A 144,179-nucleotide genomic window follows, 5' to 3' on the forward strand; every position below is an offset into this window, starting at 1 on the left:
AGGAGATGCGGTTGGGAGTGACGGTTTCAGTATCAACAAAATAGGAAGAGAAATAGAGTTCTTATTGCCTCCAAGGTGAAGGTAAAGGTTTACCCCTGACATTAAGTCCAGTCATGTCTGACTCTGGGGGTTGGTGCTCATCTTCATTTCTAAGTTGAAGAACCAGTGTTGTCTGTAGACACCTCCAAGGTCATGTGGCCAGCATGACTGCATGGAGCGCCATTACCTTCCTGCAGGAGCGGTGTCTATTGATCTACTCACATTTGCATGTTTTCAAACTGCTATGTTGGCAGAAGCTGGGGCTAACAGAGGAAGATTCTGGAAAAAATCATTAAGGATGGGATCTGCAAACACTTAGAAACAAATTATTTTTGGTTCCAGGTCAAGGCATAGCTTTTTTATTATTATTAAACTCTTTGGGGCATATACATTATTATACTCCTTTAGACTTTTTCAAGTGAAACTTGTTTCCGTTGTTTAATATTTTCATCTTCGTTAAATGATTTATTAATTTTAATTTGTTTTATGCTTTTTTGTTGATTGACCACCACAAGACCTCAAGATAAAAGAATAGTGAGTAAATCAGTTATTCTTAATTTTATTGAGGTCTTGTAGATCCTCTGAGTATTTGGCCCTACTTGAGGGACTGCATCTCCTCCTCCTAGCCCACACAAGCCCTGAGATCATCAAGAGGGGCTCCTCTCTTGGTCCCACCACCATCACAAGTGCAATTGGTGGGAACGAGAGAGAGGGCCTTTTCGGTGGTGGCCCCGTGACTCTGGAACTCCCTTCCTAAAGAGGTGCAATTGAACTCCTCCTTGTTGACCCTTCGTTCACAAATTAAAACCTTTTTGTGGAACCAGGCCTTTCCTGATCAGTTATATAAGGCCAGGCTGTGGCACAGGCTGGTTAGCAGCCAGCTGCAACAAATCACTCTGACCAAGAGGTCATGAGTTCAAGGCCAGCCCGCGTCTGCGTCTGTCTCTGTCTCTGTTCTGTGTTATGGCATTGAATGTTTGCCTTATATGTATGCAATGTGATCCGCCCTGAGTCCCCTTCCGGGTGAGAAGGGTGGAATATAAATACTGTAAATAAATAAATAGTCTAAAATATTTGATTAAAAGAATGAAAAGAGGATACTTAAAGGTTGTTTATCACTTACTCCATAAGGAAGCAAAAGGAAAGGGGGGAAAGTGTCTCATTCTGTATGTAAGGTTTGTATTTTGCCTTGTCATAAACTGCCATTTTGTAATCCAGCTGTGCCAAGTGAGAAAAAAGATATGAGCCATCCAATCTTAGAGTTCTTCTCACTATATGGCCCATACCAAAACACCTGTGAAATGGGAGTGCAGGCTACAGCTCGCTCATCTCCTCTGATCCAAAAGTTTATATAAAAACCAAAATCTCCAACAAACACACACCCTGGACAAAATATGAAATAAATTTGAAAACAACAACAACAGGATTTGAGTTTGTTATTTCAGAGCTGTTATTTCTGAGTTTACTGCTAGAAGCAGCTGTGGGCACAATCACAAAGATCTGGTTCTATCCAGTTGACGTCGGCTCCCGATTTATGTGCCATATGCATGTTTGTGCTCTTTTAGCTGCCGAAGGGAAGCGAGAGGACTCTGCTTTTAATCCTGATCAAACTCATGTTTATAAACCTGTAAAACTCTGCATCCACAAACTAATCAAATGACATGAATAATGTTTATGAGATGCAGTGCCAAACATGCACCAAGTTATCAAGGAGGCTGGAATCTAATGGCTCTCAAAAATTATTTGTGGAATAATAGAATTGGAAGGGATCTTCACAATCATTGGGTGCCACTCCCTATTGATCCAGAATATCCACTTTTATTATATTGGGAGCTATCCAGTCTCTGCTGAAAGACCTCTGAAAAAATCCTTCATCTTCTCAGGAATTCTGTTCCATTGGTAGCATTCTTGCCATCAGCAAAACTTCTTAATATTGAGGGGAAAATCTCCTCTTTTGTCATTTTAGTCCATGTTTTATAATCTAAACTTAGGAGCAGTAGAAACCATATTTGATCCATCGTTCATGTTATGGCTTTTAAAACATATGAAGATTGCTCTCATGTTGCCTCATCCTCCCATTAGAGGTAATCCATTCTTCATACGAATTGGTCTCCAGGCCCCATACTGTTTGTCACCCCCCCTTTTGATATTTTAATACAGTAGAGTCTCGCTTATCCAACGTAAACAGGCCGGCAGAACGTTGGATAGGCGAATATGTTGGATAATAAAGAGAGATTAAGGAAAAGCCTATTAAACATCAAATTAGGTTATGATTTTACAAATTAAGCACCAAAACATCATGTTATACAACAAATTTGACAGAAAAAGTAGTTCAATATGCAGTAATGCTATGTAGTAATTACTGTATTTACGAATTTAGCACCAAAATATCACGATATATTGAAAACATTGACTACAAAAATGCGTTGGATAATCCAGAACGTTGGATAAGCGAGTGTTGGATAAGTGAGACTCTACTGTGTCATGGAACCAAGTCCCAGGGCTGAATTTCCAAGCCCTGGACTTGGAGTCATAACATAAATAATCCTGGAAGCACCTGGCAGAAGAAGATAGAATGAGCCTGGGAACTCGGGGTTGAAAGTATAAACAATTATAATTGGTATAGTGTGTGGGAATAGTAGAAATGTGATACAAGGGGTGGGGTTTGATGATGATATTTGCGTGTGGTGTTACGTTGCATCAGAGGTGATAAAAATGATTGTATGTAAACATTAGGTCATTCTCGACTTTTCCAAAGTCATGTATTCTTCAATAAAGATTGGATTTGAGAGCAGCTATCTTTGATCTGCGTTCAGACTGGTCCTTTGAAGTGAGCCTGACATTTAAGTCGAGAATCCCGTTCTCACCCTCCTGCGGATTCGCAGTGAAGTGATAATGAATGAAGAAGGAGATCAAAGCCCAAATGGAGCAGGGAGGCCTTTGCCAGGGGCCCGGCCGTTGGGGGAAGAGACGCTGCAAGCCATAGCTTCCTCTACGGGGTACCCCAGGCCGAACGGCGTGACCCAGAGGATTCCCAGAGGAGGAAGAGGCGTCCCTGCGGCTGCAGAAACCAGTTGGGGATCTGGAGGAAGCATGCCGGAGACCGTGGCCCTGCGGTTATCCATCCTGGAAACTAATTTATCCAGGCTGTCGGAAACCGTGGGGAGGTTGGTGCCACTATTGGAAGAGAATCTCCAAAAGGAGCCCACCCGATATGGCGCCGAGAGAGAGCCAAGTAAAGAAGGAGATTGGAGCCAGAGGGGCCAGCGCGCCTCAACGCAGAGCCCCGTGGCGGCGAGGGGCGAGGGGGATGAGGAATACTGGCAGGAACTGGAGTTCCGAGACAGAATGGCGCGCGAAGTGGAGCGCCAGCAAGCTCTGGGAACTCTGAGGCCGCCAACTCCAACAGAACTTCCAACCCCCCGAATGGGCGTCGGGGTGGAAAGACCACTGGGGCCAGGGATCGGGTCCAGTGGATTAGCGGACAAAGGCGGAGAGGAGCCGGAGATCCAGGAAGAGGAGGAGGATGTGCCGTACGACGAGGGAAGGCGAGGTGCGGGGGCTACAGCGAGGCCCGCATTCGGATGGGTGGAAGGGCCGACAGCAGCGGCAGAATTTCGGGAGCCGCGCAGAACGACCGCCGGAGTGGGGCGCGGCGTGTTCAAAGGGGCCGTCCAAGGAAACCCGATGCAACCCTTCCCCATGCCTCCCAGACAGCATCAACGGGCCGCAGAATGGATGCAAAGGAGGGAAGATCTCAAACTGGAATACGGAGGGGAATCATCTGAACTGAACTTTTTCCTCATTAGCATCAGAGGATATATGGAAGACAATGCACACACATTCCCCTCCGAAGCAAGTATGGTTCGGGCCATCGGCAACACACTAAAGAGAGGAGCGGCCAGCTGGTATGTGCAACTACATGCCAGACGCGACCCATGCCTGAGGTCAGTGCCCCGCTTCCTCGCCGCACTGGAAAACCGGTTCAGAGACCGGCTAGAGCAATTGAGGGCTCGAGACCAGCTTAAAGGAATAAAGCAGAGGGACAAAACGGTGCCCGAGTACGCAGAGGAATTCCTCCATCTCGCGGAAAGGGTACCAGAGTGGTCTGAAGTGACCAAAGTGGAGATATTTAAAGAGGGACTACGCCCCGAGGTTTTTAGTTGGGCAGCGCACAGAGACGACCCAGAAACACTCCAGGGCTGGATACAACTAGCGGGGCGCGTCGAATCCACCCTGGCCCAAGTAAAGCGTTTCAGGGGCGGCGGCGGCCAGCAAAGACCGGTGGCGAGAGGTCGAGGAGAAACGAGGAAGCAGGAAAGGCCCGGAGGGAGGCCGGAGATCCTCTTCAAAGGAGATGACAACAAACCCAAGCCGGGATGCTTTGTATGTGGGAAGACGGGCCATCGAGCAGCAGAATGTTGGGCCCGGAAGGGGGAGCCGCCAAAACCCTCCAAGCCCAAGCCAGCAACCGGGAGGCGAGCGGAGGAGGAGGTGCGAGCCCCAGAATCTCCGGAAAGGCTGGTGAGTCGAGACAAACGCATGCTAGTAGTGCCAATCTGCCTATCGGGGCTAGAGAATCGGGCCACCTGCAGGGCATTCGTGGATTGCGGTTGTTCTAGGAACATTATAACTCCGGAACTAGCAGGAGCGCTGAAATGCCAGCAGACGTTGCTTGACTCCCCAATTGCATTTTCGCAGCTAGATGGATCAGTTGCTGCTGGGGAAGTATCTACAAAGGAAATACGGGGGGTCCCATGTAAAATAGGCAAATGGGAAGGAAGAATATCCTTTGTGATAGCCCCTATTGCCACATACCACGTAATACTAGGGATCCCATGGCTCGAACAGGCAAATCCTGAAGTAGATTGGAGAGGAAAGAGCCTAGCATTTAAAGAACAACAGACGCAATGGGAGATAAGCAAAATAGCAGGAGAGGAGGACGAGGGAGATGAAGCAGGTGAAATAGACTTACAGCTATTGCCACCTGAATACAGAGACTTTGTGGATGTTTTCAATCAGAAAGAGGCAAGTAAATTACCTCCCAAGAGGAATATAGAAGTAGGAATTGAAATAACCCCAGGAGCAAACTTACCAAAACCAAAAGTGTATCCCATGTCTGTTCAGGAGAAGGAGGAATTGAGGAAATATATTGATAAGAACCTGGCGCGAGGCTTCATTAAGCCATCCAATTCTCCTCTCGGAGCCCCAGTGTTATTTAGGAGAAAGAAAGACAACTCCCTAAGATTGTGCATTGACTATCGAAATTTAAATGCAATTACTAAGGACAATAAATACCCTATGCCCTTAGTAAAGGATTTAATTACCGTATTGAAGAAAGGGAGCATATTTACTAAACTTGATTTAATTGAAGCATATCATAAATTAAGAATCAAACCTGAGGATACTTGGAAAACTGCATTTTCCTGCGCATTCGGCCATTTTGAATATAAAATTTTGCCATTTAGGTTAAAAAATGGCGGCAGTTGCTTTATGCAGCTTATAAATGAAATACTGCACCCATTGTTGTACCGAGGGGTATTCATATTCCTTGATGATATCTTGATCGTGAGCGAAGATAAAGAAAAGCACGTGGAATTGGTCCGGGAAGTTTTGCAGAGACTAAGGGAAGCAAAGCTGTATGCAAAACTGTCCAAATGTGAATTTAATAAAACTCAAATTGACTTTCTGGGGTATCGGATATCTCCAGAAGGGTTAGCTATGGACCCGTCTAAAGTATCGGACGTAAAAGAATGGGGAGTACCCCAAACAAGGAGGCAATTGCAATCATTTCTGGGGTTTGCAAATTTTTATAGATCGTTCATAAAAGGCTTTGCACAAATAACCGCACCCCTTACTGAACTTTTAAAAACAAAAGGGAAAGGGGAGACAGCAAAAGTGAAAGCTCCTGGCGCCAAACTGAGTTGGACGCCAGAATGCCAAAAGGCATTTGAAACCCTAAAAGGATGCTTCACAGAAGAACCCGTCCTAAAACACCCCGATATCCGGAGCCCTTTCATAATCCATTGCGATGCTTCAGACTGTGCATACGGAGCAGTACTATTGCAAAAGGATCAAAATGGGAACTTAAAACCTTGTGGATATTTGTCCCGGAAGTTCAGTGAAACTGAAAAATGTTGGCCCATATGGGAAAAAGAGGCATTAGCCATATTAAAAGCCTTAGAATGCTGGCGACACTTCCTCGAAGGGAGCGGAATCCCATTTGAAATTTGGTCTGACCATAAGAACCTCCAGTATTTAAAATCTCCTCGAAAATTGTCCCCCAAACAAATTAGATGGGCACAATACTTCAGCAGGTTCGATTTCCAATTAAAGTTTTTCCAAGGGAAACAGAATGTCTTGGCAGATGCTCTTTCACGCATGCCTCAACACGAAGGCATAACCACAGCAAAAGAGGGAACAATATTCTCTGATAAACAATGGGGCTTAGCTGTCAGGACAAGAGTGCAAACCCAAAGAGAGAACACTGCTATTATTGAATTCGACGGGGAAAATAGTTGGGGAAAAGAACTGAAACAGTCATACGAAGGAGATCAGTGGATCGCATCCAACGCAGAAAAGGGGGAGCAGAACAAGGACAGACTGGTCCTTTGAAGTGAGCCTGACACTACTGTACCACCATATCACCCTGAATATGCCTATGTTGTTTGATTATGGAAATTAAACAAAAACCAGTTGATATTTGGATTAGAGGCTACCAAACAATGCCAATTACATTACCAGGTAAGACTAGTAAGAAAACCTGCCTGAAATCATACCTTGATAACCATTGCTGGCAGTCAGAGTTGACATCTTTCCTGCCTAAAATGTATCTCAGTTGCTGATCATTGTGTTCATTTTGGCTCAGTTCTTCAATCTGGTAACATCGTTTTAAATTTTGATTCTGGCCTTGGGGGTATTAACTACTTCCTTGATTTCGTATCATTAACAAATCTGATAAATACTGGTATGTCCCGTATTCAGTCATCCAAGTCATTCACAAAGATGTTGAAATATGCTGGACTCAGAATAAAACCCCGCGGCCTTCACTCCCCTCTTGGATGGAGAAGAGCCATTGCTGAGTACTCTGAATTTTGTCAATCTGTTATTGATTCACCTGACAAGTAGTACTTTCTAGCTCATATTTTATTCACTTGTCTGCAATAATGTAATAGGCAAGCACTGTTCTCCTTTTGAGGGAAGATTCAAGCAAAGAAGGTGTTAAGCAACTTGCCCTCCCTTTGTTCCCTGTTAGCAATGGGCCACCTTATTCATGCAATGGCTTTCCCATTTACTTGTTATTTCCTTTTTATTTTTCTAACCCCACTATTATGTTCCAGTTTACCTGATATATTCCTCAAAGAAAATGCAAACTAATTCAAGGAGCACATAAGTGGGAGCACGAAAGCCTAAGGAAGAAAGGCCTCAATATTGGTGTCCTATTGTTTCATTTGCTGACTTCCTAGAATATGAAAGTTTTCAAATTATCTGTTCCACTTGCTTTATAGCAGCATTTCCAGTTTCACAAACCTGATGCAAATAGGTTTAAAAACAAAACACTCCAGAGCAAAGAATTTGAGGGCTCCAGTGTTTGTATGGAAAGAAAACCAGGTACTTGAGTTTCATTCTTAAGATGCACCGTTGAGGAGCTGTTTTCAGTTGCTATGTCAAATGTCAGCCATAGGCCAAAAATACACAACTAAAACCATGCAAATGAATGGTATCTCTTTGACCTGTGATATATTCCTCATGAAGCCTAAGTTGTTAAGTTCCTAGCATTATATGTATTCAGTTCTGAACTGAATTAGAGAAAAATTGGTCTGGCTATATAAGCATAGCCATTGATGGCTCAGGGAGATATATTTGGTCCCAGATTAGGAAGTTATCATTTAATCTATTAGAGGTAGAAGAGGTACAATTTCTTCATTAATGCTGGTGTTTGGATGGATGGGACTGACAAAATACTGCTTGAGACCCTACCGTAATGGAAGTGCATCTGCCCCATTTTTCATTCCTGGTTTAGACTTTTGTGACCCACATTTATAGGTTTTGATAAATGCAAGGTCACTTCTGGTTTCATTTTGGGAGATTTGGGGACAAGACCATGGTGGAAAGAAAAGATGTATATTCCTTAAAGGCTTCTGGAAAGAAGATTTTCCATTTTTAGTGGAGAGAGTTTGAGATGGAAGGTTCAGTCTCTGGAGGATTCAAATCCGGAGACCTTTCCACAACTTTCCACAAGTATAAAAGTAGCCTTAGTGACCTAGATAGCTGATGCCAGTCAATTTAGAAAATATATAATAGACTAAATATCACAGGGCTATGTTTATTTATAAGATACACAAAACTATAGCTTCTCTTTCTAAGTGTGTATGTGTACATATATGCAAGCAGGTAAAAAAAAAGAGAGACGGGCCATCCTATTTTTTTTCCTCCCAGCGTAGAAGCGTTTGATAGGTAGGGCGTCCTGGATTTCCTATATTACTTTTCAGACCCATACATGGTGCATCTGGTGGTAAAAGATGGCTGAACTGAAACATCAATAAGGATTAGTGTCAGGTGGCTTGGATAAAGAACAGAGCTCTCTGACTTGTGAAGAAAATATTTCAGCCTTCAGTCAATGTAAAATGTCTCTCTCATGAGCAAAGCAGCTCCGTTTCTTCTTGCCGTTCTCTCTGGGAGATGAGCTGTTAAGTATGTAGATCTGAAACTGACTTTAAAAGAAAATAAAAAAGGGGGAGTGGAAGCAGAGTAGAGAGGTCAAAACTCTCTTCTCTTTTGGAATGTTTATGCATCACTAGCTAAGCCGGGCAGACCCATACCAAATAATTAATCGTGGCTTTGTTTAACCTCATAACATCTGCACTATTTTACAGTGAAATTGTTTGGGATTCCATTCTAGCAAGAGATCCTTGACTTTTGAGAACCAGAGCAGGTCTGTGTAGGTTCTGCTCTTGGCTGTTTTTCATCCCTGAATGGAAAATAAAAGAGAGCAAAGTAGAAATCTGGACTAGCTGTTTAGGAAATTTTATGAGAGGATTTGTAGAGAGGGAAGGAAAAGCATGCTATTATCATCACTATCTTATTAAGCAGATGTAGCATGCAAAAGAAAATTGTGTGTGTGTGTGTGTTTTGTTTTGGATTTCCCCCCATTATTGTTATTTTGAGATCATGAAGACTAATAGCAAAGTTACATTAAACTATTTTGAAAGTCTTAATTTGATACTGGAATTATTCAGTATTTCTAAAAGGTTCCTCTGTGTTTCCCATGTTGCACTCCAAGCAGTTAAACCTCTTATTCAAACAAATTGAGTGAATTCCATGTTTTCCATAAGACACATATGGAAATCCACATTCTTAAATGTGTATTTTTGCTGGAGGAAGAAGAGCCTGAACTTTAGAAACCTAAAATGAATTAACTGTAAACTGCCATTTTTGATTAGTCTAATAAAGGTATTGCCACAATATGGAATCTTAGACCCCATCTACACTGAGCATTCAATGCAAATCAAACTGCACTATATGGTCAATGTAGACTTATTATATATACTCAAGTATAAGCCTAGTTTTTCAGCCCTTTTTTAGGGCTGAAAAAGCTCCCCTCAGCTTATACTCGAGTGAGGGTCCTGGCCAGCTTCTATTCAGGTCAGCTTATACTTGAATATATAGGTATTCAGAGTTGGACAGTCTTATCTTATTAAAGTCTTATTATTATCTTAAATTACAGTTTTATATGAATATTCAAAAACATTTAACCTACTGATGCCTTAAATAATGCAGTTTTATTAATATCTATTTTTATTTTTGAAATTGATCCATAGCTGCTGCATTTCCCACCCTCGTCTTATACTCAAGTCAATACGTTTTCCCAGTTTTTGTGGTAAAATTAGGTGCCTTGGCTTACTTTCGGGTAGGCTTATACTCGAGTATATAAGTATATAATGCAGCTTAATGCAGTTAAACCACATTATATGGGTAAAATTAATGAAGCCTGACCTCACTTTAATTGCCATGGCTGAACGCTATAGAATCCTGGAATTTGTAGTTTGGTGAAGCATCAGCACTCTTTGGCAGAGAAGGCTAAAGAATTTGTAAAACTACAGCTCCCATGACTCCACAGCATTAACCATGGCAGTTAAAGTGATGTCAAACTGTATTAATTCTATACTCAAGAGTCTAGACTCATTGTCAATTCTAGCATTTATGTTCAATGTTCAATTGGTTGTCTATTGCCATTTGTGTTATAGATGCACCAGCTGTAGACCTGAATAATTAAAACTTCTGTGAAATACCATAGTGGCTTCCTTGACTTGAGAAGTTGTAATGTTTGTGTCCCACTCCATTTAGGTGTAAAGCACCACAGACGGCATACATTCAAGGCATTCTCTTTTCCATACAATGTAACTTATTGGGCCATTGTGAGCATTTCATGGTGTTTTGAGCTCCTCAAGGAAAGGATTATACATACCCCCATATCATCCTGAACACATCACATCTTGTCTGGTTTTGGAAGCTAAGCAAGGTCAGACCTGGTTAATATTTGGATGGAAACCAGAGAATACCAGTGATCATTGGTAGTATATCCTGCCTCAAAATCTGGAAAATCATTGCTCCCCCCACAGCAGCTTTCTATGGTCATAAGGACTGGATACAAATAACACTGTTTGAAAAACTTTTGGCAAATAAATCCTTCAGGGCTGTCTCAGAAATAGCATTGTATCCAGACAACTGGTGTAGGATATTAGCTAAGACTTCAATCCAAAATCAGTAATTGAAAAACCTACCCATTGGAAATCCACTTGCTAACACCATCACGGGGCATATTGGTTGAGAGATTCTTGAAGTTGTAGTTTAAAAAAAAAAACCTTTCCTAAGATGTGTCCAAAACCCATTCACTGCTAAAGAATGAATGGGAATGTCTGTCAAATAAATATACTCTGGATTGACCTTGAAAAAAAAAGATAGTGGTTGCTCTCTGATTCAAATCTTACCTCTTACATGTTTGGGCGTTTTCCTGTTTCCTCAGTCTCCGCTCTGCATCTGGAATCTGACCTATTTTACAGAGGCATTGTAGAAATTACTGAATCTATGTGAAGTAGTTTGAACAGTCAGCATGTGCTGTACATATGGCATGAATTGCAACACGTAAGCTGAGAGAAAGCTCATTCTTTTCACATATCCATGTCTGCATATACCATCATTATGAAGATGTATATAGACTGAACATATGTACATGTTACCTTTATTTGAATAGAGCATAATCAGAGGTAGTTGGTAGCTTTGTTTCTTTGGGGCAGTGAAGCCACATTGGGTTTTACATGGTTTTATAGAAGTTATCCAAGATGTTGAATCTACTTTGAGAATAGGATTCAGCATCTTGGATAACTCCAGTATTGATTCACCACATAAAAATAAAGGAGCCATTTTCTGCCTCTAGTATATACTCAGTAACTTCCCTCTATCCCAATCCAAGCCAGCACTTAAGCTGCTCTTCTCCTCTTTCACCTCATTCAGTTGTATATGCAGATCCAAAGTGACTACACTCTACTATCTCTGTAGGAGAACATTCGTTTTGTTATTTGCAAACATGATGGAAAGTCAGGACTCACAAGAACTGCTCTAATGTCTGTGTCTGCAATATCAGAAACATGTATGTGATCTTTAGATAGCATCGTGTAGACTAAGTAAACCCTCATTATTAATAAATAACAATTAGCATTTTTTACCATTTCAGCTGTCAGGAGTTTGGATGCAGTTGCAAAATATCTTGGGAATGTTGAACACTCTAGCTTTAGTTGCTTTATTATTCACCTGGAATGGGAAAGACTGCACATATACAAAATACTTCTTGTTACAATGGGCTTGGTGCAGCATTATTCTGCATTGAGTGCTCCGTCCTGTAATCTAGTGAAAACAATACACTGCCAGCAGCAGACACACAGAGGTGGTGGCTAAGTGACCTAGAAAATCTGTGATTTGAGTATAATCTGAATATGAAGTTGACAGGTACTCTTAGATCAATTGTGATGAACTTATTCGCCTCACCCAGATCCTGCTGAACTGTAACTTCCATAATTTCTAACTATTGACCATGCTGTCTGGATCTACTAAAAGCTGGAATCCAACATCTGAAGGTAGCAACTTCCCAATTTCTGTTAAGCAATACACTGTTTCCTCTTTCTCCCTTCCCTCCCTCTCTCCTTCGACTCCATCCCATTTTCCTCCCTTCCCCCTTTCAAAGATGTTTCTAAAGGTGTTTATCAAATTGACACAGAATTTGCACCATTGTGTACGGCAAGTGAGGCCTATAGACGGTTGTTATCCACTTGCATATTCTAATCCCTGCTTCCCCTATTTTCACCTTGCCACAAAAAGATGTTGGCAATGATGGAATGGCTGCCCAGTATCTTTTGACCAGTAGCACTGGGAGCTATCCCTATAGAAGCAACCTTAAGAGCTTGGACAAAGTTGCAGCATTTATGAGATGTCATTTGATTGATAGTGCTAGTAGCTATTTGGAAACTTTGTCTTTCTCCAATGCCATTTCACTCTTGGACAGACCACTGCATCCTTTAGAATCATAGAGTTGGAAGAGACCTTGTGGGTCATCTAGTCCAACCCCCTGCCAAGAAGCAGGAAAATTGTATTCAAAACACCCCTGACAGATGGCCATCCAGCCTCAAAAAATGGAGCCTCACTCCACCACACTCCGGGGCAGAGAGTTCCACTGCTGAACAGCTCACACAGTTAGGAAGTTCTTCCTATGAGAGTTGTTCAGTAGTGCAACTCGCTGCTCCAGAATGTGGTGGAGGTTCTTTCTTTGGAGGCTTTTAAACAGAGGCCACTGCTTCTCATGTAACTTTTAGATAGCAAGGTTTGGAAGCATGGCGACCTCCAAAGGTCTGGATCTTAGTTGGGTTCACTGCAGTACTTCCTTCCTCTTTATCCAAATAATTATACTCATAATTGTCTTTTAAGGAAGAGTTATGCATATAATTAGACCCTGATTAGTTTGCAAGTGAGAATTTAATGATGATCACTATCTCTGGGCACGCATGTGGAACTTTGCAGGATCGTACCATTAATAATTGCAGAGTGGTTCCTTAGAGAAATGCTTCAAAAGATGAACTGGTGAGTGGTTAAAACAACACCGCAGCTCGGTTTTTGTAATCAGACTATCTATGCATCCATGCTGAGCCTCTGAATCCATTGAGGTTTTGTTCTTTCCCTCACCCACCCCCCTTTATGTGTGGCTCAGAAGAATAATATTTTCTTTCTGAGAGAAAAAAAAGAGATTAAACCGGGAGCGAGCCTAGCCTGATGAATAGTGTGTTGGAGTTGGGAAGCATTAATTCAAATCACGCCAAAGCCAACAACTAATTGGGTGGCCCTGGGCAATTCACTGTCTGGGCAATCCCAATTCCCCTTTCTGTCAACTGGGAATAATGGGAATCTACCTCACACAGTTATTGAAAATGCTGAACATGAAGATTACAGAGGATTCTGCAGGCAAGAGCTGGAAAAACCCTTTAAATTATGATCAGGAGATGAAAATCGGTAGAACTGGATGCGTGTGCCCAGCTAGAGAGCTTTGGAATTGTGATTCTTGAACTGAAGCTCCATGTGTCTAATGAAAGGCAAATGATGCTCAGAACTGAGTAGGTATAAAAGCTGTGTGTAATGCTTCACAGCAGTGCCATTTAAAGCACCACAAAAAAGCCCTGAATGGTGAGAAAATTTCAGCCTTTAAGCATATCCAAAACCTGTCGGAAATAGACTGTATGAACACCAGTGTACAGACTAAGGTTATGTTGTCTTGCCTGGTATCTATCTTCCTTATCTAGATTGATGTCCTCAGTGTGATTTCACGTCCCCCATTGCTTCCATTTACATTCCTCATATCTTTCTTGTGTGACTATTTGCAAGCTTCCATGTCAAGGGAAGTGATAAATCCATTTCAGGTTTTAATGTTCAAGATTCACCACTCTACTGGCCCTGAAGGCTGCCACAATTATGTAGGGATTGAGTTTGCCCTCCAATATGAACAGAAGAAAAGGATTGCCATGCAGATGCAGGTGAGCTTAAAACAATAGAAAACCAACAATAAACTATTGCCACAAACAATAGAAAAAAAGATGTACCTTCAGCCATTTTGGGTTCCGATGACTTTGCAGGATACATTGGCTTTCCATATACACATATTCTATGTACCCATAGATTCTACCATCCAGAGCTTGATTTTTTTAAAAATCCAAAATGGAAACCTTGAATTTGCCATTTCATAGAAGGGACACCATTTTATAATGGCATTTGGAATTTTGGTATCCTCGATCCAAATCTCAATGGATACTAAGTACCCACAGTACTTGAAAAGAAGTACCCTTTTCTTACCTTTGGTGGAGATCTGCTATCTTATTACTCACCTCAGTTATTCTCTTGATTAGATGCACACATTGGAGGGATGGCAGAAGGATCTCCTCCGCACTACACCAACAGGTCTAGATCACAACCAGCACTTGGATACTTACAGCATGAGCAAGGAGAACTGGGAGAGCTCCACAGCAATGGTCACTCATTTTTTACTGTGATATGAAAAAAGCAGTATAAGCCAGCATGGTTTGAGTGTTGGACTAAGTGCTGAAGACCAGAATTCAATTCATCAGGCCTTTAGTTAAAGATTGCTCATCCCCATAGCAATCTGTATCTGTGACCATTCCTGTACCATTCCTTGATAAAGACACAGGGTCTATTCCCATCCCAATTTGCACTTCCAAGAATTTGCAGCACTTTATCAGTCACCTCATGTTTACAATATTTATATGGTGCACCTTACCCAGTCTACTTTTACAACCTCTCCATTTTAATCCATGTTTTTATTAGCTCTTGTCATTTGTTTTTACTGGCTAATGTTTAAATTTTTATAATTGTGCATGTTTTTTGTCTATTGTTGTGTTTTATATTGTTATTGTTTTTATTCGGGCTTGGCCCCATGTAAGCCGCCCTGAGTCCCCTTTGCAGAGATAGAGGCGGGGTATAAAAATAAAGTTATTATTATTATTATTATTATTATTATTATTATTATTATTATTATTATTATTATTATCATCACCCTGCCATGGAAACCCACTGGGTAACCTTGGAGTAAGTCCCACTCTCTCAAATGCATAAAATTCCATGATAGAAATAAAACACACAACAGCAAAACAACAGCCAGGATTTGGAGGGGAAGATTCTGTTTGGAGTGACCAGCAAGTCTTGGCAGCCCAGTAAGGAAAATCGAGAGAACTATGTAGTTAGACAGAAAGGATGAGAGGAGCAAATTTGAATTCTGGATCACACAGGACCACAGATTAAACATGAAACTGTTACACTGGGACATTACTGAGATGTTTATTCATTGCATGACCTCCATTGTGTATGAGGTGGTACAAGCTGCAGCCAAGAGTTTAAAAGAGGGGACATTTCGGATATCAAATCTAAGTTGTTTGGATCTCACAGGATTACTCCTTTGTTCTAAATTGATGTCATGGTGTGATGGAAGAAAATGCTAAGAAATTGCATAGCATCCATCATAACTCTGCTTCTGTGAGTTGACATTGCAACAGTTACATTGTAAAGTAGGAGATCTGGACCTTTACTATTGGTAGCATAAACTGCTGTAGATCCACTTAACTCGTTCAACTGTAGATTTGGTTGGTGTGTTATAGCTGGGATGACCAAAAACCCTGAATTTCAGTCTTGGTGCCCTGCTGCCCGCCCGCACCCCCCTCCTCCAAGACCCTGCAGTTGTTAGAAACGCAATTAAACAGACATCTTCCCTCCATCATTCTCATTCTGGGATCAGGATAGCTTGGCCTGTGAATTTCCTAGGACTGTTTCTCCCAAAACTCAGAAAACTTATTTTTGTACTCCAACCCCCAGAGCCCCAGTTGACCTAGATTCTACTCTTTCTCATGCAGTTGCCCTTCCCACTTGCAACATTAATTTTATCAGTGGGACAGGGGTTTGAACATTTGGGAAGGCATTGTTGTCTTCTTCCTGACTCCCTAGTTATGTTGGTGTATGAATGGTGTGCAGTGTACTGAGTTGTGTGATGTTGTGGGGTCATTTCATCATCATGCTACACAAAATTTCCAAAATTCAAAATAGTGTATTTCTAGTCCCAAGAATTTTAAGTAAAGTATACTTGACCTGTATCATTAAATAAGTAGCTTAACAAGAATCTTGGCTAAAATGTCCAGTTCAAAAGCTACTAGAATTTAAATGGGGAGGAGACAAATTAACATCATATTTTTTTAGACCTTCAACAATTAGCATTCCAGGCAGAAATTTACTTCTTTTGGTTTCCTAATAATATAAAGGATTTTTTTTTCAATTACAACATCAACTAATACATGTGCTGTTACTGGATTCTGTATTCAACAGTCACAATTCAACACAAAGTAAAGAATGTGCAAATTCACTGGCCTCAATAAGCTAAAGTGAAGATAGTGCTGTGTTGGATTATAGCCAAAAACCTGAAGCTGTGTGAAGTCATTCTAGGTGTTAGTAACGACAATATAGATTTACAAGAGGAAGGAACCTGTTTTTCTTAAAGCTTGGGAATTTACAAGGCATCTAGCAAGTAGGACTTTGTACGAAGGTGTTACAACTTGTACTGAAACAACTTCATGTTTCTAGCTTTTTAAAAAATTAGAAGAATGATCATTTCTTTCACAGACTGGTATCACTAGATCAGTGGTTCTCAACTTTTGGTCCTCCAGGTGTTTTGGACTTCAATCCCACAATTCTGATCTGGTATGATCTGGTAAGTTGACGGGGACTTCTGGGAGTTGAAGTCCAAGACAACAGGAGGACCAAAGGTTGGGAACCACTGCACTAGCTCTTCTAGCTATAGAAAATGAAATGAAAGCTTTCTATACATTTTTTCCATAAAGATCTCTGTCACGTGAATGGACCAAGTAAATATTGTGGAAATTACTTTCATTCTAGTTCTAGCATGTCTGCTACTTGAACACAAAGTTTATTATCTGAAGAATTCTATCATATCATCAATTTTTTTTGTAATCAAAATGAATCCAACGAAGTTCAAAGCTCATTAAACATCAGTCAAATGTTAATAAAAACCAAAAACATTCTCCATACATTGTACCAAAATCACATTGACTTTATTAAAGTATTAATTAAGAATTTGAACCTTTTTGGTTATTTTGCATGAGTTGTTATCAAGGATAATAACTTTATTATTTAAGATCCCTCAAATGAAATCTCTTCATGTTCATGGAAAAAGGGACATCTGTAGAGTACTAAATTCCTTTATTCAACAACACAGAAATATCACAAAAACAACTTTACTGGGCAAACTGAATGGTTTTTTATACAGTTTTGTACATGCCCCATAAGTGATTTGAAATAAACACACCATTTTCCAAAACTGCTTTTCCCCTCATAATTGCACAAGCATACATACATTTTACACAAAAAAATCTATTAGAAAATGTAATAGATAACTGCACAGTTCAGAAATAGAACAGTGTGAAAAGAGTACATTGCTGTGGCCCATATTTTGGGATGGAGAAGAGGTAATCCCAACTCCCTGCAACTGTGAAAATGGAATGTTTTCTCATATTTGAGCTGTCTCTTTCATGCCAGGAATCAGCAGATCCCAGTGTGAAACTGCCAAATTTAATAAAAACAAAATCTGAAACATTTAGCTGTTACATGGGAACCAACCGTTTGATATCACTATGCAACCAACCATGATCAAAGACCTACCACTGCTTTTTGCTGGATGTAGTCGACCCTGAATGGTGTGTTCATTTAATTACTTTCTTCTTCGTCTTTTCCTCCCATTATTTGATTACAGACATAGCCAGTTTAAAGGCTTCATATGCTTTACTGTTAATTGTATGACTTTACATACCAGGGGATTCTGAACAAAAGGGAATATTTCTTTTTCTCTTGCAGAGTTTACTATTATTAATCTCTACATGTGCTTCACTTGCAGCTTTATAATTGAACAGGTTTATCTGGGGTATGGTATATATACTCACATTGTATTTGGTTTGACATATGAAGTGCTCGGTTTTTTTAAAAAAAAAACATTAAAATTACACTCCTTTGTCCTAACTCTGAGTCTTGTGTTTAATATGAGGCAGGCACAAAGTGGGTGTTACTTCTCCATTCAAGGAATTCTCTGGCAAGAAACTACTAGATCAGAGAGTGCGGATATGTGCGTGGTTCATATTATGAAACTTTTCTTATTTCCAGCACAAACCTATATAAGTCTACTTGAAAATAAGCTCCCCTGGCTGGTCTATAGTTTGCTTCAAGAAGCGTGCCCAGGGCTGCAGTCTTGAAGGAGGAAATACAAATTAGATTTAAGTTCCTAACAATATTCTATATTACAAATAATTTTGATAGAACATCAGGGAGAAAAGAGGATAAAAAAGCAGAAAACAAATTTCTTTCTTCAAAACACGAATAACTAAAACACTCTAAATATAGCAATACAACGTACAAATATTGGGTCCATGAAATGAAAATGCTTCATGATGTTGTAGAATTATACTTCAAACCATTTTAAAATAATTTCAGGAATCAAAATAATATATATTCATGTTTTCCTTCTTAAAAAACTAAGCGTTATCATGTGTGTTATTTTTTTTTAACAAAAATTGAGACTGACATGTAAAACATCACAATTACAATATACAAATTTGTTAGGTCTCTTAAAATCAAACAAACAAACCAGAACAAAACTCCAGAAATGAACCGACATTGACATGTGCAACATCAGGGTATTAGACAGGAAGTATATTACTGTGAATAATTGTACACCTAAAGTAAATTCTTCTGTGCCTGCTTTCGTTAAGAGTGATCACAAAAGTTCCTTCCAAACAAGGCAAGCTCAACAGCCAGGTGGACAAATAAGGCTTCAAAAATTTGCTTATGAGGATAATGGGTAAATAACCATTTGTTATTTAAACATTATGCTATGTACAAATTAATTGCTCAACAATTAAGGTACAGAATATGAAAGGAACTTATCCAGGATGGCACAGAACCAGGACTGCAGGGAGAGTTCTCCAGCAAGGATCAAGCCTTTGGAAAGCCAGCCCGATTTCATTGCATAGCCTGCTTTCCTGTGCTGACCACATGCCATCCATTAAGAGCTAGCAGAAAGAAGTGCTACATATAGTCCAAGAGTAATGGCTTTTCCAAAAATAAAAGCCCACAAAGACCTCCCGTGATGTTACAGGAGATGTTGGATGTGCCTCTTGGGATCCTTCCAGACTGCCATATAACCCAGAATATCAAGGCAGAAAATCCCACAATATCTGCTTTGAACTGGGTTATCTGAGCCCACACTGCCATGTATTCCAATACAAAGTAGAAAATGTGGGGTTGTTGTGTGTTTTTCGGGCTGTATGGCCATGTTATAGAAGTATTCTCTCCTGACATTTCGCTCACATCTATGGCAGGCATCCTCAGAGGTTGTGAGGTATATATACCTCACAAACATCAGGAGAAAATACTTCTGGAACATGGCCATACAGCCCGGAAAACACACAACAACCCTGTGATCCCGGCCATGAAAGTCTTTGACAACACAGAAAATGTGGGATTTTATTCAGCTATGTGGAAGGGGCCTTAGATGTCAGCTTCTTTGGACAGTAAAATTTTGGATTGTGTTCCTGGACCATCAGCATAGGTTAAGAAAGAGACAACACAGCCAAAACACTATCAACATGCCTGTATAAGTGGGGCTTGTATGTGTCTATGCTTTCTGAATGAAGTGCAAGATGCTGTTCTATGGGCCCTTGTTCTGTCTTGTGGCTGCCTGCTGCTTACAGGTGAGAAAAGAAACCAGGGTTGCGGGAGCCAGTTCAGACAACGTAGCTCTATGGGAAATGCAAGTGCACTCACAAGCTGAGGCAAGCCTTTATGTTCCTTCACCATTAGTAAGAGCAATGTCCCTTTTTAGGGTTTTCCAGCTGCAGTGAGTGAAATGGACACAAAGAAATAGAGTATAACCTTTTGTGCACAGAAAAGGGCATATGTGGAGGTAGACATGGAATTGCTGTATATACTGCCTGCTTGATGTAGGGCCTCAGATCATGGATCTAGATTCTAGATTAGGAGATTATCACATAGCAACTCTTTGCTATTCTACTTTAAATTCTCCTCTGGAATCCTGGCATTTGTAGTTTAGGGAGGGGACTTGAACATTTTCAGTCCTGGAACTCACTAAGCTACAAACTCCGGAATTACACAGGAAGCAGCCATAACATTTAAAGTCAGATAGCAGAGCTTCAAAGTATCTTGTGATAATTTCCTAGGAGTTTACATATTGAAACTCATTTTTAGTCCCTGTGAATTGATTGATCTACTTCCTATTGATTTGATGGACTTATTCTTGTTGAAATTAATATCTGAATTTTGGCCACAGTGTTTACCTTTAAACCTGTCTCAAAAAACCATGAATAAAACAATACAGAAATGTTGCTTTACTTCCTACAGCTATGGATGCACATGTAGGTCAGGACTATGTATCAGTAGAAAAGACCGGCAGCCTATTGTCATAAAACTTGGTACTATATCTGCTGTCACATGTTCCTCCTAACTATTCTGGCTCAAACAGATCAAAATGATTGATTATCTCCTGTCTGCTTGTTTCGTGGTTCTTTACACAGTTCTTTACATATTGGAGCATGTACTGTACATATGAAAAAAAAATACAAGGTGCAGCTCACATGAGAGGTAGAAATCTGCAATTAGGACATGGGAACATTCATTCACTTTTCATAAGACCTTGCTTTGAATTGCTACTATCTTTCATCCCTCCATAAATAGACTGTAGATTTTCTCTGCAGGATTTCCATTAGAAACACACAGAGAATGTCCCAAATATTTACAAAACTGATCAGTTAATCTAGAATGGCCTAAACTCGGTCCTCATAAAGTTAAGACCACAAATCTCATAGAAACCAATGTCTTTTAAAAGCAACCTTTAGACTGCAATGCTATAGTCCAAGGAATATATCCCTGGGACCACAGCATATCAGAATGGCAGGCTAGATATGTTAACAAATATACTTATTCCCATGCTGATAAGAAAAGCATATTGAGAAAATGCTTTTCGGCTTTTTAAAAAAGTTTGGACAAAATTCCTACTGTTGAGGGGAAAATGTGTGTGTGGGGGGGGGGGGGGGGGAGCTCCAAAATCCAGTTTGGCTACAAAAAGACAGGGCTTTTTTGGTTTGTTTTTTAACCAAAATACTTTTCTGAAGGAAAAGCCACCCACTAATTTCTACTTTTTGGCACAAATTAATATTTCACAAGTGTGAAGAAATTATTCAACATGCAGAAAATGTCTTGTAATCTGGTCCAGAAGGGAGAATACTTTTGCAATTTTTTGTACATGCAAAAATAAAATAAGCAAAACTTTGCATTCTTAGTCTCTCTTTACACTGTATCTTAACTCCTTTCCAGATTTACTGGGGTTGCTTAAAACCTAAGATCCAGGAAAGGATTGAATTAGTTCTACCTATTCTTCTGTCTATCTTGTAATAACCCAATGGGGATATGCTTCATCTATGGTGTCCTTACCCTTAGGATTGCTGTTTTAATCACTTTAACATTCTCCGGTGGCGAAGTGTGTTAAAGCGCTGAACTGCTGAACTTGCAGACCGAAAGGTCCCAGGTTCAAATCTGGGGAGCGGAGTGAGTGCCCGCAGTTAGCTCCAGCTTTTGCCAACCTGGCAGTTCAAAAACATGCAAATGTGAGTAGATCAATAGGTACCACTCCGGTGGGAAGGTAACGGTGTTCCATGCAGTCATGCCGGCCACATGACCTTGGAGATGTCTACGGATAACGCTGGCTCTTCGGCTTAGAAATGGAGATGAGCACCAACCCCCAGTCAGACACGACTGGACTTAATGTCAGGGGAAACATTTACCTTACCTAACATTCTCTTGATTTCAGTAAGACATGCCCTATAGCCTCATGTATAAGTCTATAAATCTTAGTTAAAAAGCCAACTCAAAAAACTTGGGTTGATGTACTTGGGTTAATGAGAATACCCTTATCAAAAAAGAAACCACCTCCTTCTCTGAGTACAATGGTGAAAAGTCAGAAACTTAGTCCATCTGACCTAAAAGAACCATCAACTTCCCCGTCTACTTTCTCCACTGTGATACCACTTCTGGACGTTTTGAATAACTGGATGGGGAAATGGCATGTCTGGCCCCCCGAGGTGGCATTTGTGCTTTCTTCTCTCCTTTGAATGACCCACACAACTTATCCATGGGTCAAACAGCAATCCCTAATTTTGGCCCCCAAACATGTCCTCAACTGATAGATGAAGTCAACTTATACATGAGCATATACGGCAAGTAGGTTTCATTTTCTTTGCATTATCTATCATATCCTTGCTGAGTGGTGTGCGAGAACTGATTTACTTTGTTGTTGTTACCTTGCAAATGTTACTTGAAGAGCTTATGTTGCCATAAAATTGATAGAAACCAACAATTAAAATCCAGGAACAAAACATTTGCTTTTAAAGGCAGCCGGAAACAGGTTAGAGAAAGGAAATGATTCATATTGATGGCCTTTTCTCCTTATCTTAAATCATAACACTTTGCTACTGTCCAAAACACCTAATACTCTTCAGGCTTATGAATTTTCTCGCTGATAGAATGAAAAGAAAGGAAACAAAACAAATTGAGATAACATTCCGGAGAAAATGCTCTGACTAGTTTTCCTATTATTGTGCCTGTCCGGGCATTAGAATTCTGCACATGAAATCCCCATTTTTGTGGCAACGTCTTCTGCTATATAGGAATAAACAATGTGAAATCAGTCTATTTCACATATATTTGAATGCCTATCTTCCTAAAGTGGAACGGCCAGTATGTTTTGGCTGTTTTGAAATTTGGGTAGAGGAGGTTAAGATGAGGAAAGAATTTTATAAAATGCAAAATTCAGCAATTAATATATGCAAAATAGCATATATTGGTACTTTAAACAAGTTAGCCAGAAATATGTATCTCTCATACAAATTCTGCATGTAATGAAATGTAGGTGGGAATCTTCACCTCAAGACATGAATCTCAGAGGCAGAAAACTAACTCTTTTTAGCATAACAGGACAATTGTGAGGATATCAAGCCAAAATATAAGTCATCCATCTATGTTATGGGATCTCAAATATGCATCTTTGGTTATGGAATGTATGCTGGAGTATAAGATTTGCCAAAATATAAAAATTAGACTATCCATTCATACTAGAAGAACTAGAAGCCCATACAACCAGCCTCTGGCTTACAAAGCTTTACAAACTTCCAGCATGTTTTCAGTGGTCACCCAGACACTTTGTGCACTAAGGAAAGCTATTTTTAATTACAATATGCAAGCATGATGATTTGGCTGAAGTTTGCAGGATGCCAAGATGGCTCTCTCACATTCCACATCCATGCTGTCTTTAGCACAATTGGGGCTGTGCACATCCCTAAACACCTTCCCCACCCCACATATTTTTCTTCTCCATCTATTTTTTTTGTTATCTTCTTTGAAGTGCACAATGTTCTGCTTTCTAACAAGATGGCTACAGATATGTTACCTTGATATGGTTTGAAATGTACTATCCTACCTTGTTTCATTTCTGATTGGTTTTAAGAACAGCCTGAGCAGGAAAGTGAATGAATTGGAGAATTCCACCTATTGTGAATGGGACCAGTATAAGGAAACCAAGCAGGGTAAATCATAATACATTAGGCCCTCCATTTTGGCGAGGGTTAGGGATGCAGGACCTTATGAAAGTGGAAAAACTATAATTTAAAAAACCACCATTAAAAAATTTTGAAACAACATCTCAGGTCTTTCACAGCCACTATGTGGTCAATTTCCATGGGAAATTGCCTATAGGATCACTCTGCAGGATGTAAAGATCCAAGAGACAGCTTCTTTCTAGAAATCTCTAACCAGTCGTTCTCAACCTGACATCCCAAGATGTTTTTGGCCTTCAACTCCCAGAAATCCCAACAGCTGGTAAACTGGCTGGGATTTCTGGGAGTTGTAGGCCAAAAACATCTGGGGACACCAGGTTGAGAACCTCTGCTCTAGACCTTCCAGCATGACTCTGTGGTCAATTTCGAGCTGAAATTGATCATAGAGTTGTCCTGAAGGGCCCTGAGATGTCTGGAGAAGAGCATATAAATCAAATCTGCCAATAATCGGATTTACAAAAGTTAAACCTGCAAATGTGGAGGACCAACTGTAGTAATAACTCATTTTCTATCTTTCATTTTTTATTAAAAGTGCTAACATTTGTGAAAATCTTACAAGAGATCAGAATCTTGTGATGTAGGAGAGAAGATTGCAGAGATTATGAAATTTCATCTAAATTTGCAAAATAGTCTAAGAACTAAAATTGCACATGGAGCAAAATAGTTTTGAGATACTGTGTAAAGCATTCTCACTCTCCCAGTAAAGCAACTTTTCACTGGAAGGTAAATATATGGAGTGATATATTCCTGCTCCTTTCAAGACATTGCCTGTTTTGACTTAATATCTTAAAACAATTTGGAAATAACTCTGTGTAACATTAATTTTGGATATCAATTGATAATGTAAACTCAATTTTGTGGTGGAATACAAAACCAATTAACTGACAAGTGGATGTTGCAGTAAAGCTCTTTCAGAAGCAATGCAAGTGTAGCATCTCTGCTCTAATATAGTGCTCATGAAGATTAATTCTTACATCATGTGTCTTTCCTTCTATACAACAGTATGGTCTGAAGATATCAGGTGGATTCATCATTATCTTTACTCCATTCCAATTTTGCATTAGGAATCAATGGAGAAGCACATGGTTTATTAAAAAAACACAACCCAACAACAATAGTGCTGCCTCTGCTACTGCCGTTATTGGACAACTGGCAAAAATAATACTTAAAGCTTGGATTTATTGCTCCGGGTTGAATTTGCAGAACCACATGGTTGTGTACAAACAGTTAATCTCCATAGATGCTCAGATGTGATTGTCTCTTTGTGTCTAAACACATAAAATACAAGCTGCTATCTGTACAGTTTACAGTACTGAAACACATATATTGGCAAATGAAGTATAGATATGGTACTTTGTAAAGATACATTATTTTATAGCAGGGGTTTACCCAAACTTTTTTTACAGCCACTTTAAAAATAGACAACAACTTCACTAGTATAGCTAAATTACATCAAAAAAGAATTTGGGTGTACTGAATGTGAGTAAATTGGCCAATTTCCCAGGGTCCCAGATATGGTGGTCTCCTGATAAGAGAGTGGCCCTCACAAAGCTGGTGAATGTTCTCTTCTGTGGAGTGTTTTCTTATTAAGAGGGCCTTTAGAGAGGAAAGCAATGGGCAACAGTTAACACTGGAACCAAATGCAAATAATGCAGTTGAGTCATTTGAGAGAGGAAGGGTGAAATGACTGCAAGAGGGTTCTCTGAACAGCATGACAACATAAGAAAACAAAAACTAATGCATGGAAGGGACACAGCATTCATATAAAAGTGAAGACAGTAAACATGATGGAAAAAGAGGTAAAACAGTACTATCTTATGTTCAGGCATTTCTGCAGGGAAGGGAATGTTCTTTTGTATCTCATATTCTGTTCTCCAAAGCTTCCAAAGCTCCTTTTCCCCATCTTACCTGGAGACCACTCTACTTCATAATTTGTTGTCTGTTTGGGTTTTTTTCTTTTTTGAGGAAACCCCTATACATAAATGAAAATAGGATCTGAATATATTCTCCAGTGGTGGACTAAGCAGTTTCTTAAAACAAGACTTCAGGCTGCCTTGAAAATAAGATATACTACTGCTTAAAAGAACCATCGGAATGCTTCGGCGCTGGGAACAGGTGTTCTCTATAAAAAAAAGCAAGAAAACAAGTTAAGCTTTCTTTCCATTGTACTGAAAGATTTCTTTTTCTTTATTAATGTTTTAATTCTGCTACTCCTTTATATATCAGTTGTACTTTTATAGTGCAAGTGCCAATCTACTCAGAAGCAAGTACTACTGAGTTCAATGGAGCTTACTCCCAGACAAGTATTTGTAGGATTGCAACCTTAAGTTAACATAGCAGTATTGCAGCACCTTTTGGAACTTTAAAGGAAAATGTCTTCAGCATAGAAACTGTGCTTTTTGCAATCAAAAGTCCTGATTTAGATTTTAAAACAGTCCTTAAGTGAATCACTAACAATCAGAGCAAATGTTCCACCAACGGATATCACCTGCCTATCAACCACTTAGTAAATGTGTATGGCGCTTACTCGCATTTATTTTTAGTCAAGAAGCACACATTTGGCATTAAAAAACAAAGCAAAGAAAATATTTCTAACAAAAAACAAAGTGGTAATTAAAACAACAAAGAATTTTGTGGCACCTTGAGAACTAACAATTGAAGCCTGCACATGTCCACTCATGAGTTAAAATCACTATGTTCAACTGGATTTGCTTCCAGGCAAGTGTGTCCATAGAACTGTTGCTAAAATTATTTTGGCAGGAAATAAGAATTAAAGATTCAACTGTATGCTAATCTGTTTTAGTGAGTCTGATCAACTTCATTTTGACAATAGCTGGTGTTTCCCCATGGTATTGAGTTCTTCTATTGTTGTTCTATTATATTTTGTTATATTGTATTGTTCTGGGCATGGCCCCATGTAAGCCACCCCGAGTCCCCATTGGGGAGGTGGTGGCGGGGTATAAATAAAGTTTATTAATATTATTATTATTATTCTATATATGCTATGCTTAAAATGCTATAGTTGCAATATTACATGTCCAGGGCCAACAACCAGACATTAAAGTTACATACAGTGCCAGACACTGAGAACATCCTCTTAAACAACTAACAAGCTCTAACTACATGCTGTCCTGGTCACATAGATCTCAGATAACTCTAGAATTCCATAAAGTGATGATGCTCCAAATAAACTTTATCAACCTTAACCAGTGCTGTGAGTAGGTTGGTCTGAAAGCAGTGCGGAGTTCTGTTGGATCCTTGGGCCAAATATACTGTTTGTTCTCTGTTTGCCTTCCTGCTCAGTTTCAGGGCTCATCCAAGTTCGGTATCTCATTACAGTACGGCTGATATTTTAGTCCTACCCCATAATTGCATTATGTGCTTCCATGGGTACAGTAGGATAGTTAGACTTTCAAGCTTAAGAGGTTCACTTTGATTTCTTTTTAAAAAAACTAGTTTTGGATGTGACACAGTTTTGAGGAGACAATGACAGTGGGAAAAACAGAGCTTTTTAAAAGTGACTAACAAGGTGTTTAGGCTGATATGTAAATTACTCAGAGATATTTTCTGGCTGCAGGTGTGTGTGCGTGCGGGGGAGGGGGGGATTGTTTCAATGAAGGGTGGAAAAATCAGGACCAGATTGGGCCCAAGTCTGTTTTTTTTTTTTCCATTATGTTTGGTTTGGTTTTGTATCCCACTCCCCCCCCCCCCCCAATGCTTGTGTTCTGTACATTTTTTGTCAGAAAATGTATAGAAGAGTGAGCAGGCAGTAATGTAAAACAACTTTGGGGTCAGTTTTCCCTCTTGGAGTCTTCCAAGTTTTTGTGATAAACTATTTTAATCTCCTGAATGGAACATTACATTAATAGCCATTTTCCAACTCCAGAAGTAAATTTTCAACAACTTTAAGAGTTCTTTAACTTTTTTTGGTATTTTTGGAAGCTTGTGTGTGCCCACGATAGGCCCATAAGCCGAAAATTAGCCTCCATACATACTGAAGATTTACATCCTTCTTTTAAATAATACAAATGCTAAGTCAGTGGTGAGTGTCTATTCCTTTTGCTGTCATTGTGTTTTCAAATCTCAAACTCAGTTTCTGGGGAATGCTTCTAAAAGCTGGCTATAGGAAAGAGAAATGATATACCGCTGGAAGGCATCCAGAGGAGGGCAGCTAAACTGATCAAATGTCTGGAGACCATGTCTGGAGATGAGTCTTATAGAACTGGGTGTGTTTAGTCTGAGAAGAGAAGGCTGAGATGAGATATGATAGCCATGTATAAATATGTAAAAGGATGCCAAGAGGAAAAGGGAGCAGGCTTGTTTTCTGCAGCCCTGGAAACTAGGACTTAGAGCAATGGTTTCAAATTACAGAAAAGGAATTCCACCTCAACATTAGGATGAAGTTCCTGACTGTAAGAGCTATTCAGCAGTGGAACTCTCTGCCTTGGGGTGTGGTGGAAGCTCCTTCCTTGAAAGCTTTTAAACAGAGGTTGGATAGCCATCTGTCAGGGGTACTTTCATTGTGCTTGAGACCATGTGGTCTCTTCCAACTCTATTATTCTAGGATTCTAGTGTATAGGAACATTTTAGAGGCTAGTATAAGGAACCCCCGTGTTCTAGTCATTCCCATTTCCTCTAGCCAGGGAAGTCATATATGCAAGCTTTCTGACCTGCACATCCACAAGAAATAATACTGTTGTCAAGCAACAGCAGAAAGAGTAGTCCTTCCCAATTTCTGAACCTTCTCCCCTTTATTCTTGATGATCAGGTAGTGTCCAAACATCTGTTGACATCTGTTGACACCTTAGGTGTCCTAGAAAAAGGGCAAACAACATTGCCAAGGGAATGTGAAAGATTTCTCAGTTTCTATAATGCTAGAAAATTTGGAAACTGGGTGATAATTTCATTTTGGGAGGCGGAATTTTCTCAGTTGGAGCCTCCTGCCTCTTGTTAGGTGAACAAGAGCCAGGAGTTTCTCCCAAAGTCAACATGGATAAAAAAAGTTAGTCTGGTTCACTGAGTTATATTTGGAGATAGTTAATTCCTCAAACAAAACGTTACTAGGAAAATTGGTCTGGGAAATGATTGTTTAGCATTTTTCTTTCTTTTGCTGCTTCTTAATTCTCTCATTCTGTTTTATTTGATTTTAGATAAACCTTTATTTGGAAGGAGCACAACAGAAAACATGATTTAAAAAAGATAAGGGTGATTTTATTGTCTTAAATACAATGGAGATGGTACCCGCCCCTCTTCTCTACACCCCCTTCTCTCCCAGCCTTAATTTTCATAAGTAGTCAAATTTATTTTATCATCCTGAGGCAGAGCATTACATATGTTTTTATATTGCATGTATAGCACTTGAAAATACACACATTTCCCCATGTACAATTGTGAGTAACATGTATCCTATATCTAATATCTGTGTGGAAGAAAGCATTTTGGCAGGATGGTGCTTCTGCTACATAAAAAAATGTATCTGGACAAAAGAAATCATTCTTCTACAAATCCTTTAAATGAAACAAACCATTGCAACTTATTGGGCTCAACATGAGATTCAGTAGTAGTACAATGAGACAATTATAGTCCTATGGTTCCACTTTAACTGCCATGGCAACAGACTATGTTTGTAATTCAGTGAAGAATGACAGGACTCCAACTGAGAATTCTTGGTACCTTTCCCTAAACTGTAGATCCCAGAATTCAATGAAGTTTTGCTACAGCAGTTAAAGTGAAGCCATAGTACTAAAATTGTGTGATGTAAAAGGCCCTCAGGCATAGTCTACTACTTGAACTTTGCATTGCAGAGGGATGTGTATGTATCACCTCTTTTGGTCTAATATCCATCTCCATTTACAAAATCATCATCATTATCACTATCGCCCTTATCTGCCAAGAGAACATCAGGAAACTATTTGAACTAGATTTCTCCATGATGGTATTCTTGTTTGTAGGAATTTAAAGGTTATAGTCAAAAGTGTTGTCTTCCACTAGAATTGGTTTCAAGATAATTCTATACTCTCATTCTTCTATATGCATAAATACCTAGCTTTACATACCCTCTAAGTATCTCAATACAGTAGGGACAGTCCCAATTATCTCTCTTGAACCATGTACTTTTAAAATGTTCTAGTTTCTTTCTCCTCCTCTCATTTTTCTCCTTTGTCGTAATCTAATTTCAGTTGCTGCCAAGTCCAGAATCCAAAAGCACTTTGCATGCAGTTAACTCACCAGTGGGGAGCGGAGAAATTGAATTTTGCCCTTCGTAATAGCATCAGGTAAAAGCAAACTACTACAACCTCTCCTAGCTCATCTGTTTGTCCTCATTTAATAAGGTTTGCCATTTTGATCACAGTCTAATGTTACTTGGACATGCAGCTCCCAATTTTCATCTTTGAAATGTTGGGACGTTTGGATTTATCTGAGACTGTGAAAAGTAAGGATTTCAGCCATGCCATTATACATACACACATTATACAGCCAACACATAACTTACTTCTGCTCATTACTCACAGCAACCCTGAATTTGCATACATTTACATCATGCTTTACATTAAGTTTTTTTCTTTGTAAGTATTCAAGGATTTCTGCTACTTTGTATGCAATGCCACGAAGGAAAACTTCTAGTTCCATTTAACACAATGGTTCTCAACCTGTGGGTTCTCAGATGTTTTGGCCTTCACCTCCCAAAAATCCTAACAGCTGGTAAACTGGCTGGAATTTCTGGGAGTTGTAGACCAAAACACCTGGAGACCCACACATTGAAACCCACTGATTTAACATAAGATGATGTGTGAAACTAGTCCAAATAACTAGAGGGAGGAAAACTATTCCTTTAACTCTATTCCTTGAACTCTAACTCTGTAGTCTTTTGATGGTGCCAAGGCCAAACTATATAAATTGGCCCAAACTAGGCTGCAATCCTGTACACACTTACCTGGGAGCAACTCCCAATGAACTCATTATTTATTGAGTACAGCTGCTTTTGTAGGAGAAGCTGCTTTGTACTTACATTGCTCCTAGATAAAATAAGCACACAATGCCAAATTGTGATTGGTGTTTTAAAGAGTGTTGGAGAAAGTTTGGAGTAGTACACTGCTGTGCAGCAATTCCTTGCTCCCCAGCCCTGCTGCTCACTCCAATCAGATTGGTAGTTTTTGCAGAACTACAAATGAGGACTAAGAGGCATGAAATCACTGCAGGGGAAGGGAGAGCAGGTGGCAGGGAGAGAAATGTGCACATCTCAAGGCATCTCTAAGTACAATAACATAATGCCACCAAACCTTCATTTGTAATTATGTCTGAATACATCTAGAGTGTTATCAGAAACACAGATTGCCCACTTTGCTCTGAAATACATATATCATGGATTTTATAAGTAGGATATTAGGACAGAAAACCTTTAATATAATGTCCCTCAAACTGGTGACCTCCAGATGTGTCAGACTGCAATTTTTACAATAATCACATGTGGTGAATGGCTGTGATGGATGAGAATTATGGCAGTCGTAGTTTAACAAATCTAGAGGTCATCAAGTTGGAGGAGAGTGCTTTAATAAATCCTTGCATTTCCACTTTCATGGTTGGTATGCATACATAGAAAATGAATCAATGGTCCAAAAAAGCAATAACATCAATAATATAAGCAATATTTAATAGCTGTGGATTAAACCATTTTTTGTGGAAAATAAAGACATAAAAAGCATCAATAAAGCAAATACATTAAAACATGTTGAAAAAAATATCCCCCAATCTTCAACGGCCCTGGGAACAGATAAAAAAAAACTTTCTGGAGTAGGGAGTTCCATATTCTGAGTGCCACCAACAGGTAAGGCCCTTTTGTATATCCCAATAATATTACAGAGGAAAGAACAGAGGGGCCTATCAGATTACCTTAACAGGTAACAGGTGTGTGTATGTGTATGAGAGAGTTCGTGGGGATCCATTGGCTATTCTACTCATAATACTCTAAAGACTTTACAATGGATTGCCAGCACTTGCAGCTGAAACAAATTTGTAGCCAGTGTGGATGGTAAAACAATGGAGTAACATGCTTCAAAAAATTGACTTCAATCAGGGTTCTTAGAGCAACACTTCTTTACTAGATGAAATTTTCAGTCTTCAAAGAGAGCTCCACACACAACATGTTACAGCAATTTAGTTTCAGTCTAAGCCATACATGCGTATGACCAGGTCTGCTCTTCACAGAAACTGACACAGTAGGCAGGCACATCAACCTATGCTGGGAAAAATAACTCTGAGGTGGAGCCAACATGTGGCTATCCAGGGATAATGCCAGATTCAGGAGCATTTCTAAGCTGAGGGGAGTGCAACCCCTTCCAGATAAGATATCCTGTGTAGACATCTTAACTAAGAGCTGCTCTATTTTACTAGGACCAAATTAATAATGTTCTCCCACATCCAGCCCATCACTGACCTCTAAAAAGTGATTCATAACCTGGACTGAGATAGGGAGGAGATGTAGAGTTGAGTGGCATTTGCATATTTATTATAGTCTGTACAGTTTCTCCAAATAGAACCCTTTCAGGCGCCAAAGCAATGGGCTGTTGTTCTCCTTCTGGACACTCTTCAACAGCAAAGACTACTGTCACTGGAATATGGTCTCCCCAAATTTAGCGAAACAATCCAGGAGGATATCATGGTTGATGGTATCAAAGCACAGCCGAGAAGGTGCAGCAGAAGTAATGCAGAAGTAATAGAGAAGCTCTCCATCTGTCCAGCTCCCAATGCAGATCATCCAACAGCATGAACAAGGCCATTTCATGAGATGAAAGCCAGATTGAAATCTGTCTGGCATGCCTTATCCAGGGAATTCTGGGATTACAGCAAAGCAACTCATCCAAGAATACTGGACAATGAACAATAATTACCAAGGATAGTAGAATCTAGTGTGAACTAATCACTGTGACTTTGAAATAGGTGGCACAGCTCTGTCTCTCAGGGAAGCATTAATCACCTGCTCCATCCACTCAGCCTGTCCTCCTCTGTCCTCCTCCTTAACTAGCCAAGATGAGTAAGGATCAAGTGCACAGATCGCCGGCCTCACACTTCCAAGAATCCTGCCCACATCCTCAGGCTGCACAAGCTGAAAAGAATTCACAACAGAAGAAGCAGCTGCTGAAGATATACCAATGGATATTGTCAATGATTTAAAAAATGGTGACATAGTGGGCTACCAAGGACTCCGCCCCACCTCCCCTCTGAAGGGCCTGATTTAAAAGCCCCTTAATTCAGAAAAGATACACTTCCATACATCCTACCTATATATTCTCAGATGTAAGCCCATGACTTTAGTGCAGTGGTTCTCAACCTGGGGTCCCCAGATGTTTTTGGCCCACAACTCCAAGAAATCCAGTCTCTTTACCAGCTGTTAGGATTTCTGGGAGGGGAAGGCCAAAAATATCTGGGGACCCACAGGTTGGGAACCATTGATTTAGTGACGCCTCCTCCAAGACAAGGTTAAAGGGTATGCAACTTTGGTTTACTAAATGCTATGAGCAAGGAGATGGCCAGAGTCCTTTTTTTGCCTTCATTATTCATAGATTAACAATATGGGCACTGTTACAAGGAAAACTGACATATCATAGGGTAAAGATGATGGACACAATCATAATGTTTTTTATGGATTTTAACTGAAATTTTTAATGTTTTAATGTTTGTATATTTGTAGATTTTAAATTGTATTGAAATGCTTTTAATATAAGCCGCTTTGAGTCTCCTTGTGGAGAGAAAAGGCAGGGTATAAATAAACATAAATAAATAAAATAAACACAATTCATTGGTAACTTACTAAAACCCATTGACATGAATTGAAATTATACAAGATTATGACACACAAAAAACAAAGTAGGGATTTTTGGAACCTCCCCCACCTTGAATGAGTAGTATTAAAACACATATTAGAGTAATGTGCTTACTAGCAGTTACTATTCATTAAGACGGGATTCTCAACCTGTGGGTACCCTGATGTTTTGGCCTTCAATTCCTAGAAATCGTAACAGCTGGTAAACCAGCTGGGATTTCTGGGAGTTGTAGGCCAAAACACCTGGGGACCCACAGGTTGAGAACCACTGCATTAAGATAAAACTGCCATAATGTTTTATGTTCATCACCCACTCTAAACCTATAGCATAAGAATCAATTATGTTATACTATAAATGACTACTGGAATTAAAAACAGGGGAGAAACATCTTAATAATACAATTTCCATACAGAACCTGAACATACACCCAGAACTTCAGGACTGTATTTGGTATTTCCACATTTCAGGACAGAAATTTATTTTTTCTAAGTACCCTTGTTCTGTGCTGATGCACAGAGATGTCACATGTGCACTTCTTGTCCTAAAGCAAAGTAAACATTTTTTTCAAAGCAACCAAGAAATAGCACATATTTCTGCCAGACGTTCCAGGCAGCCCTGTGCAGGCTATAAGATGGCTGCTGATAGTAAACAAGGTACACAGATGTATAATTTATAAAGAAGTTGAGTATAAAAGGAGATGGAGTTCCAAATGACGCCAAGCAACTTATGGGTGTCCAAATGTAATTCAAAGGTGCATAAAAGGGCCTACATGTAAATGGCACTCTTGTTTGAGCAAGGTATTGAAAAAAAAACATTTAAAAAAATCCTTCCCCACACAACAAAGAAATGAAAGGCTTGAAGACAGTTTCCCTCCCACCTCTGTTTTCTCAGCATTTTTAGTCAGACATGGCATATCAAATGGCAGAAAGGAAAGGTCAATCAAACCTGGTCTCTAAATATGCATAATACTAATTGGAAGAATGAAGGTGTGCTCAATGTTTGTACTTTTTGACACCAGATTTTGAAGCAGTTTGGAACACGTTTCCCCTATTTATTTCACCAAGGAGCTTCATAGGAAAGGCACCTTCTTACTTGAGCCCATGCATTATAAGATATGAACTAGTCTCTTCTTCATTTCTCTTCCAAACTTCAGTCATGTATAGTGGGCACCCTGGAAGTAACATATCACTTGTAATGTGTGATTTTGGTAGCTGATTATTGTTTGAGCATCACGCTGGAATTTTACCATTTGCCTGTCACACCTGGGGCTGTGATTCAGTAATAGGTTTTCTGTTCCTTGGATGTGTTCTAACACAGTCTGAGCAATGGAATAGGGAAAAGGAAGGGTAACACAAGGAGCTATCCATGTGAATTTTCTTGGTGGGATGTTGTGCAGATAAGTAGAATGGCAAGAAAAAAAGGAGACATGGGAGAGATGAGACGTATTACATATGTGTTGCACTAGAAAGGCAGTTGTCAAAGTGCAGTCCATGAATTGCATGCAATGTCCCAATGACCATTCCACAGCTCCTCAGCAAAATTATTTATAACCGAATATCTTCTAGGCAATATGGGAGCATTTCCCCCATGTTTTTGTATCTATTAATGTATTTTTGGACCTTTAAAAAAACCCTATCCTGGACCTAAATTGGTGAAAATGCAGCCATTCTCCTGCAGGAGTTTGGGAGAAAAGCACCTCTTAGACATTAACTGGTAAATTGAAAAACAAACTTTAAAAAGATTAAGTTGCCTTTTTTGCCTTCTACTGTTGCCAGAAAACAGAGTCAGAGTAAATGCATGATATGTGGGGATTGAGGACTGCTCCAGACAGTAGCACTGGGGTTGATTGACCTAGGATGAGTTGCTGCATAATAATTGTAGCCAACCAATTCTTATTTTTAAAACGTGGCCATGTTGCACTTCTAACGTATAGACATAATAATAATAATAATAATAATAATAATAATAATAATAATACTTTATTTATACCCCGCCACCGTCTCCCCAACGGGGACTCGGGGCGGCTTACATGGGGCCATGCCCAGAACAGTACAATATAGCAAAATATAAAAACAACATATCATAATACAATGGGTCTAATTGATTCTTTCTTGGCCAGAGTTCCTCAATTTCAAATTCTGTCAGAGTATTTTGCCTCACAAGTTTGGTGTTGGAAGGAATAGATAGTGAAAGGTAAAACTTGGATTTCTGGGGATGCTTCATGATTTCCTTGGAATAAAGGAGGCATTTTCAAGTAAAGATGGATAAGGACCATTTCACTTTCCAAGGTGAAATCCCCACAGTCACCTAAATGCACAGGTATCTCATGTACAGGCTAAGCTCAACTTAAATTAAGGCTGCATTTCTCGACTCATGATATAAAATGCAATCAATGTAACTGTGTGGAGCCAGTTCCACAGAGAACCACTGGGAACCAGAGAGAGACATTGCGGGGAGATTTTACTATAGAAACATTGTACACCTGTAATGCTGTAAATAGATGCATCACAAATTATGACTTGCCTGTACAGCAGGCCCTTAATATCTGCTGTGGTTTTGTTCCAGAATTTCCCATGAATACCAAAATAAATAATACAATAACATAATAAAATGGTGTTCTATATATAAAATGGCAAAAATAAGGGGTTTTTTTTGAGATATATATATATATATATATATACACACACACACACCCTGTTTCCCTGAAAATAAGACATCCCCAGAAAATAAGACCTAGTAGAGGTTCTGCTGAATAGCTAAATATAAGGCCTCCCCTGAAAGTAAGGCCTAGCAAAGCTTTTGTTTTGCTAGGCCCCCCGAACAGAACACCTGAGCCCCCCGAACAGAACACCCGAACATGCGGGATCGGTAAATGTACGTACCATAGATTGTTGTACATGGAAACAATGGTTGTAACAAGAAATTCTTGATAGGATTCACAGTTTGGTTATGCTGGTTTGTGATGACAACTACTTGCAGTATATAATAAATGTTCATTTTTTGTTGAACAATAAATGTGAATTCTTTTTCATGGAAAAGTAAGACATCCCCTGGAAATAAGACCTAGTGCATCTTTGGGAGCAAAAATCAATATAAGACACTGTCTTATTTTTAGGGAAACACAGTATATGTATGTGTGTGTGTGTGTGTGTGTATCCAGCTGTAGATGGTTTAATCTATGAATGCAGAATCCATGGGTGCAGAGGACAGACAGTATTTCAGCTGGAGTTGCACACAATTTGCAATACTGTTTTAGTAATTTCCAGATTCTATAGAAATTACTAAAAACAGAATTCTGATTCTGAGACCAGGCTTTATCTATTAATTGATTGTGAAAGGAAGGAAAGAAGGAATACAGAAAGAGAGAAAGGAGGGAAGAAAGGAAGGAAGAAAATTTTAAATTCACAGGCAAAACTAACCACAAAAGCAGAGGATAGAAGAAATAGACGAAAGTCATTTAAATGCAATCTGCGAAGTGAAAACCCCTGGTTTTCCCTCTGCAAATGGACCGTGTTTAAAAGCCAGAAGGAAATCGGCCCATTTTGGTGGGCTGAGCACACCGACATGGGAAGCTAAAGTGCTTCAACCTCCTGGCTGTATAAATTCAGCAGTCCCTGCTGGGGAATCAAAGTCTTGATGAGATTACAGTGAGTTTCTGGATTCTCAGCTCTGCTTGCAGGGGGATCATTATCCTGAGTGACAGGGAAGACAGATTCCTCTGGAAGCTGGGGGGATGGGGAGCCAGGAATAAAATTGGAATTGATCAGCATTGTTTAAGTCAGCCGTGGCTGTTCAGGCAGGTGCAAATTCTGACAAACAGAGGCCTGGCTCCCTGGAGAATCCTTTTAAAAAAAAAATCTGCTGCTTTGGCTTCTGGGAACAGGTAATGCTAGAAAGGCACTGGAATTCTAGAAATTTTACCACCACATAAGTCAGTTAACCTGCAAGCCTTCAACTCTGCATTCTCTCTTTCTTATGTCAATTTAAATGGAAAGGAGCATATTTAAAAATGCTAAAAATGAAAGGACGGCATAGGAAGAAAAACACCCAATGCTTTAATTCTAATAATTTTGTCTAGGCTGGTCACTGGATGACCTTGGGGCTTTGAGTTAGACTCAAAGCCCCAAACCAGCTTACCAGCTGTTAGGAACTGTGGGAGATGAAGACCAAAACACCTGGAGGCCCAAAGGTTGGGAACCACTGGTCTAACCCAATTCTCTAAATTATTCTGAGTACATAATAGAAAATGTCTGCAGTGCACCACATTGCAATAATGATAATAAAGCCAACACAACACATCATATTTTATCCCTGTTTCGCTGTGCTTAAAATCCTTAACATTTTAGGTAGGAACATGCACCACTCCAAATGTTGTTGGATTGCAACTTCCAACACCAGTTGCCATTGGCTATGATAGTAGGGGCTGCTAGGAGATGCAGGCCAACAATACCTGGAATATTACATGATCCCCAACTCTGCACTTTGGGAATTAGATTGGTTTTAACCATTCAAATTATAGAGAGCACAGAAGCTGGGTTCCTGTCAACTAATTTTAATTGGAGCAGATCCACTGAATCAATTGTTGGATGGTGAAGCAAAATGTAGGTAAGCCAGCTGTGTGAATGGTGAAGAGCTTCTGATCGGGATACAAGGAGGACTATGATTCCATCCCTTCCTGCCAACATTGTCACAGGTTCACTTGCTGGTAGGAGTGGGGTGGAAACGTTATCTTTCCTTCCCCAAATTTGAAACTGAATGGACCGACTGAATGGACCTCTTTCCCCAATCTGGCTGGCTGTTAAGAAAGACAAGGAAGGAATTTACTGTCTACTGCTAAAAAGACAAACAAGTGAGTACTACAGCAAGTCAAGCCAAAACTCTCCCCAGAAGCCAAGATTATTAAATTGAGACTGTTGTATTTTGGCCATATTATGAGAAGGCATGACTCATGAGAAAAAACAACAAAGCTAGTAGAAGGCAGTAGATAAAGAGGAAGACTGAATTCTAAATAAATTCAATCACGGGAGACATAGCCCTGAATCTGCAAGACCAGAGAATGGCTGTTGATGATAGAGTAACTTGTAAGTCTCTCATTCATGGGGTCACCCAAAGCCAAAGTCGACTTCCCAGCAATTAGCAACAATTAAAAAAATGTATAGAGTTATTGAATATAGGCCAGTTTGAGATCAGTTACTTTGTGTTATTTATCTGTAAGTGAAATACATTATTTACTAGGATAAATACTGCTTCTTAAAAACAAAAAAACTCCTGCTTATGAGGACCAATATCAAAAAGAGAAGACTTCTGGATGTGTCCTGGGTTAATCTATTACTGACAGCTCTTTGGACGTTGACAGCACTTTTTGGGATTTACCAAATGTGACATGATCCTTGTATAGAACTATGTAGTTACTTCCCTCCATCTGTTATCAAAGCCAAGCTCTTTTCTCCACCATATGTAGTTATGCTTAAGGTTGAAAGCTGTTCTGTAACTAAAACACCCTGCCCTGTCTCATATATAATGCAAATGATCTACCATCATGATTCTTCTTCTTCTTCCTTGAGTTTCCTTAAAACTATGCCATCATTTTGCTGTAAGAATGTAGTTTTTTAAAGTGCCTATTCTGTGCTGGAAGCAGCTAAAAAAAGCAGAGTTGCTGTCTAAGCCTGTGGCAACTGCTAATTGCCTTTTTAGAAATAATTATCCATAGCACGAGGGCAAGAAGTTCTACATTTCAAAGGGCTTATAATGGCATTGGGGGTGGGGGCGGCTATGTACCCAAAAGGGAAAAATACATTATGGTGAGATTATTATTGTTTTCCTATAAAGCTTACACTATATTGTACTACAAGGGTTCATTTCCATAAATCTACATGGGATAAAATATAAAGTTCTTGCTTGTTCAGAGACACCTTGTTTTGAGCCAAATACTGCTACACAACATTCTTCAGAATCTATGCAATCAGAAATATATTCTCCCTTCTAGCACAGAAGAGCATTAAAATGTGTGTATATCATGAGATGTAGCAATTATACACATTTCCATGGTAAGTCCAAGGATGTATACCCCTGTGAAAATGGGGATTGTGATGTGTGGAAACTTCTGTCTGCCATAGAAAAACATGACAAGTACATTAATCAATACCGTCCCATTGATAAGGTCCTCCAAGCTGCAGTATAGCTCCTCAAAAGATGCAAGAACGTAAGAAAAGCTGTGCTTGATTGAATCACAGGACTATTTAGTCCACCATTCTACTCACAATTACTCAATAAGTTGCAGACATGAAAAACCAACAAACAAGGCATGAATCAGTGAAACTCTTTAGCATAAACTTCCTTCTCTTTGAAAACAGGAAATATTATTTCTTTTTCCATTAGTTTATTTGTATATTCTATATATTTCGGGCTACTAAATAAAATTTGGTTTATTAACCAGTGATATTAAGAGCATGGGAACATGATATTCTATAGACCACTGGTTTCCAACCTTTTTTTTGACCAGGGACCACTTTGACCAGGGACCAATATTACTCTCCAATATTATTACCAAAAGTAAGTAAAGTAAGTAAAAGTTTATTTGTATACCGCCCTCTCTCCCAAGAGGGACTCAGGGCAGTTTCCAATATAAAATCAGCATAAAAGGCTTACAAATCGGGTTTTGGTCAACTTTAGATTTGGTTTGGTTATTTGGGATGCTGATTCAGAAAATTGCATTGGATAGGCCAATAAAATAAACTAAAATAAAGAGGAGGGAGGTTCATGGACCAGATTTTCCTTCTCAAAGCCCACTGCTGGGCCACAGGCTAGGAACCACTGCCATAGACTAATTTGGGATGGGCAAAGTGCAGCCCACAGACTACATAGCTCCCTGTCATCCTTGAGTGTCTACAAATATTTTGCTCCAAAATGCCCTCTTAATGGTGTAAGCGACATTTCCACCACAGGAGTCAAACCTAAGTTTTACATCCCCCCAATAAAAGGTATTTGCTTCATAATGACTCAAAATGCTTTCTAGAAGGTCCCAAACATGGTGACAATGCCCCTTTTCCCCAAGAGTGGAAACAATGATCAGGTACAGTGGGGATGTGGTCCTCCAAGGTCTCCTTGGAGTCTAATGTGCCCCCTTGACCTACCACAATTGCTCAATCCTGACATAAGCCACGGACAAACACATTCTAAGGAAAGTACTAACAAATCAATGCAAGACTAGTCTTTCATAGTACACTGTAACACCCTTACTTTAATACAGCCTACCCAGTGGCACAATGTGTTAAAGCGCTGAGCTGCTGAACATGTGGACCGAAAGGTCCCAGGTTCGAATCCGGGGAGCGGAGTGAGTGCCCGCTGTTAGCTCCAGCTTCTGCCAATCTAGCAGTTCAAAAACATGCGGGAAGCAGTTCGAAAACGGCGGGAAGGTAACAGCGCTCCATGCAGTCATGCCGGCCACATGACCTTGGAGGTGTCTACGGACAACGCCGGCTCTTTGGCTTAGAAATGGAGATGAGCACCAACCCCCACAATTGGACACGACTGGACTTAATGTCAGGGGAAACCTTTGCCTTTACCTACCCTTGCGATTAGGCAAGGGGAGGCAACTGCATCAAACAGTATATTTTGGGTGTCACAAAGGGACTATGAGTTGTTTTTTAATTGGTGTTGCTGCATTTTTACTAACAGGGATAAGAAAGTTACTTACATGATTTTGTACTCCATGAGCCAGAATAACTTGGCTGGCTTTCAATACGTTATTCCTTGATATGGGTGAGTAGAGGAAACTGTTTGCTGCTCTATCTCAGGGAGCCAAAATGTCTTGGATTGGTCCTGAATGTGCAGTTACTGAGCAGTTAAGATAACAGCCTGTTTATATTTTTCCAAATAACGTCTAAATGTTGGGGTGGTAATTTTGATTTGCATTAGTAGCTGTGAAGAGACACTTCTAGTCTGATATGGAAAAGAGATTAACAGGGGATTATGCAGCCACACGTCCAAAGGGAAAGGAAACTTCAATCTACAAAAATGCAAGGAGAGCAGAAAGCTATGCATTCACTATTGTGCATTTAGCATCCGTCTTCTCCTCTTTCCCACTGCTGAACAGATGGTCAATCTGTTGATCTCATGTGGTGAGGGAGGGTAAGGAGGTGCCTGCAGCTGGGGAAATAAGAGACCATCACAGCAAAACGGTGGTGATCATCTATGGGGCATTGCTCTTGCAATTATAAACTTGAATGAAGGATATTCGACACAAACACACAAAACAACTTTGGTTATGTGCAGTTTTGAGGAAAACACATGCAAAGAAATGCTCGCTTATAGCTACAGTGTTTAAGAATCCTTGGCTTGTGAAAACAGAAAAATGTTTAATGCATCTTTAAAGGCAATTGCTTTGGAAAAGATGGTGCAAAAATGCATCCTAAATCATGGCAAGATTCTTATTCATGATGAACAAGCACTTCCAACTGGTGTTAGTAATTGTGTTAGCAGAGCTGTGTCTTTTCATGAATCTACTTTAATATCTTCTGGGTGCTACTATGAATAGGGTGGTACATTGATTATCAAGCCAGTTCAGCATCCTTCATATCTTAGTTTCCCCTGCCTTTCCACCCATTAAAAATGAAAACCACATGTTTCCAGTCCTTCCAGTTACTAATATAAGCACTGTGGTATATGGGCATTACAAAGTGAAATGCACTAGGGTTTCTAGGAACAGGGGCTTGTTTACTCCTTATTTTAACTTGTTGGAGAAATATGCATTGTACAAAACAGGCAAAATGTGTGATCTGATCTGTGTAATTTCTACAAATCACATTCAGGTTTTGTGGTGCAAAATGTGAGTTATTTTAGTGAGGAAGCAGCAAAGTACACACATTAGACACTATTCGTGTATGCTTTAAATCAGAGTGGCACTCCATTGCTTTTCATTTTTTAAAAAAGGTTTTCTTTCTGACATTGTATTGTCCTGTGAGCTTATATTTCACAAACCCACTGGGCAAATCTGCATTGGAACTAAATAATACTGGTCTCCGGACACATTACATCCACTGCTTGTATGGCATCACAATATTGATATGCCATGCATCTTTTAAAGATGAAAATTAAATCTGCATCAGCAATAATAAACATTTATACAATTTTCTCTCTGTTGTAAGAAAGTCCTCAAAAACTTTGCAATTTTTAAAATGTATTCTATGCAAGTCATCCAACTTTTTTTCTGCACAGAAGAAACTTCCTTGTGTAAAAAACATGACTTTCTATGCAGGAACGAGCTCCCATGCAGAGAAGAACACATTTTCTGTGTAACCCCACTCTCATATTATAATTTGGTCCAGTTATCCACAGAAAATAGTCCCAAATACTTATGAATCTTGCTAGAAACAGCTTTGCTTGGCAGGGCAATCCTGAGAGGCAGGAAACTCCTTTTCCATTGATTGAGGAATTGTTGAATATTCTTTGTGTCGCTGTATGTGTCTTCAAGTTGCCTACTGACTTATGGCAACCCCATGATTTTCACAGGTTTCTCTTAGGCAAGGAATACCCAGAAGCATTTTCCAGTTACTTCTTCTGACATGTAACACACAGCCCTTTTCTCCCATTTAACTACTAGCCAAAGAAGACCCAGCTTGAATTCTAAGCTCAGATAAGATATGGTGCCACCTAATCAATATGGGAACAGATCTTGATCCACATACAGCTGTGTTACAGGGAACAACTTATTTGTCTCTACCTTTCAGTTTGCAGCAATTCAGCTTTCCTTTATTTGCTTTGAGAAATCTATAAAGGAAATGGTAAAATTTTGCACCCCCGTTCCCGTATTGCTGTTATTACTCTGTGCATTCAAGTCATTTCTAACGTACAGAGACCCTAAGGTGAATCTATCATGGGAAATTTTGGCAAGATTTGAAAACAACAACAAAACCTCCATTTTTTTTTTTCAAAAAGAGATTTGACCAGAATGAAAGCCTTGACATTAGATGCCAAGGATTTCCTTCCAAACAACTTTTTGAAATGATGCAAATGAATGTGGGCAATTTTGTTGTTCAGCTCAGCCCCATCTACAATGCTGAAAAATGATTCCCTTACCAATTCCACTGCTTTGTCCCTGTGAGCAATACCCAGCAACTGCATGATAGATTCAAGGTTATCTTGCAGACCCATCAGCACAGATGAGCGTAACAGATGACTGAAATTGGATGAGATCTGTGGCAACTATCCAGCACAGTTCTGGAGATCAAACAGGACAGCCTTTACCATGCTGAGTAAAACATATTCTTCATGGTACAAGACCTGAGAAGCCTGCATGCAAGAATTGGTATTGCATTGTCATCAGTTCATCTGACCACAATAGGGGGACAAGAGAGAAAATTTCATTTTTTATTAAGGATAAATGAAAGAAAGGGGGGACACACCCAAAATCAATAAATATTTGTCTTAATTGAAATGCTGGAAACTGCTGTTTAAACATCTAAAGCTGTAAACTCTTATTATACATTTGTTTTCATTGTTGTGAACTTATTTATGCCTTCAGGTTAGATCCAACTTATTGCAAAACTTTATTTACAATAAGAATTCAGGGGAAATTTACCATAGCCTTTGGTTGAAAGAGTGACTTGTCCAAACTCAACAACTGGGTTTCCTTGGCAGGATTTCCTGGGATTTGATCCCAGTCTTCTAGAGTCCTATCTAACATTTCAAACCACTACATCACACTGTCCCTATAGCACAGGCAAGTGCACAGTACACTGAGCCCCAAGTCTGCCCCAACCCCACACAAATTTCCAAATGTCTCAGGATGTGATAAATTTATATTCCAAAAGTTTCACTTCTGAATTCACAAAATTAGTTATTCTTCATGAATGAAAACTGTGGTGCTCTTGAAGTGTGAATAATAGCTACCAGTGTGGCAAAAAACCCCTACATTTTAACCAATTAATTAATTTGCAGAGTCCTCTTTGGAGGATTTTTTTTTACTATTACTCTATTTGCCGGCCAATGATGTTTCACCTCCCATCAATGATAAGAAAAATAAAGTAGTAATATAACAAATAGATAGCAATGAAAGGGCTTTTTGCCCTGTTAACAAAGATAGATTACTCTGGGAAGCTTTATAATTAGTTACATTGCAAGTTACTTTTAAAAATCAACTTTTTAAAAGGATACTCTTTCTCTTAGCCAATGTTTGCATTTCCTATTTCTTTCCAGACTAGGCTAAAGTTTGCTTCAGACAGGTCATATGGGGGAAATTACTGCACAAAATAATACTCTATATAAGACAGGTATACTGCCCTTTTGTTCAACTAAAGCAATGGCAACTCGTGAGAAGGGCAAGAACAATGAATCAAGTGTTGCCAGGTCAATAATTTCAAAATAAAGTACACCTCAACAAAATTATTAATGTTCTACCAAATATTCTATGACATTATGAATATCAGGAGTGCCTATTATGTTCTGCACTACTGCAATATTCTAAAATAAGGTGTATAATTCTGCTGAATCTATATATTTTGATTCTGTTCTGTGATGCACAATAATTCCAACCGGTGTATGGACAAACCTGTCTCTATCAAGGAGTTCATAGGATTATCTTCCTCCTACCCCACATTTACAATTATAAGTCAACTGTAAAACAGTTCTCAGCCTTTGTTTATTTTATTGTGAAAACTCTAATTCCAATGGGAAATTAATTTTGATAACAAAGCAGTTAAGAACTTCCTACTTCAAACTGGAGGTGAGATTTGGTGATCAAACTGGAGCCCAAATATATGTGTCTTGTTGTGTGTTGAGCTCTTTTCTTGTACCATTTACTTAATTAAAACTGCTTCATGTAAATTTCTATTTGTCCTTCAGGGGAAGGTTTATAAGTATTCCTTGGAAACCTAGAAGCTTTCCCCATAGGCCAATTTAGGAATTTAAGGAAGGAGTATTCTAACAAGACTTGGAGGTATCTTTAAATCCCCACCACCACAAATTGTACAATTCCAATGTGATATGGGGTCCCACTGTATCTATACTTGATATTTCTTTTTCAGATAAATACAGAAATTCACAACAAACGTTTTCTTACATTTAACAAGTTTGTCCCCTGGTAAGCAGCTACATGACAGCTGAGATCCTGTGTGCTCACATTCCTTCTTCACTTCCATCACCTTCTCCAAGCAAACAGATAAGAATGTACACAACTTCCTGAATCATCCTGTTGGATCAAACCAAGCAGCTGTCTAGTACTAGTTTAGCACACAGTCTAAAAAAAAAAGTGGCCAGTCAGCTTATCAGAGGAAGATACTGACAGGTAGGGCATGGTAGCGACAGCCAGTCTTCTGTTTGTTTGGTTTTTTTTTCCTGCCACAGCATCCAGAGTGTTTTTAAAAAATCACTTTTTTGACTACAGTTTACAGAATTGCCAGCCAGCATAGCCAGTAGGCTTGTGCATTTCAGATGAGCCATGATCCATTTCTGCTTGCCAGATTCTAGTAGATCCCCATATCTATTTTAGCATGCCTCCCAAAAACAGGCAGGTAGACGGATAGCTGTTTTTGGGCTGCAGTTAGAAAATGCAACTAGATCTGGCCCATTGGTGGCAATGGGGGGGCTCCATCCCCCCCCCCATAATTTTAGGGCTATCAGGATGAAAATGACTACACTGACACATCTACCACTGTTAGCCCACCAAGTTTCATAGAGTTTGGGTCATCCCCTGATTTTTAGGAATTTCCTTTCATTTTAGAAATAAAGTCTCCTTTAAAAGATTCACTAAAAGGTCTCTAGGATCCTTTCCCTTCCATTTGTCAAGGAAACCTGGATTTATGGCAAGGGCTGAAGGAAGCATCTTTCCTGGGACCCATTCCTATCTTCCTTTCAAGGGAGCCTGGCTTTGAAGAATGGGGTTAAGGAAGCACCCCTCCTGGGACCCTTTCCTATCTTCCTTTCAAGGGAGTCTGGGTTTGAAGAACAGGGTTAAGGAAGAATCGTTTCTGGAGCCCTTTCCTTAGACACAGTTTGCATAAGATACGTCCTGTGTTCTTCTATTCTGATTGGCCTAACAGGCAGGGCTCACAGGGAAGCCCTGTATGAACAGCACATGACAACCTCTCCACGCCACATGGTGCCAGATAGGGCAGGAGGAGCCATGTTCAGCTGCCTCGTGGTCCCATAACAGACGAAAAATGTGACGGCTGAACCCCTACCATTATGGCCATCTGGCCAAGCCAAACAAGCTGGATTGGCTGAAGGGAACCGACCACTCCGTTTCCATGAACAAGTCTAATGGTCAGTGACTGGTGGTTTCTAGGGGTCATAGTCAGTAAAAGGACTTTTACAGGCCTTGATACATCTGATAATCAAACATTTTTTATTTGAATATAGCAATACTATAGTAGAATCATAGAAACATAGAATCATAGAGTTGGAAGAGACCACATGGTCTCTTCCAGTCCAACCCCCTGCTCTGCAGAAACACACAATCAAAGTATTCCCAACAGAAGGCCATCCATCTTCTGCTTAAAAACCTTTAGAGAAGCCCCAGCATACTCTGAGGCAGCATATTCTACTTCCGAACAGCTCTTACAATCAAGACGTTCTCCCTAATGTTTAGGTGGAATCTTTTTTCCTACAATTTGGATCCATTGCTCCATGGATAGCAAAAACCAAACTCGCCCCCTCTTCAATGTGACATCCTTTCAAATATTTTAACATGGCTATCATGTCCCCTCTCAGCCTTCTTTTCTCCACACTAAACTTACCCAGCTCCCTCAGCTGTTCCTCATAGGGTTTGTTTTCCAAAACTTTGATAAATACTATAAATACTATGTATGAATCAAGGTATGAATTTGTCTTCTCCAAATCTATGAAGGTCCCTGGCCCAAAACTCATCACCATGCCTTAGATTTATTTATTTACTGAAGAGCTACAAAATAAGCAGAAAAACTAATTCAAAGGTAATCATGCTCAGAACTAATGGGTCAGACCAACTGCATGACAAACATATTACAAATTCGTTTGGATGAAACCTGAATACTGAATACAGCTGACTTTTCTCAGATAGAGGTTTAAGGGTTGAAATGCACCTGTTAACATTTGAAGAACTCCTGTGGCAAGTGGACTTTACACTCTGTATTACTGTAAGAGTAAACAGATGAATGTACTTTTTGCAGTGTTCCTGTTGTGGAAGCTTGCTTGCTGCGTTTTGACACATATGCAGGCTTCTCACCTGTGTCACACTCGGGGGAATTTCTTCTTCAGCTTTCTGTCAGAACCTGGATTTGCACGGTGCTGAGTAGTTAGCCCCTATGTCAATCACAAAGTTCACTGCCTTCTTAGGTACACAAAAGTGTGTGAAAATTAGAACAAAATAGAATTATATCACTCATTTGGAGCAACTAAATATAAATGGCCATATAGGGGTGAAATGTAAAATTCTGGAACATGAAATATCCAGTATTTATAGAATAAAAGTCACTTTGTTAGCTTAGGAGCATAAGATATAATGTGAATACCTTGGTTTGGCAGTGAAATATTGTTTTTTGACATATTAAAAGGTTATTCAGAATATAATTTAAAATTTGAACTAACTTTTTAAACTTTCACACTTTTTGTTAGAAATTGAGTAACAATTGGGATAAACTATAAGCAATATTCAAACTATGAGGTTTGTTTTTGAGGAGCAGGAAAAAACCACAATAAAAACAGAAGAAGCAATAAACATCAGAAAAATAGACAAAATTATTTTGACTCAACTAGTTCTTCATAGTGTCAAGCAGTTATAAAATGCTCACTCCTATAAAAAGAACTGAGAAGAGGAAACCAAGGCCAGAAATTGTAATGATCTGGTCCTGTTTATAGTCCTACATAGAGTCTTTCTCTTACATAGTTAAAAATGATTTTGTGGAAGTAAATATGTGAACATGTTGTCTCAAACAATTTATGCCTCATTCTAACAGAAAATATTCTAGAATCAATTTCTCCCGATTTTCTTAAAGGTTTTCAGATTGGGAAGAAACTCTTGTTTTTCTAAGTTTTCCTTGAGACTTCACATCTCTAGTACACAATTATCAACTCTTTCAAAAGTTTCCGCACTTCTATATTTTTGTTGGAAACAGTGAGGGCGGGAGGAGTAGAAATTGATATTGTCTGAAAGTGTCACGTGACTCTTCTGTCTGGCAAGCTGGCTGACATTGCATTTTAGTATAAGTGTTGTCACTCTTATACTTAACATATAGATTAAGAGTGACAAATCTTATTATAGACTATAAATTGTATAATTTATCATAAAATTATACATTGTATAGTTTATCATTTATCATTTATTTTAAACTATAAAATGTATACGTCTTGCAGCTATCTTCACCATCATGAAGATGGCCGTTAAACGTATAAATTGCACCAAAGAGAAATGGAATTCTGTCATATGTTTTTTGTGGGCAAAAGGTGTGCGGGGAGCACAAATTCAACTCCGCATATGTGCTTGGTATGGGGATAAAGTTCTCCCTCGTAGAGTAATCTATGAGTTGTTGGAAAAGTTCAAAAATGGCCATATTAGTGCGACAGATGAAGATTACTCCAGACATTCAGCTGCAACCACAACCACGAGGAATGAAAAAAGGACCTTGGAACTCATTCACATCAGTTTATCAGTGAATACATAATATTTTCTGCTGATAACATTAAAAAGTTGGCATGACAGTGGGAAAATGCATCACAAAGGAAGGTGATGATGTAGAAAAGTGAATTTGTTTTTGAAATTCTTTAAAAATAGAGTTTTTAAAGTGCTGAAACTTTTGGAAGAACCCTCATATAACAATGACCTGAAGGTAAGAAACTAGAATATACCAACTACGTGAAATAAGTGAGGGGGATCTTGTGGCCAGAGCCGGTCCAACATGGAGGCCAAAGTAAGCGCCCACTTGTGGTGCATTGTCCCCGGGGGCACCGTCGAGGCACCCCCGTGGCAGCGGTGGGGACCATCAGCTGGCTTGCCACCGAATGAGGAAGGCCTCGCTCTTCTCGCGACTTCTCATGAGGTTTTGCGAGGTCTCACAAGGCCCCGCGAGAAGGCGCACAGGACAGAGGGGAGGGAGGGATCGCCTCCTCCACGCTGCCTGTTCTTTGCCTCAGATGGACCTGGCTGCCCCGCCCCCTTCCTCCTGCCACCGCACGTGGCTCCTGTGACAAAGAACAGGCAGCGTGGAGGAGGCACGCAGGACGGGGGGGCTGGAGGGATCACCCCAACCAAATAGAGCTTCTTCTCCCAAGACAGGAAAGGCGAGTGGCAGGCCCTTGAGGGAGGGGCCCCACATGGGGATTGGCCTCTGAGGGTGCAGGGCCTCGGCCCTTTCTGGGCTTCACGCCTCTTCTCATCTCAGCCCTACCCCCCAATAATTAAGCTCTTTTTGGGAAGTGGTGTGGCTTTTCTGGGCTAATGGTAGAATTCTCAACCAAGTGGCAACGTAGCATTTTGGCGACGCCGCGCAGCTGCAAGAAGGGGTTGAGGACACAAGCGGGAAAGTTTTGTGTGGGAAAACTTTCTAAGCTCATTCATCGCTACGATAACTGCCTAGATTTGAATGGCAACTATGTTGAGAAGTGGTATTTGGATGTGGTTTTCAACTGCATATAGTAAATGTTTTCTCCTATACTTCGTTCATTTTTAATTCCAAAACGTAATCTATTTTCTGTATAGCCCTCGTACTTATCATCTCTGATCTACATAATTACAGGATAGATTCCTAAACAGGATAAAAGAACAATGGACTAAGAGCAGGTCACAGATATAAATGGCAGATAACTGGACTAAGAACCTATAGAACCTATAAACTAAGGACCTCATCACATGAAGGTCCAGAAGCTGGGAACTGTGGGGCAGTGCTCATCTTAATCCCCTTACTATGGTTGCTTGTGGGCTGCCATCCAACAATGTTTTTCGGCTGTCCCCGGCTTCCTCCCATGCTGTCCTGAGCTTCTTCAATGAAGGTACAGGTAGTCACCCGTATCCTCAGGGCTCCCTCTTAGCATGTTGCTGGCATGCTGCCAGGATGCAGCCCAATTGAGCCTTGCCAGAAGTAGCCCTGCTTCATATGATGGGCTCCAGCAAACTCAGAATGGGAAAAAACCCCAACTGATGAGATCATAAGAGTCTATAGGTAAATACTGATGGGGGACCTAAAAGCAAAACATTTGGGACAGCCCTATTTTGGATCGAAACACAGGTTTTTAAAAATCTCCTCTACTGGAAACCAGAACACCAAGGAATCATTTTAAGAAATTAATACTATGTCAGATTTCTGTATTACTACTCATGTGGTTTTAATTAACTGCTCTCAGTATGACAAAACTATCCTTTTGTGTTTACAATGTGTACTGTACAATCCTCAACCTTTTTTCTTTCTTTCATAAAAACTAAACTTTAAAAATGCCCACGTTAAGTGACATCAAGTTAATTTGGTGAACAGAATTAAACCTCTAAAATGCAAAATCTCTTTAAAACAAAGCAAGAGAATCCTGAAACCTAAGGAGTGTATTGTTTATGACTGTAATACAATGCATAAGGCATAGTGCCCTTGACCACTGGTGCAGAGGACAGACCCATTTTCCCTCACCAAGATTACTGGTGGCAGGACATCAACCCCAAACAGTATTGCTAGAGGGTGGGGAATGTGAAAGTTTCTCCCAAGCCCCAGCAACCTGCTTGCAAAGATCTTAAGTTTCTTTCTGCTACTAGTAGACCATTATCAGATGAAAAGAATAGAGATGACTGATAGGGAAGTCAAGAATAACTTCTCCTAACCTCCAGCAATCCTACATCTGAGGTCGCTGTCCTTCTCCTAGTAGAAATGGAAAGATTAGTCACACTGAAAACAAGTGGAGAGGGAATGGAGTACAGTACAGTGTCTAGACCCATGGAATCAGTACATGTGGTTCACCCTATTCAGATCCAACAATATATGCCCTCTCTTGGAATTGTCTAGATCAGTGGTTCTCAAACTGGGTTCCTAGATGTTTTTGGCCTTCAACTCCCAGAAATCCTAACAGCTGGTAAACTGGCTGGGATTTCTGGGAGTTGTAGGCCAAAAACATCTTGGGACCCCAGGTTGAAAACCACTGCCCTAGAGGACCTAGTGAATTCCTAGAAAGGATACCACTTTAGGAATTTTCTAGCTCCTCCAGAGTGACTCTATGGTAATTTCCAATGGAGGTCATTCATTTCCATATGATTCACTCTTATCCAGTTTTCTGCTTCTACAGTAATTTCAGAAAGTATCTCCATTGATATATGGGTTATACTGTATAAAGCAAAAGCAAGTCCAAATCTTTCTTTCACATAGACTCTAGGAGAACTTAATCAAGATGCCAACATTTCCAAAGCCACATAGGGCCATTGTGTGATTTATATTAATTTACTACCTAACTTAGCAGCAATGGGAAAAATACATAATAAGAAAGACATGGCCAACTGAATATGTTCAGTGCAGGGGCGCTTTGATTTTGTGTCCCTTCAGGGGGGTGGGCTGGATTGCCCTTGTAGCCTCTTTCAGTTCTACGACTCTATGTATGCAGTATGTTTTACAATATTTATGAATCAGTGGCATAATGCAGTCAAGGTGAAACTCTATTTCCATGCTATTTTTCTTTGTTGTTTTCAACATGTATGGAGGGGAGCATTCTATCCTCATCCCCAAATTAGTCCTTTTCCTACAACTGAGAGTGAAAAGTCTGAAACAAGGATCTTCTTTATCCATAGACAGTCTCCACATCCTCCTGATTTTCCAAATCTCAGTTCAGATTGGCAGGGTTCACAGATAACAGCAGGAGCAGGGCTGGGTTGTTCTCTTCCTTGTGGATTAATAGCAACCTGTGAAAATGATGGGTGAATAAGGTTTCACTCTGACTGCACTATAGTTATTCTGACCACTGTTTTTCCATGGAAATGTTATATCAAAGCTTATTGAACACAGCGGGGAAAACTGTGCTGATTTCCAGCTGGTCATTAGAAGCAAAGCTTAGGGAGGAAAAAAAAAACATGCAATTGCATGGTAATTTGGTTAGCATGCCAGAACAACTTTTTCTCTTATGCTTTCTCCAGCATCTGCTCCCAAAGCAGGCAATAGATTGATACAGAAGTCAGCCAAATCCCATCAAAATCAATCAAGCTGAAGTGCAAGTTAAAGGCACAGGGATGTAATTACACATAAGAGCTAGTTTGCAAATACATCTGTGCCACCACATGATGTCATTACATGTCATGCAAGCCACCACAGATTAAGTGTCATAGACAGAATTTTCAAATGCTTTCACATCACCTTAAACATGTGGCTTATTCACAGAGACTCTTCACACTGCTGCGAGTTATGAAGTTATGACAATCTTGCCAAGTAATCGTTAATTCAGTTGGCATTCATGTATGTATGGACCAGACCCAAGAGGAGGAAACCAAACAAAATGAAGTGGATATCACAGTCTTCTATCAAGAGACAGTGAATGTGAATTCTAAACACGAGATTTCAGGTACATCTGCACTACAGAATGAATGCAGCTCGTCACTTTAACTGTCATGGCTCAAGGCTATGGAATCATGGGAGTTGTAGTTTTATAACATATGTAGCCTTCTATGCCAAAGGGCTGGGTACCAAACTACCCAGGTTCCATGGCATTGAGCCATTTCAGTTGAAGTGCTGTCAGACTGCATTATTCTGTCATATAGAACTGGCTGTTAGGAATTGTGGAAGTTGAAGTGCAAAACACATGGATGGCCGAGGTTTGCCCATGCCTGATATAGATGCACCCTTCCTGATAAAAAACCAAATGGTTGGCCTGGTTGGTTGATGTTAATTCTAGATCCCTTCTGTATTACCTAAAAAAGCCTCTGCCCTCTCTCTAAACCTGGGGAGAAGGGCTATATAGGAAAACAACATACAGAATCTGTGGATTTGTGCTCCTAGCTCCTGCAGGTCCAGGGTGTTGAGATGCACAACTACCATTATACAATGGCCTGGTTCGGATACTTTCCATTTCCTGCCACATGAATAAATTACATAAGCCCAGAATATTGGGAAATTAGTTTTGGGGACGACAACTACCAGAACTTTCAACTTGCCATGCTAAGCGGGGTTTTCTGAGAACAGTAGTCTAAAAAGATTAGCTTTTCTGAATTCTGGTCAATTTATCTCCTTCTCTAATCCCGTGTGCCCATCTGCTTATTTACAGAAGTAAAGATCCTGCAATCACTCGATGCTTAATACATTTATTATGATAAAAGCTGTGTGGATTCCCACAGTCTGCTTCAAATAATGCATTTTACAGGTAATCCTTTTCCCCTTTGAAATCAAACCTGAGAAAAACAAGGAAGGTGGGTGTGGGGAAAATAGACAGTATTCTGGTGCTTCGGTTATAATGTTCCATTGAAGAGAAGGAATGCAAATAATAACATTTTCCCACAAAGAAATAGATCACCAGAAATGAGATATACTTTTTTTATATAAAAAGTTACTGCTCTACAAAGGCTCTTTTTTCTTTTGCCATTTATTTTCTGATTAAATTTTTCTCTGCTCTCCTTCCAAACATACAATTTGTAATTCCAGCTGGTTTTATCCCATGCAACAGTGAGAGCAAAGCTGATCAAATTGCCAGTGATAGCTGTCACACGGCAGCTCACTCATAGCCTGTTAAATAATTATGATGATGATGATGATAAACACCAGTCTTGTCGCAGCATCTCAGCTTCAAATTGGAGACTGGGTTGGATTTTTTATTATTATTATTATTATTATTATTATTATTATTATTATTATTATTATTATTCTGGCTATATGCAAGATGAAAATCACACACACTTCCCACACAATAACCTTGTACTCAATCCAGAAAACAAGTTATGTAGAATCGACAGCAGTGTTCTTTTCCCAACATAGAACTATCAGACATTTGGGAATACAAAGCTTATTTGGCCATGTTACATGTTTACTGGGGTCCATGGAAGTTGTATTACAGCACATTTGGACAGCTCCAGCTTGGAAAAAGTAACTCGGTCCCTTAATGTAAAGTATCTAAGCCTACTCTGCAATTTTGTTTCCTCAACAGTGCCATCTCCTTTGAATTTCCCCCTTTTCACACGCATGTACACACCAGATTGAATAACCAAGTGTGGTTATTGGTGCAAACAACTCAAATGAGCTGGAATGTATTTCTGTTCTCCTCAGGACCCACATGTGGCCATTAATATGCATTTACTGTTACAGAAGTACAGACGCAAGGAAAACTTCTATATTATCCACCCACCTCTTGTCAGGACCAAAAAAGCATGATGAGTGGCTCTGGCTGGGATATTCTGAAAGTAGTAATTCAAGAAAGTAACTTTTTCACTGTGTATAAAAGAGTGGGCTCCAATCCTTATGACTTCCACCAAAACCAGAACATGTTCTTCCTTTCTCAGCGATGTTAAGTATATTTTCCCCAACTTCTGTTATTAAATGCAAAGAAACTTTGATCTGCCTTCCAATTAGATGCTTAGTTCAGAGTTGGGGAACATACTGATCATGAGCCATATGTGGGATCTCACTTTGTTTTGCAGCCCCTAACTTGGCCCACAATTGCTGCCACATCACAAGATTTAAAAAAGAGAACAGAATTGCATTTCACACTTCTTAATGAAGATATTGGCCTTTTTAGCCATCACCATACTAAGGATATATATCTTCATTATCCCTTCTTCACATGCAAGGATGAATCATTACTGTAGTTTTCTCTCTGCTGAGGAGAAAAAAATGATCTTTTTTTCCCTTTTTTTTCTCTCCACAGTATTCTGTCTGTATTCAACTGTCCCCAAGAGCTGCAGAGGAAATATTCACATGAATTGTGGGGAAACTGCACAGGAGACATGTTTTCAGAGCAAAAAAAAAATGTGTCCCCTGCAAAGGAATCATTTTGTGTATGTGTGCAAAAAAGTCTCATTGCTCTAACAAAAATCTGTCTCAGTTAACAATGGCTCTGAGCATAGATCTACACTGTAGAATTAATGCAGTTTGACCCCACTTAAACTATCATAGATCAATACTATGAAATCCTAGGATTTGTGGTTTGGTGAGGCACAAAGTAAGGGAGCCTTCCTCTTTTCCTACTGCCTTCTACCTTGCCAATCATTACTGTTTTTTCTAGTGAGTCATGTCTCCTCATATGTCCAAAATATAACACTCTTGGTTTAGCCATCTTGGCTAGCTGTGATAGTTGTGCCTGATGCAAATTTCAGTCCCACAATATTGGAAAGGCCATACATTAGCTACAATGTAATATCTTCATAACCTTTTGTTATATTGCAGAGGTTCTGGAGATACAGAATGAAATATCTTGGTTTTGGGTTGCTGTGAATTTTCTGGGCTGCATGGCCATGTTCCAGAAATATTCTCTCCTTGGTTTTACTAACGAGGCTATCTTTCTGCTTGCCCTTGAAAGAAATGGTGTATTTGCTACTGAAGACCTGTGTCTTCTTTAAATTCCCTAGATTGTAAAACCAATTTGTTTGCTGTGACCTATATGTTTGAAAAATGATTTTTTTTCATTCCCAATTTTTTTTCTTCACTTCTGATGTTGCAGAGTGAAATAAGTTCTACAAACCTTTAAAACACCTCCAAAAAAACTTTTTTTTTCTTTTGGTCATTAGTCTTAGTGTAGCCTCAAAGTTACACATAAGGTTATACATCACCAAAGGGAGGAAGCACAAACAGCTTGAATTTCCTCTTTCTCTTGCTGTGGAATGTTCAAAGCTGGATTCAGGCTTTTGGAAAAATCCCTCCAGGAACCTCAGTAGATTTATTTCCACCTCTCTCCACCTCCCCTTTCTTTTTCTCTCTCAAACAATATCCAAGTCTTCTTCTGATCATATGATAAGTCTCTAAAAATATGAGATATGAAATTGTATGCCACCCAATCAAAATCCTAATGCACAAGCTCAGATCCGTGAGAGTCCCTTTCTGGATTACAGATCTCAGAACTCACTAGCCAGTATAGAGGCCATCCAGGGAATCATGGGAGTTGTAGTCCAAAATAAATGACATTCCCCAAGATCTACTGAAACTCAAACTATTTTCATAGGACTTAGTAGACAGCACATTCTAGCTAGCTTTTAGAAGTTGTAAAAAGTGTGTATTGCTACACCAAATAAGAATACTGCATTCCACATGAAATTTTTCTTCAACCCTGAATTTTCTAAAATTGCATAAATTACAACTTCAGTACAATGCTTAGAAAGGCAGTGTAGGCATCCAAAGAAAAAGAGCAGGCAAGGTTAACCAAGTGAATATGAATACAACCATAAAGGATTCCAAGGATAAATGATTTCAATGTCCCACTCTTTGCTGTGCTTGTTATTTGAATGCTAAAGGGAAGTTTCACTGGAGGCAGATGGGGGAGCCATGCCTTCATTTTGGCCCCCTGGATTAGTCTTAATGTTTTCCTGAGGCAAATCTAATATATAAACTTCAGCATTCATGAATTCTTCATAGCCCCCCATCAAAAAAATGTGCATGAGTTGCAAGATTCACAGAACAGATATAACTACTGCCCTGGATATTGCTATGAGAATTTAGACCTCCATTCCTTTTATCAAATCCCTCTTTTCATGCCAAACAAAGATTTCTTAGGTTTGCTTTTTTTGAAACAAAAAAGATCTCCCCTGCTTCAATGTCTTTTAGCTCAGCCTTTTATCTCCTGTGTCTCTACCATGACCTTCTTCAGGTACTGAATAGCCGTTAATAGTTAATGGCATACTTCCTGGTTCCTAAACAAATGATCTCTCTTCTTTTCTTCTCATTCTCAGTATCTCTTTTGATGCCATCAATTATTCTATCTTTCCTGAGACCAAAGGCATTGCTGGCTCAGTATCCTCCCTTCTGTGGCCTGTCTTTTTCTCCTGTTCATTGTTGTTGGTCTGCTCCTTTTCCCATCGCTTCTCATTTATTCCTCGCTACTGCAGCTCCTGGCAATGCCATGACATCCCACTATGGAAATCTATCTATGGCAGAAGTCTATTTCCTGGATAAATCCCACAGGCTCATGTTTCTGATTCCACAGTTATCCTCTGCAGCTCAAGCCTCAATTTTGCTCCAAAGATCAAAGTCTTTGGCAATAAAGTTGTGCTCCCAGAATTTTGCCCCTGGATTTTGATTATCTCTCGGTTTGCCTGCACTCACTCCAGACTTCACGAAGCAGGTTCTGCTGAAATCTCTACCAGCACTATTGTTACTTCCCACTTCTATTTGTATGGCTTCTTATTCACCTTTTAAATTTGTTTAATTTTAAACATCTATCCTGCTTTCCTACCAACTGCGACCCTAACTGCATTAAACCACCCCAACCTCCTGCGAAGTGCAATAAAATCCTAAAGCAGACCATTAAATCAGAACACAACAATGAAACTTAAAGTACAGCATACAACATTAAAGAAAAGGAGGAAGCTTCTAAAAACCAATTATTAGCTCTCAGTTGTTTGCACTTAAAGGCCCATCAGAAAGGCATTATCTTCATGGCTTTTTCACAGGCACCAATCAAGATGATCAGGTGAATGTCTCTTGAGAGTTAACGGTGCACCCAAACTCCACCATTTTGTAACAAACATATTTTTGCCTTACATTAAAAGTGTCAACTTTGCTTTCCACAGGCTGTTGTGCTTCCTCAGCCTCAGTAACCCTCCCAAAGCCCTGTGTCCTCAACAAAAAGTTATTTAGACATAAAACAGTTATAAACACTTATTTGAGCAAAACAATTACTCTTTACTGCTCTCTTTGGGAGCATCCAATATAGCAAAATGGGGGGGGGGAGGGAGAGTGGTTGTTCTGATGTGCATATGTGACTAAAAAACCTTTTTTAGTTTTCAAATGCTGCCGTTTTAAAACATAAGGGCAGTGGGGAGGGCTGGAATCCTGCACAGAAGTAGCATCTTTGTAGGTGGACTTGCATCTGCAGGATTTAGAATTGGGCAGTTTCATATTAACCATATCCAGTAGAGGACTAATGATACATTACTACAAAGCACATCTAGGAATGGGACCAATGCACAACAGGACTGATGCACAACAGGGCTAATACACATCTGTCCCATTGTGCATTGGGCACCAGTACACATTTGTCCCATTGTGCATCTGGAACCAATGTGCATCTGTCCCATTGTCCACTGGGCACAAACGTACATTTCATATTCTTGCCATTGCCTTGTTATGCGCCTTTGCAATTAACAGACATCTATATTGGGCACATGGTATTACTTTTTTGGTACACATCTTAATTCACTAACAGGGTTTCTTAGCACCTCTGCTACTTAGCTAAGTATCTGTAAAGTTATAGAAAATAAAAGGAGATCTAAGATTATGGAAGCGGTTTCCAACATGTATAAAAGACAAATGTCTGTTTCTGGTGGCTTTACCTAGAAAAAGCGTGGGCCAGGTAATCTGTGAGGGTTTGGTATTATTATGTGCCTCCAAGATGTTTCTGATACATGGCAAGATTTGTTAGAAGAGGCTTGCCTTTGCACTCCTCTGAGCCTGAGAGAATATGGTGACCCAGTGGATTTCCACAGCCAAGCATGCATTTAGACCCTGTTCTCCAAAGTTTTGTCAGATGCTATCATTCAGGGGCCACATGTAGTACTGGATCTGCTCTAAACTTTAAGATAAATGTTTCATGAGGTCTGCTCAGTGAGGATAGCATAATAAGAATATGTTTCTCAGTTTTCATTTTGACATATAGCATAGAGTACCTCAACCCTGAAAAATAAAAATTTAGAAAGCTAAAAACGTGGGAGGGAGGGAAAAAGAGAATTCAATATGCCTACCACATACCTAGCTATAGATTTTTATAGCCTTAAAATAAATTAATTGGAAGCTCATGGAGTCCAAGGAGAAGAAAATATTTCCCATAATGTTTCAAAGCAGAAGTTAACAAGCCTGCTGGGATCTTTTTAGCCCCTGCAGAGTTGCGGCTTCAAGATTATTAAATGGTTGTCGCATCTGAAGTATGGCACAACATAACTCAATAAACAAGAGAAAACATATGATGCTGGAGGGGGGTGCTTTAGATTACCCTGCAGAACAATTCTGTTTGAGGACAGGTGTTAGCCAGAGAAGCAACACAATTCAACAATATGGGGAAATATCAAGCAAACACAACTCAAAAACACACGTGCACATGAACACACATGCAGAAAGATTCTCGAGTTCTAAAACAGCAAACAACTCTACAAAAAGCTAGTGTGCACATAAAGGGGCATCACAAACCAACACGCAGCAGTAGGGAGGATTTTCTTCCTGGAACAAAGCCATTTCACACAGTAATTTCTCCCAATATTTCTGCACCAGTTCTGAACAATATGACTCTCAGCAGACTTTTGCCTCTCACTGTTGCTTTTCTTTCTGCTTCAGCCTCAGCCCATTGACGAATGCTATTGGCGGATCTGTTCTGATCTCATGGGGTCTTGTATTACCCTTTCTCACAAACCAGCTGCTTGGCCCTGGGCGTGCAAGGCCCTCTGTGACACCAAAGGACACGATGAAAGTCCCTGTGTGTCCCTGCCCTTCTGGCTGCCATTAGCTCAGCGGCTCTGATGTCAGTGAGCAGGGCATTTCACCTCAGGCAAGGCAGCTGAGTGCTCTGAAGCAAGGAGGGAAACCTTAGATTCTGCATTACAAGGTCCACGGCCAAGTTTAGGGCAAATTAAATAATGCTGGTGTTTTATTCATTCCCAGGGCTTTCTTATGACACTTGCCTGGTGCAAATCGATTGTGTGTCTTTGGAGACGTTTAGCAGAAAGGGAGGGGAACCGCAGGGCTTTACATTCAGGCTTTTCAAAGCAGTGATCAATACCTGAACCTGCATTTTAATCAAATATTCTATGGCATAATACTTTTCTTCTGGAAAATTGTTGAAATTCTTAAATGTTTCAACTAAATGGCATCTCTCCATGGTGTTTTTAAAACAAATATACTTGATTATGTAAGAGAAAGGATTATCATTTTAAAAAACAACCCCAAATTATTTGCATATCTCAAGAAAAAATATTTAGTTGAACATTGAATATTGAAAATATTTTTCTTTTCTATGTAGAGAGGGCTCTACATAGCCACCATTATTTCACTGTTTCTGAACAAGATAACACATTTGAATGCGCCAGAATGTTGTTGTTGTTGTTGTTGTTGTTGTTGTTGTTGTTGTTGTTGTTGTTGTTTCTGATCAAGAGCTCTGATCCCCTCGGAACCATTCTGGTGCCTTCAAATATGTTGGAATATAATAACCTCAATCTCTAGGAGAACTGATGTCATGGGATCTGTATTCTGACATTTCTGAAACTATTAAGATTTACCTCTACTCCTACAATATAATCTTTGTGTGGAGTTATAAAATTGCCACAAGCACTTCAGTGGATTTAACATTCAGTCTTCCATATTGTAATGCCTTGTAAATGTTTTGGACTTTAGTTCCCATAATCCATTTGCATTGTTAAAAGAGACTGATGGAAGTTATAATTCCAAACATCTAAGTACAACAGATTGGAGAAGGCTGTAACAAGGTGTCACATCTGCTAGTCCCTCAGACAAACCACAAGCTTTACTCATTGCTGTATAAGGCCTCCTTCTTTACTATTCCCAGCACAGATGTTATAAAGGCACACCTGAGGACACAAGCACAGTTACTAGTGGCAGCAAAGTACAATTAGAATTTTAAATGTTGCGATGAACCTTTGCTAGCACATGTTCTAGCACACACAAAAACAAAACACATGCAAATCTCATTCACCCACAATGAATGAGGAAAAACCTCGCATGACTTCCACAAAAACTCTAGGAGCTTCAGTGTGGATGATCACAATTTTATTAAGAGATACATACCTTCTCATAGTTTTTAAGTTCCTAGTGTGAAAACATTTTATATTCTGTTTTTTTTCTCCCTTCAAGTTGTTTCGAACTTATGGCAACGCTAAGGCAAACCAATTACAGGTTTTTCTTGGCAAGATTTTTTCAGAGGGGGTTTACCATTGATGAGAGAAAATGATGCCTCCCAATGTGGGCTTCCATGACTAAGTAGGAATAGAGATCCTAGACTCCTGGAATCTTAGTTCAACATTCAAATTACTACATCATGCTGGCTATCACTTTACACCTTGTACTGGTTTAGAATCGTAGTGCAGAAAGGATATTTTCACACATTATTCTAAACAAGGAATTGGGAATTTGTGAAGGATTATGTTACAGGATCACAGCTCCAATGGACCATTGTCTATCCTAGATCAGTCTGATGAGAGGTGCAGTACTACAATGTCTGACATTGTAGTACTGCACATTTCTCATTTGTATTCTAAATCGGAGGTAGGCAAGTTATGGCCCATAGCCACATGTGGTCCCCCGGAACCATTTTTGTGATTTGCAAGGCCCTCCAGGGGTTAATATATAATGTTCCAAAATATAATCTAGGAGTGTGAAAGGAAGTTCTAACACATCCCTCCAAGCCAATGTAAACCAAGGAGAAATCTTTTTTTGAAAACAGGAAGTGAAGTTGTTGTTTTCAAAAAGGCCTCTTGGGCTGGTAATGGCCCAGGAAGACCCAAAATGGTGTACCTTGAAGTGAAACATTTTTTTTTGTCTGAAGCAGGTACAGGGAGTGGAAAATACTGCAAGGTGTTCTGACTGTGTGCATGTAATGTGCCCCCCTAGCAATCCATAGCTGCCCACCCCTGCTCTAAATACCATTGAGCCATCCTCATTCCTTCATGAGAATGAGAGCCAAAATTATATCCGAACAATGTGCTCAGCCACAAATCAGATAGTGTCCATTCCTTATTGTGTGATGGGTTATGATAGGTCATAGATTCCCTGATGGTGATGATAACATAGATGCAGAAATGGGAATCAGACCACAATTGTGTTACTTTCCTTTCCCCGCCCTCGGTGCTATTTATCCAGTTAAAACAATCACCACAAAGTTGCCATTTGCTCCAGGGGCAAAGATTTCTACAATTTGAATACAGAAGATCCCAGCTTCATCTTCAGGAAAAACTTCTCTATGAATCTTTGGAAACTCACTGTTAGTCTGTATAGCCAATACTGGTCTAGATGGAAAACAACCTTTATTCAACACCATTTCCTCTGCTCAGAACTTACAGAGGAACAGGTATTTATGTTACCTGTAAATTTGTCTGAGGAGCAAGCAGCACTTTTAATACATACTCATGTATCAGGCTAGAAATTTTAGTAAAAAGACTATTCAAAAAACCTAGGTTGATTTATCCATGGGTCAATGTGAGTATTGCACCTTAACAAAACTACTATAAATTTAGAACAATTTCTTTCCTCCATAGAGAACCATCTCCTTCTCTGACTAGACTGGCAAAATGCAAGAGCTTAATTCATCCCAAGAGAACCTAAAAGCAATACTGACTCCCTCTATTCTCTCTGATTCTGGCCTTTTTGAATTTCTAGGTGGGAAAATGGCAGCAACGGTCAGGGACGATTGGTTCTCTGAGGTGGTATTGGTTTTTTCTGTAGAATGACACCCAATGTTATGATTGAGCCTCATGGCTCTGTTACTGACAGACGTGGGCGTAAGACTCCTCGGGAGTCAGATACTCTCGAGGAGCGAGAGAGAAAAAGACTGCGAGACATATTTGCAGCACCATCTGACGAAGAATCTTTCGAAGGGTTTACGGAGAGAATGGAGGAGGGGCTGGTTAGCTCAGAGGAGGATGAGATGGATTGGACTCGGGTAAGGGAGGAATTGGGGGCCACTGGCCATGATGGGGCAGAAGATGAATGGGGACCTTCAGGATTAGACCCATGGCTTAGCTGGAGGGATGGGACGGGATCCACAGCTGGAGATGCTGTTGGGCGTAGTCAGAGGTGTTCCAGCTCTGACGAGGAAAGTGATGAGGAAACGCCCGGGTTAAGGAGGACAGCTGACAGTGATGAAGATTTGTAACTGGCATAAAATGGGGCTTGGGAGCAATTGCAAATTGCGTCGGGCAAGGTAATCTGGGCAAACGCTTGGGATCCGTGTGTGTGTGGGACGCTTCCCTGAAGACTTGTGTGCTTTCCTGTGCTGAGACGTAAGTTGATTGGAATCCAAGGTCAGACGGCGGGAGGGATTGTGTGGGCATTTGTTTGTGCAAACCTGTGCTTACTCTTATTAGCTTGACCTTCCGTCGTCTTTCTGACGGACGCCATCTCCTGCTTTGAGAACCCGGACTGAACTGACCACGGCTTGTCTTCCCCCCTTCTTGGACTTGGAAAACTACAAACGTCTGCTTCTGGCTTTGATCTACGGAACGGAACTGGTCTACTCTACTTCTACAATCCCTGGCTGATCTGCTCGTGTTGGAGATCCTGTCTACTGTGTGTGTGTGGGAGCGACGCAAGTTACTCTAAGCACAGTGTTGGCAGCAGAGAGGAATCTGCTGCCAATTAGTTGCATTCCTTGTATCTTTTGTTCCTTGCCTTTCGTTTTGTTTATACCCAGGCTGAAGAAAGCAGTTTGTTTTTACCCGGATTAAACTCCGGTTTAATCCGGTTTATCTTTTGAACATTTACTTTTGTCCCTTTTTGCTCCTAAAGGCAAAAATTGCCTGGCCCTTGTGTTTTTACGGGCATTTTTGAGTTCTGTAATCTAATAAACTCTGTTACTTTGAATCTTGTGGCGTTCTGTCCTTGACAGATTGCCCGACGCCATAAAAAAGTTTATTGCAGCAATAAACCCGTCAGGAAGACGATGGATGAGTTAAGAGCCAAAGTAGACCAATTGCAAACGGCCTTTACCGTAAGCCAAACAGCTTTTGCTGTGAAAGGACATGTTTTGACTCCTGAACGCTTTGACGGAACCAGGTGCAAGTTGCCAACCTTTTTGGCACAAGTGGAGCTTTATTTTTCTCAGCTCAGTGCTCATGCTTTTCCTACTGACACTAGCAAGGTGGCTTTTATTTTGAGTTTGTTGACCGGTCCCGCAGGACAATGGGCCACTAATTTAATTTTGGGAAATGACCCAGTCAAGGACAATTTAAATAATTTCAAAAAATTGTTAACTGATACTTTTGGGGATCCTCTCCGCACGGAGAACGCTGGGTGGGCTCTGTATCGGTTGAAACAGGGAAAGGGGACTGTTTTGGATTACTTAAATAAGTTTAACCTGTATCGCCACCAGCTGGATTGGGGGGAAAATGCATTCATGCTTTTATTTACTGCCGGGTTAAGTGATATGCTCCAGGATGAATTAGCACGCTTGGAGCCGGCTGAAAGCTGGGACGCCTTAGTAGCTAAGGTGCTGCGTTTAGACGCAAGGTTCGAGGCTCGTAAACACTCAAAAGCAATGTGTGCGCCACCCATGCATGTAACCAGGGCACCTGTGGTGATGGGGGAAGAGCCCATGGAGCTTGGGGTCTTTAAAAAGCTGTCTACAGAGGAAAAGAGCCGTAGGAGGCAGCTGGGCTTGTGTTTGTACTGTGGGAATGCTGGGCATTTTGCCAAAAATTGTAATGTGAAACCTTCCCAGCTTTCGGGAAAAGGCCAGCCCTAGTGCGACGTGAGTCCAACGCACTAGGGCTCCTCAAGCAGTCAACTGAGGGGAGGAAGCATGTTTTCGTACCCATTACATTATCTGTTGGGGGAAGGGAACTTGTTTCTACTCTGGCACTGCTGGACTCAGGAGCTACAGTCTCCTATGTAGATATTGAGTTTGCTAAGAAGCATGGCATTCCTAAAGTGCGCAAGGCATGCGACGTGTGGGTGGAAGGAGCAGATGGGAGACTGCTGGAGACTGGGGTGGTTAACCAGGAAACCTCAGCAGTAACGTGGGAGGTGCAGGGAGTAACGGGAACGTTTGTGTGGGATATTACGAGCTTGCCTAGATATGATGTGATCCTGGGGATGGATTGGCTAGCTGTAGTAAACCCACAAGTGGATTGGGCAACACGTAAAGTGATCTTAAAGAGGCAGGATTGTTGCACTCTAAACGTTACTCATGCTGATATGGAGGGAGTGCCTGCTGAGTATGGGGAGTTCTCTGATGTATTTTGTAAAAGAGAAGCGGACAAATTACCACCGCACAGGCCATATGATTGCGCCATCAAGTTGGCAGAAGGTGCGAAACTGCCAGCAGGGAGGCTGTATGCCTTGACTGTACCGGAAAGGCAAGCTTTGCGGGAGTTTCTAGATGAAAATTTAGCCAAGGGGTTTATTCGCCCATCTAGTTCTCCAACTGCGGCACCAGTATTCTTTGTAGCCAAAAAGACTGGGGAACTTAGGCTGGTCTGCGACTATCGGATCCTAAACAAATACACCATTCGGGATAGGTACCCGCTCCCTTTAATCTCGGAACTGTTATCAAGGGTGCAAGGGGCTAAGGTCTTTACCAAGCTTGACCTGCGGGGGGCCTATAACCTAATCCGTATACGGGAAGGGGATGAATGGAAGACGGCATTTAACACGTGTTTCGGATGCCACGAGTTCCGAGTCATGCCTTTTGGGCTTTGTAATGCTCCTGCGGTCTTCCAGAGGTTCATGAACGATGTGTTCAGGGACCTAATTGACCAATTTTTAGTGATTTATTTGGATGATATCTTGATTTTTTCTAAGGATGAGAAAGAACATCGTCAACATGTCAAGCAGGTTCTGCACCGACTGCGGGCTAATGGGCTTTTCGCCAAAGCTTCCAAGTGCGTCTTTCATGTGCCTGAAGTGGAGTTCCTAGGTCATGTAGTGTCAGGTAGGGAACTTAAAATGGACCCACATAAGGTTGACGCCGTCAACTCATGGCAGGAGCTGAAGACTAAGAAGGATGTACAAAGGTTCTTAGGTTTTGCTAATTACTACCGGGAGTTTATTCCGAATTTTGCAAAGCTCACGGTACCTTTGACGCAGCTTCTGCGCAAGAAACAGCCATTTGTGTGGGGGCGGGAAGCTCACGAGGCGTTTCTACAACTTAAGTCTAGTTTTCAATCGGACAACATACTAACCCATCCTGATGTTGACAAACCGTTCGTGGTAGAAGCGGACGCTTCTAGCTACGCGTTGGGGGCTGTATTGTCTCAGAAGGATTCCTCAGGGACCTTGCGTCCCTGTGGATTTTACTCGCGGCAACTAACACCCTTCGAGCAGAACTATACCATATGGGAGAAGGAGTTGTTGGCGATTAAGGTGGCGTTTGAGGTGTGGCGGCACTGGCTTGAAGGGGCACGGCACCAGATCGTGGTCAGATCTGATCACAAGAACTTAGAGCACTTGCAAACAGCAAAGAAGTTAAACCAGCGTCAAATCCGATGGGCTTTGTTTTTCTCCAGGTTTAACTTCAAGGTGCAGTTCGTAGAGGGGAAGGCAAACTTGCGGGCCGATGCTTTATCCCGCAAGCCGGAGTTTAAGACCAATGAGCAGGTTGTATGTCAGACCATCTTGCCTACTGCCTCTCTGTGTGTTGTAGATAATGAGCTCGGGTTACATGACCAGATCCTTGAGGCTCAGAGGGATGATGTGTGGACACAGGAGCAACTGATGCTGCTCTCAGCAGGTAACCGTACCATACTGCCGCATCTACAAGATCAAGACGGAGTATTGGTACGCAGGGGACAGGTCTACGTACCAGTGGGGGCCCTCAGGTTGGAGGTGATTAGAGCCCACCATGACGAACCCATGGCTGGGCACTTTGGCAGATTCAAGACCGTGCAGCTCATTACCAGGAGCTATTGGTGGCCAAAGATGCGGCAAGACATTTTGCGCTTTTGCGACAGCTGCGCCGTTTGCCAGCAGAGTAAGACGCCTGTTGGGCGCCCTAGAGGGTTGTTGTCGTCTTTACCTGTTCCGGACAGGCCATGGCAAATCATTTCCATGGATTTTATTTCAGATTTGCCTAAGTCTGGGGGTTATACTTGTATTTGGGTGGTGGTGGATTTATTTAGTAAACTGGCTCATTTTATTCCTTGTTCAACCATTCCGGCGGCCCCTACGTTGGCCTTACTATTTACTAAGCACATCTATCGTTTGCACGGAGCACCCGAGGTGATTATTTCAGATAGGGCTCCGCAATTTGTGTCACGCTTTTGGAAACATTTCCATGAGTGCTTGGGGACTAAGTTAAACGTGTCTTCAGCTTTCCATCCGCAAACGGATGGACAGTCGGAACGGGTTAATGGGCTCTTAGAGCAATACCTGCGTTGTTTTTGTTTAGATCAACCCACGGCTTGGGTGAAGTGGCTACCGGTGGCGGAATTTGCTTACAACAATGCGGTGCACACGTCTAGTCAGCATACGCCATTTGAGCTAACTTATGGTTTTCACCCACGGGGAGGTGTGGCGCCGTCGACCAATGTGGTCTCTTCGGACCCTGTGTACCGCTCTACGGAAATGGCTGCATTGCATGATGTTGCCCGTCGCTTACTGTTGGAAGCTAAGGCAACGCAGAAGACTCAGGCTGACCGCCACAGGCAGGCAGGGGAGGAGTTGGAAGAAGGGGATTTGGTGTGGTTATCTTCCAAACATATTAAACAGGCTGGGGGAAAGTTTGCGCCTCGGTATTTGGGTCCCTTTCCTATCGTTAAAAAAATTTCTTCCGTTGCGTTTCGTTTGCGTTTACCGTCTAGTTTAAAGGTCCATCCAGTCTTTCATCGTTCGCTGTTGAAACTTGATACCTCTAGTCGTCGTGGTGCTATAGCGGAGGGTATCACTGCCACTTCTCCGCCATCGGGGGAGGAGGCCTTTGTGAGAGGGGATAGTGTTATGATTGAGCCTCATGGCTCTGTTACTGACAGACGTGGGCGTAAGACTCCTCGGGAGTCAGATACTCTCGAGGAGCGAGAGAGAAAAAGACTGCGAGACATATTTGCAGCACCATCTGACGAAGAATCTTTCGAAGGGTTTACGGAGAGAATGGAGGAGGGGCTGGTTAGCTCAGAGGAGGATGAGATGGATTGGACTCGGGTAAGGGAGGAATTGGGGGCCACTGGCCATGATGGGGCAGAAGATGAATGGGGACCTTCAGGATTAGACCCATGGCTTAGCTGGAGGGATGGGACGGGATCCACAGCTGGAGATGCTGTTGGGCGTAGTCAGAGGTGTTCCAGCTCTGACGAGGAAAGTGATGAGGAAACGCCCGGGTTAAGGAGGACAGCTGACAGTGATGAAGATTTGTAACTGGCATAAAATGGGGCTTGGGAGCAATTGCAAATTGCGTCGGGCAAGGTAATCTGGGCAAACGCTTGGGATCCGTGTGTGTGTGGGACGCTTCCCTGAAGACTTGTGTGCTTTCCTGTGCTGAGACGTAAGTTGATTGGAATCCAAGGTCAGACGGCGGGAGGGATTGTGTGGGCATTTGTTTGTGCAAACCTGTGCTTACTCTTATTAGCTTGACCTTCCGTCGTCTTTCTGACGGACGCCATCTCCTGCTTTGAGAACCCGGACTGAACTGACCACGGCTTGTCTTCCCCCCTTCTTGGACTTGGAAAACTACAAACGTCTGCTTCTGGCTTTGATCTACGGAACGGAACTGGTCTACTCTACTTCTACAATCCCTGGCTGATCTGCTCGTGTTGGAGATCCTGTCTACTGTGTGTGTGTGGGAGCGACGCAAGTTACTCTAAGCACAGTGTTGGCAGCAGAGAGGAATCTGCTGCCAATTAGTTGCATTCCTTGTATCTTTTGTTCCTTGCCTTTCGTTTTGTTTATACCCAGGCTGAAGAAAGCAGTTTGTTTTTACCCGGATTAAACTCCGGTTTAATCCGGTTTATCTTTTGAACATTTACTTTTGTCCCTTTTTGCTCCTAAAGGCAAAAATTGCCTGGCCCTTGTGTTTTTACGGGCATTTTTGAGTTCTGTAATCTAATAAACTCTGTTACTTTGAATCTTGTGGCGTTCTGTCCTTGACACCCAACGTATCTATAGGTCATATCAAAATCCATAAATTTGGCCCCAAAGCCGGCTATTGGGTTATACACAATTATATATGGTAATTTTAACTAGGAAAACAGTGCATAGAAAATTATTATCAATCTCTCTCACACTCACACACACACACACACACACACACACACACACAGACTAAAATAGGTTTCTGCTAAGTGTACATTCTAACCGACGCAAAAGATCTGTCATTGTCTTTTTAAAAAGGGGGGAACTAAAAGAACAATCAACCACTTTTTAGCATCTTATGTGAAAATAGTCACAAGGCTCTCAATTCTACTGCCTCAAAAAGAGCTCCCTCCATTCATAATGTACAGGCTTATAAAAGTACAGCTGTTTATCAGACAAAAGGTGATATTCCATACACAGTGTTGGCCATGGCTATAGCTCAGTATAGAGAGATACATTTGCATCCATCTGTCTGCATCTTGAGGTCTATATCGTGGAGGAAGTGTGAAAAAGACTCCCACGAAAGGGAAATAATGTAGTATTGTATTCCAGCCTGATCCAGCCCACGTCTTCTTTTCAAAGATAAAAGGAGCAATTGGATCTCTTTTTAAAAATAGATGCTACCATCACTACCAGAACAGAAAAACTGAAAGCCCACATCATTCAAAGAAGTGGGAATTTGTCTGAATTCAGTCACAATTATATTGATCAGAGCATATTTTTGACATGCTCAAAGTGTTCTGGCATCAAAATAGCTCTTCCCTACATTTGCTGTTGGGAGTTCACTAACCTAACATTAGTCCTCCAGTTGTTTTGGGCTTCATTTCCCAAAAGCCCAGCCAGCTTTTCCAGTGGTTAGGAATTCTGGAATCTGAAGTCCCAAACACTTGGATGACCGAAGTTGAAAACAACTACCTGTAGAAAAACAGCTCTCCCCTGCTATTGTTTAAAAATGTTTCTGGTAAGGATATTGTGCCCCTGAACATCTTTGGGGGTGAAAGCTATGGTGTCACTGTCTATCATTCTTTCTTACATCAAGGACTTTAAAAAACACAGTGTGATGGAACAGTCCATAAACAGCTTTACAATGTGATGAGAGCTGTTGAGTATGTCTTCATTATGCCATCCTATGTTTGTTTAGTGCAGTGGTTCCCAACCTTTGGGCTTCCAGATGTTTTGGACTTCAGCTCCCATAGTTCCTAACAACTGGTAAACTGGCTGGGATTTCTGGGAGTTGAAGTCCAAAACACCTGGAGGCCTAAAGGTTGGGAACCACTGGTTTAGTGAAATTTAAGTCCAACTGTATTCATTGTTCCTTACTTTTGGCAAAGTACACACAGGACCGAAGTCTATTGCAAGCAGGGTGTCACTTAAACCTTGGACTCTCTGAAATGAGACAAAATGGTGTTGATTGAGATTATTCTATTAAGGAGGGCAAATAAATGGGTAATTAAACATAGATCCATCAAGCCCATCCCTGTTTAGATATTATAAAATCAAGTTGTATAAACAGAAGAGGGAGGTGGACTAATTCTGTCACATCACCATTCTAAATTGTACAGGGCAACAGTTTAAAGAGGAGAACCTCTCCTAGGGATCGAACTCCTAGGGCCCCTGATTTTCCATTTATAGGAGGAAAACAAACTGTATGCAACAGAAGATATGAACAAGCCAGAGCAACCTCACAATCATGGAATTTGGGTGGGGGGTTAACTCTTTCTCTCTTTATTACAGTCATAACAAAAAGTAGCTCTTTCAAACTACCTACTTCATGGTTGGTACTTAAACTAAAATGCATATTACTTGCACTTCTAGAATTAACCCTTATGTCTAACTTCACCAGAAGATATACAATCATTCCTCCACATTTGCAGCTTTGACTTTAGAGGATTTGATTGTTCATGGATTTGATTTAAAATGTTTTCTCCAGGGATCTCTCCGTCCTCCAATGTGTTTCTATGGTCAACTTTCTCCAGTCATGCTGGACGACCTAAGAGATTTCTAGAGAGAACTCCTCTCTGGGAATCTCTAGATCCTCCAATACAATCCTATGATCAGCTTTTGACAGAAGTTGACCATAGAGTTATGCTGGAAAACCTAAAAATACCCAGAGTAATGTTCTCTCATGTAAAAAAAAAATCTAACAGTTCCTTTATTTTTAGTTTTTCCCTTTCATGTAAGCCTCACCTCAGTGCAGGGCTGACTATGTGCCCTTCCACACAGCCCTTTATCCCAGGATCTAATCCCAGATTATCTGCTTTAAACTAGAATATATGAGTTCCCACTGCCACATAACCTGGGATAAACAGCTAATCTAGAATCAGATCCTGGGATAAAGGGGCAGTGTGCAAGGGCCCTATAATGTCACATTTTAAAAAATTAGGTAACTGGATATATTGCAAGGAGTTATAATTTAGATCTGCATTGTACTGTCATTTTCTTTTTACTGCTTTGAAATATTTTAAATGTGGCCACAAGCCTTTCTGATCAATGGATGATTCAAATTCCAGTTAGACCGGATGAGGCAATTCTTGGAAAAGTTACTTTTTTGGATACCAATTCTCAGAGTTTCCCAATGCTGACTGAAGGGATCTGGGAATTATTCAAGAAAGTAACTTTTCTGAATGCTGAGTGTGTCACATTTACTCAGATGGTGGTAAATGCTTACTATACACCTGGCTATAGATTTTATAGCCTTAAAACAAATTAATCAGAAGCCTATGGATTTCAAGGAGGAGAAAATATTTTCCATAATGTTGCAGAGCAGAAGTTAACAAGCCTGCTGTGATCTTTCAAACTCTGAGGTGGGAAATATGAGGCTGTACAGATGTTGTTGTAACGTTGTTGGCTATGCTAGCTAGGACTACTGGGAGTTTCCGTTTAACACATCAGAAAGGCTACACAATTCCCACTCCAGTTTTAGCTTCTGCAGAGCTCCAAGACTGATTTTAACATACATGTAAAATAGACTTTGATTGCATTCATAAACCCAATTGCTTTGATGCAGGTCCCATTTATTTCCTAGGGACTTATTTCTGAATCAACATGGATTAATTCAGCACACGCAACTCTGAAATGTCTCCATTAAGAACTTAATATATTATCCACAACTAGGGAAGGCTTTCCAATTCATTATAAAACAATTAAGATCTCATGCACTGTTTATTTAAGGAAAACCTCCAATAACTTGGTAACTCAGTAAAACTTAATTACTCTTAAATCAGGAGAGGACAGGGTACATCTCACCATTCCAAAGGATTTCTCACCATTGGAAGAGTTGGTGGACGTTGAAGCCCAACAACATCTGGAGACCCACACTTTGCCTACACCTGTGCTAAAGAAACTGATCAAATTGTCTAATAAACATGACATGGAACATGAGTTCAGTTAGTGCAGTGGTTCTCAACATATGGGACTCCAGGTGTTTTGACCTACAATTTCCAGAAATCCCAGCCAGTTTACCAGCTTGAAACAGGTTGAAAACCATTGAGTTAGTGGCTTTATCCATGGTCCCATCTACACTATCATTATATGGTCAGTGTAGACTCATATAATACAGTTAAATGGCAATGTATGAGTCTACACCAGGCATGGGCAAACTTCAGCCCTCCATGTGTTGTGGACTTCAACTACCACAATTCCTAACAGTCTACTATTAGGAATTATGGGAGTTGTAATCCAATGAGAGTTGTAGTCCAAAACACCTGGAGGACTGAAGTCTGCCCATGCCTGTTCTACATATACCATATAAAGCAGTTTCAATTTGCATTATAAGGCAGTGTAGATGGGGTCCCTGAAGCCAAACAGTGGCCCTCCAAATGTCATTGGACTATGAGTCCCATCAGCTCTTTGAGATTTGTGAATCTCAAAAGCATCAGGAACTGTTCTACAAAGAAATCTGTGTGCAGCCACAGCAGAAGTTCTTAAGAAATAAATACACCGTTAGAAACTTCAGCCATACTCCGATAACACTAGAAAACCAAACCTGAAACTAGTGGGAGACTCTTAAGAATTACATATGTGGCATTTATCCAAATTAAAATTCAAGCACCAGGCTTTGTTTAAAGTACATATGATCACAGCAAACAGAGGTTAGTTAAATATCTACAGATATTGTTCAGATATTACCAAAATATTGAATAAGGGATGGTGTTGACTTTGAACCAAAAAAAAGTCTTCATAAAGGTCAACACATGTTAGGGTTGTTCCATGAATTCTTGTACAGGACAACAGGAAACCTCTTGAAATGCAGTAGCATTGGGAGGCATACTATGAGAAATGTGGCATATTGGAAATGTAGTTAGCCTATAAACATGAGCGGGCCATAAGAAAAATATTGAAAAAAGAGCCTGGACAAAGTCTTACACAAGCAATTCTACAAAAAACAACATCTGTCTGGATTTGGGGTCATTTTTCTCACACAATATTTTTTTGCTGGGCTTAATAGATCTTCTGGGAATAGAGAAGACCATGCTAGTAAAAGGGCAGAACAGAACGTACATTCAACTGATGTATTCAATTCCACTAATGTATTGGATTCAGTTATTTTTCTTATATTTTAGGGAGGAACAGATGTTTAACAATTCCAATCAACCTATGAAATTCTGAATTTGGTGGTTTTACTAGAGCATAGGCAGTAATTTTTTAAAAAGTAATAACTCATTAGAAAGACTCCATCCACAACTCATTATCATTAATATGTCTGTAAGCAGTCTATTATACTACTTGATGCAATTCATGTCACCTTTTCATCATTTGAAAAAGAAAACTCTAAACTTTTAAAAATATTCCTAAATTACTTTTGATAATATTGAACCCCCTCCCAAAATAATGAGAAAAAGTAATTGGTAAATGGCACATATGGGGGAGGGGGGGGGCAGGTAATGACGCTTTTAAAAAAGAATACTTTGTTACCTTGAAAAAAGTGTTACAGACAATGTTGTTACTTCTAATGTATTACAATCATCCCTCCAAATTTATTGGGGTTAGAGACACAGGACCCCTGTGAAAGTGAAAAACCGCAAATAAAGGAATTGTTATTGTTTACCTGACAGAACGCTTCTCTAGGAATTTCTAGACCTTCTAGTATACCAGTGGTTCTCAACCTTTTTTGACCAGGGACCACTTGACCAGGGACCGATCTCCAGCATTAGTACCAAAAAGTTACAAATCAATTTTTGGTCAACTTTAGATTGGTTTGGTTATTTGGAGTGCCAATTCAGAAAACTGCATTGGATAGACCACATCAGCTATCGTTTCTGACACAGAACATACACCATCCAGTAATTGCCATCTACTTGCCCAGAGAAAACCATATTTAATAATCTAGAGTTGATGTGGTCTATCCAATGTAATTTTCTGAATCTGCACCCCAAATAACCTCAGGAACAGGCTCCACATGGAACGGCTCCACTCAGGGGGAGGGAGGATGAGGAGAAGCAGCAGTCAGGAGGCTTGTTGTCACGCCTTTCATGGGTAGTCAGCTCTCCCCTCCCAACATCCCCGTTGTCTCAGCACTATAAGAGGGTTTCCCAAGACCAGTCACTCTCATTGCAATGGTATAGTAACGGTGAGGCTGCGGACCGTATTTTAGTTCTTGGGTACTACTGGTGGTCCACGGACCACTGTAGTATATAGTCAACCTCCGCTGGCAGCTGAATACAGAATCAAATTATAAGGTGTAGAGATTCCTAGAAAGAACATTATCTAATCCACAAATGTTAAAACCGCAAATGTGGAGGGGTTTCTGTAATGCAGGGTTAGAGCCGTCTCAATCTAAAGTGATTCAGTGTTGAATTAGCCCTAATGGTTCACTTGGCAACATCTCCTAATTATTATTAATGTGCAACTACTGGAATTTGTGCAGCTAAAAAGTATAGCTGAAATTAATGCCCCAATACACTGGGAAAAATCTAATTTTGCCTCTCTGAAGTAGTAACAGTATCAGCAAAGATACTCTGCAATAAAAGCAATTCTGTTCATTTATATGAATGCCTGGAAATGTCTGGTGACTCCCAATGTTTTTGGTTAGAGGAAGATGCATGATATTCACAGCAAACTCTCTATGACAATAGCCATTGACATATAATCAAATTAATCATACATATTGTAACTAATAAAGCTACCAAATATAAGAACAGCATATCATTGGAAGTTATTGAAGAAACTTCTTTTTGCCCAAACTTTAGACTGCAATCCAGTACATATCTACTTGGGAACAAGTTCCACTGAAATCAGCAGCATTCTAATTCAAGTGCATGACACAAAAGCAATAGACGTAAAGAACAATTTGGAGCAATATATTGTGTGTTGGGCTCTCTAGGACTGCCAGGAGTTGGCTAACAATTCTAGTAAGACCATCTTTATTGCAGTTATCCAAGGGCCCTTCCACACAGCCATATAACCCACAATATCTGCTTTGAGCTCAGTTATCTGAATCCACACTGCCATATAATCCAGTTCAATGTGGATTTTATACAGGTGTGTGGAAGGGGCCTTATTCCCGTAGTTCATTAAGAGCGCTTCCACACTGCCATATAAACCACAATGTCAAGGCAGATAATCCATATTATCTGCTTTGAACTGGATTATCTGAGTCTTCACTGACAGATAATCCAATTCAAAGCAGATAATCTGGATTTTATACAGCTGTGTAGACGGGGGCTTTGATTAAACTGCTTAGAACTGTGACTGACACAGGCGCTCAATATATGTAACATATTCACTAAATATTCCTTTTAAGTATCCATTTTAAGTTATTTTATATTTATATAGTAACATTTATATAGTAATGTAAGTAACATAGCTGTAACTTTTAACAAACTTTTACAATGTTGCGTTTTTCAAAGGTAACATAAGAGAGGAAATGTTATTCTTTTTTGGTGTAATTGTTACTAATGCTTTCTACTTAGTTTTTATTAATCTTTAAATTGGATTTTTAGGTATTTTGCATGAAATGTTACACATTTTATGCCTTTATTTTATCAATCCTACTTCCCCCTCCTCCTGTAACAAAAATAAGAAAAGTCTAATTAAAGCTGGGGGCATGTAATTACTTTCAGGGGGTTGTAACAAATTACATTTTTCAGACTCTGGGTATGACAGACATGTATATTTTTAAACCACTTTCCAAATGTTCCTCCTCTGCTCTCTAATGCAGTGTTTCTCAAACTCTGCTCCTCCAGATGTTTTGGACTTCATCTTCCACAATTCCTAACAGCTGGTAAACTGGTTGGGATTTCTGGGAGCTGAAGTCCAAAACAACTGGAGAAGCAGCATTTGAGAAACACTGTTCTAATGTAACACCTTTTTAGTGTATTCTCAAATCTCCTGTGCGCTCTATTTTTGCTTTATGCCTTTCTTTGATCCTATTCTCTTTGCTCTTTGACTCTTGACTAACCTGCTGCGATGTTACTGTGGACCTCTAGGATCAGCAGCAAGAATGGCCTAGGAAACCATTAGTGTAACTGCTCCAGTAGCTCAAGGTGCCTGACCCACTTTGATCAAGGCAGTAGACTGTTTCACAAGTCACTTTTGTCCTTGGAATCTACACTCCAAGGTTTCTATATATTTTATATGAAATGAGACCATTTAGGCAACCCATCATGCATTTTCCACTTAACCATGAAGGTATTGAATAGTTTCTGTATCTTTTACTGGAAAGGAACAGATTACACTGGAAGTTCTAACATTAGGGGGACTTCCGGGTGAGCGCAATGGCGACGGACGTGGGCTCCTAGGGCTCTGGGAACCCAACTCGAGACCGGCGTCTATCGGGGCCCCAACCCCCGGTCCTGCCGTGGATCGAAGCGACAGAGATTGGCGTAGCCAAGGTCTACTCCCGACGACCCCAAAGATCTGCCGTTCCTCAAGAACGGCGGCTCGAGAGGGTCCGGGATCCCTGGCCAGCTAGACGCGGTTCGTGAAGCAGGAACTTTTCCTGCACAAGCCGCTCGCCGCACTCACTTCAACAACAACAACAACACAGAAAATACACAGAGAATATACGAAAATCGGGCACAGGGGGGGCCCGTAAAAACGTAAGTAAGCTCTGTTGGATCGCTAATTTCCTCGGGAGGTGAAAGTAGGATAAACAATTAAACAATTAAAATAACAAGAACAACATCGACAGATTGAATGTGAGCTGACTGAATGGCTATAAGTAGCAAGTTTGTCTATCCGACCAAGCTGAGGGAAAAAAAAAAAAAGCGGACTAAGAAAAGACAGATCTAGCGATCATTTCCCTCTTTCTCTATACACGGCAGCAATTTAAAACCGGGGAAACCAAATGAGAAAAGTCAACCTTCGGCCATTAGTTTTGCATGGGCTCCGATATTAAGGCAGCGAATAAGAGATAATCAGCGCAAAGACTGACCTTGAAAGAAGGATTAGCGGTGTTGTGTCTTCAGTTCTCAACTCCCACGCGCCCGGCAAGAGGTGGAGAGAGGTCTCCACCCCGAGCCGGAAGCGAGGGAACGCTAACGAGGGAACGCCGGAAGCGAGTCACCCCGCACCAGGAAGCGAGGGAACGCTAACGAGGGAAACACACACCATAGAGCGGCGGAATAGACTCCACTCCTTGGAAGGCTGTCTGATAGCGCGCCTCGTAGAGGTAAATTAACAAAATAAGCTGCCAATTAGGTGAACAGTAAACACCACTAGGAGCCCTCAACTGGGACGTCGGGGCGACTGGGCGGTGCTTTATGTTAACGTCCAACCACTAAAAGCAGAGACCACAAACAACATAAAACCCAGACACCAACAGAATCAAGAAGGGGACAGTTAGACAAGACCTCAAAGAGAAGAGACACGGAAGGCATAGTCCCCGGATACATCTTGTGGACCAAGAAGCATCCAACTGAAAAATACAAATCAAACAGAACCCGTACTCAATATCCAATATAAATCAAACGGAGACCAGAATGGCAACATTCCGTGGAAAATGGGACAAAGATACAAAAGAAGCTAAGTCAACACCAAGGAGGAACTCCTTACCAGAGGATGTCAACTGGAAAGATCTCCTTCGGGAAATCCAATCCATATCAAACAAACAAGACTTGCTTCAAAAGGAAATACACGAAATAGCTCGGAAACAAGACACGCAACACAAGATATTACAAGAGGACATGGCTGATCTCAAAAAAGAAATTAAACAAGAAGTGAACATGATAAAAACGGAAGTTGTAAAAAACATCCAAGAAATCTCGGGACTAAAACTCCAGAACGACAAAATGGAGAAAATACAACTAAAAATGCAAAGGAAATTAGAGACACTAGAAGCTAAGAACAGCAGGATAGAGAAGATACAGGATAAATTAGAACAAAACACTACAGATTTCCAACTAAGACTCAGGAACATACAAGAAGAGCCAAAAGAAAATATTAAACAAATTTCAGCTCAGATAATAGCCAAAATTTTAAATTGTACAGAACAGGACGCATCTGAACAAATAGATACAGCCCACAGGATATACACAAATTATGCAAAAAAAAACAAAGTAGCTAGAGATACGATTGTCCATTTTGTAAAAAAAAGCACAAGAGAAGAGGTCTTCCGAGGCTCCAAACGTCAACCAACGATATACAAAGAGAGTAAAATCATGGTGTACAAAGAATTCCCGCAATCCACATTAAACAGCAGAAGGAAATATCTGTTCCTAACAGATGAACTGAAACGGCTTCAAATTAAATTTAGATGGGAAAGACAAGAAGGATTGATGCTAACATATAAAGAGGAGAGAGTCTGGATAAAAAGCGAGGAGAAAGCTGACGAATTCTACAGGAAATTAAAAAAGGATATACTACAACAAACCAAGCAGCAACCACCGAGCCTGGAAAAGAACCCAAGGCAGGCAAAGAAAAGAAGACAAGACTCTCCCAAAGAGATACAGATAGCCCTATTCAATGAAGATACTGAAGATAATCCAGAGGAAGATGTGGAGGAGGAAGAAGAAGGCGCAGTGAGTGATATATACATTGATGACTAATTTACCAGGTGCAATAAGAATCTTCACAAACAATGTAAACGGTTTAAATTCAAAAATTAAAAAAAAACGATTATTTAATAATCTAAGGAAAAATAACTATGACATTATAGCGCTACAGGAGACACACATAGCCGCTAAAAATGCCAACTACCTAATAAACAATAGCTTAGGGAAAGCCTTCCACTCTCTAGACAAAAAAATAAAACGGGGAGTATCTTTATATATAGCAGACAAACTTAACCCGGTGGAAGAATTCAGGGACCATGAGGGTAGGACCATTGCTGTTAAAATATTAATGGGTAAAGAATCTATATTGATATGTAACATTTACATGCCAAATGGCCCAAAACAGAATTTTGTTAAACAATTAAGAATTAAGATTAATGAGGCAGAATTCGATCACCTATTAATAATGGGCGATTTCAATGGGGTTATTGACTCCAAAATAGATAAATCATCACATAAGACCAATAAAAAAAATATTAAAAGCTCTCTTCCGAGAAATCTATTTCAACTCATGAGTGAATTTGATTTATGGGACATTTGGAGACTAAAGAACCCCAACCAAAGAGACTATACATACTACTCGAGCAGACATCAGGTATGGACCAGAATCGATATGATCTGGACCTCCAAAAGTCTAGCACCTAAGATTGAAGAAATGAAAATACAGGTAAGAGATATCTCGGACCACTGTCCTATAACGATGTCAATAAACAAGAAAGACTATAGAGTAAATTGGAGACTAGACAACAATTTGATTAAACAGGAGAAAGATATCGAAAACTTAAAGCGGTTAACTAAAGAATATTTCCAGTTAAATGACAATGCAAATGTCGCCCCACAAATTGTGTGGGACGCATATAAGGCGGTAGTAAGAGGCTTTTTTATACAACAAAAAGCAAGAAAAAACAAAATTAAAAGCCAAAAAATACGCTCACTCCAAGAAAAATTAGAGAAACTCGAGCATAGACTAAAAACAAACCCTAAGGAAACCAATATAATCCCAAAAATAAAACGATTACAAAAAGAAAGGACCAATATACAATTAGAAACCATAGCCAATCAATTAAAGTGGACGAGACAAAACTCATTTGAAAATGCAAACAAACCGGGGAAATGGCTTGCCAGACTAATTAGGAAGAAAACAAACAAACAACAAATTATAAAAATCAGTGCAATGGAAAAGGAGGTGTTTACAGACGATGAAATTAAAGTAGAATTCCTGAATTACTATAAAAATTTATATAAAAAAGAAATAGTTAACCCAGAAGAGATAACAAGTTACATATGCAGACAAAAATTACAAAAAATATCTGATACCCAAAGACTAATCCTGAATAAAGAAATTACCGAAGAAGAAATCAAAAAAGCCATCCAGGAATTAAAATCAGGCAAATCACCAGGCCCAGATGGCTTTATAGCCGAGTTCTATAAAATTGAACAAATAGAAGTAACTCATTATTTAAAGAAAATCATGAATATAGCATTAAAGGAAGGCAAAATCCCTGACTCATGGAAACAAGCAGAAATAATTTTAATCCACAAAGACGGAACAGATTCGAGTAATGTAAGGAATTATCGGCCCATATCACTACTAAATAACGATTATAAAATCTATACAAAAATCCTTGCGGAAAGATTTACAATTTTCTTAAAAAACTGGATCTCAGAAGACCAAGCAGGCTTTCTACCCAACCGTAGTACTAAAGATAATATTAGAATTATTCTAGACACTATAGAATATTACGACCAAAACCACCAAAAGGAAGTGGGATTTCTATCACTAGACGCGGAGAAAGCCTTTGACAACGTCAATTGGGAATTTTTCAAATTTTTATTTGCAGAGTTAGACATGGGAGTTTTCTTTCAAAACGGGATTAATGCAATTTATTCTAATCAATTTGCAAAAATTAAAGTCAATAACGTGTACACCGAAAACTTTGTAATACAAAAAGGAACAAGGCAGGGCTGCCCGCTCTCTCCCCTAATTTTCATATTCACACTAGAAATCTTAATGAGAGCAATAAAAGAGGATAAAAACTTAATAGGCACCAAAATTGGAAATCAAGAACTAAAACTACGCGCCTTTGCCGACGACGTTATATGCATATTAGAGAATCCTAATGAGACTATTAAGGACTGGCTAAGAAAGATAGAGGAATTCGGCGTATTAGCGGGCTTCAAAATAAATACTAATAAGACAACAATACTTACAAAAAATATGACAAAAAAGAGACAACAAGAACTAAAAGAGATCGCGGGATTAGAAATCGTCAATAAAATTAAATATTTGGGCATTTGGATTACAAATAGAAATAACCAACTTTTAGAAATAAACTATAGGACAAAATGGCAAGAGATAAAAAGAGACATAGAGGGCTGGAAGCATCTGAAGATTTCACTCTTGGGAAGAATAGCTATTATTAAAATGAATATTCTGCCCAAATTGCTATATTTGTTTCGTAATATTCCCATTATTAGAGGGAAAAAACTATTTGCTGAATGGAACAGAGAAATAAAGAAATTCATCTGGCAAAACAAAAAGCCTAGAATTAAATTCTCCACCATGATCACACCCAAAGAAAGAGGGGGCTTCGATGTACCTAGTCTACAATTATACCATGATGCCTGTGCACTAGAATGGACAATAGATTGGGTTAAATTAGAAAAAACTAAACTACTGACAATAGAAGGATTCAATTTGCGCTGGGGCTGGCATGGATACCTATGGCAAGAAAAAGATAAAGTCGATAAACAATTTGGAAATCATTTTGTAAGATCAGCCCTAATTGGAATCTGGAAAAAATATAAGAGATATCTATATGAAAAAACCCCTCTCTGGTTTGCTCCCTTAGAAGCCACGCAGCGGAGACTATTAGGGTGGCAGAAATGGCCCACGTATAGAGAAGTCATTAAAATAGGTAACATGCCGGGAATCACCCCCCCCTTAAAGGACATAGAGGAAATTAAAAAACAGTACAAGAACTTTACATGGCTCCAATTCTATCAATTAAAAGAGTGTTACAAAAGAGATAAGGAAATTGGCTTCAACATAAACACAAAGTTCTGGGATACTTTACTCAAAAGAGAAAAAAAAATTATAACATTAATCTATAATAAAATATTAGAATGGAATACGGAAACGAATATAATTAAAGATTCGATGCTAAACTGGTCAAGGAATATTGGAAGACCGATAATGATGGACGAATGGGAAACCATTTGGAATAAGAATATGAAACTATGTTACTCTACTGAATTAAAGGAGAACTGGCTAAAAACCATGCATAGGTGGTACATAACACCCAAAAAAATAGGCCTTATGTATAAAGACAGCGGTAAGAACTGCTGGCATTGTGGAAAACAAGTGGGCTCATATTTCCACATGTGGTGGGGATGTAAGATAATTAAAAAATTTTGGTCAATAATCCATAAAGAATGTAAAAGAATTTTCAAAACTAATTTCGAATGTAAACCCGAATACTTCCTTCTAGGTCTATACAATTTCCAAATAGAGAAAATTGGCAACCCAGAAATAGGGAAAGACAATAAACAAAAACTATTTATCTATGCTATTACTGCAGCTAGAATAGTCCTAGCCAGAAACTGGAAAGAAGGGAAAAACCTCAGCAAAGAAGAATGGATGGAAAAACTATTGGATATCAGAAACATGGACAGACTGACCTTTCTTCTCAAAAAATCTACGGGACAACCAATGAAGGAAACAAACTGGACATTACTAGACAACTACCTACATGAGACTACGACCTGATGTGAAACATGGACTGGAAGTTAGTCGATTGGAAGTCTCCCTCTAACCCCCCCCCCCTCCACCCCTACCTCTCTCTACCTCTCCCTCCCCCCAGCTGAGCCCTCCCCTCTTCTTTTCTTCCACCCCCACCCTTACTCCAGCCCCCCTTCCTATCCTTCCCCAAACCCTCCTATTATGGACACTTCGTTTTTTCCCCACCCCCCTCCCTTCTCTCCCTGCATTCTGCCTCCCCCCTTTTTTATACTGATGTTAACTACCAAACTCAATAAAAAATTATATTTTAAAAAGAAGTTCTAACATTAGAATATTGTAGAGAAGATCCATTTAATTTCAGCACAGATTCCATTCAAAATGTATTCAGTTCATAAGCCAGCAGACAAAATTGGTTCTCTTCTTCTTTCAGGACATTTCTTTACTACAGGTGACTAAAACAGACACGTCAGCAGAAAGGTAATGAGAATTGCTATGGGTTGGTAACATCTCTGGCCCTATCTAAAGTATCTTCTGGATTAATGTACAGTAGAGTCTCACTTATCCAACATAAACGGGCCGGCAGAACGTTGGATAAGCGAATATGTTGGATAAGCCTATTAAACATCAAATTAGGCTATGATTTTACAAATTAAGTACCAAAACATTATGTTATACAACAAATTTGACAGAAAAAGTAGTTCAATATGCAGTAATGCTAAGTAGTAATTACTGCATTTACGAATTTAGCACCAAAATATCACAATGTATTGAAAACATTGACTACAAAAATGCGTTGGATAATCCAGAACGTTGGATAAGCGAGTGTTGGATAAGTGAGACTCTACTGTATTTATGTTGTTTCTTTCTTACAGTATATAGATGCATATATATTGGGATGACTTGAACAACAGATTGTACATTTTGCCCTTTAAAACAGGAAAGGGGAGAAAATAACCTGGCATTTTTAGGGGCATAATTCCCAGAGAACTCAATTAACATTAAGCGAAATTAAGCAATGGAATAAAACTGTGTCATTAGAGAATCCTTTTGCATTTCAATGATAATTATTTGGGGTAAATAGAAGGCTATGCTGTTGGCACACATCAACATCTATGCAATCCATCCATGTATACTGTGCATGCGACTGACATTCTTGATTGCTCTCCTTTTAAATGTCATGCGTAAATCTAGAGTGCTATGTCATCTAGTTTGAAAACTTTAGCTATCTCAAAACATGGTCATCAAGATATTGTTCTGGGCCAGATAGCCAGATCATATGTCATGGGTAAGTACCAATTGCACTGGCTGTTAATATACATCCGGACGCAATTTAGAGTGATGGTGTTCATGTTGAAAGATCCAAATAATTTAGGGTCAATTTTCCTCATATGAACCTGCCTGTGATTGAGATGAACTTCGCAGCCCCCACCCCAAAGCTTTGCCAGAGAGCTCTATCAAGCCCAAGAAATAGGATCTTCGTAGTGATGGCCTAGTAGCTGTGAAGGTCTTCCAAGTATGGCCTCTTGAGCACAGACTTTGGAAGCTGCCTTCTATTTTCTTTTCTTTATTTCATCCTTTTGGTGACTATGGTTATCACAGTATGTATTATTTGAAATTGTTTAGATTTTGGAAAGGCTTTAGCTTAGAAACAACTATGTTTAAAATTAGTCATTATTATAGTGTACTTGGTGAATTGTAAACTACTCTGTGAGGCCTATCATCTTAAAGGCGGTGTAAAACATTGTTATATTTAAATACATAAGTAATATAGGAACTGATGAAAATAAAATGTATTAGAATTAGATTTTAGCTCTCTTTAAAGTTCTTTGAAGACTTTAAAGGGTCTATGACAATGGCCAAGCAACAAAAAGACTATAGATCTGATCTTATCACAATCCACTGGGAGGCATGCAATGATTCTGGTAATAGTCTTTAAAATCACTTGTTTCTCTCTCAGTCAAAACCAGCCAATATCAGAAATGGAAACCAATGGCTCCACAGAAAACATTAAATAATGAAACTGTTGAATCTGGATAGCAGTCAAAGTTTAGCATGGATCCACCTCTTATCAAAAGCAGGAGAAAAGAAAACATTCACGTTAATTGTCATAAGGACTGTTTCATTGTCAGAAAATAATACCTGAAATATTGCTTAATATTAAGGTATACTTATTAATTCAGGAGTTAGTCATATTTCATATACTGATGAAGACTACCACTACTAAACAACAAAACCCTTTCAACTCACAGTGAAATGTTCAAATGCTAATGCTGAACTTAAAGCATAAAAGTGCCCAACAGATAGGTGATTTTGTTCTGCAAATATTCAGCTAACTTTACAACAGTCGCCAAGTTGAGAATATTTCAGATTATCTTTTTCTCATGCTAATGAATACTTATGCTCCTTTCCAACAGGTTAGAGGCCTAGAATTAATGCTACCACATGCTGACCTTATGAAACCTTCCCCCAAAGAAAGAGGCTGCAAAATGCTGGATATGAGCCAAATCATGAGTTGATTGCTATAGGTCAGGAACCTGACAATTGCCTCATTCCAATGGCTGCATTTTCAAGTCAGAAGTTGGACTAAATATCAGTGTGTGTGTTTGTTGAATATTTCCCTGCCTGTTGCACAGCTGCAGAACCCAGAAAACAGAGCATCTTTTCTGCTGACTTTCCAGTTAGTTACCCTAATCATGTTAGCTGCCTGTTCCATTTTAGCCTCCCATAATCTCCCTATGCAGCTGATTGCCATCACAGAATGCAAGCTAAAGCAAGGCAAAAAAGGGGGGAGAACAGATCCTCCGAGGCTCTTCCTAATTGATCCCTATCCACAGAGCTCCGTAGTGTTACATTAACAACCTCCCATATTTTCTAGGAAAAAACCAAAGAGGAAAGTCAGCATACTGGCAACCACAGGACCACGTCCTCCCTAGTGAGCATGCCATATGATGCTGCATTTTCAGGGCCAATGCCTGCTGCTATTCAGTCAGTAGGCCACACTCTTGTTCTCAATCAATGTGAATTCAGATACCTAGCTGACTCGAATAAAAAACAGTTCTGAACATGATTTTAAAAAAAACCACAAACATGTATAATTTATCACTGATTTCATTGGGGAAACCTTGAAAATTGACATGGTGGTTTGTGGACAGGTGGCATGCCTTGGATCCTGGCATAGATTGAGCAGGGTTAGACCCATCAGCTGGAGTTTCTTTTTCTACCATAGACTTTACTTCTGAGTGTGATTTGAATCAAACCCCTAAGTAGCCCTAATTATACTTGAAATACACTTTGCCGTAATGAAAAGTTTAATAACCATAATTATGTCTAATATGGAGGGGGAGAGAAATGATGTTTAGTACAGAGGCTTAAAGTGATGAATATCTAGCCCGTTTTTGTTAAGGAAAGCTCTTTGGAGATATTACAGCCCACGTCCAGATTACCTAACCGTGCTCCATAGGATCTGGTTTTGGAGGCAAAAAAAGTGTAAATGTGGGTTTTATTGTTGTCAAAATCAGTGACATTAGACGAGATGTCAAATAATGGCAATTAAAATGAACTAGAACCAGACCCCTTGTTTTTGTCAATGTGTGAGAGATGCAATGTTAGCCATGCCCCTTAGTCTGTAATTTACTGTAGGAATAATATTTAAGTACACTAATGGGAGGCAAATAAGTAGTCTCCCTGGAAAAATAAAGATTACATGTTTTAAAACATACCATAAATCTAAATGAATACTACAAATGAGTGTGAATGCACAGGGCTCTATGTGACATCAATTCTTATGTATCAATACTCTTAATTGCATGCACTGAATTTTCATATTATTATAATATGCTATCACTTTTTTTAAAAAAAAAACACTGAATCACTAAGCTGCTCTTTAGGTTAGATTCATATAATAACTTCTTTATAAAAAAATAATGTTAAGTGGTAGTGCTTCTTTCAGAGATATAAAGGTGGTTTGAAGTGACCAAAATTTCATAATTGTTATAAACAGAAAGGGAGATGCTTTGTTTTTCTCTACCTACCACAAACAATTTATATGTGTGAATTGAAGAGTTAGCCAAAAATAAAATAAAAATGGCTATAAATGTAGTACACATATCTGTAAAGTTTAAAACAAGCTGAAGGAAAAAGAGAAAGTTGACCAATCTGCCAGGGCTTGCAACTCATGCACATAAAATGTAAATGTGAAGCTAACTTAAGCATCATCCCTAAATTTGATGAAGCTCTGTAAGAGCCAAGGGTACCCCATTTGATATTATGAGCAAAATAGCTACTGCTCAGTGAAGTAAATAGTAAGTAATTCCTGCCACATGATTGTGCTGATGCACTGAAGCCATGGGTTACATATCACTGTCTCTGACATGAAGCTGTTGTGTTACCTTTATTTTGTTCCACAGAATCACAGAGTCAGAAGAGACCACACAGGCCATCGATGCCAACCCCCTCCATGCAGGAAAAGCATAATCAAAGCACACACACACCCAACTTATTATGCCAAAGAAAGAGGGGGAGGGGGAGAATAGTAGCACAGTTTGAGTATTCCTTATCCAAAATGCTTGGGACCAGATGTGTTTTGGATATTGGATATTTTTTGAGGGGTGGTGTTCTGGAATACATGTATTTGTATACATGTACATAATGAAATATTTTGGAGATGAGACCGAAATCTAAATATGAAATTCATTGATGTTCCATCTACACATTATACACATAGCCTGGAGATAATTTTATACAATATAGTTAATAATTATGGGCACAAAACAAGTTTATGTACAGCAGTGGTTTTCAATTGCTTATGTAGTTTACCAGCTGTTAGGATTTCTGGGAGTTGAAGGCCAAAACATCTGGGGACCCACAGGTTCAGAACTAGTGATGTACCGTGAACCATCAGGAGACGATGATCCCAGCCAACCATGTTGTCAGTTTTTGGAGTATGTTGAACCTTAGAATTCTGGATAAGGAATACTGATCCTGTAATACACCTTGAATGTGAGAGCTATAGAAAGATCCATTTTTGAAATACAAGTCCCAGAAATCCTAGACCATGAGGTCAGGGGCTATGCTGGTGGAGGATTCTTGGAACTGGAGCACAACTTTGGATGTAACTTACTTTCCAAGAATTTCTATATTTTCTAGATAATATGTGATATATGTTGTGACTTAGCTAGAACTTCCAAGAATCTCCATATTTTCTAGAAAATATGTGATATATACCTAGTTAGAAATTGCCATCTACAAAGTCTCAAAAGACAGAACAGAAGTAGAAAACCTTATTGTTTTTATTGTTTTTGGGGCTTGAATGAATAATTGCTGGCCAAAATGCTGGTTGAAAGAGACTGGAAGTCAACCTCTGCCAGAAAAGACAGTTCAGTAGGGTAATGAATCTTTTTCAAGTCCAGCTATAGTGGAAACTTTGTTTCACTTCTGTGGGCCCTGTCAGTCTCTAACACGCTTCCTGCCAGTTGTCTGCTGCATATGTGCAGTTGTCCTTTATTATTCAATTACAATTTTTTTAAATGGAGGTGATGGATGAGTGGAAGATACCAAGCACAGGGAGTGGGTCTATAACAAATAGAAAATTGTACAATTTGACTTTCATTCTGACAGTCAAGTAATTAGCTATAAGGATATAAACCACATGGCGAAAACATTAAAACTACTTACAATCTGCAGAGACATTAAGAAGAAGCTGATTCTTTAGAAAAAAATGTTTTGGTATAACACAGGGAGCAAGTAGGTTTTTGGGAGAAAAAGTTTTAAAAGTACTGCCAAGACATGCATTTCACTAGCCATTTTTCAAGAGCAAAATGTGGTGATCTCCCATATTATGTTTACCTGGTGTTTAAAAGTTCAGGGCTCCTATGCCAGGCAAGAGATTTTTGCCAACTCTTTATTTACAAATCAGTTTTCCCTGATCTTACTGCCATCAGTTCCCTCCCACCCACTGACTGAGCAGAAACTGTATTCATCATTCCCGGAAGCTAATTTGTAATCACAATTAACAGCTACAGTTTTAAACAGAGCCACATGGAAGCAAACCCAATATTATTTTGTGGGGTGTATTTATGAGAACTTACTTAGAATGGTGCTGCATAGGGTTTAAGAAGGAAGGGGATACAAGGTATTTTTTAAAAGATTGCAAACTGTATGGGAGTGGATCTTGGCCTCAATTCAGGAATGGTAGTTAGGACCAATAAAGGTAGTAGATGTTTGGAGCCTAAAGCCCATGGGCCTCAAGCCCATGTTTCCTTTATAATACACAGAGGTGCAAAGGGCATAGCAGAAACAGAAGGCAGGAGGGGGTGCTTAACCCTTCCATCCCCAAATGTTACATCTTGTTACTGACACAAACCAGATATATATTTCTCAACCAGTAAAGGGGAAGGGGTGTCTTCAGGCTCCTGTAAACACACATATACACACACTTCCCATACTTCCCATCCCCAGCATGTGGGTTTGGAAACATGCATCTGTCAAGACATTCACTTAGTTCATGGCTAAAGCTGCTGTTCTCTGCACACTTACTTGGGAATATGCCCCACTAAACATAGTGGAATATCCCAACATGTGTAGGGTTACAATGGACCTCCATTTAAAACAGGAGTGGAAAACTTAGAGCACTCCAGATGCCATTGGACTGAGGCTCCCATGAGTCCTAACCATCATAGCCAATGGAGCGATTGAAGGGAAATGTAATCCCAAACCATCTGGAGGGCTGCAAATTGCCCACCTCAGATTTAAAGTAATGAGACTTAAGCAAATGAATACTAAGTGGTTCTCTTGGGCTGAATGAGGATTCACTTTGATGCTTCTATTCATGTTTATACTGAGCTATATCCCACTATCTTCGGTGAGTCGTACTCCCAAATACACATGTTCAGTAGTGAAGCCTTATCTCAGTCAAAGCTAAACTAGATGATTGGGAGGATGGTGTCCATGAGAAAGTATGACAAAACTGCACAACAGGTTACCATTAAAGTCAACAGGAACAGGAAAAAAATATTTTGTTAGCTATGGTTTAGTGTTCAAATCCAGCATTACTGTTTATTGTAAAAATCACAATATACATTCTTTGAAATGTTCTAGGAAATAAACAGGAGTGCATTTGCAACCCAAAATAACAGGCAAATCTATATACAACTGATTTCTACCATCTTGAATATAATCCACAGAGGTTGTTGCATTGGTGTGATATTCAATTATCATATATGCACAATAAGCAGCTATGGGAAATAGAGAAAGAATGTGTTATGAAAAGTTTCTGAAAGCACAGTTCAGTCTGCTAAGGGCAAAAGAAAATTAATGATCACCCAAGTTTGTTTTTAATGGAAAACTTAAAACTTAGTGACAACATTAATACCTAAAAAATCAATATACAAAATGCCTATTGGTCACAATTGCAGGCAGACAGCACAAATCTCACTGTGTTGTTAATTTTGGTGACTTTACGTCTCTCAGACAGTACCGTTCTCTCCAAATAAGCTCTCTCCCACCAAACAGAGTCTCAGATGATATGTTCATCTAACCAGCAACACTATAATTTTAATAATGACAGGGGTTTAAATATGATTACAAGTCTTTCCTCTTGTTTTCCTCCATCTAAAAATAATACTATTAGTCATTTACACATTTTTCTTCCTTGCTGTCTGCAAGACTAAATACATGAACTGAAATTTCCACAATATCCCCTCTTCTCTGTCGTTTCCATGTCTATCAAACTTGAACACCTGCCTTTACAGCTCTGCAACACTCAATACATTGTCAGTTCTGAGCACAGGCCTTTCAAAAATAAATGTATATACATTTCAATCACACATAATAACTTCAATCATAGATGTACTTTACCCAATAATAAAAACAGACCACAAAAGGCTATTATTATTTTTTGGTAAGGATGTGTTGCCAAAAGTGTCATGTTTTTGGCATACTTCATCAGTAACTTTACCTCTATCACCAGTTGTTTCCACACATCAGATTACCACCAGTCACCCCTAAAAAGTCAGTCACCCTAAAAGTGAGCTAACTATTAATGTGTTTTGACAGTTTTTAAAAATCAGCAAGGAAAGGGACAGCTAAAAAAAGTTCCCTGTCCTAAAACCCAAATGAAGCAAAATCTACACAGCAGACCAAAATGGGGAAAAAATGGGGGCGTGTCTATGCGTGCCTGGGAAATCCCTCTAGCCGGCCACAATTACGTCAGAAATTAAAATTGATGCTTCATATTCATTAGGAAATATTCCAAGTCTTCCAAAGATTCACCTTTCACCATTGGTTCCAACATTTAGTAAAAAATAGTTTACAAGTCACCAGACAGAACTCTTTACAGGAATAGACAAAATGTACAGACTTTAGGTTAATTTATAGTGTGATGAACTCAACTTGTCTAGTTTCTTTAAAATGTTCATTTTTTTGAAGAAAAAAAATGGTTAGACTGGCCATCACCAAAGTAACAAGTCGCCTTGAACTTTCCCTTTTATAATGACCAAAAAACAACCAAAGGAAAAAAAATAATTGGAAATCTGGAGAAACCTGTCTAAGTCTCTCTAGGATAACATTTATTAATAAAAAATATGACTGGGTTGCTGTGAGTTTTGCAGGCGGAATGGCCATGTTCCAGAAGCATTCTCTCCTGACGTTTTGCCCACATCTATGGCAGGCATCCTCAGAGGTTATGAGGTTTGTTGGAAACTAGGCAAGGGAGATTTATAAATCTGTAGAAGTTCCAGGGTGGGAGAAAGAATTCTTATCTGTTTAAAGCAAGTGTGAGTGTTGCAATTGGCCACCTTGGTTAGCACTGAATGGCCTTGCAACTTCAAAGGCTGGCTGCTTCCTGCTTGGGGGAATTCTTTGTTCTGAGTTGTCTGGAATTCCCCTGTCTTCTCAGTGTTATTCTTTATTTATTGTCCTGATTTTAAAGTTTTTAAAAATACTGATAGCCAGATTTTTGTTCATTTTCATTGTTTCCTCATTTCTGTTGAAATTGTCCACATACTTGTGGATTTCAATGACTTCTCTGTGTAGTTTTATATGATAGTTGTTAGTGGGGCCAGCCTTTCTGTGTTCTCAAATAATATGCTGTGTCCAGGTCGGTTGATCAAGTGCTCTGCTATGGCTGACTTCTATGGATGTATTAGTCTGCAGTGCCTTTCATGTCCCTTGATTACTGTTTGGGTGATGCTGCATTTGGTGGTCCCTATGTAGACTTGTCCTCAGCTGCATGGTATACGGTAGACTCCTGCAGGCCTTGAAGCTGCAAGGCTTTTCAATGCTAACTTTTTATCATGTCAGGAGCAACTTGAGAAACTTCAAGTTGCTTCTGGTGTGAGAGAACTGGCTGTCTGCAAGGACATTGCCCAGGGGACACTCGGATGTTTGATGTTTTTACTATCCTTGTGGAAGGCTTCGCTCATGTCTCCGCATGGGGAGCTGGAGCTCACAAAGGGATCTCATCCATGCTCTCCCCAGATTCGAACCACCAACCTTCAGGTCAGCAACCCAACCTTCAAGTCAGCAGTCCTGCCAGCACAAAGGTTTAACCCAGCGGTTCTCAACCTTGGTTCCCCAGATGTTTTTGGCCTTCACCTCCCAGAAATCCTAAACTGGTAAACTGGCTGGGATTTCTGGGAATTGTAGGCCAAAAACATCTGGGGACCCAGGTTGAGAACCATTGCGACACAAGGGGCTGATTAATTAAGGTGATTAACTGCAGCACTCACACTTGCCTCCAACAGAGAAGAGTTCTTATTCCCACCCTGGACCTTCCACAGATATATCAACCTCACTCGCCTGGTAGTAGGTAAAGGTTTTCCCCTGACATTAAGTTTAGTCGTGTCTGACTCTGGGGGTTGGTGCTCATCTATATTTCTAAGCTGAAGAGCTGGCACTGTTTGTAGACATCTCCAAGATCACGTGGCCAGCATGACTGCATGGAGGGCCATTACCTTCCCTATTGATGTACTCACTTTTGCATGTTTTCCAACTGCTGGGTTGGCAGAAGCTGGGGCTAACAGCAGGAGCTCACTGTGCTCTCTGGATTCAAACTGTGGACTTTTTGGTCAGAAAGTTCAGTGGCTCAGCACAACTGAGGGCTCCACTCGCCTAGTTTCCAACACACCCCACAACTTCTTGAGGATGCCTGCCATAGGTGTGGGTGAAACGTCAAGGGAGAATGCTTCTGAAACATGGCTGTACAGCCTGGAAAACTCACAGCAAGCCAGTGATTCCGGCCATGGACTATGATTCCGGCCATATGACTACTTATGATGAGAGCTCTTACAAGGGGGAGCTTAGCTTACCACCTTCTTCTCGGCATGACCTCTGGGTTGTAGGTAGGAGGAAACTTGGGCCCTCCAGATGCTTTGGACTTCAACTCCCACCATTCCTCACAGCCTCAGGCCCCTTCCTTTTCCCCCTCAGCCGCTTAAGCGGCTGAGGGGGAAAAGGAAAGGGCCTGAGGCTGTGAGGAATGGTGGGAGTTGAAATCCAAAACACCTGGAAGGCCCAAGTTTGCCCATGCCATAGTTAGATCTCTACCACAGCCTGTGTGCGATCTGGAGAGGCGGCAAACCGAGGCGAGGCTCACAATCGGAAGGAGGCTTCCGAGAAGGGGTGCTGCATCTTGAAGCTAGACAAGAAGCACTGGAGGGGAGGGGGGAGGGGGTTCACGAGGGACGGCGGGAGGCTGGGGAGAAAGAAATCATCGCCTCTGACCTCGAGCGACGTGCCAGGTTTTTTCTTGAGCTCCTCGCACTTCCTAAACTTGCAGATCTGGTGTCCCGTTTTGCGGTTCCTGCAGCTGCTGCAGACGCCGCAGTTGATGAGCCGCTTGCAAGGCACGCACACGCCGCACCGCTTCCGCTTCTTCTTGGCCGGGTTGCCGGACCCTGCGCCGCCCCCCGAGCCGCCGCCGCCCCCTCCTCCTCCGCCTCCTCCCCCGGCAACCACGGCGGCGGCGGAGGCGGAGGCGGCTCCCAAGGCGGACGAAGAGGCCGAGGAGGAGGAGGCGGCGGCGTGGCTCTGCGGGCAGTCCGCCAGGTTGGCGATCTGGAAGGCGCTGTCTGTGACGGCGGCGGAGGCGGCGGCGGGCGAGTGGAGCGCCGTCATGACGATGACTCCCGGCGGCAAGGAAAGCCCGCCGAGCGCCGGGATGGCCGGGAAGGCGCCCACACGCTCCGGCAGGTTCATAATCTCGGCCTCGGAGGCGCCGCACTTGAGCTTGTTCATGCACTCGCCGGACAGCGGCCTGCAATGCTCGGGGCCCAGCGACGAGAGGAAGTTGTTGTTGGCCATCTGCAGCGGCGGCGGAGGAGGAGGAGGCTGCGGTTGCTGCTGCTGCTGCTCGGGGGGCTTCCCGAGCCGCTGGGAGTCGCTCCGGTGGTGCAGGCTGCTCCGGTTGGCGTGTAACGAGGATCCCGGCGCGGCGGCGGAGGCTCCAGCCACGGCGGCGGCCTTTCTAGCTACGAGCCCCGCGCCGCCGCCGCCGCCTCCTCCGTTCCCGCCCGCTCCTCCGGCTCCTCCGGCGGCGACCGAGGCAGGGTTGGGCCCCCCGACGCCCGCGCCGCCTCCCCCGGCCCCGCTGCTGCCCCACAGCATGGCGTTGGCGACGGCGGCGGTGGCGGAGTCGCAGTTCCAGGGCGACATCCCGATGCGGGCGGCGGCGGCGGCGGAGACGGCGGCCGAGGGGAAGATGGGGGTGGTGATGCGGGCGATCTTGGCCGCCGCGGCCGCCGCGGGAAAGGCGCCTCCGTTGGCCTTGTAGAAGGAGGTGGCGAAGGAGCGGTAGCGCTCCATCTCCGAGTTGTAATCCGCCAGGCTGTTGAGCGCCGCCTCGGGCAGGTGGCTCTCCTTGGGCAGCCCTCCCGGCGCCTCCGGGTTGGGGCCCGGCTCCACGCAGACGTTGCTGTTCATGGCGGGGAAGGGGGCCGAGGAGGAGGAGGAGGAGGAGGAAGGGGGGAGGAAGGGGAAGGGCAGGGCCCCGAGGAGGGCCACGGGGGCCGCGGGGGGGCGCCCAGGGGCGGCGGGGAGAGAAGGGGAGGGAGCGGGCGCGGGGCCGCGCCGCCCGTTAATCCTCTCGCGGGGAACTCATCGCTCCAGACGCCCAGGGATCCTCCGGAAGCATCCTCCTCCTCCTCGTCCACGCTCCGCGCTGAAAGAAAGAAAGTCATGTCGGAGGGAGGAAGGCAGGCAGGCAGGCTCCGCGGCAGAGGAAGCGAGGAAGGGCGCTCGGGCCCTTCCAGCCAGGCCCTCCTAGAGCCCGGGATCTGCGCCCAGGGTTTCTGCTCTTCCAGATAATCTGGGATAAACAGAAAGCCTGGGATCGGATCCTTGGATATAGTGCCTGCCTGGAAGGGCCCACAGAGGGAGGGAAGGAAGAAAGAAGGCTCGGAGGAAGGAAGGAAAGAACAAACGAAAGAAGGAAGAAAGTAGAAAGGAGCAAGGAAGGAAGAAAAGAGGGAGGAAAGAAGGTGAAAGGGAGGTTCAGCAGCAGATGAAGGCAAGGAAGGGGACAGGGAAGGAAGGAAGGAAGGAAGGAAGGAAGGAAGGAAGGAAGGAAGGAAGGAAGGAAGGAAGGAAAAAGCAGAGAAGGAAGGAAAGAGAGAGAGAAAGAGAGAGAAAGAAAGCAAGCATGCAAGCTTGCTTGGATGAAGGAAGGAAAGAACAAACGAAAGAAGGAAGACTACAAGTAGAAAGGAGCAAGGAAGGAAGGAAAGAGAAGGTGAAAGGTAGGTTCGGCAGCAGATGAAGGCAAGGAAGGAGACAGAGAGGAAGGAAAGGAAAGAGGTTTGGAGCCCTTCCACACAGCCCTATATCCCAGAATATCAAGGCAGAATATCCCACAATATCTGCGTTGAATTGGGTTATCTGAGTCCACATTCACATACTGTGGGATTTTCTGCCTTAAGAGCCCTTCCACACAGCCATATAACCCAGAATATCAAGGCAGAACTTCCCACAATATCTGCTTTGAACTATCCGAGTCCACACTGCCACATATCCCAGTTCAAAGCCTATAATGTGGGATTTTATTCAGCTGTGTTGAAGGGCCCCGGGAGGAAGGAAGAAACGAAAGAAGGAAGACTGAAAGTAGAAAGGAGCAAGGAAGGAAGGAAAAAAAGAAGGCTCCGAGGCAGATGAAGGGGACAGAGAGGGAAGGAAGGAAGATTAAGGGCCCTTCCACACAGCCCTATATTCCAGAAAATCCAGGCAGAAAATCCCATATTTTCTGCTCTGAACTGGGTTATATGGCAGTGTGGACTCAGATAGCTCAGTTCAAAGTAGGTGCTGTGGGTTATTCTGCCTTGATATTCTGGTTTATATGGCTGTGTGGAAGGACCCTGAGAGGAGACAAAGAAAGACTGGAAGTAGAAAGCAGAAAGGAAGAAAAGGAGGAGGAAAGAGAAGGAGAAAGGAGAGAAAGAAAAAAGAATCAGGGAAGGAAAACGGGGTGGGGGGGATGAGAAGGAACCAACGAAAGAAGGAAGACTGAAAGTAGAAAGAAGCAAGGAAGGAAGAAAAAGTGGAAGGGAGAAAAGCACCCCTCCCCCAAAACAGTTGGCCTCGGAACCTGCTAATGAGGATTTGTGTGGACTAGGGGCCCTTGCACACAGCCAGATAAACCAGAATATCAAGGCAGAATAACCCACAATATTAGCTTTGAGCTGGAATATCCGAGTCCACACTGCTATATATCCGAGTTCAAAGCAGATGTGGGATTTTATTCAGCTATGTGGAAGGGGCCTAAGATCCAACCTGATGCCCCCTCAGAAGGAAGACTGGAATTAGAAAGAGGCAAGGGAGGGAAGAGAAGGAGGAAGGAGAGAAGGGGAAAAAAGGAACGGGGAAGGAATGAAAGAAGCAAGAAACGAAACAGGGAGGGAGGATGAAGAGAAGGAACGGAAGAAGGAAGAAGCAAGGAAGGAAGAAAAATGGGAAGAAAGAGAAGGAGGAAGGAAGGTACTAAGGAGAGAGGGAAAAAAGCCCAGGGAAGGAATGAAAGAAGAAGAAATGACTGGGAGGAAGGATGAAGAGAAGGAAGACTGAAAGTAGAAAGGAGCAAAGAAGGAAGGAGGTAGGAAGGAAGGAGAGAAAGAAAAACAAGGAATAGGCAAGGAATGAGAGAAGCGAGAAAAGAAAACAGGGAGGAAGGGTGAAGAGGAGGAACGCAAGAAGGAAAGGTGGAAGAAAAGGGGAAGAAGGGGAGGAGAGAAGGATCAGACAAGGCTGCTGGGTTTTCTTGTGGGTTCAAGAAATAAGGGGGGATAGAAAGGGCACCGCACCAGGCGAAGCGAGATGCTCATCAGTCACCCAAGCAGCAGCTCGTTTGCATAACAATCAATGAAGACATGATCCGGCCGCCGCCACCGAGGATCCTCCTCCGCCTCCTCTTCTGCCCCTTCTTCTTCTCGGCTCCCTCTTTCCCTCCCTCTTTCCCTCTCTCCCCTCCCCCTCCTCCCGCCTTCCCTCCCTCCCTCCGCTCCCCCAGTAAACGCTTTAATCGCCGGGAATAACGAGGGAGGGGAGGGCAGGGCTGACAAATGCCAAGGGAGAGAAGGGGCAATCGGAGTGCTAAACACATGCAAATGAGGGCTGGCGTGGATAAAAATGAGAAAGGCGAGAGAGCGGGTGTGGGAGAGGGAGAGGGAGGGGAAGAGCCAAGCTCTCGACATCCTCTCTAAGCAGAGGGCATCCGAAGCGGGAGGCAGGCAAGACGGGTGGCCAGGGCAAGCGAAGGCGGGCTGGAGGGAGGAAATGAGGAAGGAAAGAGAGAGAGAGAGAGAGCCTGGCAGGGTTTTTTAAACAGGCAGAAGCGACCCTCCAAAGCAGGCGCTAAGAGCCTGCCCTTCTCAGTCGGAAGAGCTATCAAGTGCATCTCTCTGTGTCTGTCTCTCCCTCTCTTCCCACTTCAGAGAAGCACCAGCCTCCCTTTGCACCTCCAGCAGTGTCCTTCTGGGCGTCATCAGGCTGGATCTTAGTCCACACAAATCCTCATTAGCAGATTCCAAGGGCAGCTGTTTTGGGGGGAGGGGTGCTTATTCTCCACCCCACCCCCACCAACAACATTAAATGTCAGGGAGATATAGAGCAAAGGCGATTTCCCTGCATCTGGGGATCTTTGTTTGGATCTTTGCCCACCTACATTTTCATAAAAGCACCCCAAGACCAGGGTTCTCTTGGGAAGGGAGTGCTTTTATCTCATAACCTTTTCAAATAACATTAAGAGATTGGGTGGTACAGAGCAAAGATAATTTCCCTGCATCTGGGGCCATCAGTTTGGATCTTTGCCCACCTAAAAGCATCCAAAGACCAAGTTTCTCTTGGGAAGAGGGTGCTTTTCTCCCCCAACCACCACGAACAACATTAAATGATAGGGAGGTATAGGGCAAAGGCCATTTCCTTGCATCTGAGGCCATCAGTTTAGATCTTAGCCCACCTACACTTTCATAAAAGCACCCCAAGACCAGGTTTCTCTTGGGAAGGGAGTGCTTTTCTCTCATAACCTTCTCAAATAACATTAAGAGATTGGGTGGTACAGAGCAAAGATAATTTCCCTGCATTTGGGGCCATCAGTTTGGATCTTTGCCCACCTAAAAGCATCCAAAGACCAAGTTTCTCTTGGGAAGAGGGTGCTTTTCTCCCCCAACCCCCACAAACAACATTAAATGATGGGGAGGTATAGAGCAAAGGCCATTTCCCTGCATCTGGGGCCAACAGTTTAGATCTTAGCCCACCTACACTTTCATAAAAGCACCCCAAGACCACCTACATTTTCATAAAAGCACCCCAAGATCAGGTTTCTCTTGGGAAGGGGGTGCTTTTCTCCCCCAACCCCCACAAACAACATTAAATGATAGGGAGGCAAAGGCCATTTCCCTTCATCTGGGGCCATCAGTTTAGATCTTAGCCCACCTACACTTTCATAAAAGCACCCCAAGACCACCTACATTTTCATAAAAGCACCCCAAGATCAGGTTTCTCTTGGGAAGGGGGTGCTTTTCTCCCCCAATCCCCACAAACAACATTAAATGATAGGGAGGTATAGAGCAAAGGCGATTTCCCTGCATCTGAGGGCCATCAGTTTGGATCTTAGCCTACTTTCATTATCCTAAAGGGTCCCAAGGCCTGCTTTTCTTTGCTTTTCTCCCCCAGTTCCCCAAGTAACATGAAGGCATGGGGAAGGCAGTTTCACCCGTTGAACATCTCCCTTCTTTGCTGCTAAATAGACAAGCCATGAAGGTCGTCCCAGCATCTTGTCTGCACATATATAGTCACATGCATGCACACACAACCTCTAATATTCATTATATTAAAGGCTCTTTTAAGGATTTGCAAGATGCATATGGTAGCCTGCATTAATGTAAGTGGGATGAAACTGCCTGTCCCCTTTTATTAGTGTTAATGGATTTTAGCTCTTCCCCACCCCCACCCCTCCTTCTCATAGGCCATTCTCACAATACCATGGGAGAGAGATTATTTTAGTTTGTAACACACTGGAATATGGCATGCTTTCCCCCTTTTACAGAAAACAAAATACATATCAGACTGGGTTGTTGTGAGTTTTCCCAGACTGTATGCTCATGTTCTAGAAGCATTCTCTCCTGACGTTACACCCACATCTATGGCAGGCATCCTCAGAGATTGTGAGGCATATTGGAAACAAGGCAAGACACTGCAGAATGTCTAGGGTGGGAAAAAGAACTCTTGTCTCTTGGAGACAAGTGTGGATGTCACAATTAATCACCCTATTAGGACTGAAAGGCCTTGCAGCTTCAAGACCTGACTGATTCCTGCTTGGGGAAATCCTTTGTTGGGAGGTGTTAGCAGCTCTTGATGGTTTCTTGTTTGGAATTTCCCTGTTTTCACGATGTTGTTCTTTATTTACTGTCCTGATTTTAGAGGTTTTTTTTTTAAAGGTAGCCAAAGTTGGTTCATTTTCATGGTTTCCTCCTTTTGGTTGGAATTGTCCACATGCTTGTGGATTTCAATGGCTTTTCTGTGTAGTCAGACATGGTGGTTGTGAGAGTGGTCCAGCATTTCCGTGTTCTCAAATAATATGCTGTGTCCAGGTTGGTTCATCAAGTGCTCTACTATGGTTGACTTCTCTGGTTGAGTTAGTCTGAAGTGCCTTTCATGTTCTTTGATTCATGTTTGGGCAATGCTGCATTTGGTGGTCCACAGCTGCATGGGTGTATGGTAGACTCCTGCAGAGGTGAGAGGATCCCTCTTTGTCCTTTGCATTTGTTGGATTTTCTTAGTGGGTCTGTAGAAAGTTTGTAGGTTTTGTATCTTCATCAGCTTCCCTATATGGTCAGTGGTTCCCTTGATGTATGGTAAGAACACTTTTCCTCTGGGTGGATCTTTGTCTTTACTCTCATGGCTTATTCTTGGCCTTGCAGCTCTTTTGATGTCGGTGGTGGATTATCCACAGATATATAGACCACCCTCGCCTAGTTTCCAATATTCCTCACAACCTCTGAGGATGCCTGCCATAGATGTGGGCAAAATGTCAGGAGAGAATGCTTCTGGAACATGGCCATACAGCTTGGAAAACTCACAGCAACCCAGTGATTCTGGCCATGAAAGCCTTTGACAACACAGAGATTATTTTATTTTTTAACACACTGGAAGATGGCATGCTTTCCCCCTTTTTCAGGAAACAAAACACAAATCAAACTGGATGCAAAGCAAGGCAATTCTACTTCTTTCAGATCCAAAGTCCCCTTCTGCAAAGCCTTGTTTTACTTGCAGGTAAAAAGTCAAACCGAGACCTCCAGAGACACCTCAAAGGGGCCTTCCTTAGGGCTTTAAGCACCATTCCTAGTTGAAAAAATAGTTATCAATTATACTAATTGCAGTCCTAATTAGGCTAATGAAGTGTTTCCAGCCCAACCTACCAGCTTAAAAAAACAAAACAACCAGCCTCTCTAACCCTCCTCTACAAAAGTCAGGACAAAGCAAAAAAAAGAAGAAGAAAAAAGAACTTTAGCCCTGAAGTAATGAGATAAATCAAGAAGAAAAACTGGAATAAACTAACCCAGATGCTGGGGGATTGAATCTAACAAAAAATAGTAATATGCAGCAGGCATCTTTCACTTCTCAAAGACCTTAGGTCTGAAGCCACCTCTGCAATTTCACATCAGAGAAAAAAAACTGGAAATGTTGCTTCTCTGTTGGGAAATCTGTGGCAAAGAGACTCAACACGCACACAAAGCAAGGAGAAAAATAAGGCGACTTTCCCCAAAATCCAAACTACATTTTCACCTTCATTCAACAGCAATGACTTCATTTGAGTAGTTTTCCTCATTCAGTGCATGCAAATCCACTCACATAGCGCAAATGTATGGATCTGGGTTGCTGTGAGTTTTTCGGGCTGTATGGCCATGTTCCAGAAGCATTCTCTCCTGATGTTTCTATGGCAGGCATCCTCAGTGGTTGTGAGGTTTGTTGGAAACTAGGCAAGTGGGGTTTTATATATCTATGGAATGTCCAAGGTGGGAGAAAAAAATCTTCTCTGATGGAGGCAAATGCGAATGTTGCAATTGATCACCTTGATTAGCATTGATCAGACAAGAGTTCTTTCTCCCACCCTTGGACATTTCAAAGATATAGAAAACCCACTTGCTTAGTTTCCATCAGACCTCACAACCTCTGAGGATGCCTGCCACAAATGTAGGCGAAACATCAGGAGACAATGCTTCTGGAACATGGCCATACAGCTTGGAAAACTCACAGCAACCCAGTGATTCTGGCCATGAAAACCTTTGACAACACAATGTATGGATCCTTTACTAAAAATTTTAAAAAACAGACTTCTAACACAAACATGCATTGGTGTGTGCATTTCTGCAGCACTGAAAAGTGCCTTACCCTTCCACAAAAGCTCTTTTTCCCTTCCACAAAAGCTCTTTTTGCTCCCATTGCAGCTTTTCTATCCACCTTCCAAATAAAAGGTATTTTTAAATTATTATTGCTACCAGAAACTAGAAAATTATGGTGTCCACCAAGCGGGTCATTATTGTTGAATCAATGCATCTCCCGAGCGCAAAAAAGGTGTCAGAGGCCCCTTCCACACAGCTGAATAAAATCCTATAAAATGCTTTGAACTGGAATATATGGCAGTGTGGACTCAGATAACCCAGTTCAAAGCAGATATTGTGGGATTTTGAGCCTTGATATTCTGGGTTATAAGGCTGTGTGGAAGGGCCTTAAGACACAGCGATTGATTTAAAAATACAATAAAATAGAAATAATCAAAAGCAGCTAAAAATCCCCGATTCAGAACCCCACCATGGCTGTGTGGGGTGAAATATGGCATTTCTGCTCTCCTGGAGACAGGCGAGATCAAAGGTCACATTTCCCATTCAGGAGGAGGAGGGGCGGGAGGGGCGGGGGAGTAATTAATAAATTAATCCAGCCGCGCTTTTTTTTTTAATTCCCCAAGACTCGCATTCATCGACTTCACAACAACCCGAGCGGTCCAAGAGAGAGAGAGAGAGGCAGAAAGGAAGGAAAAGAAAGGGGAAGAAGAAAGAAAAAAAAGGAAAGGGATTTTTGAAAAAAAAAATAACAATTACTTACTTACCAGTCTCTGGATTTGGTTGGGGAAGAGAGGGGGGGCTTGGCTTTTAAAAGTCGCCTGCTCTGTCTTTTAATTTAGTCGCACATCTCTCTCTCTTTCAATCCCTGACACAAAGGAGACGGGGAGAAGGATGCGAAAAATATTGATATTTGGTAGGTGTAAGGATCCCGAGGTGTCTTTGGCAGCGGCTCAATGGCAACTTTGAGACTTGTAAACAAACTGTAAAGGGCGGTGAGGAGCCAAGGAGGGAGTGTAAGGGAGGGGGGAGGAAAGAGAGAGTTAAAGAAGGAGGGTGGGTGGGTAGGAGAGAAATAAAGGCGCCCAGCCACTAAGCAAATACCTGGAAGTGCTGTCTCTCTGTGTGTGTGTGTGTCTCTCTGTGTGTGTGTGCTGCTTTGGGGTTGCGAGGGGGGAAAGCGGGAGAGGAAAGAAAGAGCAGGCGTTGGATGTGTGTGTGTGTTTGTGTGTGTAAGGCGGGGGGGGATGTGTGAAAGCGCTTGGCTGTGGTGGTCTCTCTGCCTCCCTCTCTTTCTCCCTCTCCAGGCGCGTTGCGCTCCGTCCGTCTCCCTCGTCGCTGTGTGAGAGATCGAGGGCGGGAGTCTCTCTCTCCCTTTCCTCCCCCTTTTCCTCCCCCTATTCCCCCCCCCCCTCCGCCTCTGTTGGTGCGTGCCTGCGTCGCTGTGTGGCGGCGGGGGGAAGGGAGAAACCAAGAGGAGGAGGGGGAGAGAGAAAGAGAGGCGGGGAGGCGCTGAGGCGGCTGCGGGGATGCGGACACCTCCCGATGATTGGCTGCAAATTACGCCGAGAACAAGAGGCGCGCACGGGCCACCGCTTCCCTCCCTCCCTTCCCTCCCTCCCTCCCTGGTTTCCACCTTGGGCAGCCCCTCCCTCCCTCCTTTTCCTCCCTCCCTCCTTGGGAGGGAAGGCGAGCCCGAGCTGCCTTGGAGGCTCATTTGTAAGGAGCAGGCACTTGCCGCGGACTCCAGCCTCTTTATTCCCCATTAACTTGCCTCTCCGTGCGTGCCTGCGTTGCGTGCGGAAGGCCAGGGCAGGGGGAGGGGAGGGAAGGGGAGGGGGAGCCGTCTGTCTGGCTGTTGAAGGGAGGAGAGAGACGGGAGACTTGGCCCCCCTCCCCTCTCTGCCTCCCTCCCCCCGCCGCCAGCAGCACAGCCGCAGAACGAAGTGGGAAGGTCCTCGCTTGTTAGAGAAGGATGCTTTTCATCAGCGCCCCGCTCACCTCCCTCCTTCCTTCCTTCCCTCCCTCCCTCCCCACCCACTGCCCCCGCCTTCCTTCGCCTCTCCTCTCCCCTCCCTCCCTCCCTTTCCCCTTTCTCTTCGGCTCTTAACCATTTGCAGCCGGCCGCCAAAAGGGAAGGAAAGGAGAAGCGCTGGCTTTGGGAAAGGAAGAGGGAGGGAAGGTCGCCTTGGGAGGTCCAAAAGGCCCCCCGAACAACCCCGGAGCTCTTAAGTCGACGAAGAAAGGAAAGAGAGCGACGACCCCGGTGGTTTGAGACCTCTCCGCTCGGTGTGGAACACAAATAGAGAGCTTTTTGGCGCAGGGAGGGAGACCGCGCACGAATCGCAACCCCCCTCCTCCAAATCATGCCATTCAATCATAATACGAGAACGCGTTTCTTCCATTCTAAGATACCCTCTATTGTAAGACGCACACGCATTTCCTTACCACCAACAGGAAAAAAAAGCTGCTTCGGTTTTTTGATATTCTGAGTGGATAGGATTATGGCCAGAAAAAAAATTGCGGGGGGGGGGGGGGTTGATTTTTTTTTTTTTTTTAGCGAATCATGAAGAGTAGTTCCATAACGCAAAATAATTTAGAAATCGGGCTCCATCGATAAACTTCAGTGGACACTCAAGACAAATAAACTTCAGTGGATACTCAAGACAAATAAATTTCAGTGGACACTCAAGACAAATAAACTTCATTGGTCATCCATGGGGATTTGCTTAATCAGTTAATATTCATGAGTAAACCAGGCTTTTTTTTTTAACCTGAAAAATTTGGGGGGGGTGAATCCCTACCCCCCTTGGCTACAGCCCTGCCATGCATATACCATGCAGCTGTGGGCAAGTCTACATAAGGTAAAGGTAAAGGTTTCACCTCCGCTCCGGGGATTTGAACCTGGGACCTTTCGGTCTGCAAGTTCAGCAGCTCAGTACTTTAACACACTTCGCCACCGGGGCTCCTACAGGGCTGTGTAGGAGACTACATATACCATGCAGCTGTGGACAAGTCTACATATGGACCACCAAACGCAGCCTTGCCCAAACACAAATCAAGGAACATGAAAGGTGTTGAAGGCTTTCATGGCCAGAATCACAGGGTTGCTGTGAGTTTTCCGGGCTGTATGGCCATGTTCCAGAAGCAATCTCTCCTGAGGTTTCACCCACATCTATGGCAAGCATCCTCAGAGGTTGTGAGGGGAAAAAACTAAGCAAGGAAGGTTTATATAGGTTTGATTTATAAACCTTCCATAAATCAAGGGAACCACTGACAGCATGGGCAAGCTGATGAAGAAACACAACCTACAAACTATATACAGACCCACCTAGAAAATCCAGCACATGTTACATTCAGTGAAGGACAAGAGAGATCCTCTCACCGCTCCGGGAGTCTACCGGATACCATGCAGCTATGGACAAGTCTACATAGGGACCACCAAATGCAGCATCACCCACACTCAAATCAAGGAACATGACAGGCACTACAGACTAACAACCAGAGAAGCCAGCCATAGCAGAGCACTTGGTGAACCAGCCTGGGCACAGTATATTATTTGAGAACACAGAAATGCTGGACCACTCTAACAACTACCATGCCAGACTACACAGAGAAGCCACTGAAATCCACAAGCATGTGGACAATTTCAACAGAAAGGAGGAAACCATGAAAATGAACAAAATCTGGCTACCAGTATTTAAAAAAATGCTAACATTAGAACAGTAAATAAAGAACAACACTGTGAAAACAGGGAAATTCTAGACATGAAACAATCGGGCTGCTAACATCTCAGAACAAAGGATTCCCCCAGGCAGGAATGAAGCTTGCAAAACCATTAATGCTAATCAAGGTGATTAATTACAACACTCCCACTGGCTTCCAACAGACAAGAGTTCTTTCTCCTACCCTGGACCTTCCACAGATATATAAACCTCCAGTAGACCTCACAACCTCTAAGGATGCCTGCCATAGATGTGGGTGAAACGTCAGGAGAGAATGCTTCTGGAACATAGCCATACAGCCCGGAAAATATACAACAACCCTTGCTCGCTTGATCTCTCTTAGGCCCCTTCCACACAGCTGTATAAAATCCCATGCTATCTACTTTGAACTAGATTATGTGGCAGTGCGGACTTAGATAATCCAGTTCAAAGCAGATATTGTGGGATTATCTGCCTTGATATTAATATAATAATAATTTGTACGCCGCCGCCACCTCCCCAGGGGGATGCAGGGCGGCTCACAGAAGCACTACATTGCCATGTCTGAACCATGATACACAGTATACAAATATAAAACATATAAAATAGGTATAAAAACATAAAATCCCATTAAAATATAAGTATATAAAAATTCCTAGAGTGCAATAAAACTTGTGAATAAGTTAACTATAAGCAATAAAGTGCAAAGTGGCACAATTGGGTCATTGGGCTGTCCAGAATTACTCAGGCTCAAAAGTCTGTCAGAAGAGCCATGTTTTTAAACTCATCCATATTCTGGGTTATATGGCCCAAAGACCCCTTTCACAGAACTGTATAGAATCCCACATTATCTGCTTTGAACTGGGTTATATGGCAGATATTGTGGATTATCTGTCTTTATATTCTGGATTATATGGCTGTGTGGAAGGGTCCTTAGAGATATTTATATGGGGAACAAAGTGTATCTAAGAATTGAAGAAATATAATAGTATACTAATAATGACAATCATGGTGTCCCTGTTGCATTTGTCTCTGTTCAACTTCATTTTGATCATTTTGGCCCATCTCTCTAGAACAGTGGTTCTCAGTTTGCCAGCTGTTAGGATTTCTGGTAGTTGAAGGCCAAAATATCTGGGGACCCAAAGGTTGAGAACCACTGCTCTAGAACAATCTTAACAGATTAGAGAAAGGATTGACCAAAACTAACAAAAGTTCAACAAGGACAAATGCAAGGTACTGCAGGCAGAAAAAATGAAATGCAATGACACGGAATGGGGAACGACTGGCTTGACAGCAATATGTGTGAAAAAGATCTTGGAGTTCTCGTGGACAACAAATTAAACGTGAACCATAGTGTCATGCAGCAGCTAAAAAAGCCAATGGGATTTTGGCCTGCATAAATAGGAGCATAGTGTCTAGATCTAGGGAAGTAATGCTACCCCTCTATTCTGCCTTGGTCAGACCACATCTGGGATCACACTGTGTCCAGAGCTGGACACCACAATTGAAGGAAGATGTTAACAAGCTGGAATGCATCCAGAGGAGGATGACTAAAATAATCAATGGCCTAAAGAATAAGCCCTATGAGGAGTAGCTTAAAGAACTGGGGACATTTAGCCTGCAGAAGAGAAGGCTGAGAGGAGACATGATGAGGGCCATGTATATGTGAGGAGAAGTCATAGAGAGGAGGGTGCAAGCTTGTTTTCTGCTGCCCTGGAGACTAGGACACGGAACAAAGGCTTCAAACTACAGGAAAGGAGATTCCACCTGAACATTAGGAAGAACTTCCTCACTGGGAGAGCTGTTCGGCACTGGAAGTCTCTGCCCCGGACAGTGGTGGAGGCTCCTTCTTTGGAGGCTTTTAAGCAGAGGCTGGATGGCCATCTATCGGGGGTGCTTTGAATGTGATTTTCCTACTTCTTGGCAGGGGGTTGGACTGGATGGCCCACGAGGTCTCTTCCAACTCTAGGAGTCCATGTAGAATGGACTGTAATTTTAGACACAAGGAATCTTAGGACAAATTGTATTGCTCTCCGAAAGAATGTCAAGAGCATCATTTAAACATCATCCTCAATCATATGAATAATAATATTAAAGGTTGATGATTATGATGATCATTATGGCATCCCTTGGCATTCATTCTGGAGGAGATGTGATTTGTCCAAAGACTCCTTATGTCAGATTGACTCCCTATGTCAGTCAATGCTACATCATCTACAATTCTGAGACAACACTACATCATCTTCATCAAAAAGAATAATAATTATTGATGAAGATGATAATTAACATTTTGACACCCCCTTCTACATTATTTTTGAGAGAAAGACAATTTGTACTAAGACTCTCCTGAGAAATTATAGTCAGTTCTACATCATTGTCATAATTATTACTATATTTCTTTGATTCTAGGACACTCTCCCATATAAACATATCTAAAATAGAGTGTGTCTTAGAATCACAGGGGCTTTTTTATATACAAAGGTATTGTATTGATGTTACTGAAATGACTGTGCTTCTCACAACTGGCATGTTAGATTCAAACAAATCTCTTATTATTATTTCATTCATTACGTCCACTATTACGGTAATTAGCAGGAGGATTTGGAGGTCCTGTTAGACCTTCTGTTCACACAGCATATCCTCTTCTGAGATGCAAAGAGTTGACTGCCCAAAGCACTTGCCCACAATGTGTAGAGTCACACATTTCTGTCTTCAATTTTTTTCCTGGGACTCCGAAGACTGCTTTAATTGTACCAAAAAATAACAAGGCTAGCCAGCTCACCTGCTTCCTTGAAGGCTTTTTAACATTTGCAGTATAAGCATATTATAGCCTTCATTTTTGAAAGCAGTTTTCTTTACGTGCCTTCAAGTCATTTCTAACCTATGGTGACCCTAAGGAGATTCCATCATAGGGCTTTCTAGGCAAGGTTTGTTCAGAAGAGGTTTTCCATTGCCTCCTGTGGGGCTGAAAGAGTACGACTTGCCCAAGGTCACCCAACGGGTTTCATGGCCCAGAGTCATAATCCAACGCACAAACTATTATTCCATGCTGGCTCTTAAATGATAACCAATGTGGTTTTGTGTTTTTAAGAGGATTAGGGCAGGGGAAGAGGATGAACATCTTGCACTAGATTTCCTAACAGGAAACATAGGTATATTTCATTCATACTGACTCCCTAAATACTTCATTTCAACAGAGTTCCCCCCCCCCCCCCAATTATGGGAGGTTTAAATTCAAAATTATATAAGCCAGGCATACTTGGTCCTCCCAACATTGTCCACTGCAATCAAACCCCCAGCTTTTCTTCTCATTGGCTATGCTGAGATTTGTATTCCAACATCTGGAAGGCAGTGCAATTCCTAATCAACACAGAGATTGGCAAATATATCCACAATGCATTTATTTAAATAATGCTTCCTATATACCAAAAGCAGCAGAAGAAATAACAACAATGACTTTCCACACCTATGTTATTAGTGTTCATCTTTTCCAAGCAAAACGTGGGAGAAATTCCTCTCTCCTCAAACCACACATCATAGTTGTCACCTTTACCTGTCATATGAGCTAAAATGCCATACTATTCTTTCTCCTTCTTTCCTACTCCAGTTCCTACTTCCAAGCTCTTAACCACCAAAGCTTAGTCTTTCCAATTCTTGCCTACATCAGATTAGTTTTGGATTAGGAATGATTTTTCCCTTCTGCTTTAGAAGGAAATTAGTTAACCTTTGCAAGCTCTTCTCAAAAAACTAATCAAGCGAAATTCTCAATTCCCTGTGCCAGCCAAATGCAACAGGTCCCCAGTATTGAGAGGACTGAGTAGTATCTGCCACTTATTAAAAATGAGACTTTCACCAGAAACAAAAGATTCAGCACCACAGACATATAAATATACAGGTATTCAAAACTAGACTTCAAATAACGTAGCATTTGAAGCCTTCAGCTTCACTGTCCTCCATTTCAGTTGTGTGTGTGTTTTTTGTGTGGAAATGTTCTGCCCTCTAAATTGCCAAAGAAATGGGAGTTCTTAAAAGTGGAGCACCCGGTGGCGCAGAAGGTTAAACGGCTGAGCTGCTGAACTTGCTGACCGAAAGGTCAGCATTTTGTATCTGGGGAGTAGGGTGAGCTCCTGCTGTTAGCCCCAGCTTCTGCCAGGCTAGCAATTGAAAAACATGCAAATGTGAGTAGATCAATAGGTACTGCTTCAGTGGGAAGGTAACAGAGCTCCATGCAGTCATGCTGGCCACATGACCTTGGAGGTGTCTACAGACAATGCTGGCTCTTTGGCTTAGAAATGGAGATGAGCATCAACCCCCAGAGTTGGACAAGACTAGACAATGTCAGGGGAAACCCTTTACCTTTACCTAAAAGTGAACAAAATCCTCTCCCATCTGTGCTTCAATGTAACTTTCCTAAAATCCTAACATAGAATCCTATTCCTAATTTTTTCCTTCTGTTCAAATCTAGCTCTCTTTCAAAATGCTATTCCCATTCTCCCTCAAACCCACCATCTTTGCCTTCCTTCCCTTTTTTACATCCCAGATTCAACTTTCTCATAGGATTCTAATGAAATTATTCTATGCTTCGCCCTACACCTATCATAGATCTTTCTTCTCCCTCATTTCCTAAACTTACTTTATGTGCCATCAAGATCACGCTGACATATTGTAACCCTAACATAGGGTTTTCTTGGCAAGATTTATTCAGATGAGGTCTGTCATCTAAAGCTGAGAGAGTGTGACTTATTCAAAGTCATAAAGCAGGTTTCCATACCTGATCCGGGATTCTAAACCCCAGTTTTTGACGAACAAAGCACCAAACCACACAGGCTGCTGCTCTTTTCCTCAAAAGCACTGGCCTCACAATCTCCCATAAATTCACAGTCTTGTGTCCTCTATGTCTCTCCCATCCTTTGTCACCTCCTTGTATTTTGCTGCCTTGAACACATGTTTTGTTCTTGACAAGACTTCATTGCTACAAATACAATGAAATATAACACCTCTGCTAATTTTTAAGGCATAAATAATTCTCAATTCATCTAATTTCTATCTAGAAATGGACTAGTAGTATGTGGGGCTGCACCCTTCCTCCAGAGCTATTAGTTTTGACCTTCTCTGTATGTTTATGTGTTCCTCCAAGTCACCTGTTAATGTATGGAAACCCCATGCATTTTTCATAGGGTTTTCTTAGACAAGGAATACTCAGAAATGGTTTTGTCAGTACCTTCTTCTAAAATAAAGGCTAAAGCACCTGGTATTTATTGGCAATCTCCTTTCAAAGTATTAAGCAGGGTTAGCCCTGCTTAGCTTCCAAAATCAGACAGGATTTGATACCTAAAGGGTAAGAGAGGTGGCTTTGCTTTCACTTGTGAGATATGGCTACAGATGGGAAAATCTATTGATCTTACCTTATTAGGGCTCAGAGGCTTGTTGGTTTTCTTTAAAATAAAATCATCTAGTCTACCCACCCACCCAACTCAAATATGAGGAAATCTACGAATTAGTAAACCCTTGAAAATGAAATGAAATGCCATCTTAATTCGAAATGGCTTGGGCAATACAATGATGAATCCTCCTGCTGTATAAGGTGTTAGAGATGAAGAGCTTTTTTAAGTAAAAAAGAATGAGGTGGCTACCTTTAGAACGAATGAATGAATACTCAGAAATTCAAATCCAGACTTTTAAGTGCTAAGCACTCAAAGCCCTGGACCTGACTGGGTTAATCTATCTGTTCCAATTTCTCTCACATTCAGTTTTTCAAATGTCAGGTTCTCTCAGTCTTGAATATGAAGTCAGTTTGTGGACTTTGGAAAGTTGAGAGAATATGAATTAATAAACGGAGTCGCTCTCACAAAATATTAGCATTTGAGTCAATCCAAAGAAATTGATTAGTAGTTTGCACCAGATCCTGCCATATCTTGGCAGCTAAGCAGTGTTAGCCCTGGTTGGTGCTTTGATGGGATGCTGCTAAGGAATACCATGAGGTCCGGGTTATATTTCAGGGAAACTCAATGGCAAATTTGAAAAGCACTGTGAAATTCATGCTGTTTCCTTAAGTTGATGGGTGATTTGAAGGTACATACAGACAACCAAACAAACAACAAACCATTGGAGGACTAAAAGGGAGCAGTTCTTTGCACAATGTATTAAAAAACATGTAGAATTCATTGCCACAAAATACTGTGCCATTGGTGAGTGTGGCATTTAAAAGAGTGCAAAAGGACAGAGGCCTGCCTTGGGAATTTACAATCTTAAATTCAGCAGATGGAAATGAAAGGTGTGGAAATGTGTTGCTTATTCGTTGCATCTGTTTAATCTGAAAAGGCTGGGTTGCAGTAAGATAAGGACATTATGCACTAAAGGCTTTGCAGAAATGGTTGGGTTTGAAGCAAAATTTGAATAAGAAAGCTACCTCTCAGGCAGGTATACTGTGAGACAGATTCAAGCATAAGGAGAAGAAAGCAGAGGTCAGAGGAGGTTTTGAGAGAGCAAGAAATGTAGTAGATTGAGTGTTGCATGGTTTCTGGGCTGTATGGCCATGTTCTAGCAGCATTTACTCCTGATGTTTTGCTTGCATCTGTGGCTGGCATCTTCAGCAGAGTAGACACAGATGGTGAAACATCAAAAGAAAATCCTGCTAGAACATGACCATACAGCCCGGAAACTGTACAACACCCCAGTGATTCCAGCTGTGAAAGCCTTCGACAATACAAACATAGTAGAGTTTAGGGGAACAGAGAGATGTGATGGCTTTGAAAGAAAATATGGGCATGCCCAGAGATAGCCGCAGAACAATTTTAGGAATTTCAGTAAGAGCATCAGGTCATCATTAGGTGATGGGATGAGTAAATTATTTTGGCAGAAGACTGCTGAATAAATGGGCAGGAAAACAAGAAACCAAAGAAGTCTGCAGAAGTCTATGCTGACGATAACCAGGGCATGAACCCCCCCCCCCCTTTGAAGACAGATAATTAATAACACCAAGAGCATTTTGGAAGGATATCACAGGTTCATTTTGTGTACTTCATTTGCATAATTTTGAAGGATCATGCAGAACGCTTTGCTTTGTTTTGCTCTGAGCAAAGAGCACTTTGCTCCGCTCCGCTTCCGAGCTCTATCCCACTGTTGGCGCTGGAAAGAGGCACACGAGTGAAACCTGATTCTTGGCCAAGCTGCCAGATGGAAAAGCTCCTTCTGATGGTTTAGAGGGAACTTGATCGTTCCCCCTGGTGTCATCCAACCACAGCAGGACTATTGGTGAGGGAATCTGGGCTTCTGCCCCATTTTAATTTCTCATCACTGTTTCAAGGGTTGGTTTCGAGATTGAGAAAAACAGATCCAGAAACCACACCTGGTTATAATGCTGGCTGCAAATTCTTACAAACAGCCCAATAGTTCTGAAAAATGTTGGGGATTTCTTTTTAAGGAATTCATGTCAAATTGTGTCTTCTCTCACAGGACACCTATGAAAGTGACAAAGAATAAATTGCTAATGTTTTTACCCAAGAAAACTTCTCTATAGGAATTTCCAGATATTCCAATACAACTCTATGGTCAACATCTGCTAGAAAATGAACACAGAATCACATTGGAAGACCTAGACATTCCTAGAGTCGTGTTCTCTCTAAAAAAAATCTCCAAGCCCTCCAGCATGTCTGGAGGAAGTTGAACATAGAGTCATACTAGAGAACTTAGAGATTTCTAAAGATAATATTTTTAATCAAATCTGTGAACAATCAAATTTGAAAGGTCAAAACAGCAAATGTGAAGAGATGACTGTATTCTTTCTCTTCCTTGAGGTGTAGCATGGATAGTGTTTCCTGCCACCCCCTCTTTAATGCCTGTGAACTCCAGAGGGAAATGCAACCTGCTACTTCACCCATATTCATATTCCCATCTCCCTGTCTAACTTTTAAAATACTTTTTCATATAATCACAATACTGAAGTGATATAAAGCTAAACTGCATTAGTATTATTTCTCTATAAAGGAGAAGAATAAGGGGGGGGGGGGGGGAGAGAGAAATGTTCAGTCTGGTAACCCAACATGTAATGAGGGAATGAAGATAATCAGGACCCACCCACCACAATGACAAAAATCACGCCCCCTTTAAAATGTTGTGAGTCGTACTTGCCTAAATTAAAGTAGGAGGAACCAAAACAATGGATATAGACATGTGCCATTTATTTCACCATGTATTGAAACAGGAAAACAACTTCATGAAGTAGGAGTATAAAGTTATGGCTCCTATTAGAAATTCACAAGAAAAGCACCCAGGTTTTTTTTCCATGTCAGGAGCGACTTGAGAAACTGCAAGTCACTTCTGGTGTGGGATAATTGGCTGTCTGCAAGGACATTACCAAGGGGATGCCTGGATGTTTTGATGTTCTTACCATCCTGGTGGGAGACCTCTCATGTCCTCACATGGAGTTGGAGCTGCTCTGCTCTCTCCCAGCATTGGATTCGAATTGACAACCTTCAGGTCAGCAACCCAACCTTCAAGTCAGCAGTCCTGCTGGCACAAGGGTTTAACCCACTGCGCCACCAGGGGCTCCTAGCACCCAGATGGAAGAACATGGTATAGATGTCAGAAAATAAACTATTAAGTACAATTATACAGTAACTTGCAACAAATCTTGAAGCTTTGGGGCATTCTGAAAGTTCTTTGAGTGACTATGGTTTAGTCATCATCTTGAACGCAAATTATGTTGCAGAATAGAAGGAGGAGAGAAGGAGGAGAGAAAGAGGAAAAATAGGATTCTAAAAATGTAACAAATAAAATGCCCATTTGGTATGTTTCTTAGCCTGACATCTTAACCTGAGCCAAAAATAAATCACTGACTGACATTGCAGGATGCTGCTCTTTCATCTTTATTGTAAATGCATTTTGTGAAAATAAATCCTATTCATTTCCTATGGAACTTATTTTGGCATAAGTGTGCTTAGAGGAAGCCTGAGAAGAAGTACTTCTTGCCATTCCGTCTGGGGCTCCAAGCTATGGATTCAATGTAAGAAAACAGATAGCAAGACAGAGTGGAAATGAAATATTTACTATGTGGTTCAGATGTAAATGTGCATGAGCTTCAATTCCGATTCCTTTTGCAGCTGTCTCCCATTTTCTTTCATTGCCATTGCCATGACAAGGTAGTGAAAAGTATTTTCAAGCAATTACATTATTGCCCTTTCTTGAAATTTTAATACAAGCCTCCTTATGAACAGCCTGCTCTTGAAGCAGATGTGTTAAAAATCAAGGTATCTCTTCTCAGTTCCCATCTTCAGAAGAAAAACGGACACTGTTTCACTTTCTAAAAACTATATTCATATTTTTTGAAACTCATATTCATTCTGTTTGTTTCTACATCAGTCTACAATTTTCTCTTAAAAGTCTGAATAGTTCATAAGTGTTTTATGTGTATAAAAACATCTCCCTTCACATAACAATTTTCAAGCACTCTCCCAATATATGGTTGTGTTTGTATAATGTATGGATTTTTGCATCTCCTCCTAATGCATACATTTCTTTAAATCACAGAAGAACATTGCTAAAGTTCCCCAAAGTGAAGGTTTTCCTTTCCTTTCAGTTCAGTGTATATGTCTATAAAGTGCCAATTACATCAGTTGATCCTAAAATACAAGCCATACAAATGTTTTTCCTATATCTACTTGAGAATAACCTACAGGTTTTTTAAAAGGATACTGCAGTCATTTAATAAAATCATGAAGTTGTGCTCTCCATGCCTCTTACCACCTTTGTTGTCCTGTTGACAACTAGATTTGATTCCTGACTTTCCTTCCGTAAATGAAAAAGTGTTAATGTTTAAGTAAAAGAATTTCATTATATTGAGAAATTGGTGGAAATCACTCCTCTTTCAGTCAATCAAGGAGCAATTCAGAATCCAACCTTTACGGTTTTGATGTTTAGGACAGCAAATAATAGATATTTGATCCAGTTTGAATATTTTTGATCCAATTCCAGAACACATATCTCAAAAGTTTCATTCTTGGCCAGCTCAATATTTGTTTGTAATCCATCTTACTCTCCAAGAAGAAGATGGACTTTTTTTCTCCTCCTAATGGAATGTGGCCTACAAATCCATTTTGTATAGACAGAACTTCGGTTTCTATTGACAGGATTCTCCTTTTAATTATGTTCACACAAGGTACTCCCCCTGCCTACTTTTGGTCATTATTCAATTGGCAAATTGACAAATTAAAAAAGGAGATTAAGTTTTTTAGATGGCAGAATCACACACATTGCTTTTATATGAATTTTTCTGCATATACACACAAGTAAATAGACACACAAGTGAACATAGAATACTGGAAGTATAAAATTTATTTAGTTGTGTGTGTGTGTGCATATGTGTATACAGAAACACACACACGCACATATGCATTACATCTATATAGCCAGCTAAAATGTTTATTGCTTGCCAGCAAAAGGAGGGCAGAGAAGGGCCAGATTAGCTTCCTATAAAGGAGCTGCAGTGGCACAAAGAGTTAAACCCTTGTGACAGCTGAACTACTGACTTGAAGGTTGGCAGTTTGAATCCATGAGATGGGGTGAGCTCCCATCTGTCAGCCCTAGCTTTTCATGCGAAGACATGAAAGAAGCCCCTCGCAGGATGGTAACACATCCGGGTATCTCCTGGGCAACATCTTTAAAGATGGCCAATTCTCTCACACCAGAAGCAACTTGCCTCAATTCGTTTCTGACACAATTTTTAAAAAAGTGTCCTATAGAAAGGAATTCCACAGACTGTGAGCAGCCATTGAGAGGATTGTCTCTCATGTCTTCCTCAAATGGACCTGTAATGGTCCATTTTGGGAGGGATAGCTAATGGTCAAATTGGGAGGGACAGCTAATACTCCAGAAGACAGGAACAGAATTCAAAACTATCTTGACAGACTAGAGAGATGGGCCAAAACTAACAAAATGAAGTTCAACAGGCCTTGGTAAGACCACATCTGGAATACTGTGACCAATTCTGGGCACTGCAATTGAAAAGAGATGTTGACAAGCTGGAAGGTGTCCAGAGGAGGGCGACTAAAACGATCAAGGGTCTAGAGAACAAGCCCTATGAGGAGCGGTTTAAAGAGCTTGGTATGTTTAGCCTGCAGAAGAGAAGGCTGAGAGGAGACATGATAGCCATATATAAATATGTGAGGAGAAGTCATAGGGAGGAGGGAGCAAGCTTGTTTTCTGCTGCCTTGAAGAAAAAAAATGGATCATATCCATTTGAAAACTATCTCAGGGTACCAGGTTTCCCATATCAATGCAGTGGATCAAGAATATTTTCTAGTATTCATACATTTGCTATGCATTTGCTTTGTATGTTAAAATGGTTCCTCATCTTTGTCCCTTTAACTTCTCTTTATGACCATCATTGAAACTGAATTGTCACCGCATCACCATATCCATGTTTTGCATTTCTAACAGAGTTTAAACTCTTTCCCGCAAACCGTTGGTGGTATACATGTCTGTCCACCAATCTTCACTCCATGAATTTGAAGGAGTAGATTGCAGCCTACAAAAGCTAGTGCTGAAAATGTCTTTTTCTCAGTTAGTCTCAAAGGTGCTACAGGATTCTCTTGCATCTTTTTATACTTGAAATGAATAAGAAGCCACACACTTTTAAAAAAGAATTGCTAGGGCTCCATATAGCAAAAACAATCAAAACTCTAGAAAAAGACATTTTTAGAGCACACGACAGTAACCCAACCCAGATGATACAAGCATCACTCTAATATGATCTCTCTTCAGAATTAGTTGCAGTTGCCAATCTAGCCAAATCAGTGAACAGGAAATTCTGTGCCACAAGACCACCAGATGCTCAAGTGGCTCTGAGGCATCAAGACATATCCTTTAAACAATGTACCAGCCCTTGGAACACAAGAAGAGCTGAAGATTTCCAGAATGCCTTTCTCTTTTTAGAATTCAGTTTAAGGCTATTGGATTTCATTCAACATGTTATCACATTCTGATTGATGAAGAAAGGGAACCCTGTAGTCTCCTTCAAAATATATGTGGTATTGAAGATGCCGAAGCAAATGCGACTCAAAAGTTCTGATATCAGCAACTTGTAGTTATTCATTGCTGATATTCATACTCAAGTGTGCATGGAAGACAGCTCTAAGCTGTGCCTCTGAAGTCCATCTTCAGAAGCTTTTGTTTATGGAACTGTAGATCTGCACCAAGTTTGTATCACAGAACTAGAACATAGGAAAATGACTTTTTTGGCCTGCAACTTTCCCTGGCTGAGAGGTGAAGTCCAAAAGATGACTTCCCCAAGCTATATACAGAAGCAGTACCAATACCCACATCATGATATATACTAGATCCTCTCCATTGTTGGCTACTCTGCCAACAATGGAGACCCCAGTGGCACAGCGGGTTAAAGTGCTGAGCTGCTGAACTTGCTGACCGAAAGGTCAGCAATTCAAATCCAGGGAGCGGGGTGAGCTCCCGCTGTTAGCCCCAGCTTCTGCCAACCTAGCAGTTTGAAAACATCCAAATGTGAGTAGATCAATAGGTAGCACTCAAGTGGGAAGGTAATGGTGCTCCATGCAGTTATGCCCGTCACATGACCTTGGAGGTTTCTATGGACAATGCTGGCTTTCAGCTTAGAAATGGAGATGAGCACCAACCAGTCGGACACAACTAAACTTAATATCAGGGGAAAACCTTTACCTTTACCTATGCCATTAAGGGCAGGAAGAATGAATGAGGCTGTGTTCTCCCTCTGATTTTCCCAAGCCCATGTGGTCCATTAAATCTATGCAAAGTCCTATTGCCTTTTCATAGATTTTCCCAGACACAAGCAGCAGACCTCTTTATTGCTGACATACCTTGGATACTTTTAGGACTACAACTCCCAAGGTTCATAGCTAAGAATGCTGGCTGGGGGATTGTGGATAATTGAACTTAAAAAAAATTCCTAGCTCTTGCATTGACAGAGTTGAGATGCGGCTGACAAGAGAAAAAGGTGTGAAGTGTATGGTCACAGCTCTACTTTTTCTCCCCACACAGTCTTAACTGACTAATGACAGAAGGTGAAATAGTCTTTCTCTATTCTGTAATACATATATAAGCTGAATTCTTAGAAGCATTGCATATCACCAAATAACAGTAATGAGAAAGACGTGGCTGCATTTGCACATCTTATGGACTCCGAATGTTTCTATTTTTATGGCTGCTTTGATTTGCTGCAGCTTTCACATTAAAATTAACATTAGAAAGGAGGTTAGGCTGAGATAAAGTGATTTTGTCTTCTGTGAAAAGCCACAGTTGGAGGTGACGGAAGAAATGTGGCTTTATCAATAGGTTGCAACATTTCCCTGATTAATTGGTCAGGTTCACTGATTAAAAACCCTTATTCCTGACAAAAAGTTGTCCCCAATTAATAGGACAGAAGAGATTTTTTAACCTATCATTTTTCTAGTGTAAGTACTGTTGACATCTTAGAAGAAGCTCCTTTGCCTCTTATTGGATTGACTTTTTGAAGAGGTCAGAACTGGCACAGAAATCCCTTATTATGCCACATGTAGCTGGACAGTTTGTGAGACCAAACCATTAAAAAGTTTGCAAGATTTAAGAGGCAAGTCAAAATATATCTGCATCTGTGACCCACCATTTTGGAAGAATTTAGTGATTATCCTGGATCTGAGAAGAAATATTTGGGTTGTTCTACAGACCCCCTATTCTGTGCCACCCCATTCCCTTCTTTTTTTCCTTTCAGTTTTTTCAGTCTCCTTTGTGAGAACCAGCAGTGCTTTCAGTATTCGACTAGGACTCTAAAAGACTAGAGTTCAAACTCCTACTCAGCCACGGAAATCCACTAGTGGACCTTGGGCAAATCATATTCTCTCTGCTGTGATGTCAGAAGGGAAGAAGAAAAGGCAGTATCGGTTGGACTTAATTCTTTTCCATATTGCTATTCCCTTTTGCTTTTGTGTCATGTCTTAATTAAATTGTAAACTTGAGGACAAAGAACTAGAATAAAAGAATCATAGAGTTGGAAGAGACCTCATGGGCCGTTCAGTCCAACCCTCCTGCCAAGAAGCAGGAAAATTGCATTCAAAGCATCCTCGACAGATGACCATCCAGTCTCTGCTTAAAAGCCTCCAAAGAAGGTGCCTCCACCACAGTCCAGGTCAGAGAGTTCCACTGCTGAATAGCTCTCCCAGTGAGGAAGTTCTTTCTGATGTTCAGGTGGAATCTCCTTTCCTGTAGTTGGAAGTTATTGTTCCACGTCCTAATCTACAGGGCAGCAGAAAACAAACTTTCTCCCTCCGCCCTATGACTTCCCCTCACATATTTATGTGTGGCCTTCATCATGTCTCCTCTTCAGCCTTCTTTTCTGGATAAACATGCCCAGCTCTTTAAGCTGCTCTTCATAGGGCTTGTTCTCCAGACCCTTGATAATTTTAGTCTCCCTCCTCTGGACACATTCCATCAACTGTTTTGTTGTACTTGCAGCTGTAATTAACTATACATGGCTAGTGCCGTGTTGTTGTTGTTGTTGTTGTTGTCGTCGTCGTTGTTGTTGTTGTTATTATTATTATTATTATTATTATTATTATTATTATTATTATTATTTCCCCACCCTGTGTGTCAGCTGGCCTTTTTTTTTTTTTTTTTTTTTTGCAAAGGCTGATTATGAAGCAGAAACAGATGAGCTAGTGGCTCTGACTATGCTATAGATGTGTGGTTTTGTGATGAACCACTTCCCAAACATACTGACTGGTGGCTTTGGCCGTGTCTCCTGCCAACTCAAAGAGATGTCTGGTTGATATTTCTTTCCATGCCAATCCTATCACCAACAGGATTCTAGTCACTGTGGTTTCTGTTTGGAGAGGGGAAGATGATACAATTGTCCCTCCACAACTAGAGATTCAACCTTTGTGGATTTGATTATTTGCAGTGTATTTACTTCTACTGGATTTATACGTCTCATCTCTCATTCCGGTCTCTCTGCAAGCCTCATAAGACTGAGAAAGACTGCAACCATGAGAGGAGGCTTAGAAGTCCTTATTAAAATGATTAGGGCAGCAGTGGAGATGGTAGCAAGCTCCAATAGGCATCCGCTTCTCTCTTTTGAAGGAAGGCACCTTGAATCTGTGGATATTACTAACTGTGTATAGATTGTGATGGTGGTGGTGTGTATAAGATATTCACAGTTTCTCCATTTTCACAGGGCTCTTGTGCCCCAATCCCTATAAATGTGGAGGCTGCCCTTTATACGTATAGGAGCTCATAAACCTGAAATCCTTCAGGTTCCCTTGTAGGGAGAAAGATAGGTTGCTGCTGCTCTTCTTGTTGATGTTGTGGTTGTTTTTATTACCTTTAGTTATATCTCATCTTTTTTTCCAAAACCAAGACAAATATTTGTGTAAGTTAAATAAATATAAACAAACTCTAGTAGGACTAAAATTTACCTTATGTCTTATGTTTAATTTATTCTCTTATGTAAGGATGAAAAATCACAAACATTTTTTTTTCCTGCCAGGTAGACAAAATGCCAGTTTTTAATTCATGCATGCATTTGGGGATCTTTTTTTTTTAAAAAAAATAGAACACTGTATGAAAGGTGTAAGGTAAAGGTAAAGGTTTCCCCTGACGTTAAGTCCAGTCATGTCTGACTCTGAGGATTGGTGCTCATCTCCATTTCTAAGCCGAAGAGCCGGCATTGTCCGTAGACACCTCCAAGGTCATGTGGCCGGCATGACTGCATGGAGCGCCGTTACCTTCCAACTGGAGCGGTACCTATTGATCTACTCACATTGGCATGTTTTCGAACTGCTAGGTTGACAGAAGCTGGAGCTAACAGCGGCCACTCACGCCTCTCCCGGAGTTTGAACCTGGGACCTTTCTGTCTGCAAGTTCAGCTGCTCAGTGCTTTAACACACTTCGCCACCAGGGCGTGGTGTGTGTGTATATAAAATAACTTTTTCTTTTGCTACTGCTAACAAAAAGCAGAACAGCAAAACATTCAATGGATGTTGACAATATTCTTCAACATGGATGAGAAAATCTGCAAATATTTATATCACTGGTAATTGTACAGCAAAATCGCAGATCTGAAACTCAGTCTCTACAGAACCAACACACCGAAGATTGGCTAGGAAGAAGACCAACTCGAAATATTTTAATATCTGAGGCAGAGCAGCAAATGCTATCTCACCCGAAAGAAAAATACAGTGTTAACCAAGTTAGTAGTAGTAGTAGTAGTAGTAATAATAATAGCATTTCTTACTCACCTCTCCTTGTGGCTAGAGGTGGGTTACAATATAGCTAAAAACACATAACCATTATATATAATGCACATATTAAAATGTATATCTACAAAATAACATATATTAAAATACACAGAACAATTATTAAAATGTAGTGGACACAATACATTTCTGTTCTTTCATGACATCCAAAATTTGCTGCCTTAGAGGACAAGCTCATCCTGCCAAATGGTAGAGCTGCTCCTGAGCATGAAAATATTCACTGATGAGGAGTTATAAATTCAATGAAAATTGCTTAATGGAGGTATCAGAATCAGTGTACAGACAAGAGAAAAGGTTTAGAAATAAATCCATTGCTTGATTCCCAGGCCAGTGTTCTTTTCTCACTTCATGTATATAGATTATTAACTGGTTTATGTGAACAAAAGTCAATGACTTCCAGATGAAAATGAGCAACTTTTACTTGACAACTAACAATCAGTGTTTCCGCTTATTGTGACCCTGATCTTCAGTTTCCTCCAAATGCTTATTAATAACAGTACTGGGTTTTTTTTTATGGCATCCATTACTGCACTGCTGAGAGGCACCCTAAGGCAGTGATTTTCAAATCAACTTTTTGGTGGTCTCAGTTTGCAGCCATCAACACTTATTAACTGCACGGTTTGTTCTAACAATCTACAAGTAGCATAAAGCAGGTGCTTTAGTATTTTTTTCCAGCCTGGATAATCTGGTGACTGGATTTCTGTTTATATATATATATATATATATATATATATATATATATATATATATATATATCAGTTCATAAAATTTTCTATTTGAGCATTGGTGTCCACATAGAAACTGATTAAGGCAAAAATTAATTTGGAGAATGGCTTGCATTAATAGTCAAGTGGCTTTGAAGGCAAGCATAACAGTAAGATCTCGCTTACATTATGTCTTTGTATTTTTCTTTCTTTGATTTGTGTGCCATATTTGGAAACACTTTTTGGAGTAAAGTTCCCAGAATTCCCCAATCAACATGGCTGTTTTTCTGATCTTAGTGCTTTGCTTTTTGCATGCGCCAGCTGAAGGCAAAACCTCTTTGAACTTCAACCCTTTGCTTCATACAAGTTTACTCACCTGCTACAATGGTGTGCACCACAATTCCATAGAGCAGAGGAAGCCAAATACAATGGAGCTTTTGAAAACTTCTTCATACCGAGACCACGAAGAATGACTTAAAAATGTTCTTATCTCAAATCTTTCTCAAGACTAGGCTCCACGCACAGCACTATAGACACCCCATTGTGTGATACAGAATATACAAAATGTGTGAAACAGCAGTAAAAAGATCCCCAGACCTGTAGACACACACCAGCCCAATTTGAACTACAGGTTGAAAATGTTACTTTTTGGGATAATAACATACAGAATCCCCAAGCTGGCGTGGACACAGAGAACTGTAGTTTTTTCAAAGTAAAAAATGGCAAGGTCAGCTTCAAACATAACACTAGCCTGGCATGGGAATTACATGCCTTACAGATGTTCTTTGACTGAAACACCCCAAGGATTTAGCCAGCATATCAAGCAGTGAGGAATGCTGGGAGTTTCAGTCCTGAACTTCTGAAAGGCCACATGTTTGCCATTCATGCAAAAAGTCACAGTTTAGTTTGGTGGTAACCAAATAGTTTAAGCTTCTAGCACAAGTGCTTTCTTCTTCTCCCCTGCAGTTCTAAGAATCAAGTCTTGTGGAGTAGAGTGTGGGAGGGTGTGATGGAGGCTCCTTCTTTGAAGGCTTTTAAACAGAGGCTAGATGACCATCTGTCGGGGGTGATTTGAATGCGATTTTCCTGTTTATTGGCAGGAGGTTGGACTAGATAGCCCACGAAGTCTCTTCCAATTCTATAATTCAATGAGTCTATGATTCTATTTAACCACAGTTTTCCATCATAGCCATCAGTGACTGAAATGTTTACTTGAAACAAGCCACGATTACAAACCATAACTCTGGCTAGTTGCAAGAAAACAAAATTAAACTACTGAAAGATTAGTTTATGGGTGAGATGTTACAACAAACTGCAGTCAGTTTAACCAGAAAACAAAACTCTTGCATTTTCTCTCTTGCACTTCAATAGAAGAGAGGGGAAAGTAGAAAACACTTGAGTCCATGGATAAAGCAGTTCATCTGGTTATGTTAAAATATTATTTAGCATTCTGTCTTACAGATAATGTTGACTTGAACTGAGAAGTTGCAGTTGGCTTCTCTATGCATTTCCTATTTGAAGACAGGCATGTCCTTATCAGTATTTTATTGGCTGTGATTCCTGATCAGAATCCTCATATTGAGATAGTGTAGCTATGGACTCAGTTTGAAAGAGATGCGCCCTCAACATTTAAAATGAACTACTCCATTTTTTTCCTAGAAACCCCTTTTTACTAGGAACCTGTCTTGTTGGATCTAGTGGCCTTCGTGGCAATAGAGCAGTGAATTTGCTTTGCATTAACTTTGCCTTTAAATGAGCTGTCCAAAGTTCTGAAACTTTGAATGATTTCTTTAAAGTTTTGACTAAAGTCCAGAGTAGATTCACTACCTCACTGACATAAAAGACAGTTATCACAACTGCGTCTCCCAAAAGACACTGTGCTGTTCTCCAAGTCTGAAGACTCTGACCCAGAAGCCTTAGAAGAACCATCTTCTCCCTATGTTCTCTCCTTTCCCCATGTAAGCTCACATGCAGGTTTTGCAATTCACTCATAGATACAAAGATCTATTCCTAGACACTTCACCCCATGCATCTAATGAAGTAGACTTAGTATATGAAAACTTATGCTACCAGATAAATTTCAACGGTACTACAAGATTCCTTTGCATATTGTTCCAGACTAACATGACCATGCCTTTGGTTTCTACTACTTTTAAACTATAGTTTCCCCCAGTAAGAGTGAAGTTGAACAATTCTAATTGATCTGAAACCTTCTTAGGAGTCAATCTGGCCACTTTTCCAGCCTGAGGTTGCCTGTTGCCAATGTCACATTTCAGCTTACATCCAGTTTTGTGAGCCAGCCTTTGTCCCTCCAAATGCTTTTGATATCAACTGTCATTGGCACCAGCATAGCCAATGGTAAAGAGCAGTGGGATCTGAAGTCCAAAACAGCTATTTCTGATAGATGTAATTTCTAATGTTGTAGTAGCGTGATGGTGTACATGTAATTAGAAAAGTGAATACAATATTAACTTTATTAAGTACAGTAGAGTCTCAGTTATCCAAGCCTCGCTTATCCAAGCCTCTGGATAATCCAAGCCATTTTTGTTGTCAATGTTTTCAATATATCATAATATTTTTGTACTAAATTTGTAAATACAGTATTTACAACATAACATTACTGCGTATTGAACTACTTTTTCTGTCAAATTTGTTGTATAACATGACGTTTTGGTGCTTAATTTGTAAAATCATAACCTAATTTGATGTTTAATAGGCTTTTCCTTAATCCCTCCTTATTATCCAAGATATTTGCTTATCCAAGCTTCTGCCAGCCCGTTTAGCTTGGACAAGTGAGACTCTACTGTAAATGCATACGTGAAAGAGGAGGCAGGCAAGCTCCTGGAAGATTAAATACATTGTACTAGGTGTGGTCTTATTGATTCATTGAAGCACCTGACTCATGCTGAGATTTCAGCTGAGAGTAACCCAGTAGCTCAATTCTTTATGATATGCTATCATGACCCTAGGCTTCAGACTGCCGGTGCCCTACAATGTAGCATGTTCACTGGACTATAGTGCTTCTAAGCATCTATGTAGAAGTCAGATAAGCTGTGAACATGTCAAATCCAGTGGTCTGTTTTGTTTTGTTTCCTTCACTTCAGTCATCTCAATACATTCTATGGCATGATGTTTCTAGTGTGGGGCATATAACTGCCTGACCTTTGAATGCTTTTAAAATTGCCTAGAATAATATGAGATGCTCCTTTGACACAGGAAGAAATTATTATGTTCCTAGACAATTCTCAATGTTGAGGCCTGCCCAATACTGAGAACCTTATTGACTAGCAAAAACATTCAAGCACAAGACTGAAGGAATAAAGGTGAGCAAGGCACAACCAAACCTAAGGATTCTGATAGCTATATGTAGATGAATTTGTGTGGTTTTATCGCTGTGCATGATGCTATCAGAAGGACAGTGTGATATATATCTCAAAGGAGTTAAAGCAAGGGTGGAAAATGGGGAGCCCACAGACCAAATATGACCTGGAGTTTGCTTTTTGGGTTTGGACAGAATTCACCTGGAATATTGTGCACTACAGTTCAAGAAAGGTATTGACAAGCTGGAATGTGTGCAGAGGAGGGCAACCAAGATGGTAAACAGTCTAGAAACCAAGCTCTGTAAGGATTGACTTAGGAAACTGTAGCTTGTAGAAGAATAGATTAAGAAAGGACATGATAGCCATGCTTCAGCATTTGAAATAATTTCATATTAAAGATGGAGCCAGCTTTATCTTCATGGAGCTTGCTGCTCCAGAACCTGGGACATTGAGCAATGGATTCAAACTGGTGGAAAAGAGATTTCACCTGAATATTAGGAAGAGCATCCCAGTGATAAGAGTTGTTTGACAATATGCTGCTTTGGAGTCTCCTTCTCTGAAGGTTTTTAAACAGAGACTAGATAACCATCCTTCAGGTATATTTTGACTGTGTGTTCCTGCATGGCAGGGGATGGATTGATAGTCCTTCAGGTCTCCTCCAATTCTATGATTCTATCATTCTAAAGTCCCTCAAGAAGTCCCCAAAGTCTTTTCTGAACCCTAAACATTTTAGAAGGCAAGGAAAGTTCAGGGGCAAGGAAAGTTCAGCACACCCCTTCCATTAGAAATTTCAAAGTCTTTCACTAGGTCACCTCAACAGCACACACAGGACTAGAGCTTCTCCCATTGGTTTTCACAGCTCTGTTCTTCATGCCCATTAAACAACGGTTCTTATTGCTCTATAAAAGAAAGATGGAGTCCATGGTAGGATGCAAAAGCATTCCTTATTTATTTATTCATGCATTCATTAGATTTATTTTTCAGCAATGAGTTCAAAAACTGCAGCCTGTTTTCTGCCATTTGCTAGATGGATACAGCTAATAATCTGCTGTGCATTTTTAAAGAGCAAGCCCCTCCCTTCCACCCCATTTCTCCACTGCCAAAAGAAAAAGAAATTTGCTAACATATGCCTCGATCAAAATGCAAAAGTCATAATAAGGCAAGACTGTTTGAAAGAAACTGGGGACTGTGTTGTTCCTTGAATGCTTATTTTTTTAAAATGACTGAATGCTGTAGATTATAGCCATTACGTAGTTATTTATGAGGAAACTTCATCATTGTTATTATCTCAACTAATTGAAGATAGTGTCTGTCACCTACAATTTTAGTAGTTTGTGTAAAACAAATGATGCATCTTGACATTTTAATGTTATTTATCCTGGGTAAACATTTTATTCCTCAAGGCACTGCAAAAGAAGACCTGCTATTTATCTACGTTAGTGATTGTTCAATTGTGTTTCAAATAGAAATTTAGTTTATGGAAGTATCAAGTCTTAGAAATTAAGGCATTTGGGTTTTCAAAAAATAATGCTATTTTATGCAAATTCCAGAAAAGGGAGGTCCTGCTGGCTGGTTAACATCTGTTTGCTACAAAATGTGTTTTTTAAAAAAATGTTCACAAACATTAAAAAAGGAATTAACAGTAAATGTTATGTGTGAATGGAAGAGAGTTGTTTTTTAAAAGAATTAATGTCATTGAAAGGAGAACAGGAAGAAAGCATTTATTTCAAAGTAGAGAGGGTTCAGAAATTTTATGCTAACACTTCCCAGTTTTTCCACTTAAAAAGATTATGAAAACTGGGTGAATTTCAGATATTTTTAGTTTATTTTGGTTACACAGTGGTGCCATTTTGATAATGATTGTACACTGTTGTTTCAGTTTCAAATACAAATACCTTGAAACCAGGGGTATTTTTTTTATAATATTTGCATGCTGCTGTAGTTCCACTTTGAGTCCTGGTTTGGAGGATAGGCAGGGTATAGATCAGGCATGAACAAACTTCAGCCCTCTAGGTGTCTTGGATTTCAGATGCTAGGAATTGTGGGAGTTGAAGTCCAAAACACCTGGAGGGCTGAAGTTTGCCCAGGCCTGATCTATACCCTGCCTATTCTCCAAACCAGGACCCAGAGTGGTTACTCAAAGCCATTACTCATTCTTATTAAAATTTAAAAAGGGACTTTCCAAAGAGCCTCTGTGGAAAATTGGCAGGGCAGTGGGGCAATCCCAGTTTCCCACACCTTGCCTCGCTGGCAACGATGCTTCCCCATCACATGTGGAGAAGTGTTGCTGCATGGCTTCCCCATGCCCTAGCTCTGTTGTTTCTAATTGAATGCAGGAAGACTCCTGTATTGCCAGCACAGCGTCACGGCTGTGCCACAGAGCCTCGTTGGAAGTGAGCCAGTGTCATCTGATGGGCAGCGTGGGGCTCTATGCCTCATCTGCGGCCAAAGCATCCTAGGATCCTGAAAATGTATTGTGCGATGAAGTCCTTAGTTTTCAAATATATAGAATTAGGAATGCTTGTAGATTTTTTTTGGTCTGATATTAAAAGAAAACTTTGTGTATATGCATCTCCTTCAGAGCTGGCACTGCAACAAATCTTACACAATGGTTGAAGGGCTCCCTTATTTATTTTTTAAACTCCCCTCCCTTATATCAGAAGTAAAATGGGATGCCAGGGGAATAATTGGTTCTTGGGAAATCAGGACAGTTGGAGGTTATGGAAGGCTCCAAAAATAGCACGGAGCCCCCATTTACCCCCACTTCTGTCGTTCAATCTAATTTTCATGAACAACACTGGCCAACATACATTTTGATACGTCAAATGTTAGACTTGTTTCTGGGTATGTTTAACCCGTTGATTCCAAAAATGGCATCAGGTTTTCTCCATCAGTTCTAGTTTTTGATACAAAACATATGTTGCATAGCATTCTTCATCTACCCGTCCATTAAGAAATCATGATATCCGTATCTTAAAAACTAGAGCTGATGTGGTCTATTCAATGCAGTATTCTGCATTATGCAGTATTCTGCATTATGAGAACCACCACTCCTCTTGATGTTCCTCCAGCAACAGCAAGGGTGTCCCTCTGGGCAGCTAAGCCTGGCAATTCTAACTGGATGGCCCCCCAAGAGGGTCTTCCTCCAGGGGCAAACCAAGAATGGGCAACTTGGAAGTCCCTGAACAGACTCAGAAGTGGAGTGGGCAGATCAAAAGACAACTTGGCAAGGTGGCACTACCTGGAGGAATCCTCCACCTTGTGTGACTGTGGAGCTGAACAAACAACTCAGCATATGTATGCTTGCCCACAATGCCCTGCCTCATGCACGGAGGAGGAGTTGTTTAAAGCTACAGACAATGCGGTTGCTGTTGTCCGCTTTTGGTCCAAAACTATTTAGTTGCTTGTGATTTCTTTTTTCTTTTTTTTAATTTCCATTATTTGAAATGTATTTGTTGTACAATGCTTTTGACATGAAATAAAAAAAAATGCAGTATTCTGAATCATCACCCCAAATAACCCCAGGAACAGGTGTACACCAAGAAAACATTGTGTGTGTGGAGGGGAGTGCTATGTAATGAACATGGACAAACAAAGCCAGCCAGAGATACAAGTATTTTGCTGTATGATGCAAAGGAAAGAATGATAGTTCTCTTCCCATTCACAGTTTTATGGACAAAAGCTACCTGGTCCAGTAGATCAGTATTACTTCAATATCAGCATCAGACAGGTTCTTCATCACATGTGAAATCATCAGAGTAGTTCTGGGGGTACTTGATAATTTAAAAGTACATTTTGCCCTCCAGAATTCTGCCCAAAATTATTGGTAGACCTAGGAATTGGATATGCACAACCCCAAGTAGGTGTACTTAAGTTTTGTTTCAGTGTGATGTAAGAAGGAAGGAGTTAAATCAAAAGCCAGAGTTTGATTAAGAAAATCTCTTTCTGGGTAAATACAGTCATTATTAACAACCCATTTAAACATCAGAAAGTTGTGACAGTCTGACAGATGAAACTCCTGTGGGTCACAGTCTGCTGTAGCTATTTATGCAGTCAAATCCATTTTGAATACCTATCGTTGCTAGAATCCAGTTGAGATCAGCATTTTCATTCTCATCATTTTCTTCCCAAACACATCTTCTTTCAGGACATGGGCGTTTAGAAACTATGTTGCCATATTTGATAAGCAACAGCCTTGTCTATTGTCATATTGTGGAAACCTTCCCAATGAAATACAAAAATGATATTGCTCCTCTTTTAGTTTTTCAGCTCAGTTGTATTTCTCTGAACTTCTAGATCAGGCCTGCACAACCTGCAACCTGCAACTCACAGAATTCCTGGCCATTGCACAAGCTGGCTAAGGCTTCTGGGAGTTAAAGTCCAAAACAGCCAGAAGGCTACAGGTTTGTTCCAGATGTGTAATTGTAACCTCAAGTGGTAGATCACAGAATCATAGAATCATGCAGTTGGAAGAGACCACATGGGCCATCCAGTCCAACCCCCTGCCATGAAGCAAAGCACAATCAGAGTACCCTCGATAGATGGCCATCCAGCCTGCTTAAAAGCCTCCAAAAATCAGCTTTCACTACACCATGAGGCAGAGAGTTCCACTGTTGAACAGCTCTTACAATCAGGAAGTTCCTTTTCTGTATTTTGAACCCATTGCCCAGGGCAGGAAAACAACCCTGCTTCCTCTTCTTTATGACATCATTTCAAATATTTAAATATAACTATCATGTCTCCTCTCAATCTTCTCTTCTGCAGGCTATATATACTCAGCTCTTTAAGCCACTCCTCTTAGGGCATGGGAAATGTTGAGAAGTGAAAAGAAGGGGTTGGAAGAAAAAGCTGAGTGCATGCAACTGACTTTGTACCCCAGGGCCAATCTTGATTTCTGCCTCAAGGTACATCAGAGCACTTGAGGAACTCTGGAATCTGAAGATCCATGCTTCATGGTTATCAGCTGCTCTGTAGCTCTGGAAAGACTCAACTATGTCACTGTGGCAGCCATTTTGGACAAGGTTATGAATGGCACATCCAATTGCCTTTTGGGCTGTTTTGAGGGAGAAGTTAGCTGGTTTTGATGGGAATGGCTCCCCCCTCCCCACATCAGTATGCAATAGCTAACAAGGTGTTTTTTTAAACATCATTTTTGATGTATGAGTTTTTATTTTGTTAAAAACCAAAACTGAAAAAATAGGAGGGTGTGTGTGTCAGGGTCCTTGGGATGGGGATCCCTTCCCAAAAAGGGTGCACAACTTGAAGGCTACATGAGTCCTACTGCTCTGGTCAAGAATACTCCCACAACATCAGTCCCATCAGCATTGCTACAGGGCGTTGGATGATATCATCTTTATTTCACATAGCTAAATGCCTGGGACTGGGTCTGATAGACATAAACTATGAATGTATGTGTTGTGTGGGGATACAATTGCCAAAACCAATGCCTATCAAATGTGCTGCAGGGTGATCTTCCAATAATTTGGCAGGGACAATCCTGATTAGTTCTATGTCACACTTTTTACAGTTGTCCCGGGTGCTCTCTTCTTCGTAAAATGCCCCTTTTTGTCATCAGTTTATTTCAGTCGATGTAAATTATACTCTGAGAGCAACACTTCTTTGCACTCAACTGAAGATGGTGGTGAACGAATAGAATCTCAGCCTTCTCTGTCAACTGAGGTGATAGCAAATTACTTTAAGTCAGTGGTTCTCAACCTGTGGATCCCCAGATGTTTTGGCCTTCAACTCCCATATAACATAACAGCTGGTAAACTGGCTGGGATTTCTGGGAGTTGTAGGCTAAAATGCCTGGAGACCCACAGGTTGAGAACCACTGCTTTAAGTATTCCTGTGTTTAAGTATTCCTGCTTTAAGTATTCCTCATTAGTAGATTTTATCATCTTGACCACACTCATATTGCAAGGCCACACATGTCCTGACTTTCATCTGTGAAATGTTGAGGGGGAGGATGGTATGTGGGTCCAGACTGCTCTTTTTCATTTTAAAAATGAAAGAGTTGGAAATAAATATTATATATACTGTGCATGTGTGTGTGTGTGTGTGTGTGTGTGTGTGAGTGTGTGTGTATGTTTATGTGTGTGTGTATAGACAAACACATATATATGAAAAAGATCTAGGCCAGTGGGGTGTTGTTTTTTGAATCCTGGACTAGGACACTGGGCAACCAGGGCCCAAATGCCATTCAGCTATGAAAATCCAAAGGGTAGTCTTTGGCAAACCACACTTTCTCAGTCTCAGGGGGAGGCAAATGCAGCTCCCCCAATAAAATCTGCCAAGAAAATTCTGTGATAGGATTGCCGTAAATCAGAAACTATTTGAAAACACATAACAGCAACCAATATTGATTGCCCTAGAAAAGTTCCTGCAGTTTTCTTCATCTCATCTTCTTTCAAGGTTTCTTTGAATTGATTATAATATCACCTAGGAAACACGGTCACATATCTATCATGTACATATAGATTGGTTCCCCACCACCCCATACTTTGGGAGTGATCTCAAAGCAAACAGATTGCTCACTTCTGGAAAAGGACATTAGATTGAAATCTAATATAGAGTGTAAATAGAAGGAAATTTCCAGAATTGTACTGGAAGATTATAGAATGTCATCTGCCTGCAACTGTGCAATGGAGATTTCTTGGGATATATCATGACCAAGCGATGGATAATATTCGAGTCAGAGGGCAGTGCTGTGCTAGGAAAACAATCATCAGTAATTGCAAAAATCTGGGGGAATTATTATGCAACAGGTTACAGTGGGATCTTGGTATCAAGGAAGGTTTGCTTCCAGAAACTCTGTGGATACCAAAATTCATGGATGTTCAAGTCCAGTTTTATTCAATGGCATAGTAAAATGGTGCCCCTTATATAAAATAGCAAAATTAAGGTGTTCTGTTTTAATTATTTATTTTTAAACATATTTTCAAGCTGTAGATGGTTTAGTCAGTGGATACAGAGGCCCAACTGTACTGGATATATCCTTTCACATCAGAAAATGATACAGGAATGTTAACACTTAGTTAATATATAAAGCCAAATAAAGAATTCCAGCCTAAGACATTAACATGTTATGTAATTATAACTTTGTTGCATATCAACAATACGTTAATATAAAACGTATTGGGCCGGGTTGCTTTAATTAAGATGAATATTTTACCAAAGTTACTTTATCTTTTTCAAAATTTACCTATTATTAGAAACCAATTTTTTTTTAAGGAATGGAACAAAGAACTTTCAAAATTCATCTGGAGAAATAAAAACCCTAGAATTAATTATACAGTTATGACAGATATACCTAAAAGAGGAGGATTCGGCCTACCAAATTTTCAGGCATATTATGAGGCATGCGCCCTGTTATGGATCAAGGATTGGGTAACCTTAAAGAAAGAAAATATTTTAACGTTAGAGGGATTTGATCTACGCAGGGGATGGCATGCTTATATAGGTTATGATAAAAGGCAGATAGAAAAAAATTTCGGAAACCATTTTATTAGATTTGCACTAATTAAAACATGGGAAAAATACAAAATTCTATTCTATTATAACAAATTACCCCTATGGATCTCCACATTAGAAGCCAGCCAAAGAAAAATATTGGGATGGAAAATCTGGCCAACTTATAAAGATATATTGATAAAAAAGAAGGAATCATATGAACTAAAATCACAGGAAGAGATAAAACAGAAATTTAGTAATCTTTCTTGGTTTCAATATGCTCAAATAAAGGAACAATATAATAAAGATAAAATAAAGGGATTTGGTGACTTAGAGAATGTATGGGACAAAATAATGTTCATGGAGAAAAAGGCAATTTCTAAAATATACAATAAATTATTGGAATGGACAACACAAACTGAAGAAATTAAAAAGTGTATGGTAAAATGGGCTAGAAATATAGGTCGACCGATTAATCTAATTGAATGGGACTCTATTTGGAACAAGAAATTAAAATACACCTATGCATCTGATTTAAAAGAGAATTGGTTAAAAATATTTCACAGATGGTATATGACCCCCCCCCCCCCAAAAGTTAGGAAAAATCTATAGAATTATGATAGTAAATGCTGGAAGTGCAAAGTCCAGATGGGCTCTTTTTACCACCTGTGGTGGACATGTGACAAATCGAAAAAAAATTGGAAAATGATTCATGCGGAAACACAAATTATTTTGAACCAAAAATTCCCTTTTAAAGCAGAATATTATTTACTAGGTATAACAGACATAAATACAAATTTTGATTTAAATGATGATATTTTATTCATATATTGTATTACAGCAGCAAGAATGATTTTTGCTAAGCAATGGAAAAGTGAAGATGTTCCGAAGAAAGGCAGTTGGCTGAATAAAATAAGGGAAATACGCGACATGGACAAACTTACATTTCTTTTGAAAGAAACAAGAGGAAAAAGTGTTAGAGAAACAAACTGGAAAAAAGTAGATTACTTTAAAAGTTAAAAAATGCATTAATTGCTGAACTTTGAGAAAAATGAGTGATACGATATAGCTACATACAGTGTATAAATGTATAAATTTAAGTAGGGAAGAGAACTTCCCATAAGAAGGAGTTTCCTGTTATTGGTTGTATTATTTCTTCATTATGTAAAAGTTTTTCTTTTCTTTCCCAACCCCCTCCCTTTTTCCTTTACCTTTTGTAATTTTTTTTCTGTTTATTATTATTATTATTATTATTATTATTATTATTATTATTATTATTATTTCTTCCCCCCCTTCCCCTTCTACCTTCACTTTTCACCGTTTTTATCTGCAATCACTGTATGTGAAAAAGATTTAATAAAAATTATTTAAAAAAAATATTGGTGCGCTCTCGCTCTCTCTTGCTAATGCTCAGCCTTTATAATGTGAAACCACAGAGGAATGTTGGGTGTATTTTCAGATATGGTTAGCAGGACTATTCTCTATTCATGACTGCAAGCATGCAAGGCATCTCTGAACCTTAGCTATAGTAGATTTTGGAAAATTGGTCTCAGTGATGCACATTGACATAGAGTTATTTCTCAAGGTGTTTTTATTGTGAACACAAAATAATAAAATATATGCAATGATTGCACTAAGGAATAGCATGTCTTTTCTAGCATTTCTAATAGGAGATCAATTAACTCATGGCTCAGAAACATGAAATCTTACAAGCAATTGCAAACCAAAATTTACCCATTGAAGCAATGGGATTAACATAAATGCTTATTTACTGGCAAGGGATTAAATCAAGAGCCCACTAGTCTATAGGAACTAGTGATTGCATTTGGATCTGAGAAAATGAAATAAATTACTAAATGTATAAAATCTTAGACAATTAATATCACAGGATTAAAATGAAATGTTTCAAGTCAGTTATAGTGAGAGGTAGTCTGCAATCCAAATGAGAGTCAGGATAGGAGCTTCGTCTCTGGCTTTATGTTCATATGGCATTGAATGTTTGCCTTGTATGTGTACATTATGATCCGCCCTGAGTCCCCCTCAGGATGAGAAGAGTGGAATATAAATACTGTAAATAATAATAATAATAATCCAAAAATACATCACACAGTCCTAGACACTTGGGAAGTGTTCGACTTGTGATTTTGTGATACGAAATCCAGCATATCTATCTTGTTTGCTATGTCATAATAAAATAATAATAATAATAATAATAATAATAATAATAATAATAATAATAATGTTGAGGCACAACTATGTGGCCCAAATGATTCATTGGAACCTATGCCTCAAGTACCACCTCCCAACAGTAAAGAACTGGTGGGGTCAGAAACCTGCAAAAGTATTGGAAAATGAGCACGCAAAGATACTGTGGGACTTCCGAATCCAGACTGACAAAGTTCTGAAACACAACATACCAGACATCACAGTTGTGGAAAAGAAAAAGGTTTGGATCATTGATGTCGCCATCCCAGGTGACAGTCGCATTGACGAAAAACAACAGGGAAAACTCAGCCGCTATCAGGACCTCAAGATTGAACTTCAAAGACTCTGGCAGAAACCAGTGCAGGTGCCGTGCCAAAAGATCTCAGCCGGCATTTGGAAACAATAGACATTGACAAAATTACAATCTGCCAACTGCAAAAGGCCAACCTACTGGAATCTGCACGCATCATCCGAAAATACATCACACAGTCCGAAACACTTGAGAAGTGACTTGTGATTTTGTGATACGAAATCCAGCATATCTATCTTGTTTGCTGTGTCATACAACGTCGTTGTGTCAATAATAATAATAAAGTTTATAATTCAGTGAGAGACTAACCTATGAAGGTTTACTTATGGCTTACAGTTATCCAGTGTAGTAGGATCCAAGGAAGTTTATTTCTTACCACAGCATCCCTCAGGCATTTTGAGACCCTTGTGGTAAAAAGATATCAATTGCTCACTTTCCCCATTTAGTCAGTCCCCTCTGGCCTGGTGAGTACACATGTGGTGGCTATTGCTTCTCCAAGGATTCTGTCCACATCAGGGGTCCCCAAACTATGGCCCGGGGGCCGGATGCGGCCCTCCAAGGTCATTTACCTGGCCCCTGCCCTTAGTTTTATAACATAATATTTTTATATCATTTTTAATAATATAATATATTGTATATACATATAATATTGATAATAATGTAATGTTATACAATATTATACTAATGATAATACCATATAATAATATTAATTATATGTTATATATTACATATAATATTACAGTATAGTGGTATAGTTCAATATAGTAATATATATTGCTAATATTGTGCTATGCTAATAATATAATATATTGTATGTACATACAGCTGCTCTGAGTCTCCTTCAGGGTGAGAAGGGCAGGATATAAATGTAGTAAATAAATGTAGTAAATGAATAAATAAATAATTATAGACTTAGGCTGGCCCAAAGTCTGAAATGACTTGAAGGCACAACAGCAACAATCCTAATTAACTTGACTATCTCATTGGCCAGAAGCAGGCCCTTCCCATTGAAATCCTGATAGGTTTATGTTGGTTACAATTGTTTTCATTTTTAAATATTGTATTGTTCTTTCATTGTTGTTGTTGTTTTGCACTACAAATAAGACATGTGCAATGTGCACAGGAATTTGTTCGTATTTTTTTTCAAATTATAATTCGGCCCCTCCACAGTCTGAAGGCCCTCTGATTTAAAAATTTGAGGACCCCTGGTCCACATCTTCAGAATGCACAACTTAGAAGTATTCATCACCACTGGAGCCAAGGTTACACTTACCAGATCTATATCAACTCTAGCATCCAAGCCTAGAATTTGATGAATCAGTTAATTTGCACTGCACAGCTGCAATTTAACAAAACTGGGGCACATCTTCATGTAAATCAGTAACTGTAGGAAGTGAAATGGGGATCCCTTGCAGCATCCAGATATAATCATTAAGGTGGATGTCCAAGACGATATTCAGGAATGTGCTGCTCCACAGGCACAGATTGGCAGCAGGGAGATACCCTGGCACTGTCAAGTTCTGATTGCTTTGGAGGAAGACCAGCAGAGATTGGCATAGATTTGTGCTCTGACAACTTTACTGCTGTCCAGATCAATCAGTTAGTGTAATGGCCTAGTAGAGATTAAAACATGGGTCTCCTTGTTCCTGTTCCAACATGAACTACAACATCTCGTTTCAGAGCAGTAAATGATTAGAATAAATTTCCTCAGAGATAGCCTGTTGTAGGAAAAACAATAAAGTGCCTTGACACCTTATAAAATAAACACATTTGATTTAAAATAAGCTTTCACAGACCTTATTAAATGCACCAGGTTTTGCTAAACTTAGCAGATTATAATACACATGCTTGGGTGAGAGGATGGATATGGGGATGGATCAGTAAGGAGAGAGAGAATGGAAATGCAGGATTGACAAGCAGTTATCATTGTTTTAAATGTGGTTATTAACAAACAGTAGTTAGTTATTGTTGTGAGCTGATTAATGTCCATAGTAAGATTTCCCCCCTCTATTCAAGCCACAGGATGTAGGGTTGAATCTTTTGAAGAATTCCTGTTTAGTTGTTTCTTATTGGAATCTACCTTTGAAGTTGTTTTGTTCAAGACTGGCCATGTCAAGATCAGAGACAAAGTATACTGGTAAACTGAAGTGTCCCCCACTGGGTTTTGAATATTGTCATTTCTGATGTCAGATTTGTGTCAGCACCTTAAAAAAAATAACAAGTGTTATTTGGCATAAGCTTTCATGGAGTGCAGCCCATTGTGTCAGATGCACGGTGTGTTGGCTGAGTTAGACACAAATCTGACATTAAAAATGGCAACATTTGGGAATCAGTATTCAACCAGACTGAATCTATCTTTGAACTGGCATCTTCCTATTTCATATTGTATGTGTCAATTGTCTCCTGTTTTTATAATGCTGAATATTAAATGCTTTTAAGTGAAAGGATTTGCCACAATTGGATGAAGGATTTATTGTTAAAGGACAACCTCCTACAGAGGGGAGTAAAATACATAAATAAAACAATCCCACAAGACCAACACTGAAATCCTTTTTTTGGCTTTCCCCGCTATTCCTCAAGGAGAGGATAGTGTTAACCTACCATTCAGTAAAAGCGAGGATTTTATGTTGAGGTCTCCAAGTCAGTGAATTTACATTTCGTAAGAACACCCTGAGGGGCTTTCAGCTACTTTGCTTAAAAAGGTAGAGAGATACATTTGCAACAGGGAAGAGAAGGAAAAGCTCTCTGCCTTGACATGGTCTCCCGTACCGCTAGGCCTTCATGCAGCTCATGTGTGCTAAGGGTGACTTGCTTTTAAGTGGATAATGTGCGCGGACACTTTTATGTGTTAGCTGGGAATTGTGTCTGTAAAAAATCTGACTGTAATTACCGGTAACGAGGATATAAATTCCTGGTCCCCGCTTCCTTCCTTCATTGAATTGTGCTAGCATTTTTAAAGCATTCACATTTTGCAGAGGCCTTATTTACAGCACAATTGCAAAGAGCTTTTTTCCCTCATCCTTGCAGGATAGTTTTAACCCATTGGTTAACAAGAAACTTCTCTGAAATCCATCCCTTTACTAAGGTTTGAAAGAAAATATGTGTGAGTGTGTGGATAGATAGACATATAGACAGAGATAGTGATAGTGAGTAGGCTTGTGCATTTTGGCTGAACCATGATCTGTTTCTGCTTGCCAGATTCTGGTAGACCCCTATCCGTTTTCACATGCCTCCCAAAAACAGGAGGGTAGTCAAATAGCCATTTTCGGTCTGCAGTCAGAAAATGCAGCTATATTCGGCCCACTGGCCTCCAGGGCTCCCTTTTCCATCATTTTAGGACTATCAGGATGAACCTTATAATCCTTCATTAAGAACTGGATGAAAAGCACCAGAGTTAAGATAGCACCCTCTCTGGGATCCTTTCCCTTCTGTTTGTCAAGGAAACCTGGATTTATGGCAACGGCTTAAGATAACACCTTCTTTAGGATCCTTTTCCTAGATTTTTTAAAGAAAACCTGGATTAGCTAGCAGTTTTCTGAGGATGAGGCTTTTTTTTTACTATTAATTATTATTAATAATAACAATGATCTCTTAGAAGTATATTATTTTCTGAAGCAGAGGAGGGTAGACAATGGGTTCTGGCCAAGTTTCTCCACAGATTGAAGCCTAAACACTGTTGTAGTAAGTTGTTCTTGTGGCAAAAGTCAGTCAATATTTATTATTATTATTATTATTATTATTATTATTATTATTATTATTATTTGAAATTCAGAACGCAAAGAGAGAGAAATTATGGTTTGCAAAGGAATGAAATTATTTGGTAGGTAGGTAGGTAACTAGGTAGCAGTTTTCTGAGACTGAGCTTTTCCTTACTATTAATTATTATTAGTAATAACAATTATCTTCTAGAAGTATATTTTCAGAAAGAGAGGAGGAAAGGAGAAAAAGAAGCTAAAAGGGTGACTCTTTCAAGCCCCCAAACATGCACATGCACCTCACCCATCCCACACCTTCACAACTCCCAGCAATAGGCAATAGGACTGAAGCCAGGACACAACTGAGAGAGCAATGGAGGCGATGGCCCCATTACATAGAGACAGTTTGAATAAGACACGTCACAGCATTCTTCTATTCCAAGTAGCCGAACAGGCACTATATGTTCTATATCATTGAGCCATGACAATTAAGGTGGTTTCAAACTGTATTAAATCTACTGTGTAGATGCACCCGGAGACTTTTATTTTGGCTTTTGGGTTATAACAACAATGTCCTTCCAGGTATTGATCAGACATGGGGTTGCATCTAATCTCATTCCAATCATTCTTGTCAAGAAAAGAGAAGCCATAAGTGGATTGAAGTCTGCTTGTTCTCTACTGAATGTGCAAAAGCAACAAGAACACATACAATCAGAGCCGGTCCAACAATGAGGCGAATTAAGTGGTCGCTTCGGGCGCAAAACATACGGGGGCGCAGTTGAGACTGCTTTTTCTGTTGATTTCTTGTAAAACATGATGTTTTGGTGCTTAATTTGTAAAATCTTAATGTAATTTGATGTTTAATAGGCTTTTCCTTAATCCCTCCTTATTATCCAACATTTTGGCTTATCCAACGCTTTTATTTTTTAGTGATTGGTTTTGGGGGGGGGCACCAAAATTCTGTTCGCTTACACTTGAAAAATACCTATTATTATTATTATTATTATTATTATTATTATTAAACTTTATTTGTACCCCGCTAGCATCTCCCGAAGGACTCGATGCGGCTTACAAAGGCCAAGGCCTCAACACACAATATAACAATACAAAACAAAAAGCAAATTAAAAACAATTAAAACAGTATAAACAACAAGCAATAACAATACGCTAGGGCCGGCTCTGCATACAATGATGAGTGAGAGGGAGGATGGGGCCATGACTGGAATTCCCTAGCAGCTTTTGCACACCTGGGAGGAAGAGAGGAGAACTGAGTGACCTAATACCTTCCAACAATGGTGTGAATATATTGAGAAGGACTTATGCTCCACATACATGCATCTGCTCAATCTTGGAGATATTTTCTGGCATGGCAAATTTCAATAATACTAAAATATTTCCAAGCAGCAGTGATACTCAGTATAACGACGAAGGGAGGGGAGTAGAGAAACTAGTTTTCACTTTTAAAATGACTTACTAATAAACAAGAAAATTCTTTGCATGCTATATCTTATCCATCTGAGAACGTTCCAAGATAAGAGTCAAAATGCAAATCGAAATCTCAAGGCAGACACCTTTTTCATCTTTTGTTCAATCAAGAGTCTATGAAGGTCTTTTTATAAAGAGAAAAAGGAAGGCAGTGTTCTGCATGGCCCCAGAGCTGATTCTCAATCTTTTTCCAGATTTTGACAGGCTGTTGAGCCTGAAGTCTTGTGAATACCCCTCCCTTTTTTTAGTCATAGATATTTCTCTTTCTCTCTTGGAATAAACCAATGGCATGTTTTTCCCCAGGAAACAACCATGAAATGAAACAAAATACAAGCTGCTCACCAGTACTGTCAAATAGTCTTCCACTTGGCACACCCTGGATGTGTTGTCTTTAGTTTCCTTAATGCTCAGCCAACATAGCTGGTTTGGGAATTATAGGAATTGCATTTCAACACATCAAGGGAGTACCAGTTAGGAGAAGGATTATATTGAATCCAACTCAGAAAGTGGACAGGAATAGGGCATACCTAGTTTGTGGTTAAAGTGATGGATCAAGAGACTCACATTTAAATCCCTGCTTGGCCATGGAAACTGGTTGACTTGAGCAAGTCATAGTCTCAGCCTTAGATGAAGGCAATACCAAACCCTCTTCTAGATAAATTTTGCCAAGAAAACAATAAGATAGGGTCACTATAAGTCCAAGTTTAAGACATATAGCAACAAAATTCCCAGCATAATGTTGAAGCTGCCCGTCTCATATTAAAAAAAAAACTCTCAGGGGGCAAAATGAGGTGACAATCCTAATTTGTCTCTGAATATACAGGGATTCAAAAAATGGTATTTTGTAGATATGTGAGTATTTTAATTGGATTTTTTCTACATTTCTCTTTTAAGAATCAGGGCAGGGTTCCTGTATCAGTAGCTACAATGGCAGAGCTATGTGGTAACAGGATACACAACCAACCATTATAATGAGTTGTGATTTTGCACAACTGGGAACCATGCAACATGTCCCAGTGCACAAAGGGCTCCACTGTGTAATGGGATACAATGTGTAATGTAATACATTCAGGGCCGGCCGGAGATATTTTTTGATGTGAAGCGGGGGTGCTGAAAAGCGCCCCGCCACCGGCCCCGCCTCCCGCGCCCTGGCCCCGCCCAGTGTGCCCTGGCCCCGCCTCCCACGCAGCATGAGAGGCGGGGCCAGGGCACGCTGGGCGGGGGGGCGGGGCCAAAGCTGGCCCCGCCTCCCACGCTACTCCCGCTCGCCCGTCTGGCCTTTTCTAGCAGGCCAGACTTCAGCGGAGGTCCCGCCAGGCCGCAATCGTGGCCTGGAGGGACCTCCGCTGAAGTCTGGCCTGCTAGAAAAGGCCAGACGGGCAAGCGGGAGTAGCGTGGGAGGCGGAGCCAGCTCTGACGCCGCTCCCCCCCCCGCCCAGCGTGCCTTGGCCCTGCCTCCCACGCAACGTGGGAGGCGGGGCCAGGGCACGCTGGGCGGGGGGGTGGGGCCAGAGCTGGCCCCGCCTCCCACGCTACTCCCGCTTGCCCGTCTGGCCTTTTCTAGCAGGCCAGACTTCAGCGGAGGTCCCTCCAGGCCGCAATCGCGGCCTGGAGGGACCTCCGCTGAAGTCTGGCCTGCTAGAAAAGGCCAGACGGGCGAGCGGGAGTAGCGTGGGAGGCGGAGCCAGCTCTGACGCCGCTCCCCCCCCCCGCCCAGCGTGCCCTGGCCCCGCCTCCCACGCTGCGTGGGAGGCAGGGCCAAGGCACGCTGGGCAGGGGGGGGCGGCGTCAGAGCTGGCTCCGCCTCCCACTCTACTCCCGCTCGCCCGTCTGGCCTTTTCTAGCAGGCCAGACTGCAGCGGAGGTCCCTGCAGGCCGCGATTGCGGCCTGCAGGGACCTCCGCTGAAGTCTGGCCTGCTAGAAAAGACCAGACGGGCCAGGGCGCACTGGGCGGGAGGCGGGGCACCGTCAGGGCGGTGCCCCGCCTCCCACCCAGCCTGACGGCGCCCCCCCGGGCCTGCGCCCGAGGCGGCGGCGTCAGGTGCCTCAATAGTGGGGCCGGCCCTGAATACATTGCACCTCAGGACACATTGTGCATCAGGACCATTGCACAATATACACTGGTAGCTGCACATATTCAGTTGTCTTGATGGTACATTTACATATTTGCTTCCCTTTTGAGAATATGAGCATAGTAAAACCCTAGCATCCATAGGAATATATTCCTGGACATCACAAGGATATGTAAAACAAAAGATATTGTTAAAACCTATTGAAATGAAGGACATCTGGCCCAAGAATACCATGGGGTTGCACTGGAAGAGCTGGAAATGCCCAGAGAACATATTTTGTCAGATTGTGGGTAAATGAAATCACTGCTATCATTCCTATGGATAGAGAGGATGTACGGTATTGTGTCCTCATGCAATTCAATTTTACATGATTACAAGTTGGTTTATGATGTAGTATCTTTCCAACAGAATGCCAACTTCCATTCTATTTTCATACTGAGTGGGTTGAAATGTTTAGATTTTGATATATTCAGAAACTGACTGAAATGAAAACCTGACCAATCTTTTCATGAGAATTATCTGTCTTTCCCAGCTATTTGACAACCTATACATAGATGAAAGATACAAATAATCAGGTTTGGATTCTCTTTGGCATTTCTATGTACTTTTCACTATTTTCAAAGCAAAATAAAGCCTTTCATCTGAATTTTGCCTACATGTCTCCTGACAGTGGTGCTGAAAGGCCCCAGAACCCCCCCCCCTCCCCAAAAAAAAAAAACATATTGCAGGCTATTTTTGTTGTGGTGTGCTTTCCTCACTTATGTCAAACCTAGGTCACCCTATCATGAGGTTTTCTTGGCAAGACTTGTTCAGAGAGGGGTTGCTGTTGTCTTCCTCTAAGGCTGAAAGAGTATGATTTGCACAAAGTTACGAAATGGGTTTCCATGACAAGTGAGGATTGAGTACCAAC

General features: G+C 40.8%; 2 protein-coding genes across 8 annotated transcripts; one reads left to right on the forward strand and one right to left on the reverse strand.

Moving 5' to 3' along the window:
- Positions 1-17,183: 17,183 nt before the first annotated feature.
- Positions 17,184-103,429, reverse strand: cxxc4 (CXXC finger protein 4). 7 transcript variants are annotated; one of them, XR_010006736.1, is made up of 4 exons: positions 102,815-103,429; positions 93,946-95,380; positions 32,263-32,931; positions 17,184-25,950 (listed from the first exon to the last, which is right to left on the reverse strand). XR_010006736.1 is itself a non-coding variant. In XM_062982538.1 (4 exons), the coding sequence occupies exons 2-4, from the start codon at positions 95,140-95,142 to the stop codon at positions 25,906-25,908; spliced, it is 1,371 nt and encodes a 456-aa protein (XP_062838608.1). In that variant the 5' UTR covers positions 95,143-95,380; positions 102,815-103,429; the 3' UTR covers positions 17,184-25,905. The 7 variants fall into 7 exon arrangements, 6 of the variants coding, with proteins under 6 accessions (XP_062838608.1, XP_062838605.1, XP_062838609.1 ...); XM_062982538.1 differs by having other exon boundaries at positions 32,803-32,931; XM_062982535.1 differs by having other exon boundaries at positions 32,717-32,931.
- On the forward strand, positions 77,192-83,510 carry LOC134299516 (uncharacterized). The gene is made up of 2 exons (XM_062982540.1): positions 77,192-79,451; positions 83,066-83,510. Exons 1-2 carry the CDS (start codon positions 78,414-78,416, stop codon positions 83,072-83,074), a joined length of 1,047 nt encoding a protein of 348 aa, XP_062838610.1. The 5' UTR covers positions 77,192-78,413; the 3' UTR covers positions 83,075-83,510.
- Positions 103,430-144,179: the final 40,750 nt, after the last annotated feature.

Source organism: Anolis carolinensis, chromosome 5 (genome assembly GCF_035594765.1).
Source record: "Anolis carolinensis isolate JA03-04 chromosome 5, rAnoCar3.1.pri, whole genome shotgun sequence".
Lineage (NCBI taxonomy): Eukaryota > Metazoa > Chordata > Lepidosauria > Squamata > Dactyloidae > Anolis > Anolis carolinensis.

Coding starts and splice junctions, on each gene's coding strand:
- cxxc4 (XM_062982535.1), bottom strand. CDS start 95,142: ATGAACAGCAACGTCTGCGTGGAGCCGGGCCCCAACCCGGAGGCGCCG. Junction 32,932..93,945: donor AACCTGGCACGTCGCTCGAG/GTCAGAGGCGAT, acceptor AATTCTTTTCAG/CTTGTGCAGCCTGAGGATGT.
- LOC134299516 (XM_062982540.1), top strand. CDS start 78,414: ATGGCAACATTCCGTGGAAAATGGGACAAAGATACAAAAGAAGCTAAG.